The sequence below is a fragment of the Oncorhynchus mykiss genome, chromosome 10 (genome assembly GCF_013265735.2).
Source record: "Oncorhynchus mykiss isolate Arlee chromosome 10, USDA_OmykA_1.1, whole genome shotgun sequence".
Classification (NCBI taxonomy): domain Eukaryota; kingdom Metazoa; phylum Chordata; class Actinopteri; order Salmoniformes; family Salmonidae; genus Oncorhynchus; species Oncorhynchus mykiss.
Genome location: NC_048574.1, coordinates 38,536,281 through 38,680,459, shown reverse-complemented (window position 1 = coordinate 38,680,459; position 144,179 = coordinate 38,536,281). Strand labels below are relative to the sequence as shown.

General features: G+C 41.3%; 1 protein-coding gene across 1 annotated transcript; it reads left to right on the top strand.

Annotated features, from left to right (window-relative positions):
- The first annotated feature begins 62,711 nt into the window (after positions 1-62,711).
- On the top strand, positions 62,712-135,408 carry LOC110533842 (ephrin-B1). Its single transcript, XM_021618384.2, has 5 exons — positions 62,712-63,870; positions 100,829-101,106; positions 128,813-128,905; positions 132,040-132,177; positions 134,907-135,408. The coding sequence occupies exons 1-5, from the start codon at positions 63,752-63,754 to the stop codon at positions 135,287-135,289; spliced, it is 1,011 nt and encodes a 336-aa protein (XP_021474059.1). The 5' UTR covers positions 62,712-63,751; the 3' UTR covers positions 135,290-135,408.
- The last annotated feature ends 8,771 nt before the right edge of the window (positions 135,409-144,179 follow it).

The following is a 144,179-nucleotide window of genomic DNA, read 5'->3' as shown; positions in this document are numbered from 1 at the left end:
CTATTGGATATAAGAGCAACATCAACATACCAACATTACATAGACCAGGAATACAACTTTCACGAAGCGGATCCGATGTTCGGACCACCATCTAGGATAATGGATCTAATTCCAGAAAACATCCCAAAACAACGGCGCTGCAGAAGGAGCGGCCTCCTGGTCAGGCTCCGTAGACGTGCACATAGCCCACCGCTCCCGAGTATACTACTTGCCAATGTCCAGTCTCCAGACAACAAGGTAGACGAAATGTGAGCAATGGTTGCCTTGCAGAGAGATATTAGAGATTGAGCACGAGTGGCACGTGGATAACTCTGTGTCAGCTCATTGGAGAGAGAGTGGTCACTTTTATCCACTACCTTTCCTCCGGCAATATCGTTACCCATTTTAAAGGTCACACCTTTTACTGGCAACATAGGACGTACCCCCACTCTGAATATTCCACTGGTTAACTCAGTGTACACTCACAAAGTGCAATGGCACTGGGACAAAACCCATTTCAATACCCTGAACTAACACACTGGAACCACAGTATGTATCGTCGGATAAAGGCAACACATCAGACAATATAAACGACTGCACCGCTCCAGTATCTCTAAGGATTTTAACCGGACGCTGAGACGAGTCGACATTCGCTAGGGACACAAACCCCTCGAAAATGAATGGTTCATAACTGCGGTCGGATACTGAGTCTTTCAAACTACAGTTACCAAAAGGCACCTGTTTCGTTTCAGACCTCACAACCGTGCGAATTAGACCAACACCTGTTGGCGGCTTGGCATGAATAGGCATCCTTGTTTGCGTTTAAGCAGGAAGCAATCATTAATCATATGTCCCACCTTATGACAATAGAAACAGGGACACTCATTTTTTTTGGTGTGATTGATATACTGCTGGCCGACTAGGGCTAAAAGTAGGCAACTCAGTGGCTCTACTCTCAGTATGAGCCAAAAACACACTCTTGTGCGTCAACACAAACTGCCAACACAGATGTTTCAGACAGGGAGGATACTTTCTGTTCGTTTAGGTAAACTACAATGCTTTCTGGTAAGCAATTTTTAAACTCTTTCAACAAGATTAACTCCCGGAGAGAGATGAAATCAGTTACCTTACTAGCAGCATGCCATTTATCAAACAGATTTCCCTTGTCTCTAGCAAATTCCACATAAGTCTTACTAGAAGACTTCTTATGAGACCTAAATCTTTGTCGGTATGCCTCAGGCACAAGCTCATAGGCGCGAAGAACAGTAGCTTTGACCACTTCATAATTCAAACTGTCTTCCAGAGGTAGCGCTAACAAAACCTCTTGGGCTTTACCAGTTAATTTACACTGAAGTAATAGGCACCATACCTCTTCAGGCCATTTCAATGCTACGGCGGCTATACGTTCAAAAACACAAAAATAGGACCTCTGACTCTCTGAACAAAGGTACTAAGGCAATCTGCCTACTAATGTCGAACGTGTTGGAAGCTCCAGCTGGTGAGGACGACTCAATAATAGTCACAGCCGGAATGGAGGTTAGCCTCGCTGTCTCTGCCTCCAGTTCCATCTGGCTCATTTTGAACTCCATCTGCCGCTCGTCTCTTTATTTTTCTGCCTCGATTTTACACATCTCCAAATCTAACTGCCGCTGTTCTCGTTCTTTTTCTGCCTCAATTTTACACATCTCCAACTGGAGAGTCTCCCGCCTAATTTGGGCTCTCTCTTCCGCCTCCAGTTGAAACTGTATTGAACGGACATCCCTCATGGCATCACCGGTTGACAGTGGGGAGAGTGGATCAAAACGGGGCAACGTGGCTGGAGCTTTAGCCTCGCCCTCATTCTCAGACACCAACGGGCTTACAGGGGCAGCAACATCCCCTACAGGGGTAGTAGTCTCAGGCAGCGGTAATACAAGCACCTGCTCTTCCAACAAAACATTTAACACTAGCTGTTTAACCTCCGCCTTAACTACATTCTGCGGAATTGATACAGAATAATGGTCAGCCAAGGTCTGTAAATCAACTTTACGACATTTGTCAAAAACCTCCCACGAAAGGTTATCCAAAAAATATTTCAAATTAAAAGTAGCCATCTTCAACTACTACACATGAGCCAACTAATAGCAAACACTAATGCCACATCAGCTATGACGCTCAACACTGAACTATACCACTAACAATCTGCATGAGCGGCATGGGTGTCAGTTATAACATTTCCCGGATGAGCCCCCACTTATTTTACGAATTCCTTTTTGGCCCGGCAGTCTAGGGGGGATGGCAACGAGACCCGTAACATAACTCATGCAAATGATAATAGTGAAAGTAAAACTGCGAACGAAATAATTACCGTCAAATACTCAGGGTTTATTTGAAAACACACGGTAAAGGGGGGGGGGGGGGGGGGGGGGGCAGGAAAAGGGGCTGAGCTGGACCCAAGGAAAGAAACAAATATCCAAGAACACCCCTAAGCTAGACTCGCCTATTACTATACAGCTAACTAACTAACCAAAAATACAGTGGGTTGTCCGCCCAGTTCTACCTAGTGTTCTTAGACAAAGTAGTCCTACAGGTAGTGTATGCCCATGGGCAAATTGTCTTGGTTCCCCCTTTTCCCACCATCAAACACCATAATACAAACAATGCTCACAGGTGGGGACAAAGTGATCTGGAGGTGACAGAGATATTGACAGCGAGATTGATAGAGCGATTGAGCTCGAGAGGAAACAACTGAATTAGTTTTTAAACCAAGGGAAAGGGGATGTGATTGGGTAATGGAAAAGGAGGAGTGTCCTCTGATTAGCGACTGATTGATAACTGATTGGGGGAATGATGATTGCCACCTGTGAGGAGGGGAGAAGGAGATAAAAGAAATACACACACACACACACACACAGGATACACACACAGAATACCTGTATTCGTAACATCCATGCATCGCACTGACAGAGATAAACACCTCTCTGGGAAGAGGAAGGGCGGGGGTGTATGCTTCATGATTAACAACTTGTGCTGTAATCATAACAACATACAGGAACTCAAGTTCTTCTGCTCACCCGACCTAGAATTCCTTACAATCAAATGCCGGCCATTTAACCTACCAAGAGAATTCTCGTCAGTTATAGTCACAGTTGTGTACATTCCCCCTCAAGCAGACACCAAGACTGGACTCTATGTTAACGGGAAACCGTATATCCTGATGCTGCACTTATTTTAGCTGGGGATTTTAACAACGCAAATTTGAGAATGCAAATTCTATCAGCATATTGATTGCACTACGGGCAGGGGTAATACTACTCTAACTTCCACGATGCATATAAAGCCCTTTCCCACCCTCCCATCGGCAAATCCGACGATGACGCCATCTTGCTCCTACCGTCTTATAGGCAGAAACTCAAACAGGACGTACCAGTGATGAGAACCAATCAACACTGGTCTGACCAATCAGAAGCCACGCTTCAAGATTGTTTTGATCATGCGGACTGGAATATGTTCCGGTCAGCCTCAGAGAACAACATCGCCATATACGCTGACTTGTTGAGTGAGTTTATAAAGAAGTGCATTGGAGATGTTGTACACACTGTGACTATTAAAACCTACACTAATCAGAAACCGTGAACGGATGGCATCATTCGCGCAAAACTGAAAGCGCGAACCACCGCATTTAACCATGGAAAAAGGTCTGGGAGATGGCTGAATATAAACAGTGTTGTTATTCCCTCCGCAAGGCAATCAAACAAGCAAAATGCCAGTACAGGGATAAGGTGGAGTTGCAATTCAATGGCTCAGACAGGAGACATATGTGGCAGGGTCTACAGGAAATCATAGACTACAAAAAGAAAACCAGCCACGTCAAGTACACCAACGTCACGCTTCCAGACAAACTAAACACCTTCTTTTCCCGCTTTGAGGACAATATAGTGCCACCATAGCTGCCAGCTAACAAGGACTGCACCCCCCTCACTCTCCTTCTCTGTAAAACATTTAAACGTGTTAACCCTCGCAAGGCTGCCGGCCCAGACGGCATGCCTAGCCACGTCCTCACAGCATGTGCAGACCAGCTGGCTGTTGTGTTTACGGACATATTCAATCGCTCGACATCCCAGTCTGTTGTCCCCAAATGCTTCAAGATGGCTACCATTTTTCCTGTATCCAATAAGGTAAAGGTAACTGAACTAAAAGACTACCGCCCCGTAGCACTCACTTCTGTCATCATGAAGTGCTTTGAGAGACTAGTCAAGGATCATATCACCTCCACCTTACCGGCCACCCTAGACCCACTTCAGTTTGCATACCGCCCCAACAGGTCCACAGGCGACGCAATCGCCATCACACTGCCACTGCCCTATCCCATCTGGACAAAAGGAATACCTATTTAAGAATGCTGTTCATTGACTATAGCTCAACATTCAACACCATAGTTCCCTCCAAGCTCATCATTAAGCTGGAGGCCCTGGGTCTGAACTCCACCTTGTGCAATTGGGTCCTGTACTTTCTGACGGGACTCCCCCAGGTGGTGAAGGTAGGAAACAGCACCTCCACTTTGCTGACCCTCAACACTGGGATCCCACAAGGGTGCGTGTTCAGCTCCCTCCTGTACTCCCTGTTCACCCATGACTGCGTGGCCATGCACGCCTCCAACTCAATCATCAAGTTTGCAGACAACACAACAGTAGTAGGCTTGATTACCAGCGATGACGAGACAGCCTACAGGGAGGAGGTAAGGGCTTTGGGAGTGTGGTGACAGAAACATCAGGAAACAGCAGAGGGAGTACCCCCTTTATCCACATCGAAGGGACAGCAGTGAAGAAGGTGGAAAGTTAAGGTCCTTGGCGTACACATCACAGACAAACTGAATTGGTCCACCCACCCAGACAGTGTGGTGAAGAAGGCGCAACAGCGCCTCTTCAACCTCAGGAGACTGAAGAAATTTGGCTTGTCACTCAAATCCCTGCGAACTTTACAGATGCACAATCGAGAGAATCCTGTCGGGCTATATCATAGCCTGGTGTGGCTACTGCGCCACCTTTAACCGCAAGGCTCTCCAGAGGGTGGTGCGGTCTGCACAAGCATCACCTGGGGCAAATCACCTGCCCTCCATGACCCCTACAGCACCCGATGTCACAGAAAGGCCAAAAAGATCATCAAGGACAACAACTACCCGAGCCACTGCCTGTTCACACCGCTACCATCCAGAAGGCGGGTTCAGTACAGGTGCATCAAAGCTGGGACCGAGAATGAAAAACAGCTTCTCAAGGCCACCAGACTACTAAACAGCAATCACTAACTCAGAGAGGCTGCTGCCTACATTGAGACCCAATCACTGGCCACTTTAATAAATGGATCACTAGTCACTTTAAACAATAGCACTTTAAATAATGGCATTTTAATGTTTACATATCTTACATTACTCATATCACACGTATATACTGTATTTTATATAATCTATTGTACCTTGCTTATTCTGCTAGGCCATTGCTCATCCATATACTTATATGTACACATTCTCATTCACCCCTTTTATCACATTTGAGGTATGACCCAGATACAGAACGAGTTGAAGAAGCAAAAGATTATTCCTAACAACAGCGGCAGGCAAATGACAGGTCAAGGCAAGCTGGGGTCAATAATCGAGAGAATGTATTAAGGGTCCAGAACAGCAGGCAAGTATCAGGGTCAGGGCAGGCAGAGGTCAATAATCCAGAACGGTGGTGTAAAATACAGAACGGCAGGCAGTCTCAGGGTCAGGGCAGGCAGAGGTCAATAATCCAGAACGGTGGTGTAAATTACAGAACGGCAGGCAGAGGTCAATAATCCAGGACGGTGGTGTAAATTACAGAACGGCAGGCAGAGGTCAATAATCCAGAACGGTGGTGTAAATTACAGAACGGCAGGCAGTCTCAGGGTCAGGGCAGGCAGAGGTCAATAATCCAGAACGGTGGTGTAAATTACAGAACGGCAGGCAGAGGTCAATAATCCAGAACGGTGGTGTAAATTACAGAACGGCAGGCAGTCTCAGGGTCAGGGCAGGCAGAGGTCAAAAATCCAGAAAGGTGGTGTAAATTACAGAACGGCAGGCAGTCTCAGGGTCAGAGCAGGCAGAATTGTCAAAACCGGGAAGGACTAGAACACAGGAGCAGGAAAACAGGAAGGAGCAGTGAAATAAACGCTGGTAGGTTTCACGAACAAAACAAACTGACAACAGACAAACAGAAAACACAGGTCTAAATACACAGGGGATAATGGGGAAGATTGGCGACACATGGAGGGGGGTGGAGATGTTCACAAAGACAGCTGAAACAGATCAGGGTGTGACACCTTTAGATTTGTGTGTATTAGGTAGTTGTTGGGGAATTGTTCGATTACTTGTTAGATATTACTGCACTGTCGGAACTAGAAGCACAAGCATTTCGCTACACTCGCATTAACATCTGCATGTGACCAATAACATTTGATTTGATCTTTTCCCACTAAATCTGTTTCCTTCTCCAGGGAATGACAGGGATCTGGGTCTGGTCAGGTGTCTGTAGCATATCCCTCCCGTCTGACTCATTGAAGAAAAACTCTTTGTCTAATCTGAGGATGAGTAATCGCAGTTCTGATGTCCAGAAGCTCTTTTCGTTCATAAGAGACAGTAGCTGCAACATTATGTACAAAACCAGTTACGAACAACGAGAAAAAACAAACAAAATAGCATGATTGGTTAAGAGCCGATAAGACGGCAGCCATCCCCTTCGGCACCATAACACTTCCCCCATGGCTATTGGTTCAATTTACCCCATGGACATTGGCTCAATTTATCCCAAGGCAAACATTTTTACTATATTAGTTCACAGAGCAACAAGGGTCCACTTTCATGCTAGGTTTAGGACCTCATATTTAAGCTTATAGAGACCCCAACTGATGTATAGAACAATCTTAAAAGTATTTACTTTGGTTTAGATACAAGCATCATGAAACCTCTAACACAATCATTTATAATAATTTATTTGACTTGGTGAAAATCTGTTTTTTGAACCTAACTTGCTTACCACTTTTTCCTTGTGGTTTCTTCCTTCACAGACTCCATGAAATGATGACCTTCTCCTAAACATTTGGTCAAATTATTAATTTTGTGAAAGGTTTCCTAGAAACAAGGGTTGCTTAATTTACCCCACTCTCCCCTCCCCAGGGATTGTGGCGAATAACTCCCTGCTATCAACCAATCATAATCCAGGATCCAAACAACCCATTTTATAACACTAGGTCATTTCTCTCTAAAACACATCCGTTTTTGGTGCATCAGGGAGGAATCAGGACCATTTGTCACCTCAGGGCTGTGGCAGCTGCTACAGTAAGCACTATATCTGGAGGCAGAACTTCTCCATATTTCCACTCTTTCCTGTATAGTCTTCCACCAGATACCCACTCCTCCTAGTATAGTCTTCAACCAGATAACCAAGCCCAGTGTGTGCAAAACAAACAGTTAATGTGGGATCCAGGCCAAGCCTGGAAAGGTAATTGCTGTTTCAGTTGGTCTATCCCCCAAGGGGACAGAGTCACACATACTCTGTTAGATGAGCTTTCCATCACTATCTCAGTCTCAGTAGATACAGTGGGCCAACAACACATTCCATCCAAATATTGTAGATAACACGTTTGGAAACTGTTTGGTACATGTAGAACCCCAGTCTTAATGCTGTGGATTGTACAGTAATAGTCTCAAAAATTGCAACGATTATCGCCTAAGTTAGCAATCATAGTATTAAACAGAAGGACTAGGCAAGAATCAGTATTTGCTCTATGCTTGTTTTAATTTAAATCGAATGAAAATGTTTAATAATTGAATAGAAAAGCTTGGTGAGGGGGGAGCTGATTGGGGGTGTAGACAACCACGTCTGTTTGAATTACATTTCCAATGGCAGGAAAAAATGTTAGGGGAGGAATCCTGGGATCGACCTGAACCTGCCTGAACAGAGATGAAGGTAGTGTATGCTTATGAATGTGTATCAACATGAAACTTGAAAATGAAAGTTTGCAAAACATTCCTCACAATGCATGTTTTCTTTTTAGTTTGGATGACATACTGTTTGAAATTTGATTAAACAAAGACACATTGTGTCCCACATTCACATCCAGGAACTCCTTTCATCAACATCCAAGTTTTCATTATTATTTTTATATCCATATAAATCAATGCTATTCTTCAGGAAGTTAATGACGCATGTCCTCCTCTATCGGTTGGAGATGGAACTAGCCAGTGTTAGAATCAGAGCGGTGGGGTAGGGTAAGGTAAATCCATTGGGTTAGATGAGAGATGAGACACAGATGGAGATATAAATGACCAGCTAAGCAGCATGGGAGAGAGAAGAAAGGAGTGAGTGTTTCTCAGGCCAAGGTAGAGGATGTAATAGTTACGGAGAAAGAGCCAGCCAGGGCAGGGTAGACTCCTGTAGAGAGAGGAATGTTAGTAGAGGCCAGATGGAGATAGTCTTGGGTGGCAGGAGGCTGGCACAATTAGCCGGGCTGACTAATGCACTGAGGCTGGTGTCAAGTGCCCATTCTTCATCCTGGCCATTTGTTAACTGGTGAGTCCCATCTACAGCCCCACTCCCCACACATCCATATGCTAAAAATGAGTAATACATCTGCGTGGTTGAGAGGCCTGTTTGGTTGAGTGGAGATAGCCTGGTGATATATGAAAACTTCCCAACTCTGCACTGTGGAGATTATTGCTCTACGGGATCATGATCAGTCCCAGATGTTTGTCCATTCACATATCCCAAAAAGGAGGCAGTCTATTGAAACCCTCTACTTTATTAAAATGGTTGGAGCTTAAAAGGCTTTAGCAAGGGGGTTTTGGTTGTTGGGGGATGGAGGGACTGTTGGAGGAGGGGAGTAATATGGTGGCTGATAGTGAGAGGCTGGAAAGTTTGGTGTCCGAGGCTTCACCTAGAGGAATGGCAGTCAGGGAGTTTAATGATCTCAGATAATTTTCTCTCTTCTTGCTTTTTGCTGGCACTGTAATTTTCAATAGCAGGAGTGAGCACTTAAAGCCAAATGTGATATTGTTTGGACTTTATTAAGTGTGGAGCTGTTTTTCACACATAGCAGCTAGTTCTTTGAACTATACATTGGTTGGAAAGCTACCGGTAATTTCCCAAAGTTACCAGAATCTTCAGCAATTTTAGTAATTAAAAGGCAATCGTAACTTTGTCATTTATACTTGATTAACTTTTTAAAAGGTATTCATATGTACTATACATTTGTATGTATGTGTCCATATTGTCCATGAGTTTCTAGTGGATAGACCATATGGTTCAAGAGAAAATAGCCTAATACCTTTTTTAAATGCATTTAATCAACAATGGCATTTTTTTTCAGTTAACTCTACAATTCTTCAAACTATTTACTTTTTTCACAACTGCTACCAGTTTGGTGCCAAAACATTTACATCAAATACATATTTTCAATAAAATAAATAAAAGTGTGTAAAAAAAAATATAAAGGATATTTCATGCTGAAACCCTCATATTAAACATCAATGATATTCACTAAGTTGATGGTTTATATTTAGGATAATGTTTTACAGCTCTGTCATTCTATTTTTTTAATCTGTTACATATGATAAGGCCACACAGTGGGACAGATATAATTACAGACACCTGTGATAATCTGAAGTACCCAAAAGGGCCACTAGATGTCTTGTGATAAATTACATACAATTCTTGAAAGTTACCAAAATTCTGGTAGAAGTATCCCGTAATATACCCTCCCTCTGCAACCCTAACCCTACAATTTTGTTAATTAACCTTTCATCCAGTGGATTTTCCATGCCCCCACAAATACAGGCTTTGATAGTTAACCTCTCTGGAATATGTGGGACGGTAGCGTCCCACCTCGCCAACAGCCAGTGAAAGTGCAGGACGCCAAATTCAAAACAAAAATCACACAATAAAAATTCCTCACGCATACAAGTATTTTACACCATTTTAAAGATACAATTCTCATTAATGGGGTGGCAGGGTAGCCTAGTGGTTAGAGCGTTGGACTAGTAACCGGAAGGTTGCAAGTTCAAACCCCCGAGCTGACAAGGTACAAATATGTCGTTCTGCCCTTGAACAGGCAGTTAACCCACTGATCCTAGGCCGTCATTGAAACTAAGAATTAGTTCTTAACTGATTTAAAAGGCTGTGCAGACTGACAGTGTCTGATTTAAAAAATGCTTACAGGGAAAGCACCACAATCAATTATGTTAGGTCACCACCAACTCACAGAAAAAGACAGCCATTTTTCCAGCCAAAGAGAGGAGTCACAAAAAGCACAAATAGAGATCAAATGAATCACTAACCTTTGATGATCTTCATCTGATGACACTCATAGGACTTCATGTTAAACAATACATGTATGTTTTGTGCGATAAAGTGCATTAAAAAATGTGCATTACGTTCAGTAGTTCTAAAACATGCGGTGATTGTGCAGAGAGCCACATCTATTTACTGAAATACTCATTATAAATGTTGATGAAAATGCAACCGCTGTGTCAGATTTCAAAAAACTTTATGGAAAAAGCAAACCATGCAATAATCTGAGCACAGCGTTCAGACAACAAAGCAGCCAAAAAGATATCCGCCATATTGTGTAGTCAACATTAGTCAGAAATACCATTTTAAATATTCAGTTACCTTTGATGATCTTCATCAGAATGCACTCCCAGGAATCCCAGTTCCACGATAAATGTTTGATTTGTTTGATAATGTCCATACATTTATGTCCAAATAGCTTCTTTTGTTAGCGTGTTTGGTAAACAAATCCAAACGCGCGTTCAGGTCCAGCCGAACTTCAGACGAAAAGTTCAAAAAGTTATATTACAGCCCGTAGAAACTTGTCAAACTAAGTATACAAGCAATGGAACGAGAGCTAACTCTCTCGTGCCCGCGCCTCAGAGCCTCAGAGCCTCAGAGCCTGCCTCTGTCAGACACCTGGCTCAATCAGCTCTCATTCGCCCCCACTTCACAGTAGAAGCCTGAAACAACGTTATAAAGAATGTTGACATCTAGTGGAAGCGTTAGGAAGTGCAAGATGACCCCATTTACACTGTATATTGGAATGGCAAAAAGTCGAAAAACTTCAAACCTCAGATTTCCCACTTCCGGGTTGGATTTTTCTCAGGTTTTCGCCTGCCATATGAGTTCTGTTATACTCACAGACATCATTCAAACAGTTTTAGAAACTTCAGAGTGTTTTCTATCCAATACTAATAATATGCATATATTAGCATCTGGGACAGAGTAGCAGGCAGTTTACTCTGGGCACCTTATTAATCCAAGCTACTCAATACTGCCCCCCTTTCACCAAGAAGTTAAAACATGAATTACAATTGATTGTCACACAGTGCAGTGGATTAATACATATCACACTTTGATTACAGGATGTACTTGAAGGATGGAGGCATTGGCAATAAAATACTTTCTATCCATGGACATGGACATGAATAGTTTCTGAGCAATTTGGTGGAAGAATAATACATAATTTAGTTCTGTCACCAAATTTATAACAGTTTAAAATATTGAATTATGAAAAAAGTCAACTGTAGATAATCATGGAATGACTGATTCATTGTGTATGTTCCAGTGGTGGTTCTAAAGTCTATTGGAGGAGCTTTGATGTTTCCACTGACCTCATGCCTTTGGGAGGCCAGGTCTGAGAGTTCATTAAAGCCAGTATCTCTTTGTTACTCCTCAAGTAAAGATCAGTCAGCCACTCAGAAATGAGGCAGAGGAAGCGACCTCTGGTCAGAAGCAGCTGACAACAGCCACTCATCCAGTGAAGGCACTCCATTCACAAACTCTGCACCCGCACCTCCCCAGCTCTGTGGGGTGTGAAAAATGAGCTCAGGATGAAACCAGGCTGATGTACTACATGGGGGGGAAGGAGGAATGTCCAGCTCTGTCCATCAGACAGTGATGGATGTGGGGGAGGCACCCTGGGACAGGTCTGTCCTCCACCCCTCCACTGCCCCCTCCCCTAGTTACTGGGAGCTCTGGAAACCTGAGAATGTGTGGTGGCAGGTGGTCCTCCACCACAACAGGTTAGCCAAGCTTCTCCAAACAAAAGCAGTAAAGAACATCTCTGCTCACGTGAATAGGATGAAGGAAAAAATGAGAGGAGAGCAGAAAAAGCAGCTCCCAATGGTTGCTGGAATCACCAACGGGTGGAGAGCAACAGGAAGGGGTGACCGACAGAGGCACTGATCTTTGTGGTGAGGTGACAGCTAGTTTGTCAATAGAGAGAAGCAATAAAATGTAGGGAGGTGTGACCTGGGGAGCAAGCATGGCACATATGCAATTTAACGCTCAGGAACTTTACTTAAGAATGTATTTATGGAACATAACACCATAACAACATGCCATGGGGCCTGCTTACTGTATTGGAAAATAGTTTTTATTCATACATTTTACAACCAAGTTGTCTAACCATTAAACAATTTTGCCCAGTGAAAGACTGATCCAGACAACATTTCTGCTGACAACCAGATAAACTAATACAGATGTGAGGTGTCTGATATTTAACATCACAAGGGGTGTTCCTTTCTAACAATATTCCTTTGCATGATTGTGTGATTGAGTTATGTCCTTCTCAGGCATGCAGGCAGAGTACCAGATTGTCATTGAGGGGATGCTGGGGGCAGCAGAGACCTCATCCCTATACCCCCAGAATGACATGTACCCTTGTGAGGACAGCTGCTGGGTAAAAAGAGTACTGTCTTGTCACACACTGTGTCCCCAGATCCAGCAGGGACTGTCACTCACAGCTACATCAATGCCCACCGCCTTCACAGACTCACTCTATATGGTGCTAAAGATGTCATAGCAGGATTAAGAAACCTGCTTTCTGACACTTACCCTCTAGCCGTTAAAAGTCATACACAGTACTGTAGCATTGCCGAGTTGTGCTGTTCCATTCGTGGATTAACTTTATGTGGCACAGCTTCACACATGCTGCATTATATGGCTCACCTTAACACCTTAAGAGTAGAGGTGTAGTCGAGGCCATAGGTCAGCACTGTTCTAGCCAAAGCCATCACACTGTGACACAGAAACACAGACACTAACCACTTTGGGAGGCTTTCTATTGAACTGCCAATAGTTGAGGTCCAAATGCTTGGTTTCCTGAGAGAAATGTACTTTGCAAATTGTTTTCTATTGTTTGTCATTTAGCAGGAATCTTTGTCCGGTGCCGAATGTAAATTTGTAGCTGGTCATCGAGATAACCTCCACTGTATCATGCAATCTTACCGTCTGAAAAACCACACAGACACAGGAAACTGGTTAATCTTTAAGCTGTGGCTCCAAGGGATGTTTTTTCCTGCGAGTTGGCTTTGAAGTCCACACATTATTTGAGATAAAACATCCAAGACAAATATAAGAGAGTACTAAAGCACAGCCGGTTTCAGCTGGGTTTCAGACAGGGCTCCTTACTCCATAAATCAGTCCCATACCAGGTGGGAGATACAGCTAAAAGGAGGAGCTAAAACAAGAATCCCACTAATGAGGCCTTAAAACAACACTGGCAGCCTTTACTGTCACATGGCATACAGGTCTATTGTCCCAGGGAGAGAAGACACCTGCTTTCTGTATTCAAATACTTTTAAAACTGTCAAGGGCTACAAATGCACTTGACAGTAATGGACTACTGTAGCAAGATCAATAATACAGTATCTCTTTGAAGATAAATTATTTAGGAGGTGTGCTATTTGGGGGTAATATTTTTGACTTACAATGATTATTGCTAGTCCAATCATCACTGTGAGCTTGATTATGTTTAAAAGTTCCTCATAAAATGATACCTTAATGATATGCCATATCGACCAGATTCTACCAGACTAGCTCTCCCTAATTTAAAGGCCCAATGAAGTCATTTCTACATCAATATCAAATGATTGGGTAACAATTAAGTACCTTACTGTAATAGATTTCCAATAAAATGGACAAAAATGGCTTTTTAGCAAAAAACTATTTCTCAAGCAAGAATTTTGCTAGGACTGTCTGGAAGTGGTGTGAGTGGGGAGGGGAAACTGAAAACTAGCTGTTATTTGCAGAGAGGTTTGGAACTCTCTGTTATTTGTCTATGAACCAATTTACCGCATGGTGATGTCACCATGGAAAGACGAAACTCCTGTCCATGGAAACCTGCTGATTAGAAGGTCCTGTGTTGATTGTATTTTCAACCAGCAACTTTCAGGAAATAACACTGATCAAAATGTTTCACACTTTTACAGTGTTAGTTTCATCAGCTGTTGCACATTAAGATCCAGGCTTGCTTGAAAATAAGAATTTGTTCTTAACTGACTTGTCTAGTTAAATAAAATGGGGAATGAATGCATACAACCAATAAGAGGAAGAGCCCTCCCACTGGGCAAAAACTGGTTGAATCAACGCTGTTTTAACTTGTCAACGTATTGTGACGTGGAATTTACTTGGAAAATACATTGGATTTGAAACTATTGTTTTGAGGGTGAAATTTCAACCACAGGATTATGTCATTGTGGTAACCAAATTTCAACATAAACAAACCATGTATAAAAGATGTTGAATTTGTACCTTTAAAAAAACGTCAGAGTTTAAATGTTAAATCCGCTATCAGAAAAAATTAAACAATATGCGGGGCAGCATCTCCTACTGGATGATTTATTTATCTACAGCTACCATTTGGTCTCCCATCCAGGGTTTTAACCAAGCCCAGCCTTGCTTAGCTATGACACAGGCTTTTACCAACGTGTTATCATGAGAATGATTGTTGAGAGTTCTCCACTTAAAAACAAAATAAATTTGCTGTTGCTATAGAATCAATCCAAAGGGTAGGTTTAACAGAGTAAACGAAATGCAACCATACTTTTACTCACCATCAATGATACTATTTAGGCCAAATAGCATTTGCAAAGTCATCAACAGCTATTGTTTCAATTCAACCCATAATTAAACTACAAATAGACAATACAATATTCCTTGGATTTCAAGCTCTAATTGGCCAGAGTCAGTGGCACAAATGGAACTATCCAAGCAGCAGATAAATCTTATTCCAATGTGGATATTTGATTGCATAGACAACCAAACACAATTCAATATCACTTTTGAAATACAATAAATAGCCTAAAGTTAAGGCTAATGTAACTTTCAACCTTAAAATGAGTAACACATCCATGGCCACATTGAGGTTACTGTAAGTATAACTGTCTGCTTATGTAATAATGCATGATCAAAATAGCATGTATATGTCGTTGCAGGTCTGCGGAGATCTTCACAACTGCTGTAATAGTCTACACAGAATCTCGAACGGCATTGATCACTTGCACCATGTACTTTTAATGAATGTCATCTCAACTGCAATCCAGGTCATTTGGTTCTGCTATCAGATGAAGCACAGTGATATAATAATTTATTCATCTGTTGTATAAATAAGCAAAATATCTGACATTGTACTCACATTTGAACTTTGCTGTGCTTTTAAAATGGTTGAAAGTGCAGTGACAGACATTTGGGTGACAACTAAACCAAAAATCAGACATTGTTTTTCATTGGATTTTAGTTGTGCTTTTAGATGGTTGAAAGCATAGTGATAACATACTGGAAATTCAAGTAACTATTGGCTGTCATTTTGAGTGTTGAAAATAGGTTATAATCTCATTGATCAACGTCTCAACCGCACATTGAAATAATATGGTGTGCCCAATGGGCTGGCAGCAGCACTAACACAGCAATAAAGCAATTTACACTCCTCAAGCATAGAGCTAAACATTTAGTTTTAATATGAATGCTAGCTACAAGTTACAACGTGACAAGAATAACCCGCAGCACATCTTTAACCTCTGTCCTCATCCTTCCTCTCCACTAACCAGGTACTGTTTGTGATAAGGTATGTTCTCATTGGAGCCCTTTCAATTAGACTGTAGTTGTTTTACAAACACAGCACAATACATGCTTTCCATCACAAAGGGGACAAGATAAACGGTTTAGTTTGAATTCATAATTTAGACCATTCTGACCCGTCCACACAACATTTCCAGTTTGTGCAATATTCAGTCAAATCTATCATCCACTGAAAAATAAATAATGGGAGAAATGAGCACTGTCACTGCAGATGGTAGACTCGATTGGAGAGTCAGCCAACCTGTGCCAGACACAACAGACTGGAAACAACCCTGTCTGTTTGGAAGAGTCATCATCCCTGATGATGCAGCGCATGGCTACTGAATGAGGTGGAAGTTTGGACTTGATGATTGTGTCTTTGACTCTATTAACATCACCTTGTGTCCTTATGTACACTGAAGCAACAGTGAGTGGACTTTTACATAGGGATGTACAGTACCCAACAGCATCATCAGCGATGGCTTTTACAGATCTCTGTTCTTAGTTCCATAAGCAGGATATAGGATGATGTTGAATCTCAAATAATCACTTCCACCTTTTCTCAGCAGTCATTTTCTTTGGCTCTGAACCAGACACCGAGTTCATATGGGGAACTAATAATTCATCCTAAAATCAGGAATCTACCTGCACAATATACCATATAAGAAAGGCAATAAAGGTTCATGGTAATCTAGAGATAACTGGAGATACATCAACCACTATGTCAACTGTCCTTATGTTAGTTGTTATCTTCAATTTTACGCTGTCTTACATTTAGTATACATGTCAAACATGGCAAATTGTTACATGTTCACAGACATTCAAACATATATAATGTCAAATTTTAAAACAAATCCGTAACAACATCACCTGGCTGGACATAGTTAAAATGTTCAGTTATTTTAGAGTTATTTATGACTCCTCATTAGTGGCACGACTAGTGAGCCAGACCATGCTGGACTGGCTCTGTTGAATGGTGGACCTGGCTGTGGGGTTGGCTGGGTTCCTCCTCCACTCACCAAGAGGAATGTTCGCAGTGCTCTCAGTGGCCATTGAAGGCGGATCAATTCACGGCTCCCCCTCTCTAGTGGTAACGACCCCCTCCAGGAGTGTGAAGACATTCTCTTCCTCCTCACCCTGGTGTTATTGTGCTCTCTGCACACACAGGGCTACTTCTCTTAAGCACCGCTCTAGTTAGCATTCACACAATGAGCCGCGTGGTCGTCAAGAGAAGCTGCATTTGCATGGACGCTGTCAATCAGCCGTTAAACAAATGGACCTGTAATTAAACAGGATTAAGGGCTGAACTTCTGTTGGGTTTTAATCCCCCCTTTCAGATGGGCCTTGTCTTGGCCTGAAAGAGAAGAGACCTGCGGCTTGTAGTGAGAGAGTGGCTAACTGCATGTTTGAAAGACATGCTGACCGGGTATATTGATAGACAAGTTGACCACTCTTGCGATACACACGTTGTGTGGTCCACCATCCTCTGTCCACAAGTGGGAACTCAGGTGATGGAAGCTGATGGGAGAAAAAATGTCCCAGACACGTGACACAGTTCCTTATTTTTCACACACTCAGAAGACACTGTCACACAACTTCACAACTTATGTCAAGTGTCTCAGTGCAAAAGATCAAATCAAATTTTATTTGTCACATGCACCGAATACAACTGGTGTAGACCTTACCGTGAAATGCTTACTTACAAGCCCTTAACCAACAATGGAGTTAAGAAAAATACGAGTTAGAAAAATATTTACTAAATAAACGAAAGTACATAAAAATCGAAGGAACACAATAAAATAACAATAGCTAGGCTATATACTGTATACAGGGGGTACCGGTACAGAGTCAATGTGTGGGGGTACAGGTTAGTTGAGGTAATTGAGGTAATATGTACATGTAAGTAACTATGGGGTAAGGTAACTATTGCATCGATAATGAACAGCGAGTAGCAGCAGTGTAAAAAAAGGGGGGGGGTCAATGCAAATACAGTAGTCCGGGTAGCCATTTGATTAGGTGTTCAGCAGTCTTATGGCTTTGGGGTAGAAGCTGTTAAGGAGCCTTTTGGAACTAGACTTGGCGCTCCGGTACCTCTTGCCGTGCGGTAGCATAGAGAACAGTCTATGACTAGGGTGGCTGGAGTCTTTGACAATTTTTAGGGCCTTCCTCTGACTCTGCACTGACAACGGCAATTTCAGACCCTGCAGCTTTGATTAAGGCAGATTCAGTGTGATCATAACGGCAGTCACAGAATCTCTTATGCATGTCACAGACAGATGCTGCTCCCTTTCAGATAGCTAACGCCACCGCTGTCCTTATCTGCTGTCTGTGATCATCAGCTCTCTACATTCCAGACAGTTCACAGTAAAAGCATTTAAATCAAACCAACACAGGGCTCTAGTGTTGATTTCCTAAAAGTTTGTATATAGGAAGCATATTCTGTCCTCTGATCGGTTCTGTTTGCTTACTTTTCCTTCCTGGTATTGTACTTGTTTGTTCCTCGACCTTCCCAATATCTCAGAGGTGAGAAACACCGCTGGGATATACTTTTCAAACAAGCGATGATGAGGATGGGAGCCTGTATGTTAGGAAGAGGCAGAGATAAAGAGTTGATGGAAAAGTCTATCTATTTTACACAAGCAGCCCCATGTACAGAATTTCTCTATTACTTCACATTTGATTGATTTTATCTGAAATAATTGGTCGCTTTATGACTCATTATGATGTTTTCCATTTGAATAAGTTTTGAGATTACAAGCATAAGTAGTACAGTCATGGCCAAAAGTTTTGAGAATGACACATATTAATTTTCACAAAGTTTGCTGCTTCAGTGTCTTTAGATATTTTTGTCAGATGTTACTGTGGAATACTGATGTCACGCCCTGACCTTAGAGAGCATTTTTATTTCTCTATTTGGTTAGGTCAGGGTGGGATTTGGGTGGGTGTTCTAGTTTTCTATTTCTTTGTTGGCCGAGTAGGGTTCCCAAGTACGATGAACACTTTCCACGCTGCGCTTTGGTCTCATTCAATTGACGACGGACGTAACAGAAGATCCCACCACCAAGTAACATCCTGGACCTGGGAGGAGGTAATGGCAGGGGACAAGACCCTGCCATGGAAGCAGGCAGAGGCAGCGAGAGAGGAATGGCAAAGAGACCAGGAATCTAGGACACTATGCAAGCACGAGAGGCAAGCCCCAAAATAAATTGGGGGGGGCACACGGAGTGGTCGGTGGAGCAGAGGGTTGAACCAGAGCCAGACAGGGAGTTGAGTGAGGAGCTTGAAGCAAGATTCCGGAGAGAGGTGCTGGCGTTGAGAGTGCTGAGGAGCGTGACACCAGTCCGGTGTCATGTGCACCGGTTTCACGCATCTGGCCTCCGATGCGCCTCCCAAGTCCGGTGCGTTCTGTGTCTCCTTCGCTCATTTGCCCTGGGTGTGTGTCACAGTTCCGGCACCATGTTATGCAGCTCTACGCACCGTGTTTCCAGTGCGCCTTCACAGCCAAGCGCGTCCTGTGCCAGCGCCCCGCACTTGCCGGGCTAAAGTGAGCATCCAGCCAGGACGGCTTGTGGCAGCTCTACGCTCCAGACCTCCAGTGCACCTCCACAGTCCAGTACGTCCTGTGCCTCGTCCCCGCACTCGCCCTGAGGTGCGTGTCATCAGCCCGGTGCCACCTGTACCGGTCCCACGCATCAGGCCTCCAGTGCGCCTCCACAGTCCAGAGCTTCCGGTGACAGTTCCCAGTCCAGAGCTTCCAGCAACGTTTCACAGCCTCCTACGACGGTCGGCGGTCCGGAGCCTCCCGCGACGGTCCGGAGCCTCGGGCGACGGTCAGCGGCAACGGTCCCCGGTCCGGAGCCTCTGGCGACGGTCAGCGGCAATGGTCCCCGGTATAAAGAGTCAATATTTGCAGTGTTGACCCTTCTTTTTCAAGACCTCTGCAATCCGCCCTGGCATGCTGTCAATTAACTTCTGGGCCACATCTTGACTGATGGCAGCCCATTCTTGCATAATCAATGCTTGGTGTTTTTCAGAATTTGTGGGTTTTTGTTTGTCCACCAGCCTATTGAAGATGGACCACAAGTTCTCAATGGGATTAAGGTCTGGGGAGTTTCCTGGCCATGGACCCAAAATATTGATGTTTTGTTCCCCGAGCCACTTAGTTATCACTTTTTCCCTGTGGCAAGGTGCTCCATCATGCTGGAAAAGGCATTGTTCGCCACCAAACTGTTCCTGGATGGTTGGGAGAAGTTGCTCTTGGAGGATGTGTTGGTACCATTCTTTATTCATGGCTGTATTCTTAGGCAAAACTGTGAGTGAGCCCACTCCCTTGGCTGAGAAGCAACCCCACACATGAATGGTCTCAGGATGCTTTACTGTTGGCACAGGACTGATGGTAGTGCTCACCTTGTCTTCTCCGGACAAGCTTTTTTCCGGATGACCAAAACAAACAGAAAGGGGATTCATCATCGAAAATTACTTTACCCCAGTCCTCAGCAGTCCAATCTCTGTACCTTTTGCAGAATATGAGTCTGTTCCTGATGTTTTTCCTGGAGAGAAGTGGCTTCTTTGCTGCCCTTCTTGACACCAGGACATCCTCCAAAAGTCTTCGCCTCACTGTGCATGAAGATGCACTCACACCTGCCTACTGCCATTCCTGAACAAGCTCTGTACTGGTGGTGTCCCGATCCCGCAGCTGAATCAACTTTAGGAGATGGTCCTTGCGCTTGCTGGAATTTCTTGGGCGCCCTGAAGCCTTCTTCACAACAATTGAACCGTTCTCCTTGAAGTTCTAGGTGCAAACTTACTGGCAGCAATATCCTTGACTGTGAAGCCTTTTTTGTGCTGATGACGGCATTTGTTTCCTTGCAGGTAACCATGGTTGACAGAGGACGAACAATGATTCCAAGCACCACCCTCCTTTTGAAGCTTCCAGTCTGTTATTCAAACTCAATCAGCATGGCAGAGTGATCTCCAGCCTTGTCCTCGTCAACACTCACACCTGTGTTAACGAGAGAATCACTGACATGATGTCAGCTGGTCCTTTTGTGACAGGGCTGAAATGCAGTGGAAATGTTTTTGGGGGGGATTCAGTTCATTTGCATGGCAAAGAGGGACTTTGCAATTAATTGCAATTCATCTGATCACTCGTCATAACATTCTGGAGTATATGCAAATTGCCATCATACAAACTGAGGCAGCAGACTTTGTGAAAATTAATGTGTCATTCTCAAAACTTTTGGCCACGACTATACATGACACAAAAATACAAATAAGAATTTAAACAAATATGTCTGCTTTTTTGATTACCGCTTAATCTTTAATCGAAAATCATTTGCGTACAGGTGGTTTCCTTTTTTTTCAAATTTTCCTTTATTTAACCCGGTAGGCTAGTTGAGAACAAGTTCTCATTTACAACTGCGACCTGGCCAATATAAAGCAAAGCAGTGCGACACAAACAACAACACAGAGTTACACATGGAAGAAACAAACACACAGTCAATAATACAACCGTCAGAGGAACCACTAGAGGAAGAATCGCCAGAGAAAGAAATTGAGGTTCCTTCACTACTGATACGGTCATGAGACATTCCAGAGAATAACTTAACCAATGCACCACAATCAAAGGTGCTAGAAAAATATTGTGGTTACGATTATAAGAACCATGAGTCAAACTACAGCCTCACTCACTCCCCCTTACACAAACCACCAGATATTGGCTATACAGCACCATTCATTTGTAAAATTCATGCTCTGGGAAAAAGTATATGAACTCCAATCTCCAGAAGAAATTTACTGCTACACTATCTTTCATGTTTCACATCTTCTGTCATTGGTTACTTTTTCCTTGTTAGCACACTACACAGGTATGTGACAAGTAATCCAAATACGTTGTTTGATGTTTAAAGTACAGACATATTCATTAATGTACAAGACAGTATAGAATGCACATTATTATTTAACATTGGTGATGATAGCTTTGATTTCAAAGGACACAAAATGTTTATTACATGAAATAAATGTTGCTATCCTGAAGGCAATAATTTCAGAATGACCGTCCGTCCTCCTAAGTCCTCCCCTCTGTTTGTCCTTTTCCTCACAACAGAACCCCATCCTTGGTGTTCTCTAAGGCATTACAGTGTCATGGAACTATCTCTATTTCTAAAGGTCTGTTCACTCCCCATTTTCTTACATTTTCACACCAAAGTAGCACTCCACTAGCTGGGATAGTGGAGGCTGTAGATATACTGTAAAGCATGGATGAGAGCGTGAAGTGGGCTCTGCACACAGTGGCCGTTCCTTGTTTCCAAGAGCCATAACCAGAGACGGTGGTGATAGGGGTCTAATTGAATGTAGCTACAGATCACTTATGCTGTCGTTGGCCATATGCTGTTAAACTCCAGTGCACTCAAGTGTAGAGGAGGCCTGTGAAACATGCATCTGCAGGCAGGGATGATAAAGGACCGGCAATTTACACACAAAGCACTGTACACATTAGATTGTTCCTCTCTGCCCCCTGGAGCATGGCCACTCTCCACTTGTCATTTGTTAATTGGTCTGAAGCTACTATATCTCATCCATCTAGAGTTTACAGAGTATAACGTGTTCTATGTTTCAAGAAATAATTATACTGCTGCTCTTATACATGAGCTGTTCTCTCAGAAATTGAGAAGGACCTTGTTAAGAAACTGCTCAGTGTGCTTTGTGCTATGAAGCACACTGAGTCCATGAAAATAAACTATCTACAACATTAACCTGGAATGTAGGGCAAGAAATCCTGAAACAAATGTGTCTTCTAATAAATTATTTAAAGAGAGAGGAAAGAATAGAGCAGATATATAAATGCTAGACCCCAAGCTTATGAGTGTAATGACTCTAGTTGAAACTTTGCGGGGATAAGTAATGTCCCCTTCCCCCACCTCTGGTCATGCCAGTCCAACCAGGCAAGATAAAAAAAGTGTCTTTATCTGTACAATGGTCTATCTATGTTCTACCAGTGATATTACAAGTCACAATGGTGGCCCGCCCTCTGCTGCCACTCCACTCCCTCCAGGATGATTGATGAGTGCAGAACCACTGCACTCCACCACTCCACGGGCTTTGATAGTGGCGAGGAAAAGCAGAAGGTGCCGTGGGGAGGTCGCTCCAGTCTGGAGACTCTGTGACATCTGCCCTGAAGTTATTTAGAGAAACAGCAATATATTAAAGCACTGTATTTATGCTCTGGATTACACTTAACATATCTCTCATGATTGAGACTATACATGAACACAGGGGTTAGGACCCCCTGTCATTTCTCAGACTATGATTCAAGCACTCAGCCATGTTTCATTGGAAGCCTATGAGGATGGTTTGAGCTTTACTGATCGTTCTCAAACGTTTATTGTGCTGCTTGCTTGTGTATGGTAAATGGTCTCCTTGTCAGCACATTCATGTTTCGCCTTGGAACCGTGCCTCTACAGTTCAGATACAACCAACATGTGAGAAAATTATTGGACTGCATCTCTACTAACAGACTTTGGAGCCTGACCTACAGACTGTCTAGCATTATTCACTCATATCACCATCACTTCCCACTGGGAAAAAACTGGTTGAATCAATGTTGTTTAGATGTAATTTCAGATTGAATTAGCAAAAAAGTCATGAACGTCAGGAAATTCTGTCTCTTTTTTATCCAACTTTAACCTCAATGTAAATTATTATTATTCATTTTAACCCTTTTTCTCCCCAATTTCATGGTATCCAATTGTTGTAGTAGCTACTATCTTGTCGCTACAACTCCTGTACGGGCTCGGGAGAGACGAAGGTTGAAAGTCATGCGTCCTCCGATACACAACCCAACCAAGCCGCACTGCTTCTTAACACAGCACGCATCCAACCCGGAAGCCAGCCGCACCAATGTGTCAGAGGAAACACCGTGTACCTGGCCACCTTGGTTAGCGCGCACTGCGCCTGGCCCGCCACAGGAGTTGCTGGTGCGCGATGAGACAAGGACACCACTACCGACCAAGCCCTCCCTAACCCGGACGACGCTAGGCCAATTGTGCGTCGCCCCACGGACCTCCCAGTCGCGGCTGGTTACGACAGAGCCTGGGCGCGAACCCAGGGACTCCCTTAACCACTACGCCACCCGGGAGGCCCCTGAATCTTACATTTTAACCTAAAATGTTTAGTTGATTTCACATTGAATTCATGTTAGTTGACAACACAACCAAATTTAATTCAAAACTACACTCCGAAATGAAGTCTGTGCCCAGTGGGTTATAAGTGGGTCAATATATGCCCAAACAAGCCTCGAAGTAGGTTAATGAAGACTATGTCCCCTCTATTTACATAAGTCTCAGAATTTATGTAAATATTAGAAACATGCAAGAGGCTCAAAGCAGTTATTTTCAAGGTATGTCAAAAACACACTGTTTTAAGAAATGTTGTTATACATTATCTTTATTACAACAAAGAGTGCCAAAATAAATGAAAGAATCGCACAATGAAAACTGTGCTGTACTTTATTTTATCCATCTATAACTATTCCGTATTGGGTCAAGTGCTGACATGTTACTGACCGCTTTGCACGATTGTGATTGAGTGTTGAGTGAGGAATGTGACAGTATTTTTACAGGCTATGTGACTTTATGCTGTCTTGTAAGTCCTCAGTGTTTGGACAGTTGAAATCAGGGTTTGCAGAGCTGACAGGTTCACATTACTCATGCAAGTCCTGTTTGAGTGACAGCTGCTGAATTTTTTTTACTGCCAGTCAGTTCAGGTTACAGACAAGTGGCATTTCGAAGCACCTGCTCTGGTAGGTGACGGTTAGAGTTACGTGTTGCGTGTTGCAGTAGGAAACTGACAAATCGTATGGTGACATGCTACAGACACCCTGAAAACCCCACAGGCTTTTGGTGATTTGCTGTTACTCTATCATTGAAAAATCATTGGCTGCCATTAGCTGACTCATACCGTATGCAGATAACCTTTGGGTAATTGAGAAGAAGAATCAATGTGGTTGACAGTCTTCATGCAAATAACCTGTGGTAATTGTTTACTTGTCAGTGACAGAATAAAAAAAATTATACTATTGATGAATGGAATAAATACATTTATAGAGATATCAGAGGCACCTAATTAAAATATTTATAACTCTTGTGTCTCTACTGGGAGTGCTATGCATTCTCACATAAAAAGCACTAAGCAGGCACATGGCACCAAGCCACATATATATACAAATATTTGTTTGATAAACAAAAACATCTCAGAGGTATTTTATTCTCATCTCTTAGAATGTGCTAGAGAGAGTTCCAGTTTGAACATAGACCAAATGTTGCTGCAGGCAGAGAGAGGCCTCTCAAACAGTTCCTGGGAGTTGGTGGTTATACAGTAGGCCTGTCTACCTAGTCATTCAGAGACTCTGAAGGCGTCGCCTGCTCTTTCATTGACATTACAGCCAGGAAAGTATCAAATGACTGGTGGTCCCTGTGGAAAGTTCACATTTACAGAGTACTGAAAGCACTTTCTACGTGCCAGAGTAAGATGGGTGCCCACCTAGCAAAGAATTAACTTCAACTGCTAAACTTGACGATGTTTGAAGTTAATGTCACAAGTACAGTGAAATGCCTTTCTTGCACACTCTAAACCCAACAATGTCGTAATCAATAGCAATGTAAACTCAGCAAAAAAAGAACGTAAAAATCCAAATAACTTAACAGATCTTAATTGTAAAGGGTTTAAACACAGTTTCCCATGCTTGTTCAATGAACCATAAACAATTAATGAACATGCACCTGTGGAACGATTGTTAAGACAAACAACTTACAGACGGTAGGCAATTAAGGTCACAGTTATGAAAACTTAGGACACTAAAGAGGCCTTTCTACTGACTCTGAAAAACACAAAAAGAAAAATGCCCAGGGTCCCTGCTCATCTGTGTGAACGTGCCTTAGGCATGCTGCAAGGAGGCATGAGGACTGCAGATGTGGCCAGGGCAATAAAATGCAATGTCTGTACTGTGAGATGCCTAAGACAGTGCTACAGGGAGACAGGATGGACAGCTGGTCGTCCTCGCAGTGGAAGACCACGTGTAACAACACCTGCACAGGATCGGTACATCCGAACATCACACCTGCGGGACAGGTACAGGATGGCAACAACAACTCCCTGAGTTACACCAGGAACACACAATCCCTCCATCAGTGCTCAGACTGTCCACAATAGGCTGAGAGAGACTGGACTGAGGGCTTGTAGGCCTGTTGTAAGGCAGGTCCTCACCAGATATCACCGGCAACAATGTTACCTATGGGCACAAACCCACCGTCGTTGGACCAGACAGGACTGGCAAAAAGTGCTCTTCACTGACAAGTCGCGGTTTTGTCTCACATGGGGTGATGGTCGGATTTAAGTTTATCGTCAAAGGAATGAGCGTTACACCGAGGCCTGTACTCTGGAGCAGGATCGATTTGGAGATGGAAGGTCCGTCATGGTCTGGGGCGGTGTGTCACAGCATCATCGGACTGAGCTTGTTGTCATTGCAGGCAATCTCAATGCTGTGCGTTACAGGGAAGACATCCTCCTCCCTCATGTGGTACCCTTCCTGCAGGCTCATCCTGACATGACCCTCCAGCATGACAATGCCACCAGCCATACTGCTCGTTCTGTGCATGATTTCCATGGCCAGCGAAGAGCCCGGATATCAATCCCTTTGAGCACGTCTGGGACCTGTTGGATCGGAGGGTGAGGGCTAGGGTCATTCCTCCCAGAAATGTCCGGGATCATGCAGGTACCTGTAAGGGGTGCGTGTTGGTGGCAGGGAAGTCAGGTACAGGAGAACGAACTTGGTATAAATTGAGTTGTTTAATAAATGCTGACAAAACTCCAAAACAACCAAAATGTACAAAATAACAAAGTGAGTACAAAACCCGTTGCACACCAACACTAAATAGCACATCACATACAAACAAAACAATCTCCGACGAGGACATGAGGGGAAACAGAGGGTTAAATACACAACATGTAATTGATGGGATTAGAACCAGGTGTGAAGGAAGACAAGACAAAACCAATGGAAAATGAAAAATGGATCAGTGATGGCTAGAAGGTCGGTGACTTCGACCGCCGAACACCGCTCGAACAAGGAGAGGGACCGACTTCGGTGCAAGTCGTGACAGTACCTTGATGGAAGAGTGGGGTAACATCTCACAGCAAGAACAACAACAAAAAAATATTCCAGGTTTCAAACAATTAAGGAACAGGAAAAATATAGACGCTAATAATAGGCCTAACCGTCTAGGCCTAACCGTCTTATGTCACATGGAAAGGCTTTCCCAAAAACCTTCTCAGTTAAATGTTAAGACTTTGAACATACCATTTTGTTGTTTTTCTATTAAAAAAGTGTAACTGAGAACAAAAACCTCACAAAAAATGGGAATTAACTGAAACCTGTGAATTTTTGACCCCGTTGCCAGCCTCATTTATCTGTTTCAATATTAGGCCTACTATTAGCCTACTTGAACAATACAGCTTGTGTTGGCCTGAATGTGAAAGACCAATATGGGATTCATCATTTTAGGTCAGAGTGTATGTCCCTGTTTCACATAGATCTTTTGACACAGGGTGCCTTTCCTTCGCCGGGCAGGCTGCTTAGTAAAATTGAGGCAAAATTAGAGTATACCCACTTCTCCAGGCACCATTAAACCCCTGTTTATGACCATAAATAACTGTAGTGACCCTGTGTTTATAAATGTGGATAGTGATTTTGCCACATCATCATGCTTTGTGGCGCAGTCGATGCCATGCATGGCTACCGTATTTTGGTATTTTATTAGGATCCCCATTAGCTGTTGAAAAAGCAGTAGCTACTCTTCCTGGGGTCCACACTAAACATGAAACATGACATAATATAGAGCATTAATAGACAAGAACAGCTCAAGAACAGAACTACATACATTTTTTTTAAAGGCACACGTTGCCTACATATCAATACATGCAAAGAATCTATCTAGGTCAAATAGGGGAGAGGTGTTGTGCCATGAGGTGTTGCTTTATATGTTTTTTGAAACCAGGTTTGCTGTTAATTTGAACAATATGAGATGGAACAGAGTTCCATGCAATAATGGCTCTATATAATATTGTACGCTTTCTTGAATTTGTTCTGGATTTGGGGACTGCAGCTTAACTAGGTCTTTCCTTGCAGCACTTGACCACACGACTGGACAATAATCAAGATAAGACAAAACTAGAGCCTGCAGAACTTTTTGGAGTGTGTTGTCAAAGAAGCAGAGCATCTCTTTATTTTACGGACAGACCTCTCCCCATCTTTACAACCATTGAATCTATATGTTTTGACCATGACAGTTTATAATCTAAGGTAACACAAAGTAATTTAGTCTCCTCAACTTGTTCAACAGCCTCACCATTCATTACCAGATTCAACTGAGGTCTAGAACTTAGAAAGAAAGATTTGTACAAAATACAATGCTCTTAGTTTTAGAGATGTTCAGGACCAGTTTATTACTGGCCACCCATTCCAAAACAGACTGCAACTGTTTGTTAAGGGTTTCAGTGACTTCATTAGCGGTTTTTGCTGATGCGTATACGGTTGAATTATCAGCATACATGGACACACATGCTTTGCATAATGCCAGTGGCAGGTCATTGGTAAAAATAGAAAAGAGTTGATGGCCTAGAGAGCTGCCCTGTGGTACACCACACCTTACATGTTTGACATTAGAGAAGCTTCCATTAAAGAAAACCCTTTGAGTTGTATTAGATAGATAGCTCTGAATCCACTATATGGCAGAGGTTTAAAAGCCATAGGACTGGTTATGGTCAATAATATCAAAGGCTGCACTGAAATCTAACAGTACAGCTCCCACAATCTTCTAATTATCAATTTATTTCAAACAATCATCAGTAATTTGTGTCAGTGCAGTACATGTTGAGAGTGCCCTTCTCTATAAGCATGCTAAAAGTCTGTTGTTTTTTTTGTTTACAGAGAAATAGGATTGTATTTGGCTAACACAATTTTTTCCAACAGTTTGCTAAGAGCTGGCAGCAAGCTTATAGGTCTGCTGTTAGAACCAGTAAAGCCTGCTTTACCACTCTTGGGTAGCGGAATTACTTTGGCTTCCCTCCAGACCTGAGGACAAAGACTTTCCTCTAGGCTCAGATTAAAGATATGACAGATAGGAGTGGCTATAGTCAGCTACCATCCTCAGTAGCTTTCCATCTAAGTTGTCAATGCCAGGAGGTTTCTCAATCATTTGTACACCTCTCCCACACTAATTTGACAAAATTCAAACCTGCAAAGTTTTTATTTTTTTATGCATGAATACGATGGCTCACTATTCATTGTTGGCATTTCCTGCCTATGTCACACCCTGATCTATTTAACCTGTCCTTTTGATTGTCTCCACCCCCTTCCAGGTGTCACCCATCTTCCCTATTACCCTCATTTTACCTGTGTTCTGTTTGTCCTTTGTCTTGTCTTGCCAGCCAGCGTTTTTCAAAGCTCCTGTTTTTCCTAGTCTCTCTTTTCTAGTCCTCCAAGTTCTGACCTTTTGCCTGCTCTGACACTGAGCCAGCCTGCCTGACCATTCTGCCTGCCCCTGACCTCGAGCCTGCCTGTACTGTTTGGACTCTGACCTGGTTATGAACTCTTGCCTGCCCTCGTCTGCCTCTTGCCTGCACCTCGTTGTTCAATAAATATCAGAGACTAGAACCATCTGCCTCCTGTGTCTGCATCTGGGTCTCGCCTTGTGTCGTTATAACCCAAGTTTGCCCACTTTGCCAAATGAAGTAATCATTAAAATAATTGGCAACATCAAATGATTTTGTGATGAACAAGCAATCTGATTCGATAAATTATGGAGTTGAATGTCTTTCTGCTCATAATGTCATTTAAAGTAGTCAAACATTTTTTTCCATCATTCTTTATGTCATTGATCTTGGCTTCATAATACAGTTTTTTTTAAATTGTTGAGTTTAGTCACATAATTTCTCAATTTGCAGTAAGTCAGCCTGTTAGAAGTGTAGCCAGACTTATTTGCCACTCCTTTCTGTGGAAAGAACTGAAAACTACTGTTCACAAATGCTCTCCATCCAACCTCACTGAGCTTGAGCTCTTTTGCAAGGAGGAATGGGAAAAAATTTCAGTCTCTCGATGTGCAAAACTGATAGAGACATACCCCAAGCGACTTACAGCTGTAATCGCAGCAAAAGGTGGCGCTACAAAGTATTAACTTAAGGGGGCTGAATAATTTTGCACGCCCAATTTTTCAGTTTTTGATTTGTTAAAAAAGTTTGAAATATCCAAAAAATGTCGTTCCACTTCATGATTGTGTCCCACTTGTTGTTGATTCTTCACAAAAAAATACAGTTTTATATCTTTATGTTTGAAGCCTGAAATGTGGCAAAAGGTCGCAAAGTTCAAGGGGGCCGAATACTTTCGCAAGGCACTGTACATATGATCGCTTAACAAAATAGTCATTCCAGCTCCCCTGTCCCTTACCACCAGTTAAACACTTCAGTGTCCACTCATGAACTATAAATGCAACATCCTTATCCTTCCTGTTCTCAGTCCCCCTACTCTGGACTGTCAGCCTCCTCTGTCAATCACTCTGCCAATCATGCTTAAATCCTCAGAAAATACTAATCACTTTGTCACATCCCATTCAATGGAAGTGATAAAAATAACAACAATAGGCAATTGCTTCTCATGGGAATGAAACATGAAAAGTACACATATTCACCTTTTGGATTAAGTCAAAATATACTGTACTTCATGGCTAGCGATAAATAATTACAGTAATAACTAAATGGTAATTTTCCATGAAAAAACATTTGGTGACTTGCTTCCGCTCTAAGTATTTTTGTGGTAGTTGAAGAAGTTGAAAATATTTGATTTATTCAAGCAGTAAATGGAGTCAAAGTTTGATAGACTACTATATCAACCTTTTTACTTTGGAGTGTGGGGCAGTTAGATCACATATTTAATAAAAAATATAACTATGCTCAGACTACTACACGTTTACTCATAAGGAATAAGAAAAGTTTTAGGCTATCATTCGGTGAGAGAAATGTGATGGTGCATCTAGTGGTGCATATATCTTGCTAGTGTTGAAAATTTAGGCTGGTGTAGTAGGGAGCGACTGTTTTATAAATAGTTGATAGTAGCCTTCAGTGGGAGACTAGGTAGTAGTAAGTAGCTCAGAAGTGCTAGTAGCAGTACATTGCAGTAGTAATACGGAGTGTTTTAGATAGGTGGGTCATGGGTTATCTATAGTAAGTTGGGTCGTTATGGTAGTTTGGTTAGTGAGTGTGGGGGTTGGTATAGTGGGTTAGTTTAGTGGGTTTGGATGAGCTGAATGGCACAATCAGTCTTATTTGCTCCCCCACTGCTATAATTTGACTGGTAGAAGAAATGTCTGTTCTGAAAGCAGAGAAGTAGACCAAGACTTCTTTTGTTCGGAAAGTGGACAAAATGTCAATTGTTTGTCAAATTTGAGATAAAAAGTAGTTGATGTGGTTACTAAGAGTGGTGCATCGTTTGAATAGTAGAACATATTTTTATTCTGATTTCAGATTTATATGGGAGAGAAGTAGACTAAGATTTCATACGTCTAAGTTTTTGTCTAGCTTGTTAGGAAAGTGGTCAAAGTAGCTCATTTGTGTCAAAAGTCACAATGCTTACTTATTGTCTCATGCTTAGAATGTGCTCAGCCAGTGCTATAATTGGACATTTCTGAAACTTCTATGACAGTTAATTCAGCGGTGGAAAGTTAGTGTAATGAATTGAGTTGATAAATGTTCTGAATTCAGATTAAAATATCAGAGAAGTAGACAAATATTTAATATACTCTACATTTTTGTCCAACTTGTGGGGAAGTGGTCAAAACGTCACTTGTTTCAAAAAGTTGAAACAAAAAGTAGTTGATATGGTTACTAAAACAGATGTATAATTTGATTGGTAGAATAAATTACAGTTCTGATTTTTGATTTAAAAAGCAGAGAAGAAGACCAAGATATCATACCCTCTAAGTTTTTGTCTAAGTTGTTGGGAAAGTGGTCAAAGTAGCTGATTTGTATCAAAAGTTACATTGTTTACAGTGAATAAAATGTTGAAGTCATGGGAATTTGTAACAATAGGACTTCAAGAATATTGTAAATAAAACATATTTTTAATAAAGGAGAGCAATAACAATTCTGGAAAGGGACTCCACTTTAGTGCAAAATTTCACCTAATTAGTTGTCTAGTACATCCATATGTCAGTACTAATGGACTTTTTAATCATTAAATCATGTACTGTAGCGCTGAGGAAAGCTCTTTACACCAGGGTTCAGCGTCTAGTCCCTTTTCACTTTATGCTGTAATGTAGAGCTATTACATAACTATGTATGACACTGAAACCTCATTTATCAACATAAGGGCTGGATACTGTACTGAACCCCCATCCTCCCACATCACCACCAACTTCCATCCCTTGGGGTGAGAACAAAGATCCTAATCTTCTCCATCCTAATCCCCCCCCCCCCCCCCCCCCCCTCCCATTAGTGTCCCCAGTGGAAATTATGGGTCTGTCACAGTCCTCTACAATTTCATGCCTTGTTTACTGAATCTCCCGAGTCCCCATTTCACAGTGGAAAAGGATGATTAGCTCGTGGCGGCCTCTTTTGCTGCATGCCCAGGGAAAATGAATGCTCATCTTCAAAAAGGAGAGATGATCCCAGGACAAGAGCTGAAATAAATCTGGGAACATAACATGTGGAGCGGAGTGGAAGAGGGTCCCTCTCGCTCAGTGAGCTGACATGATTGATGCTCCAGCTGAACTAATTCTGTATTTCGTGGAGTCGGGTCTGTATCTTCTTAGTGTGACAGAGATGCATCGGCCTATTAAGCCACATGGTCACATTTTACTTCATACATCTTTCATTTTGCTTTTTGCAATGGATGTGTGCTCTCTAGCAGTCTGCCAACTACAGTGTATGAGAAACACATCTCAAACTCCCCAATAGCAGCAGCAGCTCACTTCTGAGGATGACCGTGTGGTGCTGTGCTGTGTCTCCTGTCTTTCTAAGAAACAGTGGGACTGAAGCGACAGAGAGAGCGAGAGAGAGCGAGAGAAAGAGGAAGACAGATTCTTCACGTGGAGAGGGGGCTAAGGAACTCTGCACTCCCCTTTCAATGAGGTGTTTCAGGGCATTCACTGCTGGGGCTTTGGGGATTCATATTCATGTTCGACACAAAGAAAAAACTCTCAGGGGAAAGGGGTTAAGCTCTAAATGGGTCTTAGAGGTGGAGGTGTGAAATTTGTCCATTACCCCATGAATACCCCTGTGTCACCCTCCATCCCAAAGCTGTCCTCCTCACAGCCCAGAGGGTGTCCTGAGTAAGGAAGCGATTTCAACTTTTTTAAGAAAACTTTTCCATCGCATTCCTGTCAGTACTAGATGACCTGCTCTTCTTGTACTCCATCACTGAACAAAGTCTGACGTGCTTAGATATGTAGAAATTTCTGACACATTTTTCACCAGATAACCCAATTTTTATCTGAGTACTTTTATGTAAAAAAAAAAAGGCACAATCATGGAACACACGTTCTTGATTGAATAGAATAAAACCAATAAACTAACGAAAAAACAAAAGGCCCTTGTGCTTTGATGTTTTTCCACTTCACAAACTATGAATAAGTAATTCTTCATGGGATCCATCGCCTTGGTCTCAATGGACTGTAAATTCCCCGGGTTAATTACTGGGTAGCAGATTAAATAAACAACACATCACAGAGAATAAACATGCTAATTAAACAGTCTTTTACGACTCAATTATCTTCTTGCTTATCTCTTACATCTATACTTTCTACAATATATTCCCACAACTTGCTATTTCAGGTCTGAATTGTTTGATGGCAGTGTTGGACCATGCCCAACCTCAACACGAGTAGGGAGACGTCTAATCAGGGAGGAAACTTGAAAGCATTGTTACACACAGGGACACCAGTGCAGGGATCATGGGCTCACAATTATAGATGCGGAAGGCAAACTGATGTGAGAGCCTGCAGGGTCAAGATAAATGTTAGAGGGCTTCCTCGAATTCTTTATTTTTAAACCACCACCCGACAGTGAGTTATGAGCTCACACTGAATCACATGAGTCATGGTCTGAATCATCATTACCTTCTGAAAAGCCTGTCAAAAGGTGTTGAAGACATGCGGTGCTTTAAAGGTTCAATGCAGCCATTTTTACCTCAATATCAAATAATTGGGTAACAGTTAAGTACCTTATTGTGATTGTTTTGAATTAATATGGTAAAAAAAAAACTTCTTAGTAAAGAGCCATTTCTCAATCAATAATTATTCTAGGACTGTCTGCGAGTGGTCAGATTGGGGAGGGGAAAACAGAAAATTAGCTGTTATTGCGGTTTGGAACTCTCTTTTTTTATTGGTGCATTAACTAATTTACCACCTGGTCACGTCACCAAAAACTCCATCCCACCAAAACCGGCAGAAATGTAAAGCTGTTTTTTTCAAACAGCTCTTACACTAAAGGGCCATTATCAATATTTTCACAATTTAACAGTATTATTTAAATATTGTATTGTGGAAATGCTGTACTTATAAAACACAGGAAAATCACGTTTTTAACTGCATTGGGCCTTCAAGTGGATACACTTAACTAATTTGTGATACTGTACATGTCTCTGAAAGCACGCTACATTTATTTAAGATTCGAAATTGAGAGCAACAAAGAAAGTCAGAATCAGAATGCCTATCAATCAAGTTGTGGCAACATAGCATTGAGGCTAAGCTATGAGATAGCTGAGCCAGGTGGAGTTAATGTGAAAGAAACATGCAACAGATTGAGATATTCTATTTCAACTATTAATTTAACTACATTTGGCAGTAGCTTGGCGGTAGTTTAACTAAATTCAAATCGACATTTAGGTAGTGTTTTCAGTAGTTAATATACTTTTTTCCATGTAGCAGTGCAGCTAACTACTGGAATGGACTACACAGTACTTTTTAGCAGCCATGCCGGGGTTCAAGCTTTGGCCCCACAGCTCCACCATCAAGATAATTGGACACATTGCCCTTGGATGAGCTACTTCTGTACTTCTTACCACTTTTGCCAAATATCAGAACTCAAAATCGAACAGATCATGCAATATGCTTTTGATGGATTTAGGATTTTTATTTTATTCTGTTGACTTGATTCTTCTACTCTAGAACCGCTTGACCAATCGGCACCAAATTTGGTATATAGCATCTATAAACTCATCTTTAAACAACATTTTCAAAGCCTATAATTCAAATAACATGGGCAGTTATAAACCAGCTTGCGTGAATGTGTTTTCCTGTCCAACAGCGCCACCATGTGTCCAAACTCAACCAAGTTAGCTAGACTCATATCCCTGAGCATATGTGCCAAATTTCATCACTGTGAGTCAAATCAAGAGATATAAACATGTCCGCATTATACACCACTGTGTGGTTGTTCTGAATGTACAGTATATAGAAATATTGAGTCTTGACAGTGTTTGGAACATGTGTACCAAGTTTTGTTACAATACGAATATTTGTGTCAGAGTAATGCTTTTATGTGCCAGACCATGCCCATGTGAAAGTTTGTTTAGTAGCGGCCATGTTGTTTGAAATGTGAGTGCTTGGTCCATAGATGCCATGTACCCATAGATGCCAAGTTTTGTGCAGATCGCTCATTCAGTGCCAGAAGAGTAGCGTTTTAAGTGTTTCACAAAATTCAAAATTGTGTAAAATCCATCATGGCGGACCTTTAGAGTCCTTGAGGCAAATTTGCTCCTTGTGAAGAGAGGGACCTATGTACCTCATTTTAGGACTCAAGGTCACACGGGGTGAGGGGCTTGACCTTTCAACGTTTGCAATTTCCATCGCTTTTTATAGCGCCACCATGTGGCCAATTGGCATGACATTGCATGAGAGGGTGTGGCCCTTTATCATTAAGCAAGGTTGCAACCTCCTAGGCCTTACCATGCCACAGGAATTTGTATTTTCCTCACAAAATTGATGGAAGAACCCGAACAAGAATATATAATAATGAATCCCAACAAATACAATACGTTTATTATATTTTTAACCTTTATTTAATTAGGCAAGTCAGTTAAGAACAAATTCTTATTTACAATGATGGCCTACCCCGGCCAAACCTGGACGACACTGGGTCAATTGTGCATTGCACTACGAGACTCCAAATCACAGTCGGATGTGGTACAGCCTGGATTTGAACCAGGGACTGTAATGACGCCTCTTGCACTGAAATGCAGTGCCTTAGACCGCTGGGTTTCACCCAGCTTTGCTGGCTTGAATCCCTAAATATTATTTTTCGGCATCAGATCTCCTTGACTCTCACAACAATGTTTTCGTGTTTAATAGGCTAAATTTCATATTATGTTACACTATGATGCCAATTTTGCAATTTGTAGTCTTTGAAATTTCAAATGTACATATGATCATGTTTCATGAAGGAGCCTAATTTGGAAGCAGAGAACTACTTTTTGAAAGTAACCTTAGTTTAAAAAAACGATATTTTTTATTAAGGGTAGCTTTAGTGTAACTTATTTTAGTGTGAAGTAATTGGTAGCTTGGTAAACTATGTTTTCAGAGTAGTTTCCCTAACACTGATAAGGGGTTGCTTAAGTAATCACAAAAAAGACCTTGCTGTACCTTGATTGTTTCTCAGTGCTTGGTCTCATGATGAAGAGGAGTGAAGAAAGATCTTGATTAACCTTTTTTTCTCAGCCCTTGGTCTCATGATAAAGACAAGTGGAGACTAAGCCATGTTGAGTGGATAATTCTCTAACTAGCTAATGCACAATCTAATGCACTGCGGATAAACATGAGAGTTTACTGAATGTGCACAGTCTGGGAGACGAGGCTTCTGAACCACATGATGGATGTAATGCTACCCTGATGAAGACAGCTTGACTGTCGAAACGTTGGTAAAAAAAAATACGTTATTGCATCAGAGCTCCAAGAGTGTGCAGCTTTTTCTTTTCTTATGATACAAACATAACCTGATGTAGCTTGTATCGCTGTGGTTTATCCGTTTCTGTATGTATGATGTGTATGAAGGTATGATGGTTGCTGGCACTCATTCGTTCATATTAAGGGTGTTCAAAACTTTAATAAATCGACTTTGGTCAGTAGGACCAGCCCTAGCCAGGCTCCCAAGTAGCACAACATTCTAAGGCACTGCATCTCAGTGCTAGAGGCATCACTACAGATTCTGGTTCGATTCCAGGCTGTATCACAACCGGCCGTGATTGGGAGTCCCATAGGGCGACGCACAATTGGCCCAGCGTCGTCCAGGTTTGGCTGGGGTAGGCCGTCAGGCTGAAAAAACATTTTAATGGCCCCCCGCCTGACAGCAGAGAGAACAATTTGAAGTTTTAAAGTACATTTTCTGCAATTCTACTCCTTTTGCAATGGGGTAAAGACAATTTTTCAATTGTATAACTAATTTCATGCAATTGTACTCGTTTTGGCATGGGGCGGAGAGAAAATTAGCAGTTTTACAGCAAGTTTCCTGCAATTCTACATATTTTGCCATAGGGTGGAAAGAAATTTTTGCACTTTTAAAGCAAATGTACTGAAATGTAACACATTTTGCGATGACTTATGCCATGTTAAAATTATATCTGATTAAGAGTGACTAGCAAAATCTATGGGGGACTGTCATGCCAAATAGTGCCCCCTGACAAAAAGTGCCCCGCCCTCCTGTGCGTCAAATAACATTTTATTGGTTACATACATGTGCTTAGCAGATGTTATTGCGGATGTAGCTAAATTCTTGTGCTTCTAGTTCCAACAGTGCAACAATATCTAACAAGTAATATCTAACAATTTGACAACATATACCCAATACACACAAATCTAAGTAAGGAATGGAATGAAGAATTTATAAATATATGGATGAGCAATGTCAGAGCGGCATAGACTGTGATACAGTAGTCCCAGCTTTGATGCACCTGTACTGACCACGCCTTCTGGATGATAGCGGGGTCAAAAGGCAGTGGCTCGGGTGGTTGTTGTCTTTTTGATGATCTTTTTGGCCTTCTTGTGACATTGGGTGCTGTATGTGTCATGGAGGGCAGGTAGTTTGCCCTTGCTGATGCGTCGTGTGGAGCCCTCACCTCCTCCATGTAGGCTGTCTCGTCATTGTTGGTAATCAATTCTACTACTGTTGTGTCATCTGAAAACTTGATGATTGAGTTGGAGGCGTGCTTGGCCCCGCAGTTATGGGTGAACAGGGAGTAAAGGAGGGGACTGAGGACGCACCCTTGTGGGGCCCCAGTGTTGAAGATCAGCGAAGTGGAGGTGTTGTTTCCTACCTTCATGACCTGGGGGCGGCCGGTCAGGAAGTCCGGAATCCAATTGCACAGGGAGGGGTTCAGACCCAGGGCCTCAAGCTTAATAATGAGCTTGGAGGGTACTATGGTGTTGAATGCTGAGCTATAGTCAATGAACAGCATTCTTACATAGGTATTCCTCTTGTCCAGATGGAATATGGCGGTGTGTAGTGTGATGGCGACTGCATCATCTGTGGACATATTGGGGCGGTAAGAAAATTGAAGTGCTCTGAGGACACGGCTAGGGAGGCTGTCTGGGCTGGCAGTCTTGCAAGGGTTAACACGTTTAAATGTCTTACTCACTTCGGCCATGAAGAAGGAAAGCCCACAGTCCTTGGTAGCGGGCCGCGTAGGTGGCACTTTGTTATCCTTGAAGTGGGTAAAGAACGTGTTAAGCTTGTTCAGGGAAGCAAGACGTTGGTGTCCATGACGTGCCTGGACACCAACTGTTTTCCTTTTGTAGTCCGTGATTGTCTGTAGACCCTAACACATATGTCTCGTGTCTGAGCCGTTGAATTGCGACTCCACTTTGTCTCTATACTGATGTTTTGCCTGTTTGATTGCCTTGCGGAAGGAATGACTACTCTGTTTTATTCTTCCATATTCCCAGTCACCTTGCCACGTTTAAATGCGGTGGTTCGCACTTTCAGTTTTGCGCAAATGCTGCCATCTAACCACGGTTTCTGGTTAGGGTAGGTTCTAATAGTCACAGTGGGTACAACATCTCCAAATACACTTCCTGATAAACTCATTTACCGTTTGAGTGAATTCCTCAATATTATTCTCGGAAGCTACCCGGAACATATCCCAGTCCGCGTGATCAGAACAATCTTGAAGTGTGGATTCCGATTGATCAGACCAGCATTGAATAGTCCTTATCACGGGTACTTCCTGTTTGAGTTTCTGCCTATAGGGAGGGAGGATTAAAATTGAGTTGTGTTCAGATTTGCTGAAAGGAGGGAGGGGGTTTCGATGAGGTCCAGCTTCCATTTCTAAGGTTGTTGCTAGAACTTGCAAAATTCTGACTGGCCTATGTAATGAACCAAAGCATCTATTGCTATGCTGGTTTCCTGGCACTATTTGTCCTCGTAGGTGTCGCGGAAGATGGAGGACGTGGGCAGTTCTAGTTCTATTCCACCTCATAAGCTCTCGCTCAGTTTGCACAAAATGATTACCTCAGAATCCCTCTGACGGTGACTAACTGCTGATTGAGGTATGTAGCTAGCTATAAGTTAACCCTGATAAATCAAATGGACAGGTGTAAGCATTTATGGTAATTCCAACTACCCTTAACTCGGTGTCACAGACAGACAGACAGACAGACAGAGACAGAGAGGGGAGAAAGTGATAAATAAAGGATGAAAGTGAGAGAGGTTGGAAGAGAGTGAAAGACAGAGAGAGAGATGGGGGAGATAGAGTAAAAGAGAGAGAAAGACAGCATGTACCTATGGAGGGTGATTTTCACTGAGGAGAAGGAGGCTGTGCTGACCAACATGCATGTTGGCCATTTCGGAGTGAAGCGCTGATGGCCAAAATCAACCTACGCTTCTTCTGGCATGGGATTGTCAAGGATGTGGACAGCTGGGCAAATGAAATAACCAGTTTATCATTCACATTCTATTATTTCTGAAATTATTATGATTTCAATGAATGTGATATCAGTGAGCACACAATGTTTCAATTTGTCACTTTGTGATTAATGGTCAGTACCTGGTCTCCCAGAAGTTTGAGAGACTGTGGCACCGGAGTTGAAACCCATCAGTTGTTTCACCATGGCACATGATCGGTAAGTGTCAAAAACTTTGCCCTGATTGTTGTTTTGTAATGGTTGCTTTATTTGACCATAGCAGAGTTCAATATTATAGAATGTGTGTGTGTCAGTATCCTTACAAATATGAAAAGTTGCATACTGTATTACACAGATACAGTTAAGAATTAAGTAATCTTCTCTCTAACACTTTAAATGTTAGGGGTGGACCTCATTAGACCCTTTACGAAATCCACGAATGGAAACAGCTGGTGTCTGACGGCAACTTTACCAAGTGGGTGGAGGCAATACCCTTTAAATTCAGTAAAGGAAGAGCATGTGCTCAACTCTAAATTCCCTTCTGTATCCCATAAAAAAGGGTGATTTGAACCAAAAATATATTTTCGTTATTGACCAAGTAAAACAATTCTGTCTTTCCAAGAGATATGTAAGAGATACAGTATACTTGTAATAATATGAAATATAATTGCATTTCTATTATCAATCAAGGTGAGACTGAACATTGACAAGGCGCAGGAGAAACAGAAGGAGAGCTACCGGAGGAAAATCAAGAAAGGGACCAAGTGCTTCGACATCCGGTCAAGTGACTTGGTTTGGAAGAAGGAGGAAATGAAGGCGAGACCTGGAAAACCATGCTTTTTCACTCCTAGCGGGGTTCACCATATGTTAAGGTGAATATAAAAATCTCAGATAATAACAATTTGCATTTGCAAACAAAATAACCTGAAGCTAGTTTTAGTCTTGTTTAGTTTCAATTATATTTTTCTTTGTTTTCCTTGGGTTACATTGCTGGAAGCCAACAATCTTCTCCAGTTGGAACAGTCGGATGGTTGACCACTGAAAGCCCTGACGGCCTACACTTCGGTGAAGTCCATGAGACAAAGTATGTTAAGCTTTGGTTGACATTTAAGAAAGCAAGAAGTGGTAGTTATGCTGAGCTTACAAAATATACCTCTACAATTGACCTCTCCAAATGACTTTAGGACCATTGACTGTCCGAGCCACCCATGAGGCATACCATCTACCAGAGCCAGTGAGTTCGGATCAGTCTGATGATTCTCTGTGCTCGGAGGGGGACCAGCTTGAGGTAGGCAATACCTTCAAAAACGGTTGAAAAGTACATCCTTCATAAAACTGCACTAATCCTTCAAATGTTCTCACAGGTGGCTTGTGTCGACTGGAGGAACAGGGGCAGGTAAGTCCAGTCACTGGACTAGAAGACACTATTCAGGTTCTTGTCACTAGTGTCCAACGGGGGCAAGTAAGGCCAGCTACTCTCTGTGGCCAGATGGAGGACTTTTGGGATGTCAACCTGATTTTCTCAATTTCCAACCACCCTCCAACTTTTCATTACATAATATACAGCTTCTGTTATTGTCATGTTGTCATTATCTGCTAAGAAAGTTTTCTTGCTCTATCATACTGGGCACATAATATGTGAGATACACAGATTAACTAAAAACACTAGCACTGCAGACACTCAGAACAAAGAAAGCAGCAGTGCCTGGACTTGGCAGTCTCTCTCTTTGAGTCCTCCTTCCGAGACTGGCTGCCTGTTGAGAATAAGTGACAGGCAGAACCTCCCACGCACACAGAAGTGACCTCTTCTCTATTACACACACCAACATTTTGTATTGCAGTCTATGATTACCATGTGAGTGTACAAAAAATCTGTGAAAATAAAGGAATGCCACACCTGTACCAAAAAAAGTTAAAATAGATTTAAATGTTGCCAGGTTGGTTTTCACAGCTGTTTCATAAGGTGTTCATTGTTGTAAATGATAAGGTATCCCTTGATGGTATTTGTTAGTTCAACATTATTCATTGCTGTATCCTAGGACCTACAATAGATACATATTTATTCAACCACAAAGGTGTACTAATGAGCTATGCGAGATAGAAAGAAATGAATCATAATAGAGGACTGAAATAATATTGTTTCACTGTAGATAAGGGAAGGGCAGGTTGAAATAAAAAACATGGCAGCCAGACAAGCCAGTGTATGAATCAAACGGATTTGCATATGAATGGAGCAGAAATTCGCTGACTTTGTGATCTGTAAGGTAAGTAACATTGACGTGTCAAGCAGATTAAACATTTGCTTTGCTATTTCCGAAACGTAGCAGCGTTTATGACATGGACTTCATGTTGTTGAAATGTTAACAAGCTACCGAAAAGTAGTTTGAAGTAATGGTTTCATCTTATTAGCTAAGCAAAACTAGTTTAAACAGCGAAATTGTCGCAGAACTCAGCTTTGCTTGCATTGTGGGGATGAAAAGAACGTCATTTAGGCTGTAATGATCTCCAAAAGTCAATGCATTAGCTCATCATACCATCTATATAGCAACGGACACTAATAGCTTAGCGAATCCCACTGTGAAGCAGGGGGGGACACTTTTTGGTGGAGGGACACTATTTGGCATGACAGACCCCCTGGAGGTCAGGACACCTAACAAGAAGAAGAAAACTGCTGATGCACAAACAAATTAAGAAATTGCACCTTCTGTATTGTACTATTAACAGCTCAACAGTAAGTCAAGACCCCTTTTCTGGTCAGCGGCCCCTTAGTTGCCGGTGGCCCCAGGTGTCTGCCTATGTCACTTAGGGCCGGTCATGTTGGTCTGCACTATGCTATAGTGGCAGTGTTTGTACTGGTTTTCTTTGGTGTAGCAAAATGTGCTTTCCAAGCTCACATGCCCTTGCGACTGTCTGATCATCCATCAGCTTTACCGCTTTCCCATAGAAATCATACTGTACTGTAGCCTACATATGCAGGTTCATGACAGTCATGCGATCCAGCCATGTCCACATCCCTCATGCAGCAGCTGCACCAGGAGCAGCTGCTTTTTATTGGAGGTTTTTGAATCCCCCCAGAATGTTTCTGGCACATCATGAAATGATAAGTGTTAATCAGAGATCAGAGTCAGACCACGCCAAGGTAGCTGAAGGCAATGAAGGACAATCCCAAAGAATAGTCTTAATACATTCCTAGAAGTGCATGACCTAGATATAATTGTATTATCAACTCCTGCAACTTTATTTTAGTAGGAAAATCTAATATCTGCTGAGATAAGTCAAAATGGCAAGGAAATTGCCTGACAAAAGTTGAGAGGAAATATTCCTCATTGTGCAACAGTCTTTTAATTCAATTGACTTATTCTGTCCCATGAGTCGATAGCCATTTCCCCTGTCTCATCTAGCCATGGCTGATTTATAATATTCCAAGGCAGAGTAGTTTCTGGAGAGCAGTTTAAATAAAGTGTTTTTAAGTTAGTATTGTTCCATTCTCACAACCCTCAGAGTACTCAGTACTCACGTTCTGACCTTAGTTCCTTTTTTATGTCTCTATTTTGGTTTGGTCAGGGTGTGAATTGGGTTGGGCATTCTATGTTTTTCAGTCTGTTTTGTTCTGTGTGTTGTATTTCTATGTGTTTGGCCTGGTATGGTTCCCAATCAGAGGCAGCTGTCAATCGTTGTCGCTGATTGAGAACCATACTTAGTTAGCCTGTTCCCACCTGTGTTTGTGGGTAGTTGTTTTCCGTTTTGTGTATTGCACCTTGCAGAACTGTTCGTTTGTCGTTTTTCATGTTCAAGTATTCATATTGATTAAAAGGTATTATGAATACTTACCACGCTGCACCTTGGTCTTCTCCTTCTCCCGACAACAGACGTTACAATATTGGATGACAAGAAAATGTGTTTTATAATCAAATCAAATATTTTATAATCAAATCAAAATGTATAAGTCACATGTGCCGAACAGAACAGGTAAAACGCTTACTTACGAGCCCCTAACCAACAATGCAGTTTAAAAAAATACAGATAAGAATAATAAATAAAAGTAACAAGTAATTAAAGAGCAGCAGTAAAATAACAATAGGGAGACCATATACAGGGGGGTACCAGTACAAAGTCAATATGTGGGGGCACCGGTTAATTGAGGTAATGTACATGTAGGTAGAGTTATTAAAGTGACTATGCATAGATGATGACAACAGAGAGTAGCAGCGGTGTAAATGGGGGGGGGGGGGGGGTGCAAGTAGTCTGGAAAGCCATTTGATTAGGTGTTCAGGAGTCTTATGGCTTTGGGTAGACTTGGTGCTCCGGTACTGCTTGCCGTGTGGTAGCATAGAGAACACAACCCTTTGTAGTGCCTTGTGGTCGTGGCCGAGCAGTTGCCATACCAGGCAATGATGCAACCATACTCTCGATGGTGCAGCTGTAGAAACATTTGAGGATCTGAGGACCCATGCCAAATCTTTCAGACTTCTCAGGGGGAATAGGTTTGGTTGTGCCCTCGTTACGACTGTCTTGGTGTGCTTGGACCATGTCAGTTTGTTGGTGATATGGACACCAAGGAACAAGAAGGTCTCAACCTGCTCCACTGCAGCCCCGTAGATGAGAATGGGGGCGTGCTCGGTTCTCTTTTTCCTGTAGTCCACAATCATCTCCTCTGTCTTGATCACGCTGAGGGAGAGGTTGTTGTCCTGCCACCACACAGCCAGGTGTCTGACCTCCTCCCTATAGGCTGTCTCGTAGTTGTCGGTAATCAGGCCTACCACTGTTGTGTCATCGGCAAACTTAATGATGGTGTTGGAGTCGTTCCTGGCCATGCAGTCATGAGTGAACAGGGAGTACAGGAGGGGACTTAGCATGCACCCCTGAGGAGCCCCTGTGTTGAGGATCAGCGTGGCGGATGTGTTGTTACCTACCCTTAACACCTGGGGGTGGTCTGTCAGGAAGTCCAGGATCCAGTTGCAGAGGGAGGTGTTTAGTCCCAGAGTCCTTAACTTATTGATGAGCTTTGAGGGCACTATGGTGTTGAACGATGAGCTGGAGTCAATGAATAGCATTCTCACATAGGTGTTCCTTTTGTCCAGGTGGGAAAGTGCAGTGTGGAGTGCAATAGAGATTGCATCCTCTGTGGATCTGCTGGTGTGGTATGCAAATTGGAGTGGGTCTAGGGTTTCTTGGATGTGAGCCATGACCAGTCTTTCAAAGCACTTCATGGCCACAGATGTGAGTGCTACGGGTCGTTAGTCATTTAGGCTGGTTAGTGTTCTTAGTAGTCTGATTCGATCATAGTCCTGTATTGACACTTTACCTGTTTGATGGTTCATCTGAGGGCATAGCAGGATTTCTTATAAGCTTCCGGGTTAGAGTCCCTCTTCTTGAAAGCAGCAGCTCTAGCCTTTAGCTCAGTGCAGATGTTGCCTGTAATGCATGGCTTCTGGTTGGGGTATGTATATACGGTCACGATGTCATCGAGGCACTTATTGATGAAGCCTCCTCAATTTGATGTACTCCTCAATGCCATCGGAGGAATCCCGGAACATATTCCAGTCTGTGCTAGCAAAACAGTCCTGTAGCTTAGCATGTGCTTCATCTGACCACTTTTTTTATTGATCTATTCACTGGTGCTTCCTGCTTTAATCTTTGCTTGTAAGCAGGAATCAGGAGGATAGAATTATGGTCAGATTTGCCAAATGGAGGGTGAGGGAGAGCTTTGTATGCGTCTCTGTGTGTGGAGTAAATATGGTCCAGAGTTTTTTTTCCCTCTGGTTGATCATTTAACATGCTGACAGAAATTTGGTAAAAAGGATTTAAGTTTCCCTGCATTAAAGTCCCTGGCTAATAGGAGCACCGCCCCTGGGTGAGCATTTTCTTGTTTGCTTATAGAGGAATACAGTTCATTCAATGCTGTCTTGGTGCCAGCCTCTGACTGTGGTGGTATTTAAACAGCTACGAAAAATACAGATGAAAACTCTCTAGGTAGATAGTGTGGTTTACAGCTTATCATGAGATACTCTACCTCAGGTGAGCAATAGCTCGAGACTTCCTTAGATATCGTGCACCAGCTGTTATTTACAAAAATACATAGTCCGCCGCCCCTTGTCTTACCAGACGCCACTGTTCTATCCTGCCGGTACAGCGTATAACCAGCTAGCTGTATGTTGATAGTGTCGTCGTTCAGCCACGACTCCGTGAAGCATAAGATATTACAGTTTTAATGTCCAGTTGGTAGTATAATCTTGTGTGTAGGTCATCAATTTTATTCTCCAAAGATTGCAAGTTTGCTAGCAGAATGGAAGGAAGTGGGGGTTTATTCGGTCGCCTACGAATTCTCAGAAGTAAGCCCGCCTTCTGGCCCCTTTTTCTCCTTCTCCTCTCCAAGCAAATCACGGGGATCTGGGCCTGTTCCCAAGAAAGCAGTATATCGTTTGCATCGGGCTCGTCAGACTCGTTAAAGGAAAAAAAGGATTCTGCTAGTCCGTGGTGAGTAATCGCAGTCCTGATGTCCAGAAGTTACTTTCGGTCATGAGAGACGGTAGCGACAACATTATGTACAAAATAAGTAAAAAAATAAGTTACAAAACAACGCAAATAAACTAACAAAAATAAGAGGGGACACGTAAAACGTCTGCCTTCTTCTCTGGCGCCATTAAATAATTGATGACACATTTTAGACCCTATAATTACACATGCCCCACACTGCAGTAAGCCCTGAAGTTTTAGCCACTTCAACTCCTATCCAAAACAGCACCACTCTTTCCTTTGCTTGACACACACTGAGTTATGCGCTCTTCTTGCGTTATGTGCTTTTCAGTTGCTCTTTGGACTTATACATTTTTCCACATAGAACCTCTTATTAATTTAGAAAGACAAAACCACTGTTTTGAAAACAAAATCTGTAGACACATTATATCTTTGCAGTCTCTTTCACTTATCTAAGTTGTATATTGTATCATCAATGATTTATCAGAGTTGACTGCACCAAAGGTTGGCTGCATTCCAGTAGGTGAGGTTTCTAATGCCATCAGAGGCACATCTATGGCTTTCAGCATCTCTAAAGTGCTGCTAACATGAGGGCCATTAGTCACCTCTCTCTTTCCCTCTCTCCATGTCTATCTATTTCTGAGAGTGTTTTGCAAATGTGGTTCTCTTTCAAATACTTGTTTCGGTATCTCATGATGGGGAAGCCCTTCGATGCATTGACCACAATGAAGCTCCAATCACACAACATCTGTCGTAGACAGAAAGGAAGTGTGGCGAATAGTGGGGAACCGTATAAGGTGCCACAATCCCGCCCACTAGTCGTTATTGTTTTCTCCCCTTACGGAGATCATAAACTCTCACCAACTCCCCTCAGCATGACTTACTGCTTTTTTCTGCTTAACTGGGAACAGGTGACCCGCTAGAACTCACCTCCAAGAGCTTTTTCACACCACGGTGGAAGAGAGAAAATATACTTTTTAGATTTGGTTAGCCCACGTTGCAAGGTAAAACCAATCTAGCACACGCTCGGCACTACGGTCGTGGTTTTTTTTCAGCCTGTGGAGCAACACCACCATGTAGTGCTCTCTTGGTAACAAAGTGCTAACTACAGCTACGCTTTAGCCCACAAGACTGCTACTCGTTAGCTAAGCTGAACAGACCTCACGGTTAGGCTTTGAGTAGCACGCATATAACCTGGCTGACAAAACCAACTCTCTCAGAGTTATGGCTACTGCTTTCCCCTTACTAGGCGAACTAAGCCAAGCACTCAAATTCCTGGAATTACTAGCTCCGGCTACTTTGACTGGTTACACCGCATGGTACTAAGGTTAAAAGAGGCTCTCAAGAACGAAGAGCACATAATTTACGCTGTTTTCTTTTGCTGACACAGTGCTAGCATTAGCTAGAAAAGTAGCCCACTGGGTGAACACTAGCTAGCTAACGAACACTAGCTAGCCAATTATGAGAAGCTCACAGCTAAGCGCATTACTCGGTTAACATGCTCAGGTAGTCCTGCGAGTATTGTACGGCATTACTGAGAACCAACTGCTAACCTAAGGTAGGCTTAAATGGTCCCACGGCTTACCTCAGCTGGCACAAGGCTAGCTTAGCTCTCTTGCATAGTTCACCTGAGCTGAGTTGGTCATCTTGCTTACTTAACAGGTCCCACCTACACGGTACTCCAGTCCAAGAGACTCTAAAAGTCAGCCAGCCATGTCAAGGCTCATCTTTATAACCAGTAGCTGAAGCTGGGATAAAACACGGTGTGTTCTGTGCCCAAGTGCCTTCCAAGCTAAAGCTCCCCCTCAGTACTGTTTTTTTTGCCTCCAGAAATAAACCACTCTCTAACCCCTTGCTGTCTCTGTTCGCTTGCTAACTTAATAGTGAAATGCTTACAGGCTCTTCCCAACAATGCAGATGGAAAGAAAATAGAGAAATAATAGAAAAGTAAAACGTAAAAATAAACACACAATGAGTAACAATAACCTGGCTATATACAGTTGAAGTCGGAAGTTTACATACACCTTAGCCAAATACATTTAAACTCAGTTTTTCACAATTCCTGACATTTAATCCTTGTAAAAATTCCCCGTCTTAGGTCAGTTAGGATCACTACTTTGTATTAAGAATGTGAAATGTCAGAATAACAGTAAAGATAATTAATTATTTCAGCTTTTATTTATTTCATCACATTCCCAGTGGGTCAGAAGTTTACATACACTCAATTAGTATTTGGTAGCATTGCCTTTAAATAGTTTAACTTGGGTCAAACATTTCGGGCAGCCTTCCACAAGCTTCCCTCAATAAGTTGGGTGAATTTTGGCCCATTCCTCCTGACAGAGCTGGTGTAACTGAGTCAGGTTTGTAGGCCTCCTTACTTGCACACGTTTTTTTCAGTTCTGCCCGCAAATGTTCTATAGGTTTGAGGACAGGGCTTTGTGATGGCCACTCCAATACCTTGACTTTGTTGTCCTTAAGCCATTTTGGCACAACTTTGGAAGAATGCTTGGGGTCATTGTCCATTTGGAAGACCCATTTGTGACCAAGCTTTAACTTCCTGACTGATGTCTTGAGCTGTTGCTTCAATATAGCCACATAATTTTCCTGCCTCATGATGCCATCTATTTTGTGAAGTGCACCCGTCCCTCCTGCAGCAAACACCCCCACAACAAGATGCTGCCACCCCTTTGCTTCACGGATGGGATGGTGTTCTTCGGCTTGCAAGCCTCCCCCTTTTTTCCACCAAACATAACGATGGTCATTATGGCCAAACAGTTCTATTTTTGTTTCATCAGACCCGAGGACATTTCTTCAAAAAGTACAATCTTTGTCCCCATGTGCAGTTGCAAACCGTAGTCTGTATTTTTTATGGCAGTTTTGGAGCAGTGGCTTCTTCCTTGCTGAGCGGCCTTTCAGGTTATGTCGATATAGGACTTGTTTTACTGTGGATATAGATACTTTTGTACCCGTTTCCTCCAGCATCTTCACAAGGTCCTTTGCTGTTGTTCTGGGAATGACTTGCAGTTTTCGCACACCAAAGTACGTTAATCTCTAGGAGACAGAATGCTTCTCCTTCCTGAGCGGTATGACGGCTGCTTGGTCCCATGGCATTTACACTTGCGTACTATTGTTTGTACAGATGAACGTGGTACCTTCAGGCATTTGGAAATTGCTCCCAAGGATGAACCAGACTTGTGGAGGTCTACAATTGTTTTCTGAGTACTTTAACTGATTTCTTTTGATATTCCTATGATGTCAAGCAAAGAGGCACTGAGTTTGAAGGTAGGCCTTGAGATACATCCACAGGTACACCTCCAATTGACTCAAATGATGTCAATTAGCCCATCAGAAGCTTCTAAAGCCAATATATAATTTTTTGAAATTTTACAAACTGCTTCAAGGCCCAGTCAACTTAGTTTATGTAAACTTCTGACCGCCTGGAATTGTGATACAGTGAATTATACGTGAAATAATATGTCTGTAAACAATTGTTGAAAAAATGACTTGTGTCATGCACAAAGTAGATGTCCTAACCGACTAGCCAAAACTATAGTTTGTTAACAAGACATTTGTGGAGTGGTGGAAAAATTAGTTTTAATGACTCCAACCTAAGTGTATGTAAACTTCCGACTTCAACTGTACATGGGTTACCAGTATTGAGTCAATGTGCAGGGATACGATGGAATAGAGGTAGATACAGTGTATTTGGAAAGTATTCACTTTTTCCACATTTTGTTACGTTAAAACCTTATTCTAAAATAGAGTACACACAAAATGTTCCTCATCAATCTACACGCAATACCCCATAATGATGAAGCGAAAACAGGTTTAAAAAAAACAACAGAAATAACTTATTTACATAAGTATTCAGAACATTTGCTATAACACTCTAAATTGAGCCCAGGTGCATCCTGTTTCCATTGATCATCCATGAGATGTTCCTACAACTTGATTGAAGTCCAACTGTGGTAAATTCAATTGATTGGACATGGTTTAGAAAAGGCACACACCTGTCTATATAAGGTCTCACAGGTGACAGTGCATGTCAGAGCAAAAACCAAGTCATGAGGTCAAAGGAATTATCCGTAGAGCTCCTAGACAGGATTGTGTAGAGGCACAGATCTGGGGAAGGGTACCAAAACATTTCTGCAGCATTGAAGGTCCCCAAAAACACAGTGGCTTCCATTATTCTTAAATGGAAGACGTTTGGAACCACCAAGACTCTTCCTAGAGCAGGTCGTCTGGCCAAACTGAGCAATCGGGGGAGAAGGGCCTTGGTCAGGGAGGTGACCAAGAACCCGATGGTCACTCTGACAGAGTTCCAGAGTTCCTCTGAGAAACAAGATTATCTGGCCTGAATGCCAAGAGTCACGCCTGGAGGAAACCAGGCACCTCTCATCACCTGTCTAATATCATCCCTACGGTGAAGCATGGTGGCGGCAGGGTCTAAGAGACTAGTCATGATTGAGGGAAAGATGAACGGAGCAAGGTACAGAGAGATCTTTGTTGAAAACCTGCTCCAGGGCTCTCTGGACCTCAGACTTGGGCGAAGGTTAACCTGCCAACAGGACAATGACCCTAAGCACACAGCCAAGACAACACAGGAGTGGCATCGGGAGTCTCGGAATGTCCTTGAGTGGCCCAGCCAGAGCCCCGACTTGAACCCGGTCAAACATCTCTGGAGAGACCTGAAAATAGCTGTGCAGCTCCCCATCCAACATGATCTGCAGAGAAGAATGGGTGAAACTCCCCAAATACAGGTGTGCCAAGCTTGTAGCATCATACCTAAGAAGACTCGAGGCTGTAATCGCTGCCAAAACTGCTTCAACAAAGTACTGAGTAAAGGGTCTGAATACTTACGTAAATGTGATATTTCCATTTGTTATTTGTAACAAATTTGCCAACATTTCTGAAAACCTGTTTTTGCTTTGTCATTATGGGCTATTGTGTGTAGATTGGAGGGGAAATAAACAATTTGATCCATTTTAGAGTAAGGCTGTAACGTAACAAAATTTGGAGAAAGTCAAGTGGGTAGAATACTTTCCGAATGCACTGTATGTGCATTTGACTAGGAATATAGTGACAGATAATAAACCGTAGCAGCAGCATATGTGATGAGTCAAACAAAATGAGTGCAAAAAGGGTCAATGCAGATAGTCCGGGTATCTATTTGGTTAACTATTTAATTATGTATTTATAAATCGTATAGCTTGGGGTTAGAAGCTGTTCAGGGTCCTGTTGGTTCTAGACTTGGTGCATTGGTATCGCTTGCTGTGCGGTAGCAGAGAGGTCAATCTATGACTTGGGTGGTTTGAGTCTTTGACAATTTTTAGGGTCTTCCTTTGAAACCGCCTAGTATGGTATCGCCTGGTATTGTATGACATGGAGCTCAGTCACAGTGATGTACTGGGCCATACACATTACCCTCTGTAGTAAAGACCTGCATGTGTATGAATTTTAAACCCAAGCCCTACCCTTGCTCACGAAGCTCAGGCACTACCCTACCCAGGCCTGATTGATCTCTGCCCGGGCCTGCCAAACCCAAAATCAGAAATAACTTTCTCCGTTAGTATCCATTAGCTGCTCATCTTTCGGTCCCTTGCTGTCTGCGCTGCTCACGCTGCATGTGCTCTGTGCATGGCTCTGCTTGTGTGAGTATCCATAGCAACGTCTCTGTTTGCTGTTCTGCTCAATAATGACACAGAGAGCAATTAGTTATAAACTAGCTACTTCCGTCACTCTAAACTCAAGGAACATTATTTTCTGCAAAATAATCTCTCCTGTGGACCCGGATAATGTTCTGGTCTTATATTTGACGATGTTGAAGCACTTTGCTTGTGCTCTGCGCAGCATAGCTTCATAACAGTGATATTATAGGTTCATCTACCAGAAGGCTAGGCTATCAGTTCACATCCGAATGTGGACAGCGCAGCAACAGTATTTATCATGACATGTAATTAAGACTTACAATAATCAGTTACTGACACCACCTTCACACAGAAGCAGCGTCACACAGAAGGGAAATTAAATGCAACAAAGTACTTACGTGAATTTGAGTGTTGTCTGGTTCAGGTGAGTTTCCATTATGACAGAGTGGTACACAGGGAAAAGGGTCAGTGGTCCTGGTGTTGGAGCTTTCGGTCAAAGGCCCTTGTCAGAGCTCAAGCATAGGCTCTCTCAGTTAAGTTCTCATTTTGTTCAGTCCAATGAGAGCTTGTTAAGGCATGTTTAATGGCTAGGCTGGCTCGACAACATTCCGCTGAAAAGGCAGTGTGCGAAATTCAAAAATATTTTGTAGAAATATGTAACTTTCCTACATTCACAAGTGCAATATATCACATTAAAGCTAAACTTCTTGTTAATCTACCCATCATGTCCGATTTTAAAAAGGCTTTACAGCGAAAGCACAACATATGATTATGTTAGGTCAGAGCCTAGTCACAAAAACACATACATCCATTTTCCAGCCAAAGAGAGGAGTCACAAAAAGCAGAAATAGAGATAAAATTAATCACTAACCATTGATGATCTTCATCAGATGACACCCATAGGACTTCATGTTACACAATACATGTATGTTTTGTTCGATAAAGTGCATATTTATATCCAAGAATCTCAGTTTACATTGGCGCGTTACGTTCAGTAATGTTTTGCTTCCAAAACATCCGGTGATTTTGCAGAGAGCCAAATAAATATACAGAAATAGTCATCATAAACATTAATACAAGATACAAGTGTTATGTACAGAATTAGAGATATACTTCTCCTTAATGCAACCGCTGTGTCAGATTTAAAAAAAACTTTACGGAAAAAGCAAACCATGCAATAATCTGAGTACGGAGCTCAGACAACAAATCAAGCCATACAGATATCCGCCATGTTGGAGTCAACAGAAGTCAGAAATAGCATTATAAATATTCACTTACCTTTGATGATTCTTCATCAGAATGCACTCCCAGGAATCCCAGTTCCACGATAAAGTCCACCATTTATGTCCAATGGCAATGGAACGCAAGCTAACTCTCACGTGAACGCACATGACCAGCTCATGCCACTCTGGCAGACCACTGACTCATTCAGCTCCCATTCCCCCCTCCTCCATAGTAGAAGCATCAAACAAGGTTCTAAAGACTGTTGACATCTAGTGGAAGCCTTAGGAAATGCAATTTGACCCCATAGACACTGTATATTCGATAGATTTCCCACTTCCCGATTGGATTGTTCTCAGGTTTTCGCCTGCCATATGAGTTTTGTTATAATCACAGACATCACTCAAACAGTTTTAGAAACTTCAGAGTGTTTTCTATCCAAATCCACTAATAATATGCATGAATTAGCAACTGGGCCTGAGTAGCAGGCTGTTTACTCTGGGCACGCTTTTCATCCAAACGTGAAAATGCTGCCGCAGGTTAAGGCACTCAGGACTGAATCTTGGCCCGGAATGTGGGATCTTGTGAACATCTGTCCTCCATCCCACACCCTGAGTGACTCCACTCGTGGGCTCACGATACAACAGTGCAGTGTCCATGAATTCTATTTAGCAGCCTTCCATGGGGTAGTGTCTGCGAGGATAGTAGTAAGGACAGACATGTCTCACAGGGTGGAGCGCAGTCCATGAGGGCAGAGCAGTGAACAGCTGTAAATTACCTCGAGTTGCTTACAGTGCTTACATACGCATTTTTTACCTTTTCTTCAGAATTGTCACATTCTGGTCAGTACTGACAATATGACTGTGGTGGCATACATCAACCGCCAGGGTGGCACCCGATCAGGGTTGGGGAGTAGTGAACTACATTTAGTTCACTACTAGTCATTTACACTACATTTTGCAGTAGCTTGGTGGTAGTTGAACCAAATTCAAATCTAGGTAGTGTTTTCAGTAGTTCATTTGTTTTTTTTTTGCCATGTAGCTAACTACTGGAACAACACAATACTTATTTTTGCAAAACAAAACATTTTTTTATATGAGTGAGGTAGGCAATAATTTATTTTGTTTTTCCACATCAGACCTGCCCAATTTTCACTTGAAACATTTTTTGTATTTAATAGGCTAAATTACACTTACAGTTAACTAATATATGACCCCAATGTGATCTATTCTTGCAATTTGTAGTCAATGGGATTTCAGATTTACATGTGATAATTTTTCACAAAGTAGTTAGGATGGAGGGAACTACTTTTTCATAGTAATTGTTGTTAACTAAACAACTTTTTTCTTAAGGTTAGCGTTAGTGTAGCTTAACTTCTTCCAGTGTGATGTAATTGGTAGCTTGGTAAACTATATTTTCAGAGTAGCTTCCCCAATACTGCACGTGATCTCTTCAACTGTGCAGACTAGCCCACAAGCTTATTCTCTGGAGCAGCGCACATCTTCTCTCTTTACGTGCAACTCATGTCCCAGACCTAATGAACACAGAAGGAATCCCCTATATAGGGACAGGAGACTCCATCCCCAAGTGGTGGCCAAAGTGTGGGAGAAATACAGACAAGTGTCCATAGATCTCTTCGCATCACGCAAAGACACACACTGTCCACTTTTCTTTGCATTAGCAAGCAGCAATGTGCCACTAGGGGTGGACACGCTGGCACACGTGTGAACGTCATTCTTCATTCTTATAGCACCTCGATGACCAGGACAGCTGTGGCTAGTGGAGATAATTTCATTGCTTTTTATGGCCAGCCCTGTCAGCTGCCGTTGTGCAGGGATCTGTTGACCCAAGCAGACGGAGAGATTTTCTATCCTCATCCGGATATTCTATCTCTTTGGGCCTGGCCCATGAGAGGATGAATCTTAATGCAACAGGCCTACTGCTCAGTCGTTGAGACTATTCAGAGCGAAAAGGCCCTTTCTACACGCTCACTATGACAATAAGTGGCATGGGTTTGAGGGATGGTGTGAGCAGAAAAAGAGAATTCCCTTCCAATGCTCCATTTCAGAGGTGCTATGCTTTTTACAGGATCTTTGTAAAGGTGTTCCTGGCTGCCATCTCTGCCTGTCATACAGGCTTCGACAATAACACAGTGTGACCCCCCCAATTTCTCTTTGAGGGCTTACATTGCTTACAGCCTGCGTCCAAGCCTTAAGTCCCCTATCTATTGTGCTTGAGGCCATTTCACAGCAGCCGTTCAAGCCACTGGAAAGCGTTGGAATAAGACATCTCTCATTTAAAACTGCTTTACTTATAGCCATTACATCTGCAAAGCGGATGAGTGAGCTGCATGCACTGTCAGTCCACCACATGTGCCTGCAATTTGGCCCTGGGGTTATCCAAGGTTACCTTACAGCCTCACCCTGATTTTGTGCCTAAAGTCAGCAGTGCTCATGTTAGAGCTGTTAGTCTTTCACTCACCGCCCTTTCCCTCTACGATAGAAGAGCATCTCCATCCCTTGTGTCTTGTGTACGCCTTACGTGTCTTCATGGACAGGACGTAGGGCTCTCGTCTCTTGGACACCTCCCTATTACGGACAGGCCCATTTCTCGTCAGTGCCTATCCTACTGGATAGTGGAGGCTATTATAGTGGCTTATAATAGAGAGGGGTTACCACCTCCGGAGGGCTTGAGAGCTCACCCCACCAGAGGTTGGGCTGTGTCATGGGCATTGTTCAATGGCATCTCTTTTAGAGAGATCTGTAATGCGGTTCTACCGACTGGACTTCGTTGGCGCATACAGTGCTCAGTGTCAAGGCCTTTGAGGGGTGATGCTCTTGAGACTATTTAGCTTCGGAGAGTATATGAGCGCTACGGGAGTTGGCTATATCTCCACAGTGAAATACCAAAATAAGTATTTGAAAAACAACTTACGGTTACTTTGCGTACTCTAATATTATGAGTGAGGAATATAACTATGTTTCCCTTCATGCTATGAATATCAAAGAAAACATATTCTTGATAATGGCTAGAGGGCGGGATCATGGCACCTTATAAGGAGTGGGGTTCCCCACTATTGGCCACACTTCCTGTCTGTCTATGTTGGGTGATTAGAGTTTCCTTGTGGTCATCGCCTCAAAGTGCATTCCCCATAGGGAGATACCTCACCTATATTATCAGAGAACCGGGGTTATGCAACCGACAAGACAGCCTATAGGGAGGAGGTCAGAGACCTGGCCGGGTGGTGCCAGAATAACAACCTCTCCCTCAACATAACCAAGACTAAGGAGATGATTGCGGACTACAGGAAAAGGAGGACCGAGAACACCCCCATTCTCATCGACGGGGCTGTATTGGAGCAGGTTGAGAGCTTCAAGTTTACAAACTAACATGGTCCAAACACACCAAGACAGTCGTGAAGGGGGCACTACAAAGCCTATTCCCCCTTAGGAAACTAAAATGATTTGACATGGGTCCTGAGATCCTCAAAATGTTCTACAGCTGCAACATCGAGAGCATCCTGACTGGTTGCATCACTGCCTGGTATGGCAATTGCTCGGCCTCTGACCGCAAGGCACTACAGAGGGTGGTGCGTATGGCCCAGTACATCACTGGGGCTAAGCTGCCTACCATCCAGGACCTCTACACCAGGCGGTGTCAGAGGAAGGCCCTAAAAATTGTCAAAGACCCCAGCCACCCCAGTCATAGACTGTTCTCTCTACTACCGCATGGCAAGCGGTACCGGAGTGCCAAGTCTAGGATAAAAAGGCCTCAACAGTTTTTACCCCCAAGCCATAAGACTTCTGAAAAGGTATTTGCATTGTGTGCCCCACTATCCCCCCAACCCCTCTTTTTATGCTGCTGCTACTCTCTGTTTATCATATATGCATAGCTACTTTAACTATACATTCATGTACATACTACCTCAATTGGGCCGACCAACAAGTGCTCCCGCACACCCACCACCCGCCAACCCCTCTTTTACGCTACTTCTACTCTCTGTTCATCATATATGCATAGTCACTAAAACCATGGCTACATATACATACTATCTCAATCAGCCTGTCTGTATGTAGCCTCACTACAGTATATAGCCTGTCTTTTTACTGTTGTTATATTTCTTTACCTACCTATTGTTCACCAAATACCATTTTTGCACTATTGGTTAGAGCCTGTAAGTATGCATTTCACTAAGGTCTACATCTGTTGTATTCGGCGCACGTGACAAATAATCTTTGATTTGATTTGAATACCCTGTAATGACAAAGCGAAAACTGTTTTCTAGAAATGTTTGCAAAATTATTAAAAATAAACAGAAATACCTTATTTACATAAGTATTCAGACCCTTTGCTATGAGACTCGAAATTGAGCTCAGGTGCATCCGGTTCCATTGATCTTCCTTGAGTTGTTTCTACAACACCTGTGGTAAATTAAATTGATTGGACGTGATTTGGAAAGGCACACACCTGTCTATATAAGGTCCCACAGTTGGCAGTGCATGTCAGAGCAAAAACCAAGTCATGAGGTCGAAGGAATTGTCCATAGAGCTCCGAAACAGGATTGTGTCAAAGCACAGATATGGAGAAGGGTCTGCAGCATTGAAGTTCCCCAAGAACACAGTGGCCTCCATCATTCTTAAATGGAAGAAGTTTGGAACCACCAAGACTATTCCTAGAGCTGGCAGCCTGACCAAACTGAGCAATCAGGAAGATGACCAACAACTCTATGGTCACTCTGATAGAGCTCCAGAGTTCCTCTGTGGAGATGGGAGAACCTTCCAGACGGACAACCATCTCTGCAGCACTCTAGCATTCAGGCCTTTATGGTAGAGTGGCCAGATGGAAGCCACTCCTCAGTAAAAGGTACATGACAGCCCACTTGGAGTTTGACAAAAGGCACCTAAAGGACTCCCAGGCCATGAGAAATAAGATTATCTTGTCTGATGAAACCAAGATTGAACACTTTGGCCTGAATGCCAAGCGTCACGTCTGGAGGAAACCTGGCACCATCCCTACGGTGAAGCATGGTGGTGCTGTGTTCTCTTCAGTCAAGAGAATGTTGACCAACTGAATAATGAGAGGACTTCGCCAAGGTTCATTGATTGGTTAGGAGGCCAGGGCTATCTAATGCTGTGCGATGTTTTTCAGCAGCAGGGAGTGGGAGACTAGTCAGGATCGAGGGAGAGATGAACGGAGCAAAGTACAGAGAGGTCCTTGATGAAAACCTGCTCCAGAGCGCTCAGGACCTCAGACTGGGGCAAAAGTTCACCTTTCAACAGAACAACGACCCTAAGCACACATCCAAGACAACACAGGAGTGGCTTCGGTTCAAGTCTCTGAATGTCCTTGAGTGGCCCAGACAGAGTCTGGACTTGAGCCTGATCGAACATCTCTGGAGAATCTTGAAAATAGCTGTGTAGCAATGCTCCCCATCGAACCTGACAGCGCTTGAGAGGATCTGCAGAGATGAATGGGAGAAACTCCCCAAATTCAGGTGTGCCAAGTTTTTAGCATCATACCCAAGAAGACTCGAAGCTGTAATCGCTGCCAAAGGTCATTCAACAAAGTACTGAGTAAAGGGTCTGAATACTTAAGTAAATTGATATTTCAGTTTGTTTGTTTTTAAAATAAATTTCTGTAGATTGACGAGGGGAAAAAAAACAATTTAATCCATTTTAGAAAAATAAAAAAAAATGTGGAAAAAGTAAATGGGTCTGAATACTTTTGGAATGCATTGTATATAGACAATGTACTTTAGATAGAGAACCCCTTTTAGAGCTAATTAACACACATAATTTCTAACAACAGTAGCACTTCTTTTTCATAGTCTAAATTGGTACAGCGATGCAGCAATGTAAGGGGAATGTAAGAATGTAATTCCGATATCACTAATTTTACAGTAAAGGTACAGTATGACATCAGCAGGTACAAGATGGCCAAACAAATGTTAATGTTCAGAAACTATATTTTCTATTAGACCATTTATTATGGTATTGATCTACAGTCGTGACCAAATGTTTTGAGAATGACACAAATATTCATTTTCACAAAATCTGCTGCCTCAGTTTGTATGATGGCAATTTGCATATACTCCAGAATGTTATGAAGAGTGATCAGATTAATTGCAATTAATTGCGAAGTCCCTCTTTGCCATGTAAATTAACTGAATCCCCCAAAAAACATTTCCAATGCATTTCAGCCCTGCCACAAAAGGACCAGCTGACATCATGTCAGTGTTTCTCTCGTTAACACAGGTGTGAGTGTTGACGAGGACAAAGCTGGAGATCACTCTGTCATGCTGATTGAGTTTGAATAACAGACTGGAAGCTTCAAAATGAGGGTGGTGCTTAGAATCATTGTTCTTCCTCTGTCAACCATGGTTACCTGCAAGTAAACACGTGCCATCATCATTGCTTTGCACAAAAAGGGCTTCACAGGCAAGGATATTGCTGCCAGTAAGATTGCACCTAAATCAACCATTTATCGGATCATCAAGAAATTCAAGGAGAGCGGTTCAATTGTTGTGAAGAAGGCTTCAGGGTGCCCAAGAAAGTCCAGCAAGCACCAGGACCATCTCCTGAAGTTGATTCAGCTGTGGGATCGGGGCACCACGAGTACAGTGCTTGCTCAGGAATGGCAGCAGGCAGGTGTGAGTGCATCTGCACGCACAGTGAGGCGAAGACTTTTGGAGGATGGCCTGGTGTCAAGAAGACAGCAAAAAAGCCACTTCTCTCCAGGAAAGCCACTTCTCTCCAGGAAAAACATCAGGGACAGACTGATATTCTGCAAAAGGTACAGAGATTGGACAGCTGAGGACTGGGGTAAAGTCATTTTCTCTGATGAATTCCCTTTACGATTGTTTGGGGCATCCGGGAAAAAGCTTGTCCGGAGAAGACAAGGTGAGCGCTACCTTCAGTCCTGTGTCATGCCAACAGTAAAGCATCCTGAGACCATTCATGTGTGGTGTTGCTTCTAAGCCAAGGGAGTGGGTTCACTCACAATTTTGCCTAAGAACACAGCCATGAATAAAGAATGGTACCAACACATCCTCTGAGAGCAACTTCTCCCAACCATCCAGGAAAAGTTTGGTGACGAACAATGCCTTTTCCAGCATGATGGAGCACCTTGCCATTACGCAAAAGTGATAACTAAGTGGCTCAGGGAACAAAACATCGATATTTTGGGTCCATGGCCAGGAAACTCCCCAGACCTTAATCTCATTGAGAACTTGTGGTCAATCCTCAAGAGGCGAGTGGACAAACAAACACCCACAAATTCTGACAAACTCCAAGCATTGATTATAAAAGAATTGGCTGCCATCAGTCTGGATGTGGCCCAGAAGTTAATTGACAGCATGCCAGGGCGGATTGCAGAGGTCTTGAAAAATAAGGGTCAACACTGCAAATAGACTTTTTGCATCAACTTCAAGTAATTGTCAATAAAAGCCTTTGACACTTATGAAATGCTTGTAATTATACTTCAGTATTGGACAAAAATATCTAAAGACACTGAAGCAGCAAACTTTGTGGAAATTAATATTTGTGTAATTCTCAAAATTTTTGGCCATGACTGTACTGTCAGACAGTTGTTGAGGTCATCTGTCTAAGTCCATAACCAGTAAAAACACAAGGGGAAATCCATAGCCAAGAATGATCTAAATGAAAATCTCGCCACAGTGGCTGCCATTCATTGGATATGTATTTATAACATCAGTCTAAACAGTCAGCTCTAAAATAAAACTGTCCAAACACACCTCTTAGTACTAAAAAGTAGTCCATCTTTTATCAATAAACTCATTTTCCCCTGTGGCGCAGCGGTCTAAGGCACTGCATCTCAGCACAAGAGGTGTCACTACAGTCCCTGGTTCGAATCAAGGCTGTATCACATCCGGCCGTGATTGGAAGTCCCATAGGGCGTCGCACAATTGGCCCAGCGTTGTCCGGGTTTGGCCGGGGTAGGCCGTCATTGTAAATAAGAATTTGTTCTTAACTGACTTGCCTAGTTAAATAAAGGTTCAATAAAAAAAAGATATAATGATGACAACTAGCTGCATCCATCTCCCTCTTACTGGGTGGCAAACATGACTTGAAATGCATACAAACAACAATTTATAATATGTGTCTGGTTGATGGCAATTGCAATCTGAGAGTAACTCTGCATGTCATACTTGACACAGAACTATACAGCTGATTATATTCAGTGAAGCTGTGCCTTTCTCAAGGACAAAACAGTAGTGTCCACATCTGGGAATTAAACCTGGCCACATGCCAATCGTCTGCTACATCATACCGCTGGATTCCTGGAGCATTTCACTACATGCCTGAATGGTATTTTCAATGAGTGTCATATTCAAATGAAGACCTATTTGTCTTTTCCTCCCTTATTCCAAAGGTTGAAATAAATGCCTTGTTAAGGAGGTTGGAGAAACTTCTACATAGTCTACTCTCATGCCATGATATCAGGTTATATCAAATAAGCAAACTGCAATGTAAAGTTGCTATAGGTGTCTATCCTAAGTAGGTCACCAATCAAACATCTAGTTTAGAGCAATGAGTTATTTTTAGAGACCTGCCATAGATGAAGTTACAGCAATATGAAAAGGTCACATATTCCTGACTTTGTAGAGATGCATCTACCGCTAACCATGGCATGAAACACAACTATGAAAACAGTTGTGCTCTAACTTTACATTTTTAGAATTAGTTAGTTTTTTGGTGTATAAGCACAATCTTACTAGGTAGCTTTGGTTAAGGCTTGTGTTGAAATGTGATTTAACAAGAAATAGTTTACATTGGAACCATATCGAGATATTTATTAATCAATAGCAAATGTTAAATACACATTATAACTGGTAAAAAAGTTGGTTAATACGTTTTGAAAGAGCAAGTCGGACTATAACCAAGTAAAGACTTTACAATAGGCTGCCATAACGTTGATATTAAACATCATTTCACTTCAAAGGCATCAAATATATTACAAGCAGGGAAACGTTTTATTATATAACATAATAGGCCTATAATAGAATAGAAACAGAGTAGATCCAGCAAGATCCACTCGTGATAATGCTTTCTGTTTTCCCACAACGTTTCCACCCATTCCAATAGAGGGCAACATTGTCAAATGAGTATTGCAAGCCATCTTAGACCTACAAGAGTCACATAGAATAGACTACCATATGTAATGGGAGAATCGACGAAACTTTAAAAATATATGTTTTGGATTCTATCAAAACATCTTATAAGTAGCCCATGTAGTGAGCAAGATCTGATAATACATTTACCATGCACTGCTACGTTAAAACGTATGTAGGCATACTATATTACCTGTTGATTGAGGAGACAAGTCTAGGCCACCATATCTAATGAATTCATATTTATACAACATAGTCCGTGCATATGTTGAGAAAGATAATTATCTCTTAATTATAATGCATTCACTGTAAAGACCCAGGCTGCACTATGGCTGAATATCTTCAGTCAAGAGAATGTTGACCAACTGAATAATGAGAGGACTTCGCCAAGCTTCCTTGATTGGTTAGGAGGCCAGGGCTATCTAAGCGTTGCATTACGTACTCAGCAGTGTGTGCGAAAAATGAGTATCGAATGCTAGTTTGGTGTGCACTGTACGCTGGAACCTTCACAGCTCAAATTCATTGCGAGTTCAAGTTAAATAGGCACAATATTTAACTTTATTTACAAACTGTTTTTTTTAGAGACTGAACTGGATTACTCACTCGTATCAATGACGTGATGTTTAAGAGACTATTCATGCCCTTTGGAAGAAGCAGTTCAGCGCGGACTTCGAACATGAGTTGGTGTCCACAATATACAGGCAGACTGTAACATTTCAAGTGGATTCTAAATTCAAAGCATCGGAGCCTAATGTCCACCTGAAATAAGGATTTTACGCATTTTATCGCGACTGTTTTTGAGTCTGCTGCTACACTGATGGAGTAGGCTACTTTGGAGGTACGCAAAATATTTTCTGTCAGAGCGTTTTCTTTTTTTAATAGTCGCTAAAAATTAAATGGATGTATCTATAGACAACGGCTTCACCATACAAAGAAGACACAGTTGCACCAACTGGACAAAACAGATGTTTACTGAAGAAGCAATAACAAAAGTGTCACATTTATTGTAGTCTGCTTGTTAAATGTGCATCAACAACGGCAAAACGCACTCCAGCGTACGGGTTCGTGGGTGAAGACTCCACTTGTTACCGGATTCAACATTATTTTCTGACCAGTAACAAGAAACTTGTTCTATCAATGCGTTTAAACGTGCGCATATCCTACCTTAGAAATATATTCGACACCGGTAAGGTGATGAGATAAAGAATCCAGAACATTGACTCACTCACCTGCAAGATACTCTTGTTCTGCTTGCATAGCCTGCACGAAACGGGAAAATAGGATTTCATATATTATATTCATTGCTGGTTAATATTTTTCTATCGTCAACGTAGATTTACGTATAATCTAGGCTAGGCTACATGCGACACTAGTGAATGGGATCTAGAATTGTGCGAGATTTACACTGTATCCACATTTTCGAATGATTTCATCGTGCCGTTGATTAATTTGCCTGACTGAATAAGCGTGGAAATGGCAGGCTCCGGTTCCAATTGGAAGTACTACCTTTGGATTTTGACAGTCTTGTGCAGGTCGCTGTTGCCCTATGCCAAATCATTGGAATCGGTGATTTGGAACTCGCAAAACCCCAAGTAAGTGTTAAATTTGCTAATCTAGCCTATAGAAGACGTAAACTGTATTACCATGCATTGAAAAAAACACTGAATACTTATGTTATTCTATTAGCATGCGTAAAGCTTGCTAATGGAAATAAATATGCATTGACGCCAGGACATGTTTTCGACTACTGTTTGCGCTGAATGACATTCAGGACTCTGTGATGTGCTGGCTCTGAAGACTCACACAGTGTTGAATGAAACAGCATGCTGTAAAACAATATGAAAGAAAGCATCATAGGAAAAAGCCAGACATTGTTTGATAGCATGTATCATATAGGCCATAGTTTAAACAATACAACAATAAGCATTCAGTTCTGCCTAGTGAGTCATTAACAGATTTCTACATGTTGTGGTAAATGTCTTTCATATAGGTTATTTTTGATAGGATTCATTAACTCGTGTTTGCTATTAATCAACTTCCAACCAACATTTATGAGGTGCCAATTTCAGCTAGAATCAACCAGGCCCCATCATTTACGGGTAGCCTGCATCTCTACTGCAGAGTGGTCTCTACAATCAAGGGAGAGGCAGCAACTGCTGTTGGTGTGTGTGTTCTCATATGTGTTTTCAGGTGCTCTCCTCTGGCTGGAATGACACATTTATAAGTGTGTTTTTCAAGTTTAATCAATATCTTTCTGGCTTTGAAGGTAGACACGTTGCTTTTAGAATATGTAGGCCTTTAAATGTTATTTTGTTATTTGATCTAGATTAATATATATCAAATGTCTATATATTTGTATTTCAATCCAAGTTAGTCCTGGAATTATTAATATGACCTCGTCTTCAATAGATTATATTAAGTGTTTCGCTGTTGTGGTCTCTGTCTGTCTACAGTGTAGAAAATAACACACACATATATATACATACATACATACATATATATATATATATATATATATATATATATATATATATATATATATATATATATATATATATATATATATATATATATATATATATATATATATATATATATATATATAAAACCTTTTGGCAAAATCCCTTCAATTAAACATTTCAAAAGTTGTGCATATAAGTATACAGTATATGGGCTGATAAGGTGAATCACACATTTTATAATAATCTCTTCAAAATGTGAAATGTTCAGAACACATCTCTATTATTATTGAAAGGAGTTACCAAGGGACTCAATATTCAGGATTTAAACACCAGCTGTGGATGTAGACAAGTGAAGTGGCCTAGTCCTGGCCTTGTTCACTCATCAGTACACAGTCTAAAAGAAGTCACGACACTGAACAACGTAAAAGACAAGACTTCAATTGCCGTTAACCATTTGTTAAAATAAAGACTGTTGTTTTAAAACAGTTGGTGGCTGTTTTCTCAAGTAAGTTAATGTTTGTTTACTTACCCCACCAAGGGGTAATGCTTTGCTCTTCCTACCTCTACAATGCTTGTAGTTAGGTCATCGAGAGTGCAGACAGGCCCTTAAAAGCTGATTACAGATCTATCTGGACATGAGGACATGTTCATGTTCATAAAGGCATAACATTTTTTTGTTGTTGATTTGTTATAAATTGAATTCACACAAACAAATGCAGGACTGCACCACCAGAGAATCTTACCACAAAACATAAAATATAGATTGTCTTTCCAATGTATGAACTAAAATAATTAATTTTATACAGAGGCACAACGTTTATTTTGCTGAATTGGTGCAGACTAAGTTTGCTCCAACTGCAGCTGTAGTGTTTGAATTGTAATGCAGCAGCCATTTTGTATCAAGATATTGTATGTCAAAGTTGTCAGTAGTTGGGATTAGTTCCAGTGTGGATATAAACTCAAACTTCAGTTCTCAGATGATGAGCAGAGCCCACACATGTTTGTTGAAGAAGACATTGTCTCAAGTGTTTTATATTGCCTAATAACAAAAAGGCCAAAGCAAGTATTTTCAGAGAAGCTGAAGCCCCCCCCCCCAAAAAAAAAGATAAACACATTCATGCAAATGCCCTTGGTATAAAATATTGGCTGTTAGTATGTAAGCAATGGTTATTACATTAATTATTATATTGTATGATTTTATGATTTACACATTTTTCTCAATGGGATACTTCACTTCTCTGTCAATGTTCACTCAAATGGTCTTTTACTTTGGCACTCAGTATTTATTTTGCTTGTTCAGATTAACAGACTAACAGAAATGTTTTTGGGTTGCCACCATTCCCTTCTCCGGCTCTTTATTATTTTGCCTTATTAAAGTTATGCAGACGGTCTACCACATTGAGTCTTATACACTTCAGCCACACTGTCTGTTGAATTCTCACCAGTACCAGACCTCTGGCTTGGCTAGCCCACACCGTTACAGCTATAAACTTAAGAAGAGCATTCCTTTCATTTAATCACATGAATCATGAAGTCACACTGAAACATGTAGATAGGCCTACTTAGATGCAGAGACCAAACTTGTACATCATAAAAAGCAGAGATGGTGATTGAGCACATGAGGAAAAGCTTGTGGTAGACCAAGGAAATTGACAGAATGCTTAAAAGTGTGAACTCTAGACAGAATACAAAGATGAATGCACTTAAAAGCTGTTGTTCTTTGGTCACAAGCCAACATTTTAAGATACTGTTAACATTTTGGACACGTTGTTTCTTGCAGACTTCTAATTTAAACATTCAAATTACGTCTGTCAAAGTTAACGCTTGACATGTTTACCACCATCATTTCTTTGCAGCTGTTAATCGCATCTCCATTTCTTCAACGCACATAACCATATTAAGTGCACATTTCCACACTGACCGTTTTAAGTGCAGAACACAACATGGAACACAGCTAGTCAATGCTTGCTTGCTCCTTTACATAGCTGAAGACTGTGTGCCTCTAACCAAAAGCATGTGAAAGTTATGCCCAATATTACCAGAGTTATGCTTTTTCTTTCTGCCGTTGATTCGTGCGCCTGTCACGGGCCGTTTTAAACTACTCGTGACACTCTATTTTCTGATTTGATAACAAACATTGTTTAGCTAGCTAGTCATGTTAGCTATCTAGCTAGCTAGATAGCAACCTGCTGTTTCTTCTGCAAGAAGGATAGATAACCGAATATATTATTTGAGCTTTTTCTCTCTTCTGAGACAGCAGCTAAATGGAGTGTTTGCAAGGGGGAAATAGCTGTAATTGGATTTATTGATATTGAACAAACCTGCTTCTCTCTAATTTCTCAGGATGGAATAAAATGCGGTAATTGAAAATCTCAATTGAGCTCACTATTAACTTAATATAGATTTACTTGCATTTACTACAGATCTACCATTATTTTTTTGATATATTATGACAAACTTGTATTTATTTTGTTATGCATGTGATAGCCTTAGAAAATATACTTGATATCATATTTGTCATCTTATAATATAGTGTGGTATAGCAATTCCCATGTTGGGCTGGAACTGGTATCTCACAAAAACATTGAGAAAGAATATAGTCATTTGTCACTTAAAGCATCCTACATGTAGTAAATCTATCAGCTTTTGAGACCCATCTCTGCTAAATCTCATACATTCACCCAGCCATCTCTCTCCCTTGTGAGAACAATATGTAATTCTGGCCTTGTAATGTAATTCTGGTCTTGTAATGTAATTCTGGCCTTGTAATTTCCAAGATTATGAGTTCGGTGTCTGACAGACCCAAGCAGGTGGTGTTCAGTCAGGCCTACTGTATGTCGTCAAGAGACTATATTTGTTGTGTTTAACCATTGGCACATGTGAATTACAGGCAATGGTAAGCTTTTAGACAACTTGCACTTACATGCAAACAGTAATAGTTTTATAATATCTTCATGAGGGCATTTTCTGAAAGGTCTTCTCACAGAGGTTATGATAGGACAACACGAAGATAGCTGTTAAGAAAAAAATATGTTTGAAAGCAGTTTCATTCCATTTGATGGTGCACTTCATACCATAATTATACTGTTGCCAATGATTCAGAAATGATCTTTGCCTGTTAAAGCCAGGGAGTATTATTTTTGTTTGCGCAATCTTGAAATAAGACCCTTCAGCTTTAGGTAATTCAACAAATCCCTGATTTAATTCCTCAAGGAAAAACAAGTGGAGACAAAAAAAGAGAAGGGAGACACCAGTCAGTTAATGTTTTAACCACTCAGCTCATGTGTTATTGAAGTTATCTTTAAGAGGGGTGAAACCTCGGAATTCTCACTCTGTGAAGACCGACACGAGGGACTGTCTGCAGTGACTGGTCTATGGTTATGTCAACAGTTTGACATCACATTGTAAAACGGGAGAGAAAATTGATATTGATTTGTGTTTTAATTGTTCCCACAAAGTCACATGGCCTTCCATACAGACAATTACAGATCTAGCTTGGTCGGAAGATTCAGCAGTGTATGATAAATTGAGCAAATATCGAGTGGCCTGTGTGTTTAATGCATTAGAGCCAAGTGAAGTAGCTCGAGCTTTGCCTGACTGTGCCATCATGATCAATGCTCCTGTGATTAAAAGTGACAGTCTAGAGATTAACTCTGTCACTGTTTAAATAGGCTGTGCCAACCCTCCAGCCTTTAATAAACCCACCCATGCCCCTGCTCCCTAGGTTTCAGCCGTAGTTTACACAAGAAAGAGATTCCTTTGAGAAGTGTCACAGGAGTGGTTTTGTTCTCCTCCTGGCCTCATCCCTTCACGCTGGTTTTGATAACGTTTCACAGAAACCCAGACCCCATCACAAAGAGGAGAGACTTAGAGCCACCTCAGGGCGGCTTAGTTCAAGAATGAAAGGAAAGTAAAAGCAGTCAGTCATTAGCAGTGTCGGGGTTAACGCGTTACAAAGTAACCCGTTACAGAAATAATATACGTTTTTGTGGTAACAAGTAATATAATGGAGTACTGTTCCAATTTGAGTAATAATATTACAGTTACTGATCACAGTTCATTGTTACTTTTGTTATCATTCCCTTCCTATTAGTTATTGATCCAAATAAATATTTTTGAAGATTATTATTCCCTCTCTGTTGGCACAATATTTAAAAATCCCCCGCCCCCGATTCTCATTGTTTTCAACCTGAGTTTGATGTCCTCTCACCAAGTTCCTGTTAACACTCACACATTACTACTAACTGCTTTAGTGAGGGAGATTAAACATGGCAGAAGCGTTGGGTTTCTCAGCGTGGAAGTACTCCCATTACTTTGATTTGGTAGGAGGATAAAATTACAAGAATATAACTGTGAAATATAAACTGTGCTCTCCACTGCTAGAAACACAACTTCCAAATCTTTTGAAGCACCTGCAAAAGCAAGACAAAACTTGTAGCGAAAAGATCCCTGAGGCCTGACCACTGCTGCTGAAGATGTCTTTAGGCCTACCTCATCCAAACAACCAAGGTTTGATTTGAATAGTTCTGGAGGACAGGCTGTAACCCGGGGGGAGCTGAACAAGCTTGTAACTGGGTATGTTGTAGAGGAAATTCTGCCCTTATCCATGGTAGAATAGTCCTACATAATGTAGAGATGTAGGATCTTAATTTGATCATTTTTTTGATGCTGAGAATTTTACTGCACACAGGAAATGCAACATTTGAGTGTTTTTGAGTTTTAAAAAGGCTTATAAAGTTCCACTTTGAAATTTCAGACTTGATTTGCCCTAACAACAAAATCTATCAACCTTTACACAAATGTCCATAAATTATAATCCACATAATAATTATATTTTCCTGTTTCTGCAGAATTATATTACTGCTGTAGCAAACTGGCACAAATTAAGATCCTACCTCTGTAATGTTGTTTACATTGAGCAACCTTTTGGGGTGTAAGGCAAAAGTAATATAAAGAGTATTGTAACTAATCACTTTTCCCATGAAGTGATAAGTAAAGTAATTTGTTACTGTTAAAATAAGTAATGAGTAATAGATAATATGACCTTGTTGGAGTAACAACCCCAACCCTCTTACAGGTCTGGGCAATTTCAGTAGTCCTCGGGAGCCTGATTGGTGTTACACTTTTCCCCTATCCCTAGCAAACACACCTGCTTTTATACTAATTGCATTTTTAACTAAAGATCATGATTAGTTGATTATTGGAGTCAGGTGTGTTAGCTGGGGCTGGAGCAAAAGTGTGACACCAATCAGGCCCCCGAGGACTGGAGTTGCCCAGGCCTGCAACATCTGCTACTTACTAGCCAGCTAGCTAGGTTGCAATGGAGCCTGCTTCGCCTGGAATAGCTAACGAACGTCTCCAGCGCTGTAGCAGCTGTGTTTATTACGCTCTTTTCCGTGACAATATTGACAATCCGGAGTTTCAATGAAGCAGTTGTTTGCTTGCGGAATGAGGTGGCTATCCTTAGCAAGCAAATGTCAATTCTGTGTGAACTTATGGGGGAAAACGCAAATTGGAACTTTTTCTCTCTCAACTCCTGTGGCTGGACGCCACTCGGGCTTAATGGATGTATCCCCACGTTGTCATCTGTCCCTATCCGAATGGCCTATGCTACCTGTAACTTACCTGCCAAGGAAGTCGTCTCCATCTGCTTCTCCTCTTCCATCTTGCAGTGGAGTAGACGGAGAACAGCAAGAGGATTGTTCCAATCAGCACTGGTCGCATGTCACAAGTCGTGGAAAACGAAGGCAGCGGCATGCTGCTAAGCGGACTGGAATGCCTGCGAGAGGTCTGGCGCAGATTGACATGAGGAATAGCTTTGCCGCCCTGGTGCCTGATCTAACTGCGCCTTCACCGCTGGGACTACCTATGTCTGCGACGGCTGCGCTGACTCCTACTAGGCTGAATCCAGCAGCAAGTTCAGCTCCTTTCCTTCTCTCTGGATCTATCAGGGCACTGCCTGCTGTGGGAGGTCTGGACCTATTGCCCGGGAGCTGCGGGCATATGCTATCCTGCTTCTTGTGGGCCTGTGAAAGGTTCCACAAATTTTGTGAGGTGTAGGAATGAGCAGATTTCTTCAACCCCTTCTCGGTCTGTTGTATTGGGCAGTTCAATGGTGAGAAATGTCTCAGTTCTTGGAGCAAAACTTTGTGCTATCCAGGAGCACGAGTACAGGACATCAGTAAACTGCTCCCAAACAATTTAAACCTGCATCAGGAAATTGACTCTGATTCAATTACATTAAGGGCAGCTCAGAACAGCTGAAGATGGATTTTAAATAACTGATTGGATCTCTGCTTGACACCAACAAACTCCCCATAATATATGTCCCTGTGCCCTCCCTAAATTGTAGCATTGAATGTTTCAGCAGACTTTTAGCCCTCTATAACTGGCAGTTATGTGACTACTGCAGCTCTGTATGTGTAACATTCATTGACAATTTTGATACCTTCTGCAAACAAAGCTATTTTTATTAGAGGTCGACCGATTATGATTTTTCAATGCCGATGCCGATTTATTGGAGGACAAAAAAAGCCGATACCGAATAATCGGCCGATTTTTATTTATTCATAATGACAATTACAACAATACTGAATGAACACTTATTTTAACTAAATATAATACATCAATAAAATAAATTTAGCCTCAAATAAATAATGAAACATGTTCAATTTGGTTTAAATAATGCAAAAACAACGTGTTGGAGAAGAAAGTAAAAGTGCAATGTGCCATGTAAAAAAGCTAACGTTTAAGTTCCTTGCTCAGAACATGAGAACATATGAAAGCTGGTGGTTCCTTTTAACATGAGTCTTCAATATTCCCAGTTAGAAGTTTTAGGTTGTAGTTATTATAGGAATTATAGGACTATTTCTCTCTATACGATTTGTATTTCAATACCTTTGACTATTGGATGTTCTTATAGGCACTTTAGTATTGCCAGTGTAACATTATAGCTTCCATCCCTCTCCTCGCCGCTACCTGGGCTCGTACCAGGAACACATCGACAACAGCCACCCTCGAAGCAGCGTTACCCATGCAGAGCAAGGGGAACAACTACTCCAAGTCTCAGAGCGAGTGACGTTTGAAACGCTATTAGCGCGCACCCTGCTAACTAGCTAGCCATTTCACATCGGTTACACCAGCCTAATCTTGGGAGTTGATAGGCTTAAAGTCATAAACAGCGCAATGCTTGAAGCATTGCGAAGAGCTGCTGGCAAAATGCACGAAAGTGCTGTTTGAATGAATGCTTACGAGCCTGCTGATGCCTACCATTGCTCAGTCAGACTGCTCTATCAAATCATAGACGTAATTATAACATAATAACACACAGAAATACGAGCCTTAGGTCATTAATATGGTCGAATCTGGAAACTATCATTTTGAAAACAAAACGTTTATTCTTTCAGCGAAATATGGAACCGTTCCGTATTTTATCTAACGGATGGCATCCCTAAGTCTAAATATTGCTGTTACATTGCACAACCTTCAATATTATGTCATAATTACATAAAATTCTGGAAAATTAGTTGCATATACCCAGTTCTGCCAAACTGTTGCATATACCCTGACTCTGCGTGCAATGAACGCAAGGGAAGTGACACAATTACACCTGGTTAATATTGCCTGCTAACCTGGATTTCTTTTAGCTACATAGGCAGGTTTAAAAATATATACTTCTGTGTATTGATTTTAAGAAAGGCATTGATGTTTATGGTTAGGTACACGTTGGAGCAACGACAGTCCTTTTTTGCGGATGCGCACCGCATCGATTATATGCAACGCAGGACACGCTAGATAAACTAGTAATATCATCAACCATGTGTATAACTAGTGATTATGATTGATTAATTGTTTTTTATAAGATAGGTTTAATGCTAGCTAGCAACTTACCTTGGCTTCTTACTGCATTCGCGTAACAGGCAGGCTCCTCGTGAGGCAGGTGGTTAGAGCGTTGGACTAGTTAACCGTAAGGTTGCAAGATTGAATCCCTGAGCTGACAAGGTAAATAAAGATAATACTAAATAAAGACAAAACAACGGAAAATAAAGGTCAGAACGTGACAAGGAGGATGGGACCCACCCTGGATCCTTTCTTAGCTTTATAAGGCACTGAGTTGTCATAATGCTTCAGCAAATGTACATTATCCCAGGGGTGTTGGAAGACAAAATGCAAGCAACCAAATGTATGTCCCTCTAACTGCCCTGAATGCCTCTGCTGATCCTACAGCTAATGTATGCAGTAATCATGTGCCTATGAACCACTGAGGCAGTGTCCCTAGTAGGAAGTCCACTGTGTGCAGCTCAACCTGCACAAACATAAATAACAAGATCATGTCTGCTTCTGCCACACTTTCCAGTAAAGCAATAAAAACAATAAGGCATCACAAAAAAGTGGTAAAAATAGCCCAAGTTAACATATGTAGCTTAAGAAACAAGGTTCATGAAATCAATAATTTGCTAGTAACAGATGACATTAATATTCTGACAATATCTGAAACTCAGATAATACCTTTGATGATACAGTGGTAGCAATACATCGTTATAAGATCTACAGAAAATACAGAAATGCCAAAGGTGGAGGTGTGGCTGTTTTATATTCAGAACCACATTCCTGTTAAGCTTAGAGAGGATCTCATGTTAAATACAGTTGAAGTAATATGGCTACAGGTTAATCTGCCTCACCTCATGCCCACTATTGTAGGAAGCTGCTGTAGACCACCAAGTGCTAAATGTCAGTATCTGGATAACATTTGAAATGCTTGATAATATATGTGATATCAACAGAAGTATATTTTCTGGGTGATTGAAATATTGACTGGCTTTCATCAAGCTCCCCACTCAAGGAAAAGCTTCAAACTGTAACTAGTTACTGCAACCTGGTTCAGGTTATCAATCAACCTACCAGGGTAGTTACAAACAGCACAGGAATGAAATCATAAATATATATTGATCACATCTTTACTAATTCTGCACAAATTTACTTTAAGACTTTGACACGTACCAACATAGTGATCCCTGCAGCATACACTCAAACCGGTGTGATTAGAACGCTGATATAGAACGTCCAGTTTCGATTGACGCAACAGTCAGCGTTTGAGTTGGACACTTTCTTTTCACAGAAACATTTTGTACAAACACAGTCCTTGTAAATTTCTGTCCTGAATGTGACCAGTTAATTTTTAGATGCAATGTTCAGACATTCACAGAAGTAGTGACAGCATAACGCAATCATCCAAACTGGAAAATGTAGGCTACGTTAGTCCTAGCGCTAACTGAGGAAAGATTGATGTAACACAAGTGGTCATACTTAGCTTGGCTGACAAACTCTTGGCTGACAGAAACCACAATATGAATTAGCTTATAGCAATTACTATTTACAATTCATTACATCATGGGTGAGCTCCCCATTAATCTAAATAATTGAGGAGAACACTTTATAGTATCCAGAAAGTAATCTGACAATGGGTAGTTTATGTGCGCCACCATGTTTTGTTTTTTCGCGTCAACCAAAGATAAGAAGAGGAGACGAGTTTGGTCTGTTTGAAGTATGTATGTTGAAGGGAGTGTGTCATCTACGATCATTCACTTCCCTTCATTCACTTCCGTAAGTTTACTCGAAAGATGAGTGAACCATTCCGTCACCTCATTATAACATCTTTGGTCTGACAGACTTTACGTGGCACCCAGAATGCATTGTATAATGTCAACAAGCATGGTACCACATGTAGCTGGCAAATAGCTTAGCATTAGCTCATCATAATCAGTACAACCTTCAAAAAAGTATTTTACACACATCATAAGTGTCTATTAAAATCTATGCAATAATTGGAATGCATTTGCCACCAGTACTTGAAAACATGTGAATAAATCTGTAAATACATCATGCTCCATACCTACTGTATGCTACAGTAGAAACGACAACATGATATACATAAAATAAGGCACTGACTTGGATAGGAACGCACACATGTCCAAATGAATTATTTGTAAGGAAAACAACAATGAAGGCAATGCGAGCGCCAGATAGAAAATGTGCCAGTTCATGCAAATGTATACTTGATCTGTCAGAAACACTGGGGAAATGCTTGGGTTCTCCTCGAAGAGAGAAGTTTGTCCGGCTCAGTAAAGCATCAAACCTAAATTGTCCGCAACAGTGAAATGGGCTACTTCTATGTGAATTAATGAGGCGGAACACACCTCAATTCAAACTGTTGTTTTTTAAAGAAAATAATTTGAAATGGACAAGTTGAAACACATACAGTGGGGCAAAAAAGTATTTAGTCAGTCACCAATTGTGCAAGTTCTCCCACTTAAAAAGATGAGAGAGGCCTGTAATTTTCATCATAGGTACACTTCAACTATGACAGACAATGTCGCAGGGATCTGTACACAATTCTTGGAAGCTGACAATGTCCCCAGTTCTTCCATGGCTTGCATACACACCAGACATGTCACGCATTGAGCATGTTTGGGATGCTCTGGATCGACGTGTATGACAGCATGATCAGGTTCCCGCCAATATCCAGCAACTTCACACAGCCATTGAAGATGAGTGGGACAACATTCCATTGGCCACAACCAACAGCCTGATCAACCCTATGTGAAGGAGATGTCGCACTACATAAGGAAATGATGGTCACACCAGATATTGACTGGTTATCTGATCCACGGCCCTACATTTTTTTCAAGATATCTGTATCCAACAGATGCATATCTGTATTTCCAGTCATGTGAAATCCATAGAGTAGGGCCTAATGAATTTATTTCAATTGACTGATTTTCTTATATGAACTGTAAATATACTATTTATATTTTTTACAACTAACTTTTACTCCACTAGATTCCTAAAGAAAAGATATGTACTTTTTACTCACATACAGTTTCCCTGACACCCAAAAGTACTTGTTACATTTCGAGTGCTTAGCAGGACAGGAAAATGGTCCAATTCACGCACTTATCAAGAGCACATCCCTGGTCATCCATACTGTCGCTGATCTGGTGGACTCACTAAACACAAATGCTTTGTTTGTGCCGTCTGGTTTGATAAGGAATGTGAAATTATTTATACTTTTGGTACTTACAGTGGGGCGAAAAAGTATTTAGTCAGCCACCAATTGTGCAAGTTCTCCCACTTAAAAAGATGAGAGAGGCCTGTAATTTTCATCATAGGTACACTTCAACTATGACAGACAAAATGAGAAAACAAAATCCAGAGAATCACATTGTAGGATTTTTAATGAATTTATTTGCAAATTATGGTGGAAAATAAGTATTTGGTCAATAACAAAAGTTTATCTCAATACTTTGTTATATACCCTTTGTGGGCAATGACAGAGGTCAAACATTTTCTGTAAGTCTTCACAAGGTTTTCACACACTGTTGCTGGTATTTTGGCCCATTCCTCCATGCAGATCTCCTCTAGAGCAGTGATGTTTTGGGGCTGTTGATGGGCAACACGGACTTTCAACTCCCTCCAAAGATTTTCTATGGGGTTGAGATCTGGAGACTGGCTAGGCCACTCCAGGACCTTGAAATGCTTCTTACGAAGCCACTCCTTCGTTGCCCGGGCGGTGTGTTTGGGGTCATTGTCATGCTGAAAGACCCAGCCACGTTTCATCTTCAATGCCCTTGCTGATGGAAGGAGGTTTTCACTCAAAATCTCACGATACATGGCCCCATTTATTCTCCCTTTACACGGATCAGTCGTCCTGGTCCCTTTGCAGAAAAAAGTAGGTATGGTGTTCTTTGGATGCATCTCAGCATTCTTTGTCCTCCAAACACGACGAGTTGAGTTTTTAAGTGGGAGAACTTGCACAATTGGTGGCTGACTAAATACTTTTTTGCCCCACTGTAGATAATGAGGCAGTGCGTGTTAACTGTCCTTTTTCTTAACAATCACATTTTGGAACAATGAGTGAATTCTGACATCACATGCTTAAATCAACTCACGTTGGGGTGACCGTTAGAGATATTTGAAACTCACTCGTGAAAAGATTTAAGTAGTATGCAAATCCATTTGATGTAGTGATCACAATCTACAGGAGTAGCCATATCTAGGAAAGACAAAGTTCCAAAGGCTGGGGGCTAATATAGTATATAAGAGGTTATACAAGAAGTTTTGTAATGATTCCTATGTTGTTGTTAAAAATATTTGTTGGTCTGTGGTGTGTAATGAGGAGCAACCAGACGCTGCACTCGACACATTTATGAAATTGCTTATTCCAGTTACTAATAAGCATGCACCCATTAAGAAAATTACTTGACAAACTGTTAAATCCCTGTGGATTGATGAGGAATTTAAAAAATGTATGGTTGAGAAGGATGAGGCAAAAGGAATGGCAAATAAGTCTGGCTGCACAACCGATTGGCAAATGTACTGCAAATTGAGAAATCATGTAACTAAACTGAATAAAAAGAATAAGAAACTATACAATGAAACAAAGATGTATGATATAAAGAATTATAGTAAAAAAGCTTTGGAGCACCTTACATGAAATGTTGGCCAAAAAGGCAAACTCAGCTCTATCATTAATTGAATCAGATGGCTCATTCATCACAAAACCAACTGATATTACATGCCTACATGCCTAGCTCATGCTTGCACCAACAATGGCGGAGAGGTTTCTGTACAGAATGAGGATTGTGTAGCACAAGGAGAGAGGAACAGATGTTAGATATCAGAGGCATAGGTCACACAAATGGGTATTCCACCAGACACACTCTCCTTGAAACTCAGTACACATATCGCCCCAACCAACTGTGAGATTTGGATCCAGATATTGCTGTCCATAAATGCATATGGCTCCCCTAACAATGTGCTCTCTGTCTCTGAGGGCTTCAACAATATAATCGTTTTTGCATTCACAGTTTGCATCAGTATCACAGTTTGCAACAGGTGGTCTGTGTTAATAGTGTACAGAGGTTTTCTTAAAACATGCTTTGAATCGTTTCGTAATAAGGACGACTAAAGGTATGGTAATGTGTAGACATGCTATGTCTCTTCTTGTGTTATCTTTTATCTTAGGATCAACGTTGTTATATCCTCAATACTTCGGAGAGCACACACACACAGACAAAGACTCTGATTGGATCTTTCTCCATTAGTTACACCTATGTGATGAGCAGGATCCCAAAGAGTGGTTTGATCTCCTTCATGGAGAAGACAACAGTAGGGAAACCCTTGTGTCTCGCTGCATTCCAGATCTAGTCCCTGGCTCTGGAACGGATGGGTGTGACAGCCAGTTCAAAGCCCATTAGAACCGGCGTTTCAAAGCAGATTTAACTAAATGGCTGATGCCATGGGCCTGCTGGGCCTAGTCCTCTGTAAGTGTGTCGCTGCGCCAGATGTACTTTTTTGCTAGAATACATTTTATTATTAATTATGAAACAGACCCTTTAATTTCCACTGTGTGTAATGAGAGAAATTACACAGCAGAAATTGCGTAACACAGACATAGTGATTATAACCATAGGCCCTGACAGTGACAAATAGCCATATCGTTCACATTTCATAAACCTGATTTTTCTCCCGCTCTGAGTGTACACATCAGATGGGAGCCATCTTGAGCTACGCTGAGGTTTTCCTCTCTCCTTTGTCTGTCCGTCCAGCTCTACAAAGGCTAGTGATCCAATGTGTCTGTAAGCCAGGGCTTTCTCCATGCCACCTTTAACCCATTCTACTGGGGCTCCTCAAAGCCCTCTCGAGGCGTTGCTATGTGAATGACCAGCATGAAAGGATTCCCTAGTCCACTGCACAGAGTTGGGGGGGGGGGGGGGGGGGGGGATTAAAAGTCACGCTGTTAACGCCACAGCTCCCTAGGATTGGCGGACCCTCAAACCGCCGAGTGCCCTGGCAGCTGGAGAGGCCAGCTCAATAGCCCCACGCCTGGAAGCATTCTCTCCCACTCTTTATAGGAGGCTGCTAAGGAATCTGCGCATACACAGAGAAAAAACTATCCCCTTTTCTCCCATTTTTGACAAATTTTCGGAAAACTATAGAGGGCCAATAGCAGGTGATTTGTAGTGCATATAACTTTTGACCATGTGGATGTGTGGAAAGTGTGGAAACACCTACTTATTCAAGGGTTTTTCTTTGTTTACTATTTTCTACATTTTAGAATAATAGTGAAGACCATCAAAACTATGAAATAACACATGGAATCATGTAGTAACTAGAAAAAGTGTTAAACAAATCAAAATATATTTTAGATTCTTCTTGATGACAGCTTTGCACACTTGATGACAGCTTTGAATTCTCTCAACCAGCTTCACCTGGAAGGCTTTTCCAACAGTCTATGCTGAGCACCTGTTGGCTGCTTTTCCTTCACTCTGTGGTCCAACTCATCCCAAACCATTTCAATTGGGTTGAGATCGGGTGATTGTGGAGTCCAGGTCATCTGATGCAGCACTCCATCACTCTCCTTCTTGGTCAAATAGCCTTTACACAGCCTGGAGGTGTTCTGAGTCATTGTCCTGTTGAAAAACAAATGTTAGTCCCACAAAGCGCAAACCAGATGGGATGGCGTATTGCTGCAGAATGCTGTAGTAGCCATGCTGGTTAATTGTGCCTTGACTTCTAAATAAATCAACAACAGTGTCGCCAGCAAAGAACCCCCACAACATCAAACCTCCTCTTCTATGCTTCACGGTGGGAACCACACAAAATGACATCATCCGTTCACCAACTCTGCGTCTCACAAAGACATGGAGGTTGGAACCAAAAATCTCAAATTTGGACTCATCAGACCAAAGGACAGATTTCCACCAGTCTAATGCCATTGCTTGTGTTTCTTGGCCCAAGCAAGTCTCTTCTTATTATTTGTGTCCTTTAGTAGTGGTTTCTTTGCAGCAGTTCGACCATGAAGGCTTGATTCACGCAGTCTCCTCTGAACAGCTGATGTTGAGATGTGTCTGTTACTTTAACTCTATTTTAACTTTATTTGGGCTGCAATCTGAGGTGCAATTAACTCTAGTGAACTTATCCTCTGCAGCAGAGGTAACTCTGGGTCTTCTTTTCCTGTGGCGTTTCTTATGAGAGCCAGCTTCATGGTTTTTGCGACTGCACTTGAAAAAACTTTCAAAGTTCTTAATGTTCCGGATTGACTGACCTTCATGTATTAAAGTAATGATGGACTGTCATTTCTCTTTGTTTATTTGAGCTGTTCTTGCCATAATTTGGACTTGGTCTTTTACCAAATAGGGCTATCTTCTGTATACCAACCCTACCTTATCACAACTTAACTGATTGGCTCAAAAGCATTAAGAAGGAAAGACATTTCACAAATTAACTTTTCACAAGGCACACATTTTAATTGAAATGCATTCCAGGTGACTACCTCATGAAGCTGGTTGAGAGAATGACAAGAGTGTGCAAAGCTGTCATCAAGGCATTCCTCCTTGCACATCGAGAGACTGAAATTTTTTCCCATTCCTCCTTACAATGTAGAAAATAGTAAAAATAAAGAAAAACCCTTGAATGAGTTGTGAGGTGAGGTGTGTTATATATAAATATATATATATATATTTTTTTTTACATTCTGAGAATAGTGGTTTTGAGCTTCATACACATTCTGTTAGGCTTCAGTTATATCCTTAGTGGCTTAAAGCAAGTGGGATTTGAGGTCCATTTAATGAATTATTTTTGATTGATGGAAAAAGTCTGATTTTCGGCAAGTTCTCTTTTTATGACTCTGATGTAATTACAGTGCCTTGCGAAAGTATTCGCCCCCCTTGAACTTTGCGACCTTTTGCCACATTTCAGGCTTCAAACATAAAGATATAAAACTGTATTTTTTTGTGAAGAATCAACAACAAGTGGGACACAATCATGAAGTGGAACAACATTTATTGGATATTTCAAACTTTTTTAACAAATCAAAAACTGAAAAATTGGGCGTGCAAAATTATTCAGCCCCCTTAAATTAATACTTTGTAGCGCCACCTTTTGCTGCGATTACAGCTGTAAGTCGCTCGGGGTATGTCTCTATCAGTTTTGCACATTGAGAGACTGAAATTTTTTCCCATTCCTCCTTGCAAAACAGCTCGAGCTCAGTGAGGTTGGATGGAGAGCATTTGTGAACAGCAGTTTTCAGTTCTTTCCACAGATTCTCGATTGGATTCAGGTCTGGACTTTGACTTGGCCATTCTAACACCTGGATATGTTTATTTTTGAACCATTCCATTGCAGATTTTGCTTTATGTTTTGGATCATTGTCTTGTTGGAAGACAAATCTCCGTCCCAGTCTCAGGTCTTTTGCAGACTCCATCAGGTTTTCTTCCAGAATGGTCCTGTATTTGGCTCCATCCATCTTCCCATCAATTTTAACCATCTTCCCTGTCCCTGCTGAAGAAAAGCAGGCCCAAACCATGATGCTACCACCACCATGTTTGACAGTGGGGATGGTGTGTTCAGGGTGATGAGCTGTGTTGCTTTTACGCCAAACATAACATCTTGCATTGTTGCCAAAAAGTTCAATTTTGGTTTAATCTGACCAGAGCACCTTCTTCCACATGTTTGGTGTGTCTCCCAGGTGGCTTGTGGCAAACTTTAAACAACACTTTTTATGGATATCTTTAAGAAATGGCTTTCTTCTTGCCACTCTTCCATAAAGGCCAGATTTGTGCAATATACGACTGATTGTTGTCCTTTGGACAGAGTCTCCCACCTCAGCTGTAGATCTCTGCAGTTCATCCAGAGTGATCATGGGCCTCTTGGCTGCATCTCTGATCAGTCCTTGTATGAGCTGAAAGTTTAGAGGGACGGCCAGGTCTTGGTAGATTTGCAGTGGTCTGATACTCCTTCCATTTCAATATTATCGCTTGCACAGTGCTCCTTGGAATGTTTAAAGCTTGGGAAATCTTTTTGTATCCAAATCCGGCTTTAAACTTCTTCATAACAGTATCTCGGACCTGCCTGGTGTGTTCCTTGTTCTTCATGATGCTCTCTGCGCTTTTAACGGACCTCTGAGACTATCACAGTGCAGGTGCATTTATACGGAGACTTGATTACACACAGGTGGATTGTATTTATCATCATTAGTCATTTAGGTCAACATTGGATCATTCAGAGATCCTCACTGAACTTCTGGATAGAGTTTGCTGCACTGAAAGTAAAGGGGCTGAATAATTTTGCACGCCCAATTTTTCAGTTTTTGATTTGTTAAAAAAGTTTGAAATATCCAATAAATGTCGTTCCACTTCATGATTGTGTCCCACTTGTTGTTGATTCTTCACAAAAAAATACAGTTTTATATCTTTATGTTTGAAGCCTGAAATGTGGCAAAAGGTTGCAAAGTTCAAAGGGGCCGAATACTTTCGCAAGGCACTGTATATTACCTAACTGCAGTGTTGTGTTAGCTACTCTGAAAATATAGTTTACCAAGCTACCAATTACTTCAGACTGAAAGAAGTTAAGCTACACTGAAGTTATCCTTAAATATATACACTTCAAGGTCAAAGTATTCAAACACATTTTTGATTCTTGGAGATCTGTGAAAAATTATCATTCACTACAAATTGCAAGAACAGGTCACTCTGGTGTCAGATGTTAACAGAATATGTAATTTGGCCTATTAAACACAAAAACGACGATTCCGGTGAGATTTAGGCAGGTCTGATGCCGAAAAATAAAACATTCTTCCCTACTTTATCCATATTTTCATTTCTCTTAGCAAAAATATGGTGTGTAGTTCCAGTAGTTAGCTACACCACTACATTGCAAAAATGTCATGTAAATACTAAAAAACAATACAGAGATTTGAATTTAGTTCAACCACCACCAAGCTACTGCAAAATGTAATTACATTACTAGTTGAACTACATGTAGTTCACTACTCCCCAACACTGCCTGACAGTCAGGGAAATTGGAAAATATTGAAGACAATGCAGGCATACCAATAGAGAATTAATCCTGCAAACAAAAGCATTTGTTTTGAGAAGAGGCGGTGAGCTGTCAGGTTAAAGTTTCAGAAAGAAAAGGGGACAATGAAGTCCACACAAAGCCATATTGAAATTCCTCCCAGTGTGGCCTTTCACATTAAAATGAATGACATTGTCTGGAGAACAGGTACTCCTCTGGGGGAATGGGTCATTGTCTGCCTGCAGTGAGGTTACAGTGTGGCTGCAAGTCACCGCGCCAAGGCTCTGACTGATGATGAGGCTGTGACACAAGCCACAGCTTCCTCCCAACAGAATGGCCTTTATGGATCTGGCAGATTAAAAACTTTTAAAGGCACTCTGAAGTAAAATATGACTGAGAAACCCCAGGCTATGCATCTTTGAAGCCTCTTTTGCATAATAGCAGCAAAATATATGCACGTTATTTCATCTTGCCTCAGTAATGCTTGTAACGTAAACAGTAATAAGCACAAAACATTTCAATTCTGAGTTTTCAAGCAAGTTGTTTCAATAGAGTGGTCATGGTTATCCTCTGACTGTATTGGCTGGAACTTGATTGCTTGACAACCATTGTTAGGAGGGACATCGAATGTTACAGTAATGGTGGGAAGCTGATTTACTGATTTGAGATTCTGTGTAAAGAAATGTATGCTCCAGTGACTGATTTAACCTACTTTTTGAGTTAGAATTTTCTCCACACTAAAACTTAGAGCAATTAGTCTTGGTGCATTTGTCATGAGTGCAGGCTGGTTGGTGCACATGCGTAGCTGTAGGGGAAATTAAACTTTATTATATAAACTGACAGATGTATTGTAAGTCTAAGGAAAAGGCAAGTAACTCGATGGACTCCTTACACAAAGGAACAATTATTTTCACGGTTGACTGCTGTGTTTTTGAAGAGAGGGGAGAGTTTGAGCAGTTGACACCTCAAACAGCTCCGTTAGCTCAACATCTGCCATACCAAAGCAACTAACACACATGCCCAAATCCTAATAGTTATTTGATACAGGGAACAATATCCACGAATCAAAATTATCTCTGCCATATTAGGGGAGCTGCTGTGCAATGATTCCAATGTTCCCAAATTTAGTCGGACTGAATTGTCTGCTGAAAGAAGAGGGTAGGAAGAAGCTCAGAAAACAGCAGTCCTCTGATACATTGTGCTGGCATTAAGATTGCCAGCTGCGTGACAAGTGCTATTATAGTGTGTCAGCATTTACCCCCTCAGAGCGAGGTTTGTAAAATAGCCTGGCTTAGCACACAAAAAGTATTTTCAGGATTTTTAATACATTTATTGTTCTCTGTGTGTTGAAAGCAGAACCAGGGAAGAATCAAATCTCCAAGAATCAAACATGTAGAAGACATCACATATGAGTTTAATTTCTACATCTTAATAAAGAGGATGAACTAGTCTTATGCAATATTTCATTAAGACATTCCTGGGGGAAAAAAGTAGCCAAATAGAACTTGCTTTGTGATCGGACATTATGGCTGTGGTGGTCTTCTGCATTTGGCATTGTCTGCTTAAGCACAGTTATCACTTTGTATCCGTGTTCTGGTCAAGTGCTAGAAGAACAGTGCGTGCCCACAGTCACATTGCAAGGCAAGGTTGCAGCTGTCTCCAAAAAAGGGAAGACTTGTTGGGTAGAGGAAGGCTCCGGTGTCAATGTGGCCGATCTCAGTGAGATTAAGGCCCAGTATCTGTTGCAGATGGTACTAATGGTGATAATATAGCTTCCCTAATAGCGTGTCTTTCCCCCTGCTGTCTTAAGCTATTAGCCAGCTGTTCCTCAAAAACAAAAACAAATTGTTTCTTGAGAAGACTATAATTAAAAAGGGAACAACCCTACTGAAACAACAACGAAAGAACAGGACTGTCAACTTTCTGTCTGTCAGACCAGAGCTGTAATACACACCCCAGGCACTAAAGGAGACCTGTTCCAACCCTATCACAACAGCTTTGTTTAGACTGCTCCTGTTTCTTCTGACTCCTGTCAGCTAATGTTGAAACTCTTTTTCTAATTAGCTATTCAAATGAAATGGTGCATTAGCAAATGTAGTATGTTCCATACACATCTGTCTAGTCTTACTGTTAACCTATATTTTAGTTTACTGGTTTACCTTTCCATTGAGTGTGTTGAGGAGATTGAGATTACATTGTGTCAAATAATATACAATTATCCCCCCTTATTAACATTATTCTGTGGTCGGCTGTTTCTGTAAAGTCCCTCCTGTGTATCACTGTTAATAGGCAGATAGACAGCAAATGTATGTCATTGCTTTGGGGTCTAACTTGTTCACAACCAGTGTGACAAAGAATCACACAAAGTGCTGAAAAGGTCAATAAGTTGTTTTAACGTTTTAACCTTGTTTCCTCTCGACAGTGAACAGAATGTTCCCACGTGTTGGGTGGAGATCCTATTTGCATTTATATAGATGTCACCTGGTTATACAAGACAGACCAGCATTGTGATACAAAGAAGGTCCATTTTAGATGTTGATATGATCACAAGCTATGCCCTCTAATCAAACATACATACGTAAGTTGACTGTGATCCCCACAGTGGAATTGTTACATTGTGTTACTCTCAAGTAACCAATATGAGATTGAGTTGTCTTTCCCAATGACAGGCTGGGCTCCTTTTTGTTCCCTTGTGTACAATTACCCCATGTTATTTTCTCATCCCTGGCTTGACTCTGAAAGGAGTCTCTTTGGTTTGGTAGTTAATACGGGGACGAGAGGGCCATCAGACACAAATCTGGTCAGGCCAAGACATGTACTTACTTTGATGTTATTTGTGCATTTGGTGGGTTTTGGTTAAACACATTAGATAATACTTTTCGGTTGTGCAGGGCTCAACATGTAAAGTGGTGTAATGCTCCTATAGAAAATGATCTGTGCTTTTATATGGATTTATTGCAGTCTTTCCATGTTCCTGAGACAGGCCTTGACAATCAAATGGCTGTTGTGTCATAGATGTTTCAACTTGCACTGAACCAGGTGTTTTGTGAGCCTACCAAGTTTTTTTTCCTGGAAGAGGTGTTAGCAGCTTCAATATCAGCTATTACTGCCAAATGATTTAGTTCTGGCTTCTCTAATGGTGAATTAGTGCTACAGATGCCTCTTCTAGGATAGAAGACATCATTCATGCCAACGCAGCTCATTGAGCAAATCAATTGATCACATTACCCGTCTGTCTTAAATCCAAGGCTAGGGACTTTTTTTTATTCACCTTAATGGAATTTATATTATAATAATTGACATGGGTCTCTCAGGCTACTCAGGTTATCCATTCTTCTAGTTTGCCAAGTAAAACCTGTTTATTTGCTGGTTTATGGGCAGAGGGTAATCAGTTCTGTGTGTAACCTGATCAGCAACACCAACACGGTGCCAGATCCTCATTTAGTCCAAGTGGTGGGAAAAGTACCTCATTTTCATACTTGAGTAAAAGTAAAGTTTCCTTACTTGAAAGTGACTAAAGTAAAAGTGACAGTCACCCAGTAATATACTAGTAAAAGTCTAAATATTTGGTTTGAAGTATAGTTACGTATCAAAAGTAAATGTAATTGCTCAAATATACATACAGTGGGGCAAAAAAGTATTTACTCAGCCACCAATTGTGCATGTTCTCCCACTTAAAAAGATGAGAGAGGCCTGTAATTTTCATCATAGGTACACTTCAACTATGACAGACAAAATGAGAAAAAAAATCCAGAAAATCACATTGTAGGATTTTTAATGAATTTATTTGCAAATTATGGTGGAAAATATGTATTTGGTCACCTACAAACAAGCAAGATTTCTGGCTCTCACAGACCTGTAACTTCTTTTTTAAGAGGCTCCTCTGTCCTCCACATGTTACCTGTATTAATGGCACCTGTTTGAACTTGTTATCAGTATAAAAGACACCTGTCCACAACCTCAAACAGTCACACTCCAAACTCCACTATGGCCAAGACCAAAGAGCTGTCAAAGGACACTAGAAACAAAATTGTAGACCTGCACCAGGCTGGGAAGACTGAATCTGCAATAGGTTAGCAGCTTGGTTTGAAGAAATCAACTGTGGGAGCAATTATTAGGAAATGGAAGACATACAAGACCACTGATAATCTCCCTCGATCCAGGGCTCCACGCAAGATCTCACCCCGTGGGGTCAAAATGATCACAAGAACGGTGAGCAAAAATCCCAGAACCACACGGGGGGGACCTAGTGAATGACCTGCAGAGAGCTGGGACCAAAGTAACAAAGCCTACCATCAGTAACACACTACGCCGCCAGGGACTCAAATCCTGCAGTGCCAGACGTGTACCCCTGCTTAAGCCAGTACATGTCCAGGCTCGTCTGAAGTTTGCTAGAGAGCATTTGGATGATCCAGAAGAAGATTGGGAGAATGTCATATGGTCAGATGAAACCAAAATAGAACATTTTGGTAAAAACTCAACTCGTCGTGTTTGGAGGACAAAGAATGCTGAAATGCATCCAAAGAACATCATACCTACTTTTTTCTGCAAAGGGACCAGGACGACTGATCCGTGTAAAGGAAGAATAAATGGGGCCATGTATCGTGAGATTTTGAGTGAAAACCTCCTTCCATCAGCAAGGGCATTGAAGATGAAACGTTGGGCTGGGTCTTTCAGCATGACAATGATCCCAAACACACCGCCCGGGCAACGAAGGAGTGGCTTCGTAAGAAGCATTTCAAGGTCCTGGAGTGGCCTAGCCAGTCTCCAGATCTCAACCCCATAGAAAATCTTTGGAGGGAGTTGAAAGTCCGTGTTGCCTAGCAACAGCCCCAAAACATCACTGCTCTAGAGGAGATCTGCATGGAGGAATGGGCCAAAATACCAGCAACAGTGTGTGAAAACCTTGTGAAGACTTACAGAAAATGTTTGACCTCTGTCATTGCCCACAAAGGGTATATAACAAAGTATTGAGATAAACTTTTGTTATTGACCAAATACTTATTTTCCACCATAATTTGCAAATAAATTCATTAAAAATCCTACAATGTGATTCTCTGGATTTTGTTTTCTCATTTTGTCTGTCATAGTTGAAGTGTACCTATGATGAAAATTACAGGCCTCTCTCATCTTTTTAAGTGGGAGAACTTGCACAATTGGTGGCTGACTAAATACTTTTTCGCCCCACTGTAAGTACCAAAAGTATAAATAATTTCACATTCCTTATCAAACCAGACGGCACAAACAAAGCATTTGTGTTTAGTGAGTCCACCAGATCAGCGACAGTATGGATGACCAGGGATGTGCTCCTGATAAGTGCGTGAATTGGACCATTTTCCTGTCCTGCTAAGCACTCAAAATGTAACAAGTACTTTTGGGTGTCAGGGAAACTGTATGTGAGTAAAAAGTACATATCTTTTCTTTAGGAATCTAGTGGAGTAAAAGTTAGTTGTAAAAAATATAAATAGTATATTTACAGTTCATATAAGAAAATCAGTCAATTGAAATAAATTCATTAGGCCCTACTCTATGGATTTCACATGACTGGAAATACAGATATGCATCTGTTGGATACAGATATCTTGAAAAAAATGTAGGGCCGTGGATCAGATAACCAGTCAATATCTGGTGTGACCATCATTTCCTTATGTAGTGCAACATCTCCTTCACATAGGGTTGATCAGGCTGTTGGTTGTGGCCAATGGAATGTTGTCCCACTCATCTTCAATGGCTGTGTGAAGTTGCTGGATATTGGCGGGAACCTGATCATGCTGTCATACACGTCGATCCAGAGCATCCCAAACATGCTCAATGCGTGACATGTCTGGTGTGTATGCAAGCCATGGAAGAACTGGGGACATTGTCAGCTTCCAAGAATTGTGTACAGATCCCTGCGACATGTGGCTGTGCATTATCATACTGAAATATGAGGTGATGGTGGCGGATGAATGGCACGACAATGGGCCTCAGGATCTCGTTGTCACGGTATCTCTGTGCATATAAAATGCCATCTTTCAAATTAAATTGTGTTCATTGTCCGTAGCTTATGTCTGCCCATACCATAAACCCACCGCCACCGTAGGGCACTCTGTTCACAACTTTGACATCAGCAAACCGCTCAACCACACAACACCATACACGTTGTCTGCCATCTGCCCGGTTGTGAGGCTGGTTGGACGTTCTGCCAAATTCTCTAAAATGACTTTGGATGTGGCTTATGGTAGAGAAATTAAAATTGAATTCTCTGGCAACAGCTTGGGTGGACATGCAGTCAGCATGCCAATTGCACACTCCTACAAAACATGAGACATCTGTTGCATTGTGTGACAAACTGCACATTTTAGAGTGGACTTTTATTGTCCCCAGCACAAGGTGCACCTGTGTAATGATAATGCTGTTTAATTAGTTTCTTAATATGCCACACCTGTCAGGTGGATGGATTATCTTGGAAAAGGATAAATGCTCACTAACAAGTTTGTAAACAAATTTGTGCACTTTTTTTAATGTATTTTGTTAAATACGCTTTTTGTGCGTATGAAACATTTCTGGGATCTGTTATTTCAGCTCATTGAACATGGGACCAACACTTTACATGTTGCATTTACATTTTTGCTCAGTATACTTAAGTAGTACTTTAAAGTATTTTTACTGAAGTACTTAAAACCACTGATTTAAGTCCTTCCTGTAACAGTACAGTTATGAACATTCCCGCTGAATTCAGATCACCCTCACTCACATCAAATGCTGCCTGGGAATGTCAGTGAGCAATATTCTACATCCACTGAAAGGTTTGTTTTCGCCTCAAGCAAGACTGCAGTCTCTCAGATAGGAAATGTAGCGAGGGTAACATTTGGAAATACTATGAATCATATTTGTTGACAAATACATCTTAAAGCTGTATGTACATTGCTAATGCATTACCTCAAAATAATTTGGAGAAAGTTCTTATTTAGAATCATATGTACTTGTTGCCAGTGGACTGGTCGGAGTCAGATTGTATTATTGAGATATTTTTCTGACTGGGGGAAAGTAAAGAGAGCTGCCAATCACGTATTCCATGTCAAACCTGAAGGGGGAAGAAAGGAGCCAGCCTCATCGTCTCATTCCTCTGACCTGTGGCATTCTCTCCTCCTAACCAAAGCGATGGGAATGTGGGCAAAAGTCATGAACGTATCTGGGGAACCTGCCCCAGGAATGCTTTGCTTGTCCAATTGAGGCTTGAACAATAGTTGTGATGGGCCATTTCCTAGCAAAGAAAGATAAATATTGAACACTGTTACAAATGTTTAAAAAAAACAGACCCCTTATAGTTTGTTCAGTTGCATTATGAATATTGCCTGCCTGTCAGGTTTTGTCCTGAGCTACTGTTGCCATGCTTTTGCATATGGGAACAGTCCTAAGGTCAAATGCGTTCTTCAGACTTATTATCAGCAATGACTTGCTTCTGTTTTGCCGGGCGTGAGCAAGACAAATTATGCTGCCTTGCTGGACTCAAAGTAGCTAATTACCTTCCCCAAACCAAGGCAAAACTGAGAAAAAAGCAGAGAACACGAGTTGTGTAAGCAGTGTTGAGGCAACTTTTAAAAATAAGTTTAAAAAGTTCTGCTTTTTATATGCCCCATTGATTTGTATACATTTCTTTCTATACACTTTTCCTAGTACCCTTGAAGGGATGCAACAACAGAAGAGGCACTATCTGAACATCTTTATGGTGGTTTTAGTTTTGCATTGGTCTGTGTTGGAGGATATTGAAATTAGGTTGTCTTTTTTTTCCCTTCTTTGCTATCACAGAAAGATACATAAACCCAAACAATAAAAACACTGAGTGGTTGACCATTTTGTATACTGTAAATACCTCTGATTCAAATGTATGTCCATAGCAAGTGCTAGCTAGTAGTCTCCTGTGGTAAATATGTGATATATTTATTTCCATGTGCCATGCAGCCAAATATATTCCTGGTATGTTATCCAGGGCACCTGCCTCAGAAACACATCACAGAGAAATGTTGTCAAAGCCCTTTTGATACTGAACAGAAAATCTCCCCCTCTTATCGAGTAGCAGGGTATGGATGTCACCTTCCTCTCCGATCCCAGGTAATAGTCTGTTTACCCCTGCATATTATAACACAGCATGTCTCATCATGTCATCCCTGTCTCCATGAGGCCACCCGGATATCTCCTCATTAGAAGCACATATCACAGTCAGAGGCAGACGCCTAAAAAAAAACGAATTTAAGGAGCATCCTGAGGACCTTGTGGTATGGAGCGCTCTTCTATCACTCAGTGTGTTTTGGCCACCGTTCAGATCAGGCCTGGTCTGCTGGGCTGCCACTAGGCCCCCTGGGTCTACAGCCTGTAGCCGGTTTCCTTGTGAAGCAGATCAGAGTCCATCTGGGGTTGGGCTTCCTCCAGGACTGAAAACGTGTCTCTCAGGACCACAGTGACCCTGGACTGCCTCTGTCTCCAACCTGCTTAGAAAGGGCCTAGATTTTATTTACTGTACTCATTTTTGTATTTAGATTTAAGAGTGTAGATAAGTCAGTATTTCCACATCTCAGAAAACAAATATTTAAACAAAGTTTTTGGTACGAGGCCCTTGTGGTCAGAGTGGCATAGCTGTTTAAAAGAGTTACCACCCCTCAGATGTAGGCTTTAAAAGTCCAGTTGATGTTCATGCTTGCCTCAGTTGCCGAGTTGTATTTTTATGGTGGTGAATTTTATGTGGTGAATCCCACTCTCATTTCTAGGTGGAATTTATCATTTAGAAATCCTGTTTGTATTTTACAGCATAAGCTGGGACACATTTACGCATATGACAAGAAGGAGGTGTGGAAAGATTTTCAGTTGAAAAGGAAATGTCTAAATTAGTCATACATCAGGCACTTTTCTGCTTCTGTGTCTGATATCAAGTGTTTATAGCGTGGATATGTGTGCGTGTTTTATACACGTTTATATGTGTTTAAGCACTGTGTAGTAGACAGATATGATTTCTCAGCATTCAACTTGTCTGCTGTGCACTTCTATGATGTGACTGATAATTGTCCAGTGAGTTATTAGGTTTAGCCATTGGTCACTGTTTGATGTGTAGGAGGGTGTTACTACACTGAATCAAACCCCAGTCATAGTGACAACTCTTCATACTGCCACTGGCCTTTTGCAGAATCCTTAGCCTGCTTGAAGGTAATTGGGATCATTCGATAATTCACACAGCCAGCCTTGGGCTTCAGTCTTCAGCCCACAAGAACGTATATACTCCAAACTGGGCTCTTGATCTGGAAGAGTCACAGCCATGTTGCCAATTACTGTATCACTGTAATCTCAGGCAGCTCCATGCACTGGAGACCAGAATAGACGTAAAAGCAAATTTAGTAAGGAGGGTGATTATCTCTCTCCGCCTGTTGGGGGCATCTGTTGCTCCAGGGTTTACCCTTCCTTCTTCGATATGTATTTGAACATTTCAGTGAGGGTATGGCAACTTTATGATAACACATTACCAGCCCTCTAGCTGTTTAACTGTGCTTGATCAGGGGCATCATGCACCCCAAAAATCTGAGGGGGCACACAATACGTGAGGATGGCTTGGGTGTGGTCCGAAACAGCCTTTTCCTGCAATCTAGAGCCTTAATAATTGTGCATAAATCTATGTAAAAAAAAATATGTCTGTATCCTCCTGACTGGTGGTTCTTGTTTAAAGAAACTAAATATGCTTCTCTGCATTTCTGCTAAAATCTGGGTAAAAGATTGAAAGGAATGTGACACTTAGTCAGTTAATGCTTGCTTACATGTAGTACATTTAGTCTACCAACCTTGTCAGCTAAGATAGTTGGCTACTCTAACGTGATTGATAGCCTCAAATGGCTTCTTGACAGCTAGTTATGAGGTTGGTAGATAGGTTCCCAATCTGGACTAGCTAAAGCCAACTTCATACAATTGCTAAGTGGCAATGTTTCTTTTGCAGGACAAGTCTGAGAGGACATGTGCCCCTATTCTTTTTATTTAACTAGGCAAGTCAGTTAAGAACAAATTCTATTTACAATGACAGCCTACCCCAGACCAATTGTGCTGGGACTCCCAATCACAGCTAGATGTGATGCAGCCTGGATTCAAACCAGGGACGGCAGTGACGCCTCTTGCTCTAAGATGCAGTGCCTTTCAACGCTGCGCCACTCGGGAGAACATAAGGAGCCCTGTGCCCCCTATGGGCATGACATCTCTGTGCCTGATCCTCTAACTAAGTCAACATAGTTTGAAGTGGTACTTAAGTCATTTTTTGGGGGGTATCTGTACTTAACTATTTATATTTCTGACTACTTTTACTCCATGACATTCCTAAAGGAAATATGTACTTTTTACTCCCATACATTTTCCCTGACACCCAAGAGTACTCGTTACATTTGAAATGTTCAGGCAGGACAGAAATATGGTCCAATTCACGCACCGACTCACTAAACACAAATACTGCGTTTGTAAATGATGTCTGAGGGTTGGAGTGTGCCCCTGGCTATCTGGGGAAAAATATATAAAAAATAACCTTTGTGCCATCTGGTTTGCTTAATATAATGAATTTGATGTATAGCTTTTACTTTTTACTCAAGTATGACAATTCAGTACCTTTTCCACCACTTTTCCACCACTTCCACCATACATTCAAACCCCAGATACTTTTAGACTTTTACCAAAGTAGTATTTTTCTGGGTGAATTTCACTTTTGCTTGTTATTTTCTATTTATTTTACCAGGCAAGTCAGTTAAGAACAAATTCTTATTTTACAATGACGGCCTACCCCGGCCAAACCCGGGCCAATTATGTGCAGCCCTATGAAACTCTAAACTAGGGACTGTAGTGACGCCTCTTGCTCTGAGGAGCAGTGCCTTAGACCGCTGCGCCACTCGGGAGCCCCTTTTAATGTACCTTTTTACTTTTACTCAAGTATGACAATTGGGTACCTTTTCCACCACTGGACACGAACTGGCCATCTGCTTTACAAATCATTGTTGAGGGCAAAATGTCTTGGTTCGTTGAAATTGCTGTGATACTTAAGTGATGCACGAGGGCCTCTGTAAACCACAGTATAGCCCATTGACACAAAAGCCATTATTCCACACTGAACTCTAAACAATGACCAGTCTGTATTTGAGCAACCTTAACCAAGGAATTGGTTTAGGGGTGAATGGTATCACAGGCCTTTTTATACTGTACCCCATGAATGGCTGTACATTTCTGTTTACATGATATGTTCCGCTTGGCAATTATATGAAGTACAAACAGAATCAACCTAAAGCAAAACAAACAGAAAATGTGTACAATATGGCAATCGTTTTTATAACGCTACAGTAATAATTTATTGAGCAGTACTAACTGTTTCAGATGCAGTCTTTTGAACAGGAAAGCAACATCCATATCTGAAATATATACCGAAACAAAAATATAAATGTAACATGCAACAATTTCAACCATTTTACTCAGTTACAGTTACTTGAAGGAAATCAGTCAATTTAAATAAATAAATTAGGCTCTAATCTATGGATTTCATGTGACTGGGCAGGGGCGCAGCCATGGGTGGGCCTTGGAGGACATAGGCCCGCCCACTTAGGAGCCAGGCCCACCCACTGGGGAGCCAGGCCCAGGTAATCAGAAGGAGTTTTTCCCCACAAAAGGGCTTTATTACAGACAAAAATACTCCTCAGTTTCATCAGCTGTCCGGGTGGCTGGTCTCAGACGATCCCGCAGGTGAAGAAGCCGGATGTGGAGGTCCTGGGCTGGCGTGGTTACATGTAGTCTGCGGTTGTGAAACTGGTTGGATGTACTGCCAAATTCTCTAAAACGACAGAGGCTGCTTATGGTAGAGAAATGAACATTCAATTCTCTGGCAACCGCTCTGGTGGACATTCATACAGTCAGCATGCCGTTTGCATGCTCCCTCAAAACTAGACATCTGTGGCATTTATTTGTGTGACAAAACTGCACATTTTAGAGTGGCCTTTTATTGTCCCCAGCACAAGGTGAACCTGTGTAATTATTGTGCTGTTTATTCAGCTTCTTGAAATGCCACACCTGTCATGTAGATGGATTACTTGGCAAAGGAGAAATGCTCACTAACAGGGATGTATATACATTTGTGCACAAAATTTGAGAGAAATAAAGCTTTTTGGAAAATTGCTCATGGAACATAGGACTAACACTTTACATGTTGTGTTTATATTTTTTTTCAGTATTTTAACACAATCACAGACTTGCAGGAAATGTTTTTAAGATTTGATGTATGTTGATTTTCTTTTTTGAGGCATTTGTTTTTCTTCCCTCTCTGCAGAACAGCTCATTTGGGCTGTGGTTCCCTTACCCTCAAATTACTGTCAGAGCAAGAAGATGTTTTTCTGTTAGTTAATGATTTGCAGGCATGAAGGAAAACTATACCTGCCAATCTCCATTTTTAGCCAACATTGAAAATAGGACTAGGGGAAAACTACTTATGGTGAAATAAAGAAAAGTTTCTTTTGGAGAGCCCAACATCCTTCAACTGCAAAAGAAAAGTAGTCAATAGCAAGTTTGCATAGTCAATTGTGTCTTCAACTCAAATGTACTGATCATTATATCTATATATTAAATAACTAAGTATGCAAAGTGCATGTTTGAATGTAGAGTGTATCCTGCCTTCTAGCTAGCTCGAGGCCTATTGAGAGTGTTGTATGAATGGTGACTGCTTTAGAGTGTCAGACTAGTTGCACTGCTCTCTGATATTCCATTGGATAGCCTAAATCCTCCAGCAGAGAGGCATTGTGGGATGGAGGGGTCTGCCAAGTCATGTGCTTGAATTCCCCCTTGGAATGTATGAAGGGGGGAGGAGAGTGTGGCGATGCCACTTATGAGAGCTCCTTTTCCCCCTTGGCTGTGAGAAGAGCTCAGTAGCATTGTGAGAGCATGTGAATGAATAAACTTCATTTGCATGGACTACGAATTGTAGCTCTTTAATTGGTAAAGAGAGAGAGAGAACCTGGGTGCTTCATGTTAAAATGAGAAAAGCAGAACACTGTGATAATGATGTCCTATGAAGTTTATCATTTGTCACTCTGTGGGTGGGGTTGTATCGCATACAATGTAACTTCAAACCTATATTTTATATTATTTTCCTGGCTTTGAATAAATTGACTTCACATATTAGTCACAGACGAAAGTACATGTAAGTCTTTACCTTCATTTTGAATAAGATAACATATTTTCCCTCCCTACAGCTGTATATTGTTTAATCATTTTCAATCAGAGAGGATGGGGGGGAAGGAGGGAGAGGAAAAGGGACAGATTGTGCAAAAACCATAATGTTTCCATGGCAACTTGTTTATGCCCTAATGGTGCATCTTGTAAATCCGATTGGCGAGAGAATGAGGCCTTGTCTCCTCCAAAGCCTGAATGGAACTGCCTAGGCTCTAAGTGTGTAGGAGGCCCAAATGAGTGAAGAACAAAGGAGGGCTATTTTTCAGTCTTTCCACAGTTTGATAATGAGCAGCGCAGACAATGGAGATCAGTTTGCTTCTTCAACTTTGCCCATATTGCTTGAGTTTGTCCCCTTGCACCTGGTGTATTTGACACGTATTTGATTAAGTAGTTTTGCTAGCAGTGGGAAAGATACTGGGACATTTGTGTTTTTATTTGATTAGATGTCTGCTTGGTTTGTTCAACCAGAGGCATGTATCAGTGATGGTTCACAGAAGTTGACATCTTCATTGACAGGCTGATTGAATGTCTGTGATTCAGTGTTTGACCATAATGGAGCCAAATGTCCGCCTGAGGTTGTAGCCTTGGGAAGTATATTTTAATGCAAATATGTTGACTCCTAAAACATCAATTTAACATTCAAACAAAATATTGACTTAATTTTTATGCTTTGATTTCAGAGCAAGGAGAACGATCAAAGTTTGTCTTAAAGGAGTGTTAATTTAACTTGTCACTCACTCAATGTTTTTAGAATGATCAAACATTAAGATAACTATGCTGTAAAATGTTAACAGAAGCTGGCTTAATCTAGCAGCCGCTTATCTATAAGCAATAATTCCCCCACGGTTTAAACTGGGTGTTTTTCTAATGTTTATTAGATTATTGACTTTGAGGGGCTGTGTCTTGAGATTGAGAGCAGCAGTCACCATATTGTGTCTCTGCTGGACCCCAGTTAATTTTATTTTGCATGTGAGGCTGTGATAAGGGGTTGACCTGGTACCTAATTATGTTAAACAGGATCTCAGGGGCCTCGAAGCGGAGGCAGCATCAGGCCCAGGGTGGCAACGTGCAGCAGGAGGAGAGGCAACCTGGTCATGGAGGATTAGCTCAATATTGAAATCAAATCCAATCTTTTTTTAATCTGTTTTCACAAATGCACTCAGTGCAACATTGCTATTTTTCCCTGCCCTGGAAGACCTTGACAATTGAATTTCAAGTCAATAGTTGCAGATGTTATTATGCTGATAGCTATTTTGCTTATTGTCATTGTATCACTATCCAGAATGAGACTGACCATTCATTGTTTTTCCCCCACTATTGTCTGTGATCGTTTATGTAAATGTAAGTTACTTGTTTGATTCTGCCTTTTTTAAGACCTTGAGTAAAACATCTCTATGTTGTAACAATGAATTATGGTGATTTGAACATGCTTGTACCCATATTCTATATAATGCATTTTATTTGAGGATCACCATGCATCCTAAACTGAAAAGGATCCTGGTGTGCTCGCTGCACGTGCAGATAACAGCACTTTAAAACCCCACTGACTGTGGAGAGCTGTAATAATACCTGTCTTCTTCTGATGAAAAATGACCATTGAAAAGACATGAAAGGATTTGTATGACGGGCAAACTGAATGAAATGGCAACCATTGAGCACTCCTGATGAATATGCCAATCAATCTCATTCATATTCATTCCACTTTAAAACACACATAATACCCCACTGTCTCTGCTGATATCTGTCCCTGAAAATAATAGTGATGAATAAAAATATAAACTCCTGCTTGCCATGTTAAATTGTCACTCTTTAAACCACATTTCCTATGGAAACTAGAGTAGTGGGAGGATATTCAGAGCTTAAAGCCTTAATCGTGAAGATGACCTGTAATTTCCAGTGTTCAGTCTTGAATCTGAACAGTCTTTTGCTCGGCCTCTTAGCTCTTCTGAGCATCAGTCCTGTTGGATCAGTACAAAGGGAATGGAGAATCTGTTTGGACATCTACTTGTAAAATTGTTAATAATAGTAATAATAGGCAGGCAAAGAAGCGTCACAAAACCGGAGACATCCTAATCAGCACAGAGCAGCAGCAGACATGGTATTACGTGGTTTTAAAGTTATCCTTGAGTTATATCCTTCTCTGCCATCTACACTCTGTTGTTCATTTAGTCAGGTTTGGGGCATTTATTGTTGGTGTTTTTGTACATGTACTATTCTCTATTTTTGTTGGCCCACGCAGAGTCGGCCACCTATCAACAGCAATTGCTCTGCCAGTGTATAGAGAGATATCTAACATGGTTTTTGTCATATTTTTCTGTTGAAGTACTCCATTTTGAGATGCTTGTGTGAAGCCATAAAAGTGAACTGAAGAAGGGGCTACTGCTGAGAGACTACAGAATGAGACAATCAGTGTCGGTTTTGTAGACAGCTATGAATTATGTGTTGGTCACTTTAGTTTGAAAAACAGTTGGTTTGGTTTCTTTTTTTATACAGTATGTTGCTAGTTGACGGTTACCGCAAATGCAGTGAACCCTTTGTTAGCCGCATTACTTTGTGCTGGCCCGTGGCCGTTTACCTTATCCTCTCAGGGTCCCATGATCGCAAATACAGAGGATTATAGCAGAGAGAGCATTTCTGCTTTGTGGAGGTTTGAATGTTAAGGCATGCTTCCCATCTGAAACAGTTCAGAACAGTTTTTGTTCGTTTTGGTCTCCGGTGATTGGTCAATAGTAGGGATTCTTTAATGACGTGTTTGTTGTCATTCAATAAGAGATGAATCGTTTCCATGAAGAAAAGAAAATCACTTGAGAAATACTGCTCCAAACATCTTAGTTAGGAGTAAAATTGCACGACTAAGATCTCCTTGACAAAAACGTAAAAATGAATGACAGATTTCTTGAGTTATTTTAGACTTTTGAGGAAGTGTATACTGGCTACGGAGTCTCAAGATGGACAAACGGTACTATTGACGCTTTGTTTTTGTTGCTCAAGCAAAGGTATTTTAAAGGCGTATGCGAGCTCACTCGTTGGGTTCTCGGCTAGGTGCCAACCGAACCGAAGCATGCGAAAGTCTTTAGTTTGAGAAAGTTAGCTAACAGAGCTGCATTATGTAGCCTACACACGTTGAAGAATGCATTTCCTTTGGCTCAGAAACACATTGTAGACAATATGAAAACTAAAGCCAGACATTTGATCAGTCTCTGAAGAAGCCTGAGGATAAGGGCAAATCAAACGAGTTTGAGAAGCCAAACAGAGGACCCACTGTCTGAGAAACAAAGACAACACCAAGCTAACCGCAGGGCCAGGCAAACTGTGCTGACTCCAGACTGTGCACTCTGCTTGGTCTTTATGTACAGTATGGTAATAGTATGCCAGTTCTGCTTCAGTATATTTTTTATTACCTTTATTTAACTAATTTAACTGGTCTGGAAGAGTGTATATGCAAACAAATGTAAATAAGGATCAGATTGTCCCTTTCCGTCTCCACCGTAACCAAATACGTCATTATCAAATTGAGCAACGTCACTCTGGTAACTAGGACAAGGTTGTTTAGACTTTAAGCTGAACAAAAATACATTCAACACAGATTTGTTTGACTTCTTACAGTACCAGATCAAATATTGCCTACATCAGCTCTTCTTTTATAATGAATTGTGTGGATTAAGCATGTCGGCAGACCTAAGGGTTCTTATCAAGAAGGCAAAAAGGAAATGAAACCACTCAAAGTATCACACACCAAAGGCAATCAGCGGGTCCAAATCCTCAAATAGAATTCAGCAGTGTCTGTTGCTTTGAGTTAGAGAGAAGATATCAAAATGAATGTGAAAGATAAGGCGTGGAGCATCTCGATAAGGCATGCATGCCATCTGACCATCACAGTGCTGTGTGTTTATCTTTACTCTCCCTCGCCGGGCGCAGATTAAGCTCAGTCAGGACCCCTGCAGCCCTCTGTCATACTGATTTCCTATTGACATCTACCCTGGCAATGTGCTGTATGTTTGCTTTGTTTACAGTGTTTTAAATCAAAGGGAATTCATGTAAATGAATGCATGTGTTTACCGTATAACTGCTTGGGCTCTCGGTTGTTATCTGTGTGTTTGATGTTGTAAATACCCGCCCCTGCTTCCCTTAACCTGTTCCTTGCAATGAATTCACTCATGATTTATTTTGCACCGGCTTTAAGTGAAGTGAAATAACAAACAATCTACTCTATATTTGAGCGTTTTCACACAGTTTTGAGCTATAGTTCAAATCGGTTAGAATAGTTTGATTCTTTGTATTTCTTTCACTTGGCCCGGTTGGTTTCACATTTCCAAATGTCAAACAAACAAAAATTCCTAAACAAAACCACGTGCCCATGCACGTGCACCCATGTCCATCCATGATTATTATAAAGCATCACTTTTGTTTCCCAATCTTCATATTACTTTGGTTTTCCAACAACATGCGGGAGGAAACAGCGCAATTGCCGCTCTAACTGCGAAGTGAATATGCTATATTCAGTAGCCTATATTCCCGGTATAGCCCCCGTCTGCATTGGATGTGCTCCTAAATGCATCAACTCTCACAATGTTTCAAAGATATCAAATTATGCTCGCACTTAACAAACTAATATGACTACGCAACTCTGGTTCTTTTTTCCTGTGTTTGGTCTGGACTGCGTTCTCACCTGCAAAGAACCACACCACCACTATCTGAATTGAATCGGACCGAGACCACCCTTTTTGAACGAACCACGATGCTTTGTTTAGTGCGTAGACCAGTCCAAATGAACCGAACTAGGGGGATTAATGCACCAGAGTTCGGAAAAAACACTCCAAACCAATTTGGTGTGAATGCCCCCTTAGTCGCTGTTCAGCCAGACACAGAAAAAAAAAACACTTGTGTGAAGAGAAGAATGGCATTTTACAGTGTTATTACACACTTACGCAATTAATGTGATGTATGCCCAAACGTTGCATGTATGGTTATTAGAATATTTGAAATATTCTAATATTTCTCTGTCATATTTTGTCTGTTTCAGATTTCAGTATGGGAAGGGCTTGGTGATCTACCCAGAGATAGGGGACAAGCTGGACATTATCTGCCCAAAGGCAGACATGGGGCGGCCATATGAGTTTTACAAACTGTACCTGGTGAAGAAGGACCAGGCAGACCAGTGCAGCACGGTCATGGACCCCAATGTGTTGGTCAACTGCAATAAACCTGAGAAGGACATCAAATTCACCATCAAGTTTCAGGAGTTCAGTCCAAACTACATGGGCCTGGAGTTCAAAAAGAACATCAACTACTTCATCACATGTGAGTATCTGGCGTTTTACCTTACTGTATCTTATTTTACACCATCTATAAACATTTTATTTATGCTTACAAATTACAACATAATTGTTCATTTATTGTTCATAGTTTAAAGGGATCATTTGGGATTTTTGAACTACTTCCCCAGAGTCCGATGAACTTGTGGATACCATTTTTTATGACTGAGTGCAGTTTGAACTAAGTACTAGAGTTGACTGGATGACTGGATGTCTATGGGTATCCATGTTAGCAGATACCCATACACTTCCAGTCATTGCGCTAACGCTAGCTAGCATTGGCTCACGAAACTATCTCTAACTTCCTTCATAGTAAATACATAAAACTCTGACACTGGGGAAGAAGATAAGTATTCCTTTAATACAGTCCTGACATGGAATACAAAGGATTCACAAGGCACTTAAATGCAACGAGGCTTTTCCTAAATCTACAATTTAGAAATGGGTATTGCAATGCTGCGATAAAATCAAACAATTGTAATTTCCATGGGCTTAACGTTCCATAGTATGCAACATATAGAAGAGGTACTGTACTTACTTGTGCCTTTGACTTGGAATTAAAGCTTATATAAAATATTTGCTGTGGAGCATGTAACTTTCTGAAAGAGACCTGTCTAGTACCACTGAATTGATTATCCTGCTGATCCTGAAATCATTACAGCTCACATTAACCTCCCATGGCCCCCCATAAACATTTTCTTAAGGTCGTCGGAATATAATGTGTGTTGAATAAAAGCCTTATCAAGTAGCCCTTGGTCAGGAATGCCTTAGCAGCCTTGATATCTTTTTGACCCATTGTGTTTAAGTGCAGCCATTACTAGCCTAGCTCTCACTGCTCAGCGCGACTCTAAACGCAGTGGCGTTTCTGAATTTTTTGAGGCAAAATCGTTTCTGTCAGATCCGGTCAGTTGCAATAACACTAAAACTCAGTGGCAGAGGGGTCAGCTCCAGTCAAGCAGGCCTGATTTGTTCTGTTACACATCGCTGAGCCGGGCCCATTGGCTCTGACATCCTAACACCAGCACATAATCGACTTCAACTGACTCCACAGGCCCACGGCTGCTTTTCTTTAACCCTCTAATCCACATGGTATGTCTTTAGACAATCACTGGTGGCTGGCTGGGGAAGGTACTCTGCTATTGTCCTATCCTCTCAGAGATCTAGCAATAGAACATCAATGACACCATAATGTCCAGTCTCACTAATGTCTTCCAACCCAACGTGAATGACCTATCAAAACATTCTGAATGACTGGTGAAGCATGAAAAAAAAAGGCTTGCAGTTTTGATACTTCCCTGTGAGGAAAGCAAACATATTGCATATTTGCCACAAACCGATTACATTTTCGACTATCCTTGAAAGCAGTCAGTATATTTTTCTCATGTTCTTTAGTCTTGTTCCAAAAGAACGATTTATGTGGTTTCGCGAGTAAATGGGCCACATTTATCAAAACGTGTGCACACTGAATGTGTAAGAGGTGTCCCAGCCACACATGTACAGTATGTTGGATCAGGTATCCAGTATCCTTTTGACATCCATTTGAAAAGCAGTGGCTTTTTTTGTTTGTTTAAACACCCTTGATATAGGGGAAATGAGCTCAAGTGCTTGTTTAATTAGTGAACTCTGTAGCTTTCTGAGTAGTGATGGATTAGTGATGAAGACGAGAGGCGAGGCAGAGTGCACTCTACACTGCTGATTCAATTGTTTCCTCGTAAATCAAAGTATGGTTTAATACAACGCAGGACGTCTATTGCCAAGAGTGCTGCTGTCAGTGTGAGTCTCTCTGAGATCTTACTGACTTTGTGTCTTTGATGATCTGATCAATAGTGGTCAACTTCTATATTTCAATACATTAAGAACACCTTCCTAATATTGAGTTGCTCACCCCCTTGGGTGGTGGACCCTTCTTGATATACAAGGGAAACTGTTGAGCGTGAAAATCCCAGCATCGTTGCAGTTCTTGACACAAACCTACTACCATACCACATTCAAATGCACTTAAATCTTTTGTTGTACCCACTCACCATCTGAATGGCACACATACACAATCCAAGTCTCAGTTGTCTCAAGACTTAACAATCCTTCTTTAACCAGTCTCCTCCCCTTCATCTACACTGATTGAAGTGGATTTTACAAGTGATATCATTAAGGAATCATAGCTTTCACCTGGATTCACCTGGTCAGTCTATGTCATGGAAAGAGCAGGTGTTCTTAATGTTTTGTACACTCAGTGTATGTCAGACACAGACAAGAAATAAAATATATATGTTCGTAAGCCATTGACAATATAATCTGTTATACAATATGTCCATATTAGAACATATGTAATTAGTTTACTTGTTGGTGTATTGAAACCTCATTTTCAGAAAATTGGCAGAGATCCTAGGGGTTACATTTAGAGTGTACTAAGGGCGTATAAAAGCTGTTTTATGGGTCCAAGTAGTTTTTATGACATTAGGGAAAATAAAGTGCCTCGAAGAGTTTCCCTGTTGAGGTCAGATCTTTGTTTCCTTTGACTCAAAACAACTGACCATGAACATTCCTCAGACAGTACAGATTAATCATACACTTTTTTCAATTGGTATGCCAAATTGTCTCAATCTAACTCTGTGATAACAATTTTTCTATTAGGTATCACTCCATTGATCAGATGAAACTTCCCTGGCACTTTAATATTGTCTCGAGGCAATGGGACACAGCTGGTCCAGCTTTGTGTGCACTTTGACTCTCTCTCTCAGAATAACTGTGGCTTTATGACAAACTGTGCTTGTTTTACTGATCTGTGGCAAAGTAGCCGTAAGGCTTCATCAAAGATTTGTATACTGCTCTGTAAACATCATCTGACCAGAGATAATGCCTCTAATTAGCTCCAGTGATTGGTGGATAATACAGTACACAGAGAAGGCTAGCATTAACTTTTAACTCCCTCCTAAGAATAAAAATATATGCTCTGGCATACAGGGCCGGCATTATGGGCGGGCCTTAGGGGGCTTGGCCCACCCCACCTTACCTCCTTGCCCATCCAAGTAAAATATATAAATATTTTTAATTTATTTGACAGAGACGCATGCCGACAGACAGACGCATCAATCTCAGATAAAGCATCCGAGCGAGCGAAACAGTGCCCCTCTGTCTCTGTATGTGTAGCCCATGTATCTGATGCCATACTCTTTTTGACCAGATAGCATCAGATACATGGGCTACATATAGTAAGACAGAGTGGCGCTGTTTCACTCGCTCCGATGTTTTCTCCGGTGAGAGAGTTTAAGCAGAGAGACGAAGCGAAAGAGGCTCACTCTTGCCAAAATCTGTCCAGAATAACCTCTGTGCGTTTCTATGGGCTTAATATGCAGACCTGAGCTTGTCAACTGCATTCTCGCCTTTGGGACAACGACTCCCATTGTTAGGGCGGAGACATGAGCATCTCTTCATTATATACAGTTCTCTGGTTTCAAGCAGTCTCTTGCGAATTGGAAAGGAAAGACCTAAGCTTGTCAACTGAACAGTGCACTGCTCAGATGCTGGCTTTACCTAAAATAAATGTATGTTTTGCCAGTATTATATCATTACTCCAAAATAAAAAAATTCAAAGCACTTCACCAGAGAGCATGACTTAGCCACAGAGGATCACTAGTTTCTTTAAATAATTTGCTGTGGATTGTTTCAAAAATCAAACACATAGAGCTACAGTGCCTTCAGAAAGTATTCACACCCCTTGACTTTTTCAACATTTTGTTGTGTTAGACTGAATTTAAAATGAATTTAAGTGAGATTTTTCAGCCATTCCCAAACCTGTGACCAAAAACAAGCTACACACAGTATGGGCAGTACCAAAACAAGTAATCTAATATATTTAACATTCTATTGGTTGCAAGAATTCTGTATAATAATTTACATTTTAAAACATTTTGTGTATCAGTACATCAGTAATCTCCTCCAAACTATTTTGCAACCTGTATGGTGCAGCTATACATTTTTTGGTCCTTAAATGAAACTGGTATACTTTTATTTAGCACAATTTTAATGCAGGGCCGACAGACAAGTTCCTTACCGTTTATATAACGGAAATATATATTTTTTCTAATATTTGTTCTGTCTTTTCTGGTGGATTAAATTGAAATTGCAACCAGCTTTCTATGGCTTGTTTTAAAAATAGCAATATTTTGGAGATTTCATTTTGAAATAACCGAAAGTGAGAGGTTGTACTAATCTGCTAGAGAACCAGTTTGGATTTAAATCTAGTTTATGTATGACTGAAGCCTTTAGTGAGAGGCCCAATGCTTTAATATTTAATAATTTCTGCCTTCTGAATTCATATTAAAGTGATAATGCCAGAGAAGTTGGTGTTTGAAGTATACGTCTCGGTCCGGCAAATCGTGCCAATATATCCTCCATTATCAGTCTTATACAACGGGTTACCGTTGATTGACATAATGATTGACATATTTTCATTTAAAAAAATGTATTCATACTATTTCATCCTTCCACAAGATATAGTTCCTACCCAAATAGGCACATAGATTTTTTTTCTCACATAATTTAAAAAGCAAGTCATTAGGTGTAGGCAGGGCAATAAGTAAATAGGTAAACGGGAATATGACTAAAGAATTAATCAGGGTGATTTTTCCACAAATGGACTGGTGTTGTCCTTTCCAAGGTAGCAACATCTTGTCTAATTTGTCTAACTTTCTATAAAAATGTATTGTAGTGAGAATTTCTTTCTTTCAGGATATGAATACAGAGAATGTCCACTTCACCGTCTGACTATTTTATTGGTAAAATACACGGCAATGTCAAATTTGTATATAATTTCTTTATTGTCTTTTGTTTGGAGTGCTCCATGTGAACAATGAGCATGAATCTGGTGTATCTGTTCTGATAATGTTGAGGGCGAGCTGCGTGTGAGCATGCATAGAAGTACCTGACCTGCTGCGCGCAAATGTAGGAAAATGCCCATCTGGGGATGTCTGATTTCTGTTTGTCTTAACTCACCACATCCACCACTTATAACCTGAGCTACTCAGTCATTTTTCTTCACCTCACACAGTAGCCTAAGTCAATGGAGTATGTTTTTTAACATCCGTTTCGAATTATAATAGTTCCTCACCGGCCTTGATAATCACCAAGCCTCAGTGTGAAAGAGCAAAACATCATGATCTGATGATCCCATATATCCAGTGGAAATGCCTTAAAATAAAGTACCTGATGTTTTTTCCCTTACTCAAAAATAGCTTTCTGTCCTGAGCTCACTGGCGCTGGAAACTGAGGGCCCGGAATAGGCTAGTTACAATGTTACAAGTTCGCTAGCTACAGCTTTGGGCCACACCCAGTTGATTGATTTGATACAATGTTGCACTTTACTAGTGATAGCTCAAATCAGACAGATTAAAAGGGAGGCAGAGAAGAGAGATGAATGTGATTGAAAGTACATGACTGTATCAGGATATTTTCTGTTTTTAATTGTTGGCTTTAGGCTTACAGTGCATTCGGAAAGTATTCAGACCCCTTCCCCTTTTCTACATTTTGTAAAGTTACAGCCTTATTCTAAAATTGATTAAATAAATACAAAATCCTCATCAATCTACACACAATATCCCATAATGACAAAGCGAAAACAGGTTTTTAGAAATGTTTGCAAATATAAGTCTTATTTATATAATTTTTCAGACCCTTTGCTATGAGACTCAAAATTGAGCTCAGGTGCATCCTGTTTCCATTAATCATCCTTGATGTTTATACAACTTGATTGGAATCCACCTGTGGTAAATTAAATTGATTGGACATGATTTGGAAAAGCACACACCTGTCTATATAAGGTCCCACAGTTGACAGTGCATGCAACAACAACAAAAAACAAGCCATGAGGTCGAAGGAATTGTCCGTAGAGCTCAGAGACAGGATTTTGTCAGGGCACAGATCTGGGTCAGGGTACCAAAACATTTATGCAGCATTGAAGGACCCCGAGAACACAGTTGCCTCCATTCTTAAATGGAAGAAGTTTGGAACAACCCAGACTCATCCTAGAGCTGGCCGCCCGGCCACACTGAGCAACCAAGGGAGAAGGGCTTTGGTCAGGGAGGTGACCAAGAACCCTGACAGAGCTCCAGAGTTCCTCTGTGGAGATGGGAGAAGCTTCCAGAAGGACAACCATCTCTGCAGCACTCCACCAATCAGGCCTTTATGGTAGTGGCCAAATGGAAGCCACAGTAAAATTCACATGACACCACTCTTGGAGTTTGCCAAAAGGCACCTAAGGTTCTCTGACTATGGTCTGATGAAACCAAGATTGAACTCTTTGGCCTGAATGCCAAGGTCACGTCTGGAGGAAACCTGGCACCATCCCTACGGTGAAGCATGGTGGTGGCAGAATCATGCTGTGTGGATGTTTTTCAGCGGCAAGGACTTGGAGACTAGTCAGGCTATAGGGAGAGATGAACGGGGAAAAGTACAGAGAGTTCCTTGATGAAAACCTGCTCCAGAGCACTCAGGACCTCAGACTGGGGCAAATGTTCACCTTCCCACAGGACAACAACCCTAAGCACACAGCCAAGACAACACAGGAGTGGCTTCAGGATAAGTCTCTGAATGTCCTTGAGTGGCCCAGCCAGAACCCATCCAACTAGAAAGAGCTTGAGAGGATCATTTTTTTTAACCTTTATTTATTTAGAACAAATTCTTATTTTCAGTGACAGCCTAGGAACAGTGGTTAGTTAACTTGCCTTGTTCAGAGGCAGAATGACAGATTGTTTTTACCTTGTCAGCACGGGGATTCGATCTTGCGACCTTTCGGTTACAAGTCCAACACTCTAACGACTAGGCTACCTGCTCTTCTATCTGCAGAGAAGAATGTGAGAAACTCCCCAAATACAGCTGTGTCAAGCTTGTAGCGTCATACCCAAGAAGACTCGAGGCTGTAATCGCTACCAAAGGTGATTCAACAAAGTACTGTGTAAAGGGTCTGAATACTTATGTAAACGTGATATTTCAGTTTTTATTCTGAATAAAAAAACTGTTTTTGCTTTGTCATTATGGGTTATTGTGTGTAGATTGATCAGGGGGGGGGAAACAATGTCATTACTTTAGAATAATGCTGTAACCTAACAAAATTTGTAAAAAGTCAAGGAGTCTGAATACTTTCCGAATGTACTGTATGTATTTTACTTAGCCTATAGGCCAATGCATCATCAACTATCTCGGAGTTCCATGCGCTCATTTCTTTAGCTGCCAACGGATCACAGTTTATCAGTGTCCATATGGCAGAGGCTGGTGCTCTCGTATAGTTTCATTTTTACTTTTAGAATTGTATCATTTTAGTTAAGATTTTTATGATTAAACACCTGACAATGATTTTGAAAAACAAAAAAACTTTATTCATGAAATGACAGTTCCACAAAAATGCACATATGGAACTCTTACCTGGCATTCAGATCAGTATAAATGTATAAATTGTAAGCTTCCCCAAACTTGAAACTCAGATGCCGCTTATGGTCTTTACTGTAACATCCTTTAAAAAAATGTCCCGTGTAGAAAAATAAAAAACGTGCCCGCGTTTTGAAATCAAATGCCCATCCAACTGATTCGTTGGCATAGTTCCCTCGTGTTTACACTGACATGGAGAGGATTATCTTTGTTGACTGTATGCACACTGGTATAGTTCGTACACATGTTGTGTGTTGGGAGTCAGTTCTTGCGCTGGCTGCACTGCATAGTTCAGCCCCATAGTAAACAGAGTGACTGTGGTGGCCTGTGGTGGTCACCGACACCCTCCCCCTGTGGTGTGGGTCTTTTCCCATGTGCCCCTGTGCAGAGGGTCATCGAGTCTCAGCAGGAGGGGTGTCAGTAATAACCCACTGATGTCAACTCCAACCTGACCACCATTTGGCAGCAGGGCCACAGAACTGCAGGAGAAAGAAACAGACATACTGGAGTGATTATACTCCCAGAGAAGAAAACAATCCTCCAAACAAAAATCCATCTTAGCATGGAGTTCTTCCATGCAATTTATCTTGTTCTCTTTTCAGAAGACAACACATCCCCTGCTATGAACGATGTGTATGTCTATGTACAGTAGGTTATTTATTGGGAGAGGGATAATTTTTTTAGCCTGCACTAAACCAGTCTGGCTGTGTTGTCAGCTACACACTGATTCCCTGTAACCCGCCATGCCTGATGGTGACGCATTTTGACAGCTGCCACTCCAATTGGGTTGGGGGATTGGGGATTTTTGTCTGTGTGTGTGTGTGTGGGGGGGGGGCTTGATCACATACAGTATGTAAGTCTGCATGCGTATGTGTTTTTTTTGTTCTTGTGTGTGTGTGTGTGTGTGTGTGTGTGTTGGGTGGGCTGTTGGCAGGAAATGGACATAATCCACTAAATGTCTCTGGAAACTGATCTGATTGGCACCACAGCCTGAATTTCCATCCAGTGTATTGCAGGGGCAGACGAGGACATTTGTGCAAGAAAAGCTGAGTAAGGAGATGCTACAAGATAATATAAACAATACCTTTTTTTAACTGTACTGCCCTACAAAGGCAAAACACAGTAACTATGTAATTATTGTTACTGCAAAATCTGAATTCGAAGTATTTTTCCATCTAGACATAGTCATTTCTGATATTCCATGATATGTTCTGATCAACTGGCTCATTCTTGTCTCAGGAAACTAAATACCACACTAATCAGATTACAACAGATCAAAGTTTTTCCTTTGCAGGGCAGTGTAGTATACATACATTTTACATTATATTAGAGTAATTTAGCAGACGTTCTAATCCAGAGCAATTTGAAGTGCATTCATCTTAAAATAGTTAGGTGAAACAATCAAACATCAGTCATAGTAATAAGTACATTTATTCTCAAAGTAGCTATCAACAAAGTTAGTGCTGGTAAGAAAAGATAACCGTGAGTGTAAGTTCAATAAAGGCAAATATTTTTCATGAGAGGTATTGTGGAAGAAATACATGAAGATTTTCAAAGACTGATAGATTTGAACAAATTACATGAAATAATGAGTACCATTTCAAGCTAACAAACTGTTTAAATGTTTTTCAGCATTCAAATGTGACTAGTTATCCCATTATGTCTCCCAAGTCATTTGATCTGGCCCATGCTGTTACAGCAAAACACAACAAAGCCTTTGCAGGCAGCGTCTTTCAGGAGGTGTTGCTTCCATGGCTCTCCCACACCATGTGTAGTGCATTTACTTCTCCCATAATCTCCCTCTGCTAGATTCAGCTCATAAAGCACTGCGTCTGCAGAATCCACTGTAGCTTTGAAAATCTTCAATCCTGGGCCCGATAACAATTAAACTCTTTCATCGTGTTCCGCTAGCATCGTCTCTCACTGACATAACTTCTCTAAAATGTTACAGTGGGAACCTTGATTATAGGACTCGCAACATTGGAATGCATTGCACAAAAATTACACTTCAAGCGGAACATCACTGATGCATAGTCATTGGTTCAACACGCTGACTAGTCAAATCTTACTTGTGTATCCAGTTAACTGGTCTCTGTTACTGGTCAAGGTCGCTAACTGAGCTTGACTCAAAAGCCTTCCTCTAGTAATTCAAATGGATGTGAAACACAAACACAGCCAAACAGCTGCTCAGGCATTACTCCATCTTTATGACCGACCGCACCGATCTGTCCGATTGTATATTCCCCATGTTGCCTCTCTTCTATTGTCCTGATTCCTCTTGATTTTTCTCTGCTACCTTCCATGCCCGGGCGTTAACCCCCTCTGGAGGTCTCCTTCATATCAGGTTAATCAGGAAGCAGGCAGAGAGCTGCAGGAGCCTTGTCACTGAGGAGGATGGAATCACAGTGTAATTGGGCCAGATATAGCAACGTTCCCCCCTTGAGCACAGTGGATGCAGGAGGGGAATGGGGAGATTTGTCATGGAGGCTCCTTCGGACAGCTGACTCTCTAATCTTCAGCACAGCCCCAGGAACGATGTCATCTGCCGCGCTCCATCTTACCTTTTGACACACCACGACATCTCCATCGTCTACGAGTCGGTTTAAGACCTTCCAATTAGTCTCTCATTGCACACGAGTCGAGATGCACCGAGAGAGAAACAACTGGGCCAGTATTCATATGCATACAGTGCGGACTGAAGGCTATGGAAGAATATGCAGAATATGTTTATTTTGTGAAACTTGTGGTTATGTGTCAGGTCACATACAGTGTAGTAACCGTGATTTGGCTCATAATGAATCTGGCGTCAAATGAATTGGCTTTGCTTTTAATTTTTTAAAAGCGTAAATCTGGAAAGAAACATGCCTGAGAATAAATAAAAAAGGGCCTGGTATTGTCTAAGAGAAGATAATGTGAAAAACATGATCCTGGAAACTAGTGTCATCCTCTCTAGAGAAGTATTATAAATCTGGAACAGACTGAAAAACGAAGATCAGGAAATGTACAGTTGAAAGGTTCTCTTTTTATCACTAGTTCAACTGGTCCCTGGATACCCCTAATGGTTTGTTTCATCAGGAATAGATCCACATTTTCAATTGAGAAGGCATAATGAAAAATGTAAGGCCTATCAAGTGTATTGTGTTGCACATATCACAACAATGGCACTGGAGTGTAGAACCTTTGCTCATGGCTTAGTTATCTAGGGCAGCATTTCCGCTGCACTACACAGCTGATTCAAATAATCAAAGCTTGATGATGAGTTTATTATTTAAATCAGCTGTGTAGTTTGGGAAATGCTAATCTAGGGCCTGGTTCATTCTAAAAGTGCCTCTGATTATTTATTGATAGTCGTCGCTGGCCTAGACTGCACCTTGAGGGTGAGATCGGAGCCGGAGCTGACTAGAATGCATAAGGAAGTTGAATAGCCGGTCACTTTGGAATAAAGAACATATGATTCTGATTTTGAGGACATATCCCTGGCTTTGATGTACCGCAGTGCAGCCACAGCTTTTGGAGCCGGCCTGAGCAAACATTTTTCATATGCCACAGATGAAAAATTATAATTACCAGGTTCATTTTTTGTTTCGTAGTGGCTGCCATTTCAGAAGGGTCACGTTTCCCTGAGGTGGGGACCAAGGGGCTTTCCACAGTGGTCGCTAGTATAGTGTGAAGAACATCCTATTCAGAGGTTTATTCAAATGGTGTGAGGTGGTGACTAAACTCATAAATCTCTGTGTGACCCACAGTGTCAAAGGCTTGATTTATCGACAGAAGCAGTGTGTGGTGAATAAACTGAAAATAGAAATCAGTCGTAGAGGAGTCTGTGACATGAAACGCCTTAAACTGTGGTATGCAGCATACCAGCATTCCACCCTGCAGTTGTCTCATAAAAGATAGTGTGAAAAGTTTAAAAGTGTGTTACATAGTAATGTATTTATTTGTTATTTTACCAGGTAAGTTGACTGAGAACACATTCTCATTTGCAGCAACAACCTGGGGAATAGTTACAGGGGAAAGGAGGGATATGAATGAGCCAATTATAAACTGGGGATTATTAGGTGACTGTGATGGTTTGAGGGCCAGATTGGGAATTTAGCCAGGACACCAGGGTTAACACCCCTACTCTTACAATAAGTGCCATGGGATCTTTAATGACCTCAGAGAGTCAGGACACCCGTTTAACATCCCATCCGAAAGTCAGCACCCTACACAGGGCAGTGTCCCCAATCACTGCCATGGGGAATTGGGACATTCTTTTTTAGACCAGAGGAAAGAGTGCCTCCTACTGGCCCTCCAACACCACTTCCAGCAACATCTGGTCTCCCATCCAGGAACTGACCAGGACCAACCCTGCTTAGCTTCAGAAGCAAGCCAGCAGTGGTATGCAGGGTGGTATGCTGCATACCACAGTACAGTAATGTACTGTATATCTACTGTATCTGCATTTTCTTGTTTTTGTAGACTTGTTTACTGCCTTGATGTGAATGTAATGAGCGCTTAGGCTTAGAAGCATATTAATTGTTCGCTCTGCAGACAACACATTTAATCGCAGGCTTTGGAGTTCCAACAAAGCATATGCTTTAGATTTTTTATCTTATTTAACTAGGTGCTGTCGAGATCGTAGGCAAAGCTTTCCTTTTGTTTCTTGGTAAATATCCAATCTTAGCTCGTTTTATTTTAAGTTTTTATTAACTTCTTACAAAGTGCCCAATCAGCAAACTACTTTCAATATGACTTACTAGTCTTTATATCAGTTTTCAGAGGGTTAAATACTGTTTTAGATAAATACTTTTAATCTCTTCTCACCTTTCTCTTTTGTAGGGGTGGAGATGAGAATGAACTTGTGTAACTTTTTTATGAGATTCCTGTGGGGAGCTGTGGAGATGATTAAAGTTGACCTTTGCCTTCTCAGAGTGTAGCTGTTTTTTCAGTCATTGGTCAGCCTCTGCTTATTCAAACACTGAACCATCTGAGCCCCCACATGGATCAGATCCTCCACCTGTTGCCATAGCAATATCCCTAAGGTAGTCACCTTGACCTTTGGGGGCCATAGAGTGAGGCATGATGGGATGTAGTGATGTGTGTTATGTAGGGTAATGAGTCCGCTCCCTGTGCGTACAGCAGAAACTAAGACCAATTTTACACCAATTAATGCTTTCAGGGACTTTCTCACATCCCTGAGGAGAGATTGTATTTAAGTTGATGTTCTTTCAGAAATCTCGCAGTGTCAGATCAAGCTTGCAGTTCCAACGAACTGTCCTACAATCCTGGATCATGATTTTTTCCATTTAAATAAAATTGCTTGGACAGGTCTTAGAACACGCTCCGCCATTGTAAATGGTAGGTTACACTGCACTATTTTGCAATAATCAAATTTTGAATAATAGTGGACTTTTTAATCAGACATTTGAAAATGACTGCAGAAGTTGTGTTCACTTATACACTGAGTGTACAAAACATGAATGACATAGACTGACCAGGTGAAGCGACAGTATGATCCTTTATTGATGTCACTTGTTAAATCCACTTCAATCAGTTTAGATGAAGGGGAAGAGACAGGTTAAAGAAGGATTTTTAGGCCTTGAGACAATTGAGACATGGAATGTGTATGTGTACCTCAGAGGGTGAATGGGTAAGACAAAATATTTACGTGCTTTTTGAATGGGGTATGGTAGTAGATGCCAGGCGCCCCGGTTTGTGTCAAGAACTGCTACGCTGCTGGGTTTTTCACGCTCAAGTTTCCCATGTGTCAAGAATGGTCCATCACCCAAAGGACGTCCAGCCAACTTGACACAACTGTGTGAAGCGTTGGAGTCAACATGGGCCAGAATCCCTGTGGAACGCTTTCGACACCTTGTAGAGTCCATGCCAATATGAATTGATGCTGTTCTGAGAGCGAAAGGGTGGGGTGCAACTCAATATTAGGAAGTTGTTTTTAATATTTTGTGCACTCAGTGTACATCATTAAAATAAATGAGAGCAATCATTATCAGACCAGAGAAAAGTGTTGCTGCCAATGGGATTTCAAGCTGGATGTGAAAGCCCTCTTTTGTAAACCATCCATCTCAGTCCTGGCCAAAGGATCGGTAGTTGTGGAAATTATTTCTTGTGGTAGGGTTTCATAAGTCACTGTTGACTTTAACCATGCCTCAATCGATGAAATCAGAAGGGCACTATGAAAAGGTTGGTGTTGGTACTGTCAGATCCATCATAGACAGGGAGTACAGTGAGGAAAACAGGGCACGCCCGAATCTACTGCCATTTGTCTTGGCTGAGACATCAAAGACCGGGAGGAAGGTTCGTTGGGAGGATGTTTTTCCTCCACAATATTGTTGCTCATAAACAAACTATTGTTGCTCTATAATAAATAAATGTGCTAATATGGATATTGCTAGTCGCTCTGAATTTTTTTATTTCCAACGCCTCTCCACGGGCCCTTACAAATATTCCTGTTGTCTACCTTTCTCATTATGTCTGAGATAAAGCTGTAAGCAAACACAGTGGGCATTCTGCCTTTCATCCTATTAAGCTGTTTCTAGGAATTGTTTAAGATTAGAAAAATGTTGCTGAAATATGACAAACGACATGCTTCTTGGAGCCATGATTTGGTTTCTATGTCAATGATATGAGTAAAAAAGAAATATGTTGATATCATATGAGTCCCTTTTGGAACAATAATTCAAAGTGTTTAATATCCCTGTAGAGTAGATGATAGCATGTCCTTGGACAATAGATTTGTGAGAAACAGTGCCCGTCAGAAGTTTGGACACACCTACTCATTCAAGGGTTTTTCTTTATTTTGTACTATTTTCTTCAATGTAGAATAATAGTGAAGAAATAAACTGAAATAGCACATATGGAATCATGTAATAACCAAAAAAGTGTTAAGCAATTTTAGATTTTTCAAAGTAGCCACATTCTCTCAACCAGCTTTACCTGGAATGCTTTTCCAACAGTCTTGAAGGAGTTCCCACATGCTAAGCACTTGTTGGCTGCTTTTCCTTCACTCTGCGGTCCAACTCATCTCAAACCATCTCAATTGGCTTGAGGTCAGGTGATTGTGGAGGCCAGATCATCTGATGCAGCACTCCATCACTCTCTGTCTTGGTCAAATAGCCCTTACACAGCCTGGAGGTGTGTTTTGGGTCATTGTCCTGTTGAAAAACAAATGATAGTCCCACTAAGCGCAAACCAGATGGGATGGCGTATCGCTGCAGAATGCTGTGGTAGCCATGCTGGTTAAGTGCGCCTTGACTTCTAAATAAATCAACAACAGTGTCAACAGCAAAGTACCCCCACTCCGTCACACCTGCTCCTCCATGCTTCACGGTGGGAACCACAAATGCAGAGATCATCCATTCACATACTCTGCATCTCACAAAAAATCCCCAAATCTCACATTTGGACTCATCAGACCAAAGGACAGATTTCCACCGGTCTAATGCCCATTGCTCGTGTTTCTTGGCCCAAGCAAGCCTCTTATTCATAATGGTGACATTTAGTAGTGGTTTCTTTGCAGCAATTTGACCATGAATGCTTGATTCACGCAGTCTCCTCTGAAGAGTTGATTTTGAGATGTGTCTGTTACTTGAACTCTGAAGCAGTTATTTGGGCTGTAATCTGAGGTGCAATTAACTCTAAAGAAGTTATCCTCTGCAGCAGAGATAACTCTTCCTTTCCTGGAAGACCCAGAGGGCTATCTTCTGTATACCACCGCTACCATGTCACAACATAAGTGATTGGCTCAAACGCATTAAGAAGGAAAGAAATTCCACAAATGAGCTTTTAACCTTTTCACACGTACCAACACACGGGTGTGATCGTTCTACAGTGGTCCCTGTAGTGTACGATCAAACTGTTGTGATTAGAACACTTATTTAGAACAGCCAGTTTCGAATGACGCAACAATCAGCATTTGAGCTGGCCACACATTTTTCAGAACCATTTTGCACAAACACAGTCCTTACAAAGTTATGTCCAAAATGTGAGCAGTTTATTTTTGGATGCAATGTTCAGACATTCACAAAAGTATCTACAGCATAACACAATTATCCAAACCGGAGAAATGTAGGCTACATTTGTCCTAGCGCTAACTGAGGAAAGATTGACGTAACACAAGCGGTCATGTTTGTATAACTCTCGCTGACAAACTACAATATGAATTAGCTAATAGAAATGACTGTTTATAATTAATCACATCACAGGTGAGCTCACCATTGATCAAAATAATTGAGTAAAACACTCTCTAGAAATTGAAAGTAATTAGAAGATGGGTAGTTTCTGCGCGCTGCCATGCTTTTTTCCCCTCACAGAAACCAAAGATAATAAGAGGAGACTATGTTTTTGGTCTGTTTATAGTTTGCATGTTCAAGGGAGGGTGTCGTCCACCATCGTTCACATCCCACCATTCATTTCCGGAAGTTTACTCAAAAAATGAGTGAACCCTTACTCACCTCATTTTGTTATAACATATTTGGTCCAACAGACGATTACGTGAAACCCAGAATGCATTGTTTGTCAACAAACATGGCTACACACAGCTGGAATTAGCTTAGATCATCATAATCAGTACAACCTTCAAAAAAGTATTTTACACACATAATATGTGACCATTACAATCTATGCAATAATCGTAATGCATGCAAACAATTGGGAAGTGCCTGGGGAATTTTGTCTGGGTCAAAAATGTCCCAAAACATAATTGTCCGCAAAAGTGAAAAGGACTATTTTTATGTCAATGAATGAGGAGGTGGAACACACCTCAATTCAAACTGTTCTTAGAAAATAAAACTTGTTAGAAAATCATTTGAAATTGAAGTTGAAACAGCCTATAAATAAAAACAGGCTAAGTTCCTTGGTTTGAGGGCAGCGCGGATTAAATGTACTGTTGCGTAACAATCACATTCTGAAATGAAGAGAACGTTCTAAAATCATGTGCATAAAAAAAAATAACGCTGGGGCAACCGTTAGAGATATTTGGAACTCACACATGAAAGGGTTAACAAGGCACACCTGTTAATTGAAATGCATTCCAGGTGACTACTTCATGAAGCTGGTTGAGAGAATGTCAAGAGTGTGCAAATCTATCATCAAGGCAAAGGGTGGCTACTTTGAAGAATCTCAAAAATATCAAATATATTTTGATTTGTTTAATGCTTTTTTGGTTAATACATGATTCCATATATGTTATTTCATAGTTTTGATGTCTTAACTATTATTCTACAATGTAGAAAATGGTAAAAAAAAAAAAAAAAAAATACAAAAACTTGAATGAGTAGGTGTGTCCAAACCTTTGACTGGTACTGTTTTTATATTTTTTGCTACTGCTCGACTAAGGCTGTTGGTCGGCCAACATTTCTTATCGCCCAAACAATCGACCAGTCTACTAAATGGGATCAGCCCTAGCAGCTACTTTGTCCTTTAAAATGCACTGTTTTATTAGAAATAGAAAACATGGGGAAAATGAGAAACAAATGTGAAACATATCTATCACGCCCACCCAACACGCACAACCAAGTACAGATGTACATACACACACCTCCAAACCATGTAATGTAGGTTATACACATCATGTAATAATTCCCTATACCAGTTTGGGAGCAGCTCCATCTTGTCCAGTGTATAAGGGCCTGATAAGGTTTGCAATATCTGCCTCTGTGTCCCACTGCTATCTCATTGCACTGATGCATAAATTATCCAGGCATCTACTGGATTTTAGGAGGCTGTTTAGTCCCAGTGCTGTCAATCCTGTACAGAATGGATTGTGAGACTTTAGAGAGCAAGTTAAGATGCCGTTTTTCTCCTTTAAGCATCCATTAATTAACATAAATAAAATATAAGGAGATAGTCAGGACCACTCTGCTGGGAGGCTGTGAAATAGTATTGGTCGCGTACACATATTTAGCAAATGTTCTAGTGGGTGTAGCAAAATGCTTATGTTCCTAGCACCGAGAGTGCAGTAATACCTGTCAAAACAATCCATGCGAAGCCAAAACATTTCAAGAAAATTATTAAGAAATATAGAAATATTTGAATGAGCAATGTCAGAGTTCAGAAAATAAATATAAATACTGAATGTACAAAACATTACGTTAACATTATCTTCGGCTTGCAAGCATCCCCCTTTTTCCTTCAATGGTCATTATGGCCAAACAGTTCTATTTTTGTTTCATCAGACCAGAGGACATTTCTCCAAAAAGTACCATCTTTGTCCCCATGTGCAGTTGCAAACCATAGTCTGGCTTTTTTATGGCAGTTTTGGAGCAATGGCTTCTTCCTTGCTGAGCGGCCTTTCAGGTTATGTCGATATAGGACTTGTTTTACTGTGGATATAGATACTTTTGTACCTGTTTCCTACAGCATTTTCACAAGGTCATTTGCTGTTGTTCTGTGATTGATTTTCACTTTTTGCACCAAAGTACGTTCATCTCTAGGAGACAGAACGAGTCTCCATCCTGAGTGGCATGGCGGCTGCATGGTCCCATGGTGTTTATACTTGCGTACTATTGTTTGTACAGATGAACGTGGTACCTTCAGGCATTTGGAAATTGCTCCCAAGGATGAACCAGACTTGTGGAGGTCTACAATTTTTTTTCTGAGGTCTTGGCTGATTTATTTTGATTTTCCCATGATGTCAAGCAAAGAGGCACTGATTTTGAAGGTAGGTCTTGAAATACATCCACAGGTACACCTCCAATTGACTCAAATTATATAAATTAGCCTATCAGAAGCTTCTAAAGCCATGACATAATTTTCTGTAATTTTCCAAGCTCAGTCAATTTAGTGTGTGAACAATTGTTGGGAAAATTACGTAGATGTCCTAAACGACTTGCCAAAACTATAGTTTGTTAACAAGAAATTTGTGGAGTGGTTGAAAAACAAGTTTTAATGACTCCAACAGAAGTGTATGTAAACTTCCGATTTCAACTGTATATGATGGTGTGTATAGACATTTATGGACAGTGTATGAATAGAAAAGGTGTGAACAGCAGTAGTTATATAGGGTGAGCCTTGATGTATAATGTATACATAAATTGTGTAAAACAGTATGTAAACATTGTCAAAGTGACCAGTGTTCAATAACTATGTACAAAGGGCAGCAGTCTCTAAGGTGCAGGGTTGAGTACAGGGTGGTAGGTGGCTTGTGAGAGTGACTCAATTTCAGGGCAGGGTACTGGGCAGAGGCCGGCTAGTGGTGACTATTTAACAGTCTGATGGCCTGGAGATTGAAGCTGTTTTTCAGTCTCGCGGTCCCAGCTTTGATGCACCTGTACTGTGCCCCCCCCCCCTCGCCTGCTGTCTATGAAAATTAGTGGAGTATATTGGTTCAATGAACCTCCTGCCGGGTGCAGGACCGTATTACTTTTTTGTGTTTCCCATCAAACAATTTGCCAGAGTTCAAATCGAATTACAAACACTCTGCAGCACAGTAGCTGGAGACAAGGAGGGAGAACTCAAACGTTTGAAGAACCCATATATCGGTGGATAATGTGTGTGTGTGTGTGTGTGTGTGTGTGATTGTGATGAAGTACTGTAGGGGTTTGAGTTAGTACCAAAGCAATATAGGTCTATGATAAAGCTACAATAATCTGGATCCTTTTTATGTTTGTATCACCCCTTATGGTACTAAAGATGAACTGCTGTATGATCACAGGATGGCGCTACCATCATGCTGTATATAGGATGGGGGGTGAAAAATGTCAGTTGTCCCCATGAAAAAAAGAGTTCAGATAGTATAAAATCCAACTGGCAGTATACTAAACATCACATCTGCCTATGGGAGGGAGAATGGATGGACATTAAAGCAGTTCAGTTCCAGTGTTGGAATGCTGGCAAGCTTCTCTTCTGGAAGAAAAGCGATATGTGAGGCTACACCATTCTCGTAATGTGCAATTTCCACCTTTACACCAAGATTTCTACAGGAAAATAAATAAAATCAAGTAAATCAAGGATAGTTGAAATCAGTGTTAAAAAATGTGGGTTAAATTGACTCTACTGGGAATCATCTTAACCCTCAAGGGAGTGATACGCTCCCTAATGTTGATAAATTATGGTTAATTGGGACAGAGTACATTTAACTCCATTAAGAGTAACCAGAGACAGTTAAATCTATTGAGTTATCCACATATGTGGGAGGGGCCTTGTCATATTTCCCAGCATGCTCTGTTGCAGGTTGATTTTTCAAATTGTTTGTTTCAATATCTGTGTTTTTGCATTTACATTTTATTGTTTTTATCTATTGCTACACAAAGATAAGAAACACACATTTTTCTAAACTAATCCAATCTGGAAGTGGTTGGATTAATTGCAACTGTTAGTTAGTGAGATAGTTGTTCCAGTTTACATGGTGTCGGTCAGGGGTACTCAACTCTTACCCTACAAGGTCTGGAGCATGCTGGTTTTCTGTTCTACCTGATAATGAATTGCACACACCTGATGTCCCAGGTCTAAATCAGTCCCCGATTAGAGGCAAACGATAAAAAATTATGTGGAACTCGCTTCGAGGTCTATAGTTGAGTTTGAAGGGTGTAGGTAGCCTTCATGTATGATATTTTCTTCCCTACCCTGATAGGGATTTTAATTGCAAGTTGTGAGTGATGTAAAAGTGATGGATTTCTTCCAGCAAGTTGGCTTCCAACAGAGATTGGATATCACTTTGCAAACCACCATAATGTGACACATACATTTTCTTCTCTCAAAATTACACGCTTATACACCCTTTACACCCTTAAAGGAGGTAAACTGAAATAAAAATGTACTAAGCTGTAGTTGATTGTTAACACAGGCAAATGTAACATAGCAAGGGAGTTGATTAAAAATAATACTGAGAAGAGTAAAATTGTCATTTAAGTTCATTTTGAGAAACTCTCTGAGAGTTGAATATTTACTCCATTTAGTGTCGTTAAAAATAAGAAAAAAACACCATGACCAGAGGGGATTTAGCAAAATGGGGGTGGGACAATATAAATCCAAAAATACTGTTACATTTGAATCCATAGGAGTTGAATTAACTCCTATGATTTGACTGTGTAGGGGTACTTGTGCATACCTAAATTCTGCCCCCTTAAAAAAAATCTGAAAACCGGTTGTTTCATTTTTAATTTGAGGGATTTCATTGAAAGTATGTAGCATAAATAAAAATATGTGCACAGAAAATAATAGTTGAAATAAACATGTCACCATTACGTCCTCTTCAAGTCAAGCTTTTTGTTTGAATTGCTTTCTGAAACTCTTTTGATCCTATTCTATTTGATCCCACTGTACGTGAATCAGTTTGAACAAGAATAAAAAATGACATCCCCTCTCAACTATTGTATTCTTTGTTAATCCCTCTTTTAGCATGACCTTGAGAATAAAGAATCTTTGAAAGTGGTATTCAGCATATCAAATGTTTGTTTCCTGAGCTCAGTAGTTTCCCAATAAAACCCTTCTGGTGTCTATTGAAGGATTGTATATTATCTCTGTAGTTTCCTTCGAGTGAAATCAGATACTCCCAGCTTGCAGGAAGATCCCGGCAGAGCCTTCCAGACATCGTCTCCTCTGTCACTCTGCGGGACCAGAGTTTAGGTTTCTGTGAACAGTGGTAGGGAGTGACCCAGAACGAGTCGACTGGGGTCTTTTCAACTCACTATTTCTGTCAGAAACGCCGCTTCCCCAAAGACAAACAATTACTGTGCCTGTGCATCATCTTTAAACATGGGTTACAGCTTTGATCTGTGCTCTGTGTATAATTACAGTTATGCCCATTAAACTGGGGATTTGGGTAAAACTAGTCATTTACTGGTCCCTGTCAAGCTCAGGCAACCAACCCAATACATTAATGAAGTCATATGGAACGGAATTAAATGTTGACTTTTCAATTTACATTACACAAAACACACATCTGAGGGCTTTTCATTATTGCTACACCCTGGAGTGTTTACAGAATCTTGTTGTAGAAATACAGAACCCTGTTTTGTAAATATTGAGCACGTGTCTCCACTCATAACCCACATTTAATTGTCTGTTCAACCACAGGCAACCTCTCAGGTGCCCACTGGACCGTTTATTAGGTACACCCATATAGTACTTGGTCGGACCACCCTCTTTGCCTCCAGAACATCCTGAATTATTTGGGGCATTCTACAAGGTGTCAGAAATGTTCCACAGGGATATTAGTCCATGCTGACGCAATGGCATCATGCAGTTGCTGCAGATTAGACGGCGGTTCATTCATACTGCGAACAGCCTGTTCCATCTCATCCCAAAGATACTCTATTTGGTTGAAGTCTGGGGACTGTGGAGGACACTCAAGTAAACTGAACTAACTGTTATGTTCCAGACAAAGTTTTTCCACTCCTCAATTGTCCAGTGTTGGGGATTGCGTGCCCACTGAAGCCTCTTCTTTTAGCTGATAGGAGTGGAACCGTCTGCTGTGATAGCCCATCCGTGACAAGGATCGAGGAGTTGTGCGTTGCGAGGTGCCGTTCTGCACACCACTGTTGTACAGCACCATTATTTGTCAGTTTGTGGCACGCCTTTTAGCTTGTACAATTCTTGCCGTTCTCCTTCAACCTCTCATCAATTAGCTTTTATCACCCACAGGACTGCCGCTGACTGGATGTTTTTTGTTTGTCGCACCATTCTCGGTAAACCCTAGACACTGTTGTGCGTGAAAAGCCCAGGAGGCCGGCCTTTTCTGAAATAGTGGATCCGGCGTGCCTGGCACAGACAGTCATACCACTCTCAAAGACTTGGGTCACTTGTTTTGCCCATTCTAATGTTCAATCGAACAGTAACGGAATGCCTTGATGCCTGTCTGCCTGCTTTATATATCAAGCCACAGCCACGTGACTCACAGTCTGTAGGAGCAATCAATTTTCGTAATCGCAATGTTGTGAGTTGGCATCCACCCTAGCATCCACAGAGACACTCACAGAGCTGACAGGTTCAGTGGGAGAAAAATAAAAAATGTGTTTCCCTTCATTTTCGTGAAAGCCTTGCTTTGGTTCTGATGTCGTGTAGTGAGCCTGTGGTCTCATTCTGATGTGAGGTGGGTAGGTGGGAGACAGTGGTGGCGGCTGGGCTGAGTTCCCCCTCCCTCCTGTTCTGAGACTCTTAGCTCCCATGGTGCAGCTGGCCCCCGGGATTTAAAGGTTGTTCTTAATATCATTGGCGGAGCTGAGTGTGCTGTAATCTTGCAGCAGCGCTGAAATATCCACTCCAGACCCTCAGCTTAATTTGTCAGCAGGCAGGTCAACTGTGCCTGATCTGATGGGGCAGCCTTGGGACTTAGCCACTCTCCCTTGAATCCCTAAAACAACTGCTTCTATTCCTAACCCAAATATTTTGTATCTTATTATCTTACTGACCATAAACACAGACCAAACCCAGTTTCTCGCTAAAGATAGTGAGTCCAAAATGTTCTCTATTTCACAAGCGATTGACATTGTCAAAATATAATTTTAAACTGTCTAACATACCACAGTTTCTTACTTTTCAAGACTTTTATAATTTCCTTCTATTATGGACAGAATAGCTAGCTGCAATGTCTCCAGTGTCCCCTGTGTGTCTAAATGATGTGGGTCAGAGAGTAGCTGTGGCCTTGTCTCAGAATGCTGAATCCCACTCCAGTTTCTGTCAGGGTGGCTACCTGGCATAGTCCTTGGAACACAGTTATCAGTGCTCATCTGGGAGTTGAGTTTACAACAACCCTTTCTATCCCGCTAAGCCTATCACTCATCAAGGCCTTTTAAAGGTGCTTTGCGTGGTTTTCTCTGTGCCTTTTTCTTACCATTTGTCCCAAGGTTTTAAAGTGGCGCGTCAGGGAAGGTTCTGTCTCCACTGAAACAGATTACATGAATTTTTGTCAGACGGGGCAAAGCTCAGACATGTCAGATGGTGTTTGGGGCAAAGATGCCACTAGGAGTTACAGTGAGTTACAGGGAAAGAATACAGAAGCCGTGGCATTAACATTATGGGCCTGATGTAGTGTACACTGGCAAGTTCTGTAATACTGCTAAATCAATATGTAATAAAATATAATTGAAAAATGAATAATGAGTATACAGTATAGATTTTGCTCATGTTTAATTACAGTACAGAGGGTCCTTGTATGTCAGATGTTGAGTCATGCATGCATAAGTACATGCTATTGCTCAGTGAACACATGCACAGGACTGTGTACAAGGTATTGTCTACGCATTCTACAGAAGCATGCTGCAGAGCACATTAATTAAAATTGAATGCGCTTGGTCTTTTGTTTTTGGAGAATGTCTTTGTCATTTCATCTAAGTACAGAGAATAATTTTTTGGACAAATCGTGTTTGCTTCTAAACATGGTGTGCATTGGTGAGTATGTGGGGATGTGGTATTGGCTGCACTCAGAGGAACATCCATAGCGTCCTACAAACTGAAATGACAGTTAAGTTTGGAAATACTGTCTGCATTTTGTTTGTCAGCTAAATGAGGACAAACCACAGAGAATGTCAATTGTAAAACAAACTGTTTTGCTTCATATCCTCACCCACAATGTCTTACAATGAGTGAATAAGACTCCCTTCAGATTGGCTTATGTTTACACAAGCAGCACAGTATCTGTGCTGTTGCAGTTGCATACAAGTATGATGGCCTGCGAGACCATGCTATTTGTCCTTGGAGCAAAGAAAGAAACCATAATCAAGAGGAAACATGTTGGAGTTAATTAGAGGTGCTAAAGGAAGAAACCTAGAATGGCACAAGATTTATTTTAGTCATGAAGCCTCCCTCAGAGAAGCCTCCCTCAGAGCCACACACTATAGCATATAGAGCTTATTCTTGCCAAATGAATTATGTGCTAATGTCTGTTGGCTCCCTACCCCCAGTGGTAAGGCTCCAAACAACCATGCTATGATTCAAACAGAAAGGCTCCACTTTCTCAAGGGGATTTTTATAATTGGTAGCTATACAGTAAGTCATTTATATTTTGAGCACCGTATATTAACAAAAGGTCCCATCTCAGTCTTATAAACATACCTTGAATTGAACAAGTTAGAATTCTCAGACCTGGACTATGCACTATATGATCCACATTCTTTAGAAATGAACAAACATTTGCCCTGATAATTTGAGGTGGTAATCTTGCATATAACACCTCTCTGATTCAGAGGGGTTGGGTTAAATGCAGAATACACATTTCAGTTGAAGGCATTCAGTTGTACAAATGACTAGGTATCCCCCTTTCCCGAAAGGTGTTTTTATCAACATAACTCATTGATCTATTGGGTAAGAAGGGAACTTTTTGTCGATACAGGCTGTCATGCAAAAAGTATCCCCGGTCCCTAAACTAATCTGCTGGGTTCAAATCTCAAGATGTCCTCCAGATGTTTTTGGTACACTACAGTATAGTTGGGGACAAAAAAAAGACAATTTCCTAGTACCCCCCAGACGGAATAGTTTGAGTATTGTCCTTGAATTTTTCTAGAGTTGACTATTATTTCAGACTTTTACATTGGAATACCTATTTTCCAGACTCCGTTTCATGGAACGAGTGCAGTAGCTTTGTTGAAGTTGAATGATAGAGACCAGTGTTGTTGCAAGGTAAAGATATCTTTCCAACATCTCAGAGCCCCATGAGTTGTGAAACGTGACCCCCAGTTCCCTTGAAAACAGAAGTCAGTTTCAGCAGCTGTGGAAGAGATGGGACTGCTGATGACCCTGCTTCATATCCTGTGTTAAATTATGTTTTCCCAGTTCAAAGGTTGGCCTTGACAGTCCTGGAACCAACTATGAGTTTACTCATTGCAGTGACAAACAATTATACAGTGTTTACAATAATAACAGACAACTGCAATGCATGTTATAAAATTCCCTTATCCTTTCTCAGTGATGCCGTCATTTCCTGTCCTGGAATCTAAGTGTTTCTCTGATGGGCAACATAGTGGCCTATAATTGGAGGCCTTGTTGGATAGTTGTCTGTATCTCTGCCCTGCTTCTCGCGGGCACGGTGGCATGCTCACATTGTGCATGACGACTCGGTCGGAGCCTGGCACCTCTCCCAGGCCCATGCATCTTAATAGTTGTGACATCATTCACGGCAGCGGGGCTTTCTCCCACTCACTGCCTCAACTTTCCACTAACAGAGCGTTAAGGATCCGTTCAATTTTTTTTGTAACGCAATTTGTTCTTGGGGTTAAGTGCTGTAAGCTATCGATTGCTCATGTTTTTCTCACATTCGTTCTCATTTCATGAGTGCTCAAAACCTAATAAGACAAGCCCACTTTTTCAACGACAAAGTTTAAAAAGGCATCTGTCAAATGAGGGGTTCTATTTGTGGAATACTGGACAGATATAGGATGTATGAGACAGTTGGTTTTTGAGAAACATGGTAAGTCTATTTGGTGGTTAATGCAATCAGAAAATACTAATGAATTGTGTCTAGGGTTTTGCTTCTCTTGCTCCATCAAACCGTTCAAGGTTAGCTTGTCACTTTTATTTAAACCCAACATTAGTTTGCTGGAGCCTCTCTCGACTGACAAAGAAGTCTCATTTGGTGGTAGTAGTAGTAGTAAAAGAGTTACAGAAAGTACCCTGCATGATGTAGCATGCAATGTGAATGAGACAGTCAGGTAATGTAATCAGCTAAGGTCGCGGCTTGTAGGTAGACGAGGCTAGGTTCCACGTTTATTCCCTGCATTGGCCAATAGTCAATGAGATTGTCTTTTCGCTGTACTTCTCAAGCTCCTTAACTTAATGAATCCCTTTCCATTATAATGTCTCTTGATTGGCCATACTGTACGGCTGTCAGTATATGCAGGGTGTCATTAGTGAAATGTCATCAATATAAGCTCCTTTAAGCTTTGCCTGTAAAACAAAATAATTCAAATTCTCATGTTATTCTATCTGGCTGCTCCATAAGAAGAAATAGCTAATCCAAAATGTTTGTCATGAGCCCGGTTTTGTGTGTCCTCTGTCTTCTAATTGCATCCTTGAAGAATGAAAAAACAAAATGTGGGAAAGAAAGAGTGAAATCAGGTTCACAGGCCTCCCATTCTGTGTTGTTGAGCGGTTGGTGATTTGAGCCAGTGGTGTGGTGGGATACCTCTGCTGGAGCAGCGCCACATGCCCCATTCTCACCGGCCCACCGCCATTGTGCCTGGGCTCCACTGAGAGGGGCTTTGATTCTCCTGGAGAGGGACCTTATTAGTCAAACACTCTCCTACATGGCAACTCATTCATGACTCTTAATGAGAGAGGAATCTGGACCAGCTAATAAGGTGGCCGTCCCTTCAGTGCCATGTGATGGGGAGAATGGAGCAGATGGAGAAAAAAGTGGAGGTTTCTGGAGGTAAAAATACCCACGGAGCAGGTCTGAAAAGAATCACACAGGGCAGGGCGGGCCCCAGCTTTCACTGGCATGGAAACCACCTCCTCATATATATGGGCTGAAAGCATTATTGAGAACCCGATCCATATTCACACTCCTTGGTCTTTTCTGTCCCAACTTAGAATAGAGAGTGCCAATTGCGCCCCGTTTCTGTGACTTAAGTCCTTGGGAAGCGAAGCTGACAGAAGCAACACAGGGCGACAGAGATCCTATTGGCCTCCCCTGTCCCCCGGCCTCCTCAGCTCCCCTCAGTGGATATTGATTTGAAGGAAAGCCCCTCAGAGATAAGGGCTGCAGGCCATTGTGCCACCCAGTCTCTAATTACAGGACATGCCGAAAGAGAAAGCTAAGCCCCTGGCATTTGCAGCTTGCGATAATTGCTTCTGGCATAACATGCCTTGCCAAATGTTTGGTACATTGCTTCAGCAAAAAGGAAAGAATAAAAACCTGTGTTATAGAGGAGAATGAGAGATAGAGGAGGAAGTGGGTAAAAGTGATTACCACATATACATTTTTGGACTGTGCACTGTGCACACCTCCCTCTCTCCACATGTATGATTTCAGCAGTGTTTTGAAGGCCACCACATTCCCTTGGGATCAGATTACTATCACAGCCATGTCTTAGTAGGAGGAGACACCACTTTTCATCATCCATTTCCTTCCCTATGTGCAGATATAAGCAGCACCTTCAAAAATAATAGAGCCTTGTTTTTATATGGTTCCACAGCCTGAGCGGACATTACCAGTGTGCGGTTTAGAAAATGAACTTGTTGTAAGCAATATTTACAGCTTGATGTTAAAAAGTATTTTAGATTGTATCTTATGAAGCAAATATATTTTCTCTTCATGAATGAACAATCAAGCCATACATTAATTCTGAGTGGCTGTAATTATTATTTATGTGCCAACACTGTTTCCTGTCTCATCACAGCCACGTCGAATGGGACCCTGGAGGGTCTAGAGAACAGGGAAGGAGGGGTCTGCAACACCCTCTCCATGAAGATCGTCATGAAAGTGGGCCAGGGTAAGTAAGCATCTCGATGCGGGCTGGCAGGAATGCCAGAAAAGTAGTAAAAGGCAGTCACAATAGAGCCAGGCAGGATATAAGTATGGATGAGTGATAATGAAAGCTTTGTATGGGGACTGTCATGACTGCAGTGCAAGAGGAGCGTTTCATGAGCTATTGTTCATAAAGCCAGACACCCCGGGCGTGGGTTTTTACAGTGGGATACTCCGCTGCTCACAGTGTGTGGAGAGTCGCCCAGTGACTTCATCGCTCATAAAATAAGGGCCTCAGACATCACATTTCACTCCATTCTTTACTTTTCTTTTTTGAGAAGGGAAAGATGAAACAAAGAAAAGCTATTGTGCAAATACAGATGGACACACTGAAACACTTTCTCACACATACCAAAAGAACTCACTCACACAATGACAAATTAAAGCTGTGGAAAACATAGAGGACATTCCATAGAGCATGTTATGGACTACCTGTTGTCCTATCCTACCTGTCTGTTGGTCTAACATGAATGAGATTGCTTTGCCTGAAGAGCCCAGGTTTCTCACACACTGTCACTCTTAAATTTGAACTTTGTCTCTCACAGTGTCACAAACTCAAATAAGTGTTAACATTGTTTTCCAAATGAGGCAGCAGCCTTAACATAATGTCAATGTATTGAGATAAGTGGGGCAAGAGTTTCCAGGCATTCTACACTGGTGTGTTGTGGGCTGTCTAATCTGCCATGGCATGTCCCCACTAGCTTTTAGAAATAACACTGTGCAACATGTATACGCATTTGTCTCAATACATAATCATTCTGACAGTGGATTATGAGGCCAACACAAACCAATTCAACACAAATCAATGTGATGAAGGAATAAAGACGTTTACCACACGCACCATCAGCCATGTGGAACAGATGAGACCCCTGGAAAAACCCAGGTTCTCCATATATATGCATCAGTCAGCACATGCACTCTCCCTCTCCTTAAATCCTCACTGATATATTGGCCCACTCATCTACACAGGGCTCCAAAAGGGTTCTTAGGCTGTCCCCATAGGAGAACCCTTTTTGGCTCCATGTAGAACCCTCTGTGGATAGGGTTCTTCATGGAACCCAAAATAGTTAAACTTGGAAAGGGTTCTTTAAAAGGGTTCTGCTATGGGGACAGCCAAAGAAACCTTTTAGGTTCTTTCGAAGAGTGTAGCTAGGTCTCTAAAGAGACCTTTGCTTGGCCTGCCGTCATGCTAGGAGTGGCAGGGTCAGTCTTAATCACTGCCCTAGTCAGCGTCCACACATCCAAAACAAACAAACCACAAAGGGAGGGTCTGCCGATAAGACTCTTATTCTACAGATAGGGATTATTTGTATAGCTGACCTTAGATAATAATTATCATAGTTGGCTTGACATTCCTTTTGTCTTTCTCAAGACTTGTTTGCGTAAATCTGTGTTTAATGCACAAGATGCCCATTATGTTAGAAGCTAGGAAGTAAAAAGATTATAGATGTCATTAACTGTGCTGTCTTGTGCAGGTAGTTACGATTGGAATGCAACGGTTTATTTCTTTAAGATTTGGAGCAATGACGTTACCGATCCTAGGTCATAGTACATTCATCTGCGTGTTTGCTGAAGGATTGGGTCCTATTTTCAGCCACTGAGTCATAGCAACTCTGTTGCCACAAATATTGTAGACACAGAGAAACGGTTTACATACAATAAAGGAAGGAAGAAACGGTATCGTCTCTTTGCTTTTATTACACTGACTCATCCAGGGCAACGGTCACTAAAGTATGATTGTTAACAACACACAAAGCAACATGAACAAATGTAATATTATCAGAAGAGGATACATACAGTAAGCTATAAACCCTTTTGTAATTTTTTTTTTTTTAAGTCATTCCTATATTTTTCATGGAGAGAACTTTATCTCTAACAAAATGCCTTTGTTAACATAAATGGCAATGATTGGAGACGATCATATGACCAATATCTGGATATATAGTAGACTGTTAATCTGCTGATACACTTCCTCATACTGAGTCACTCTTGTAGTACTGCACACTATGAGATTTAATTTATTGATTTGTATATGAACATTGAATTTTATGCAATTATAAGATGACTATTCACCCATGAAATGAGATTGTATGGCACCGTATGCTGGGTAGTTTAAAGGGAGGCTGATGGCTTTGATGGACTCTCTCTTATCTGCAGACAAAGCTTTCAAAATGTTAGTATAATGAGAAAGAGCCAAGCCTGTCGATGTTTGAAACTCAGGTGAATTGGTCACATTTATATTAGTATGGGGTGTGTAATGTCTTTATAAAACAAGCTGTCATGTTAAAATGTGTGATATTGTCTTTGGGATGGAGATTCTTTAGTGGTTGTTGACATATCCATTTGTTGTGTTGCACATTAGAAACTAGCACTCAGCAGTAGCAGACTGCACACCACCAAAGCGTCTGGAACAATAGTTAACTGTAATCTTAACTGTAATCAAACAGACAAACTAAGGGTGCAGTTTAGGTTATACATAGCACACTGTAGCAGCAAAATGAGCTGGTTTAAATTAATGAATATCTGTAGCTATGCCTTTATAAATACTGTGTTAATAACCAAAGAGAAAACACCTCCATTAGGGCTCTTAAAATGCCATTCTAAAAATAGAACAATTGGACATTTAGAATATTTTCTATAAACTATTACAGTAAAATAATTCCAAGAGCTCTAAGTTCTCTTGGAAGGAGGGGCAGTAAACTTCAATAATATTACAGTCAATGAAATCTCCCTTAATGCCAGTGTATCCCCGTAGACTTCTGCATGGCATTGTTGAGACTCAGGGGAACCATGAAAAAAGTAACAAATGCATTTTTGTCAGGAGACAAGTTACATAATTTATTATATCTTAATTTGGCAAGGTATAGCAGATACTGTCATGCATGTCTCAAAATATGACATCATGACTTGTCCGTTTTTAAATTGAAAAGTGTGCCATCGACTACTTTGAAGAAATTGAGTTCAAAGGAACTGATAAATATGGCTCCCATTCCAAACTCCATTTTCAAATCTTTAATGGAAAATTATAAAAAGAGCAACAGAATTTACAATATTCACATTAGAATCTAACTTTGTTGACTTTCTTCATCTAAATTGCAGACCCAAACACAGTTGTACCGGACCCAGTTATAACAGACAAGCCACGCCAAGACCAGGACAACACTGTGAAGGAGACAACCACCAGCCCATATAAGAAAAAGGGGGGCAGTGGTGAGGCTGTGGAGCCAGGCAACAAAGGTGAGGATGCTCAAACTTGTGGGAAAAGGAATATTTGTCTCAGTATGAGCCCTGTTTCCCTGTTTTGTGTTCTAGTCCTCATTATCAGTGGATTGGACTGTAACCTTCAATGCCAAAAGGTCATGGTTTTACTTCCAATACTGTATCCCACATTGTGAAACCATTTGTAACTGCATTTTCTAAGTACAATGCTTCCCCACGTCTGCCACACACATATTCTCTCAGTCCAGGGGAGGCTGGTGGGAGGAGCTATAGGAGGATTGGCTCATTGTAAAGACTGGAAACTAATAAGGGCACACTAACAAACACATCAAACGTATGGGAACCACATGTGTGACTCCGCTCCATTTATTCCATTCAAGCTATTACAATAAGCCTGTCCTGCTATACTGTAGCTCCACCCACCAGCATCCTCTGTTTCACATGCATGCACAAACACAGGCACAAAAGTATTATATTTTTCCATTTTGGTTTGAGAAAGCTACACTAATCTACTTTTTTTAATTATGCTGAGTAGTAATGTGGATAGATAGACACAGTGTTCAAGTGTGGTAATGAAAAATGAAAACCATATCTGCTCGGCTGAGATCTAGCCGCAGATGATACAATTATCAGAGACTATTAAATCCATCAGCAGGGTTTCTGCACATTAGATATAGCAATTTGTGTTTGTTTTGCTTGGGTTTCAGTCACCAGAATGGTATTTTTTTCACAGGGAGACAGAAAATGCTAAAGTTTACATAGGTTTAGAAAGTCATTTGGGCCCTAGAGTTCTGGCTCTGCTGCAGGACAAACAAAATGGCCTTCCCTCTCATCCTGGAGAGCTGCCAAGTCTCCCACAGTGGGGTTTTCTTTCAATGTGAAGGTTTGACAGTCATCTTTCTTGGTGTGTTACTTTGAACTTTTGTTTCTGTCCTATTCCTTTACCTGCACATGAGAGCTCCGCCTAACAACCTTTTGCGTCTGACTTCTCTCATACCACAGGTGAAGAGGAATGTAATAAAGGTGCACAGTTTATCATGCCTGTCTGCACAGCTGAATGCTGAACGGCGGCTAAATGGGCACAACTGATCCAAAGCCAATCAGGACAACAGACAAAATAAATGCATGGGATTATTGTCAGAGCTGCCAGCAGGAGCAAAATGATACGTTTCAATTTACAAATACTTCAGCATTTAAACAGTCAGAGATACTGTTGGGAGGTTTATCCCTCTGCACTAAAGTGAAAATATACTGAGATATCCGGTACAATGCTTTGCCTTTGTGGTGTTGAAGCTTTGACAGAGGAGCACAGGTACTATCTGTATCTGCTTATTATGGCAGAAAAAGGCTTTTATCAAGCTGCTTCCTTCTGCCTATCATTCATTCAGTGGAAAGATCAAATGTTGTTTTGCCTCTGTAATACAAAGAGGTAATACCTCGTTTTAATTTGTATGCACATTTTTTTCCTGAGCCATTAAGGTCTTTGGAAGCAGAAAAGGTCTCAGCAGAGTGTGAGGAAAGCACATTATAATAACACTCACAGTCATTCATGCTCAGCATCTAAATTAAACTGGGTAGAGAGATGGCCAGAATAGATTTCTATAAATTATTCAGAACATTCTGAAGTGTTGGCATGGGTCTACAGTTAGGTGCAAATGTGAAAATGAGTTCACCCAGAAGTAATTTGAATAATTCTAGTGTCTTAGAATCGTTCAGACGATCTTGAGGAAAGCTAATGTTCCATGTCACGATAACGTCCTCATGCTCATTAACCGGCAGGTGGTCTTGACTTCATTAATATGAGCGAGAACGAACTAGTCTTTTGTTCACAAACTAGTCTTCTGTTCACTCGACATGCTGGAAAATAAAAGCAGTGGGGACTGACAGACACTGATCTGCTCCATTGCCTTCAACACACATTGGGCTCTATGGTCTCGTGTAAGATCAATAGTTGACTGTTTTCCATCTGTCAACTTTGAAATGGGATTTTCTTCCCCTTTCATCAGGGCCGTCTTACCCTGCAAAATGAAAGAAAATAATAAGAGCTGGGAATAATTCTAGTGGTGATTTGGTTATGTTTGGGATCACTGTGGAATCCATTCCTCTACCCCCAGTGTAAATGCAGCTAGCAGCCTCTGATTTGACAGTGCAGCAGCAGCGTTGGGCAGGCAGGCAGACAGCGGCGGAAGCTGTGCTCCCAGGCAGGCAGCGCTGGGATGCAGTGAAGTATACATAGTGAAGGGAGGAAGGGATAGGGAGGGAGGGAGGCTTCAGGACCACACAGGAAATAGGCATGCCACTCTAATTGGACTCAATCCTCATCCTCTGTGTCTAATAGAGGGACTGGTGTTGTTTTCTTTTCCCTCGCAGCCGGTTATATACGTTTAAACAGTTTCTCTTCCTTTACCCCCTCATGTGGAGTTATAACATATGGCTAAACATACACAGTTTAATCCTCCACTCGCTCTCAGGATGCATGCCAAGAAGAAATGAGCTATCATCTGTGGAAAACGGACACCCCCACACGCTCACAAAGGCCACACAGTCAGGAAGCCCCTAGCTACTCAGTCAATTCAGAGAAATAATGGAAGAAGCCTTTTTCTCATTGAGAACCCATTTGCACCCTTGCAGGGTTCCACCTCTATCCTGATCAGCAACAGTACAGCTTTGTCTGACTTGGCTGCCAAGCAGACCACCACTTGTTCATTCCCTGCTGCTAACTGATTCCTTTATTTTTCCATCCACAGACACCATGAACCAGGACAACAAGTCCAACTCAGCAGAGGGTATTTTTGCCTCCAAGCCAGCGCTGTTTGCTGCCATCGGGGCGGGATGCGTCATCTTCCTGCTGATCATCATCATCCTCATCGTCCTGCTGATCAAGCTGAGGAAGAGGAACCGCAAGCACACCCAGCAGCGGACCACCGCTCTGTCACTCAGCACGCTGGCCAGCCCCAAGTGCTCTGGGAACGCTGGCTCAGAACCCAGTGACATCATCATCCCTCTACGGACTACAGAAAACAACTACTGCCCCCATTACGAGAAGGTGAGCGGGGACTACGGCCATCCGGTTTATATAGTCCAGGAGATGCCCCCGCAGAGCCCAGCCAACATCTACTACAAGGTCTGAGCAAAGACTATCTTTAGGATGTTTGCTTGTAGGGGAGAATTCTGGCCTACCTTTTACTACCTTGTCCATCTGATGTTCAAAATAGCATCACAAGAACAGAAATAAAAAACAGGTTGTCATGGACACGGTAGTTGAATAATTGTTTGTTTCCAGATAGGCCAAAGGGCAGGTTTTGGAGGGTTTGTGTCGTCTTCTCTTCCTGCTTCTTGCTAGAAATTGAATTCACCCAAGTTTTGCTATTCTGTGTGTCTGAGAGGACTGTAAGATGGTCAAGCCTATGGAGTAGAAAAGCCTTTGCTCTGACAATGGCGACAAGTTGCAAACAGGGTATACTACACAAACAAAGGACCCGCGATAGGGCTGTCACTCATGGGCTCTATTCCTGTAATGAAGCCTTCATGGTTTGCTCAGAGACAGAAAAAGGCACAGTGTGATGATATAGCATAACACACTTCCCTTTAATATGTTTTACCTGCACTATTATTTTTTATCAGTCACCTACAGTAGCTCCCTCTTCACCAATGTCTGCTCCTTCAACGTTGTTTATTTTCTACTGTATATCTAGTTAATACATACAATATTATGGTAAATATTAATATTTTTCATGTGTCCTTTAGTGATACTTTGCCACTCTTTCTCTTATATATATATATATATACAGTGTGTATATATATATATATATATATATACACATATACATACATACATATACACACACACACACACAGTACCAGTCAAAAGTTTGGACACACCTACGCATCCCAGGGTTTTTCTTAATTTTTTACTATTTACAACATTGTAGGATAATAGTGAAGACATCAAAACTATGAAATAACACATGTAGTAACCAAGAAAGTGTTAAACAAATAAAAATATATTTTCTTCAAAGTAGCCACGCTTTGCCTTGATGACAGTTTTGCACACTCTTGGCATTCTCTCAACCAGCTACACCTGGAATGCTTTTCCAACAGTCTTGAAGGAGTTCCCACATATGCTGAGCACTTGTTGGCTGCTTTTCCTTCACTCTGCAGTCCAACTCATCCCAAACCATCTCACTTGGGTTGAGGTTGGGTGGTTGAGCAGGACAGGTAATCTAATACAGCACTCCATCACTCTCCTTCTTGGTCAAATGGCCCTTACACAGCCTGGAGGTGTTTTAGGTCATTGTCCTGTTGGTTACTACATGATTCCATGTGTTATTTCATAGTTTTGATGTCTTTACTATTATTCTACAATATAGAACATTTTTAAAAAATATGAAAAACCCTTGAATGAGTAGTTGTGTCCAGACTTTTGACTGGTACTGTATTAAAAAAAAAAACACACATCTAGGTGACATACTTGTGTGAAATAAGTGTCTCCTCTTCTACTTCTCTAAGCTTGTCTGAACAGGCAAAGTCAGTTATGCAACTGTGGCGGGAAAAAACGAGCAACGAAGTTGCCTCACCCTGGATATAAATGAATAAAAAACAAATAGCTCATACTCAATCATGGTGAGAGGCCATCATGACTGAAATAAAAGAAAACAAAGGTTGTTTCAAATTGACAAGTCACTTCTGTATCTGAAGCCTCAAGGGGTTTTGCTCCTCTTAAATTAGGCCTGAGTTTTCCCTTCAGTGAAAAATAATAACAAGATCTGATTTGTATGAGCAGAAAAAGTGTGGGCACAATTAAGATGTTATCAAACCTTTCACTCCTACCTAAAGGTCGTGCTCTCAGAAGAATTGGATGGCTTTGGAGGGAATGAGTGGTGTTCACCGAATGGTATGACATTTGTAGTGTTAGTTCTGCACCCGGAGACAATGGAATGGATAGGGATGTTGCTAAGGATGGTTTTATTGTTTTCCACATTCTCTTTTGGATCTGAATTCATTCATAGTCACATACTGTAGACATGGTGCCTGGATCAGTCATGTGCTCAGAATGAGAAGTGGGTGCAGGTAATGTCAATCATGTGTGTTGTGCATCTCAATAAAAGCTAGTTTCAGGAGAATAAATGATAATAGAAAGAGTTTGGCAACCAGCTCCAGTCCCTATTCTCCTCAGCTGTGCGATGGTGGGAAAACCAAACCTTTCAAAATCACTTAGCGCAGATGAGGCACAGAGTAGACACTTAAAGTAAATAATGATTCTACATTACAAATGGTTGTACAAACGTAATTGCAATACAGAACATTTTTATCTTAAACTATTCTTGCTCATGAAAAGGCTTTTTTAATTCCTAAAGAGTTATTACCACCGCAACGGGGTGGCGCTTAAACATCTCTGGTGTCTTCAGGAGGACAACTAATGACTTACAATTCCTATCACATGGCAACCTCAAAGACCAGGGAAGATTACACTGGTACCAAATAGTTTTCAACACAAATCATTACACGTACAGTATTTTCTGTGTCAATATCTTATCCCCATGTTCTGAAGTTTGTCCCGTTGTTTAGTTGTCTGTGTTTATTGTGAAAGAAGATAGATACTGTCCTGTATTTACAGTAGAGGTTATTCTGGCATATTTTTAATGCTGATAACATTGACATTATTTAAAGTTATTAAGAAGTATAGCAGCAAGAGCAGGACATGTGCGACCAGTTTGTTGGCATTGTTTCAGATTCTTAAGGTGCCACCAACCTCCTGTGCTGTACACAGACATATTTGTTTGCTTTGAGGGCTATAGCAGACTGCCTGTTCTTTTATAACAAAACATTTATTTTATTTTTTCCCAGTCTGGATTTATGTTGATACATTCACATTTGTTTGGCTTAAAAAGGACCTAGAAAAAATGTACTATTGCCTTCCTAGTGTCTTGTACATTGACACCTACATTGAAAAAATACATTGTTTACAACATATGTAAAATGACTGTAATCATGATTTGGCATTACATTTTTTTAAACATATTTTGTTCAATACTGTAACTAAGTTTTATCGAGGGCACAACTCAATAAGTGATAAAAAAAAAAAAAACTCAGATGAAGTCAATGACAAACTGGTGACCAACAGAATCCAAATTCTTCAGATATTGAACAAACATTGTGTGGTTATTGTGTGTGGTTTGTCATTGGGTAAAGGTATAGTTGAATACAATGATAATCGTCAAAATGTTGGAAGGATAATGTCTACACCACTGTATGGTCTTCAATTAACACTACCACAAACACCATGTGGTCCTAGAAGTGACATACATTTACTGCTTGTTTATTATTGTTTGGTTAGTTCAGTGGCCTAAAATAATGTAAATATGTGAAACAAAATCAATTTAAAAGTTACATTTAATAGAGCCCCATTTATGAACATATTTGGTTTTTTTGTATGCAGAATTTTGTAAATAGGTGTCTTTTTGGAAATACATTTCATATAAATCCTGATTTTTTTTTAGAGACCGATAATAGATGACACATCTCTTAGAGACAGTGTTTAAGTGTCAGGCATTGCAAGGAGAGAAGAACATCGTATCATGGTTCACCATATACATTCAGCATGAGAGATCCCCCCCCCCCCCTTAGTTTCATTCTAGCTGTCCCAGATTGTTTGTTTGTGGGTGCTGGATTGAGAACCTAGAGAAGGGCTAGACACTCTACTATACATGTAATCAATTTTCTCTGTGACTGTCACCCCTTGAAATCAATGGAACTGTTAGTGAACGTAAAACAGGGGAGGGTCAGCAACCAGTTAAATATCTAATGCCTTGATCAAGATTCATCTGAGTATAATAACATACTCCATAGGTAAATAAATAAACCCATGCTGATATAAAATATTCAGATGAACAGAACATTATTCCGGGCATCTCTTTGGAAGTATATTATTCTGGGCAAGTTTCCCTAAATACAGTCATTCCATCTCTAGTTGTGAGAGTCCAAGGGGGAGCTGCGTGCTTGGAGCTCTGCTGAGCTTGCGACTTTAGGAAATAAATAATGCCAGCATACATGGCTCGATCTCACTCCTTTGTCAGCCCTCAAGGTGAAATGGAGATGCTCTCTTGACCTTTGCAGATGATCACAATATTATCTCTGGCTCTCTTTAATGATAAAGCAGCTCAAGCCCCAGACATTTCTTCAGCTATCAGCCGCCACACAGCCAAGTTCAGCCAGACTCTGCTGTGCTGTGTGTGGTGGCCAGGCCGCTCACAAAGGAAAATATTCGAGCAGTGATTAGCGACATGATAGTGGAAGTACAGTACATGAACTTATACAGCTCCATGTTATTAGAGTAGTAATACAGTGTTTTGGTTTTCCTGCTCATCACAGTTTAAACAGTACTGGCTTGTTCAGTTTGACTGGTTGCTCACTTTCCCTGCTCTGTGTCATTATTGTCATTGTTCTATTTCTGTTCATGATACAGTATTATTTTCAATGTACATGTATGCAATCCCAGTGCATTTGTGTTTTTTGTATCTGCTCCGCGTTCATATTTCGCCTTTCATTCACACGCAGCTTCAACCCATGTTCAACATAACCAGTTACTATGGAATGGAAATTCCATGAGCCAAGTTTGAAATCCTGATATTGCATATTGATAAATAAATTTTTCCTATGGAATTTATCTGGTGTCTTTTATTTCAAAATGTAGCAGATGGTGCATTGAACCATGCACAGTAGAATGTGTCTTACGCAAGGCAGCACTGATATGGGTTTTATTGAAAAGCAATTCAGAGTGTATATCTTGACTGCCACATTTCTTAGCTGAACAAAATAAATGTAGTGGTATAGCTACACTACATGACCAAAAGTATGTGGACACTGCTCGTCGAACATCTCATTCCAAAATCATGGACATTAATATGGAGTTGGTCCCCTTATGCTGCTATAAACAGCCTCTTCTGGGAAAGCTTTTCACTAGATGTTGGAACATTGCTGCGGGGACTTGCTTCCATTCAGCCACAAGAGCATTAATGAGGTCAGGCACTGAGGTTGGGTGATTAGGCCTGGCTCTCAGTTGGTGTTCCAATTCATCCTAAAGGTGTTCGATGGGGTTGAGGTCAGGGCTCTGTGCAGGCCAGTCAAGTTCTTCCACACCGATCTCGACAAACCATTTCTGTATGGACCTCGCTATATGCACGCATGCACGTATGCACGTGGGTCCACGTATGCATGCATTGCCATTCTGAAACAGGAAAGAGTCTTCCTCCAAACTGTTGCCACAAAGTTAGGAGTACAGAACCGTCTAGAATGTCATTGTTTGCTGTAGCATTAAGATTTCCCTTCACTGGAACGAAGGGGCCTAGCCCGAACCATGATCAACCATGGTGATCTTAGGCTGCTCGGCCATGGAAACCCATTTTATGAAGCTCCCGACAAGCAGTTCTTGTGCTGATATTGCTTCCAGAGGCAGTTTGGAACTTGGTAGTTTGATTTAGAGAGAGAGAGAGAGAGAAAAAAACTGGGTGTTTTAGTGTACAGTCATGGCCAAAAGTTTTGAGAATGACACAAATATTAATTTTCACAAAGTTTGCTGCTTCAGTGTCTTTAGATATTTTTGTCAGATGTTACTATGGAATACTGAAGTATAATTACAAGCATTTCATAAGTGTCAAAGACTTTTATTGACAATTACATGAAGTTGATGCAAAGAGTCAATATTTGCAGTGTTGACCCTTCTTTTTCAAGACCTCTGCAATCCGCCCCGGCATGCTGTCAATTAACTTCTGGGCCACATCTTGACTGATGGCAGCCCATTCTTGCATAATCAATGCTTGGAGTTTGTCAGAATTTGTGGGGTTTTGTTTGTCCACCCGCCTCTTGAGGATTGACCACAAGTTCTCAATGGGATTAAGGTCTGGGGAGTTTCCTGGTCATGGACCCAAAAAATCTATGTTTTGTTCCCCGAGCCACTTAGTTATCACTTTTGCCTTATGGCAAGGTGCTCCATCATGCTGGAAAAGGCATTGTTCGTCACCGAACTGTTCCTGGATGGTTGGGAGAAGTTGCTCTCAGAGGATGTGTTGGTACCATTCTTTATTCATGTTCTTTGGCAGAATTGTGAGTGAGCCCACTCCCTTGGCTGAGAAGCAACACCACACATGAATGGTATCGGGATGCTTTATTGTTGGCATGACACAGGACTGATGGTAGCGCTCACCTTGTCTTCTCCAGACAAGCTTTTTTCCGGATGTCCCAAACAATCGGAAAGGGGATTCATCAGAGAAAATGACTTTACCCCAGTCCTCAGCAGTCCAATCCCTGTACCTTTTGCAGAATATCAATCTGTCCCTGATGTTTTTCCTGGAGAGAAGTGGCTTCTTTGCTGCCATTCTTGACACCAAGACACTTGCTGGACTTTCTTGGGCGCCCTAAAGCCTTCTTCACAACAATTGAACCGCTCTCCTTGAAGTTCTTGATGATCCGATAAATGGTTGATTTAGGTGCAATCTTACTGGCAGCAATATCCTTGCTGTGAAGCACTTTTCGTGCAAAGCAATGATGATGGCACGTGTTTCCTTGCAGGTAACCATGGATGACAGAGGAAGAACAATGATTCCAAGCACCAGTCTGTTATTCAATCTCAATCAGCATGACAGAGTGATCTCCAGCCTTGTCCTCGTCAACACTCACACATGTGTTAACGAGAGAATCACTGACATGATGTCAGCTGGTCCTTTTGTGGCAGGGCTCAAATGCCGTGGAAATGTTTTTGGGGGGGGATTCAGTTCATTTGCATGGCAGAGGGACTTTGCAATTAATTGCAATTCATCTGATCACTCTTCATAACATTCTGGAGTATATGCAAATTGCTATCATACAAACTGAGGCAGCAGACTTTGTGAAAATTAATATTTGTGTCATTCTCAAAACTTTTGGCCACGACTGTACATTTCTTCTCCATTGACTTTTTTGTTGATGCTATCCATTTGTTCCGAGCCTCAGCTCCCAGCACACATCTAATGAGCAAATGTTGCTCTCATGGCTGGAGTTAGTGCAGGAGGTCTTGTAATACATGTGTATTTGCAGGTTGAGCTCTAACTGTGGATATCTCTGCTGCTGAGTCATCCTGGTGTTTGACATCCTGGCTTTTTGACATCCAAACTGGCGATTGATCCAAATGAACAAATCATGTGTTGTTGCAGTGATCCCTATTAGCTCCCTGAAGTCCTCCAGAATTTATAGAAATTCAACTCTTCAAAGCGATCATTTATTTAGATATTGCTGGTCATTTTAATCTCAAACACAACCACAGCAAGCTCTTAGTTGTCGTCACTTCAAACAGAATTTCAGTCAAACACATGTATTTGGTGGTATTAATTGGAAGTATCCTGTCTCTCACACGGTTTGCTAATTGTTTGTATAAGGCATTGAATCGGTTCTTAAACAGATGTTCCAGGCACTCCCCAATACATGTTTCATCCTCAACTCTTTCAGACACTCAGTTTGTGAAAGAAAATTCAGCACATATTTCTTTGACTTCTCAAAAAGTTTCATAAGTGCCACTGTCAGCAAATATCTTGTCATAAATATAAAAAAATAAACTTTTCCATATTTGCTTCATGGAGTGAAAGAAAACTGTCTGGAGGGAAAAAATCATTACATGCACCGCCTTCAAGAGAAAAGTGAATGCTAACGCTGCTAACTTTGGAAACTTTCCTCTCCTCCCTGCAACTTTAATTTGTTCCTCTTGGAACAGAACAGCAGAGCTAGAAAGCAGTGCTGGGCCATGTGACCCAGTAAGGCAGCAGACTTCCCATTAGATAAAGGGTTCCACCTATCCCAACCCATCACTTAAATGTGAGAGTTATAATATAGAGATCTATGTGTTCATAAAAATCTAACCAAGGCTGTTCACCCTCAGGAGGGCCACGCATTATCTTGCATTCATGAGATCAAGGTCTGATTTTACTGTTAAAATGTTTGTTTGTTTTTTAATTCACAGGAAGACCAACGTGGTATTCCATGCTGAACATAGTAGGGGAAAAAGTACAAACCTTTATATGGCACAATCAATAAGCAACGTTAAGCAGTAAGCAACCCATCTAACATAAAGAAGATGGTAGAAGTTGATTATTTTGATTATTTAAATAATTGATTATTTAAATAAAATGGTGCTGAAGAAGATGGCCAACGTTTTACATGGCCGTAATCAATTGTGCAATATGTTCATTTTTTTTGTTTATCCTACCAATGGGACATTAGGAACTGTAATATCCTATGTTTCACCGAGTTGTGGCTGAATGACGACATGGACAATATAGAGCTCGAGGGAGTTTCAAAGCATCTGCAGAACAGAGAAGCTATGACCAGGGGTGGGGTGTGTGTCTTTTTGTCATTAACAGCTAGTGCGCAACGTCTAATATTAAAAAAGTAAAGAAGTCTCAAGGTATTGCTCGCCTGTGGGTAGAGTACCTTATGATAAGCAGTAGACCACACTATCTACAAAGAGAGTTCTCATCTACGTACATTATTCGTAGCTGTCTATTTACCACCACAGACAGAGGCTGGCACTAAGATCTCACTCAACCAACTCTATAAGGCCATAAGCAAACAAGAAAATGCTCACCCAGAAGCGGCACTCCTAGTGGCCGGGGACTTTAATGCAGGCAAACTTAAATCAGTTTTACCAAAGATTTACCAGCATGTCACATGTGCAACCAGAGGAAAAGAAAACTCAAGACCACCTTTACTCCACACACAGAGATGTATACAAGCTGTCCCTCACCTTCCATTTGGCAAATCTGACCATAATTCGATCCTCCTGATTCCTGCTTACAAGCAGGAGCAGGAAGTATCAGAGGAGTATACCACCTCAGTCATCGGCTTCATCAATAAGTGCATCGACGACGACGTCCCCACAGTAACCGTACGTACATATCCCAACCAGAAGCCATGGATTACAGACAAAATCCACATCTAACTAATGTCTAGAGCTGCTGCTTTCAAGGAGCGGGACACTAATCCGGACGCGTATA

What these genes read in the sequence shown, in the direction of transcription:
- LOC110533842 (XM_021618384.2), top strand. Translation starts at nt 63,752, where the DNA reads ATGGCAGGCTCCGGTTCCAATTGGAAGTACTACCTTTGGATTTTGACA. An exon ending in TGGAACTCGCAAAACCCCAA is followed by an intron (nt 63,871 to 100,828) that starts GTAAGTGTTAAA and finishes TGTCTGTTTCAG; the next exon opens with ATTTCAGTATGGGAAGGGCT. An exon ending in CATCAACTACTTCATCACAT is followed by an intron (nt 101,107 to 128,812) that starts GTGAGTATCTGG and finishes GTCTCATCACAG; the next exon opens with CCACGTCGAATGGGACCCTG.